Genomic DNA, 138,968 nt, shown 5'->3' with positions numbered 1-138,968 from the left:
ATGCAGTATGCCGGATCTTGAAATACCTGAAGAGGGCTCTAGGCAAGGGACTATTATTCTCAAAAAATGGTACATCAGACATTGAAGGATACACGGATGTTGATTGGGTAAGCGATCTACTTCGAGTTATTTTACCTTCGTGGAAGGGAATCTAGTTATATGGAGAAGTAAAAAACAAAAGGTTGTGACGCAGTCAAGTACAGAGGCCGAATTCAAAGGTATGTCATATGGTTTATACGAGCTATTGTGAATTAAAAGCGTTCTAAAAGAATTGGGAATAGACAATGCAAGCTCAATGAAACTTTTTCTGCGATAACAAGGCTGCAATTGAGATTGTACAGAATCCCGTACAACATGATCGCACCAAACATGTTGAAGTTAATTGGCATTTCATCAAGGAAAAGCTAGACTAGAAGATTATACAGTTCACGTTTGTCAAGTCAGAAGACCAGTTAGCTGATATACTCACAAAAGCAGTGTTTGAGAATATATTCTATGATATGGTTGACAAGTTGGGCATGATAGATATCCATACTCCAACTCGAGGGGAGTGTTGGAATAATCTGCCTAATTAGGAGTAGATTACGTAATTATAGAGATTTGCACAATTAACAGATCTGATATATATTGTTTTCTGTACAGACTTATCTTGTTTTCTTAGAATATGATTGCTTCATTTTTTCTTTTCTGATTTTGTGTTGTAAATGTATCTATATATAACCTCCTTTCCGGAGAAAAATATACAACAACTGAATTATTCACAGATTTCATCGTTCAACAGTTTCTTTATACTTTATACTTTATACTAAGATCCAACTCAAGGGTTAGAGAGAAAGAGAGTCAAATTCAATAATTGACATATTAATTTGGTGTTGAGGGCAATAGAAAATTATGAAAATAAAAAATTAAATATAAAAGTCTCGTAAAGATAGCAAGTTGTTTATTGTTTATTATCGCAAATGAGAAGGTTAGAATGATTTCCACCTACACATATGAATGTATACACTTATGCTAATGCTAAGTGACTATATTCATGAACTGGGTCTCACCACTACGATCACCACTTTTGTTGAGAGTTCTGCCGCGTTGTTTTTGTGAGTGTAGTGTTTCGAAACTGTTTGGGTTTGTTCTATCTAGACATTTTTCGTTGGTTTTTCGAGATTGGCTTGTTGTGCTCTCTTTACTTGATGTCTGTGGGCTTGTTTGCTTTCTTTTCTTTCCTTTTCTTGATGTCTGTGGGCTTGTTTGCTTTCTTTTCTTTCCTTTTACATGTCCATGGTCAATAATTTAGTGACAAAACGAACCATTCATAATTAAAATAGTATATTTTTAATGACAAATAAAAATAATAAATAACGAAAAATAGATATAAATTGTGAAAAACTATATATCACTATAAATATACAATTTCATAATAATTAAATAGTTTCGTTATAAAAAAACTTTTTTATGATGATAAATATTATTATTATCATAGTATACATTTTATTACATGGTTACGGTTACGGTGACTATAATATTTTATCACAATAAATTTTTAATGACAAAAATAAAATTTTTTGTGACGATTTCCATCATAGCAATTTAATTTCTTGTAGTGTAACCATAGCTGATGAGTCGCAATATAATGTTGAGTGTTCTGAGGCGGTTAAGTTTACTCATTTTATTATTTTATCATCCATGTTAAATTTATTTAATCTTACATTTAATTTAATTATTGTAAATAAACTTACTAAAAATCTAAACTGTTGTGTTTCTTTTTTATCCGGGTGCCCAATATATTGCTTGTTCTAATGTAATCTCTACGTATAGTCATGAAAATAATTATATTACACATATCTTTAATGAATAGATCCCATATCTTTACAAATTAGCATAATGTTAAAAACTAAAAATATAATATGGATTTTGATGATTTAATTAATAATGAAATTTATTTGTATTGTTATTCAAAATAAATGCAAAAGATTAATTAAACAATTTAATAACTTGGTAGGATACTTTGACTAAAAATTTTGATTTGAAATTTTATAAGAAAAATTGAGATCTTTTTATTCCTATTGCAACTTCGATACCACTTAACCATAAAAAATTTTGTTTTTTATTCTTTATCAATAAAATTAACAACTGTATAATTAAAATTGGGTGATTTACAATTTAGTCCCTGGGTATTACCATTATTAACAAGTCAGTCCCTGTATTTTTAAAAACTTATTAAAACGTCCTTATGTTTTATTTCCATCAACGAAATAGTCCTTCCGTCCTATTTTCCGTTAAAATTAGATAAAGGAGGAGAGAGAAAATTTTTAAAATCCAATTTTACCCTCAAATAAAACCATTTATTTAGTCCTTGTATATTACAATTATTAACAAGTTAGTCCTTACATTTTCAAAAATCTATTAAAATATTTTTATCTTTTTTCATATCTATTAAAACGTCCTTATCGTTTTTTTCCATCAATGAAATAGTCCCTATCTTTTCTCATATCTATTAAAACATTCTTATCTTTTTTTATGTCAACGAAATAGTCCCTCCTCATCGTTTTTTTCTATCAACGAAATCATCCCTCCCTATATTTTTAGAAATCTATTAAAACGTCCGTATTGTTTCTTTTTGTCAACTAAATAGTCCCTATCTTTTCTCAGATCTATTAAAATGTCCTTATCGTTTCTTTTTGTTAACGAAATAGTCCCTGTCTTTTCTTTCGTCCTCCTCCTCCTCCTCCTCCTCCGAAAAAGAAGAAGAAGAAGAAGAAGAAGAAGAGAAAGAAGAAGAAGGAGAAGAAGAAGAAGGAGGAGGAGGAGAAGAAGAAGGAGGAGGAGAAGAAGAAGAAGGAGGAGAAGAAGAAGAAGAAGAAGAAGAAGAAGAAGAAGAAGAAGAAGAAGAAGAAGAAGATGAAGAAGAAGAAGAAGAAGAAGAAGAAGAAGAGAAAGAAGAAAAAGAAGAAGAAGAAGGAGGAGAAGAAGGAGAAGAAGAAGAAGAAGAAGAAGAAGAAGAAGAAGAAGAAGAAGAAGAAGAAGAAGAAGAAGAAGAAGAAGAAGAAGAAGAAGAAGAAGAAGAAGAAGAAGAGAAAGAAGAAAAGAAGAAGAAGAATGAGAAGAAGAAGAAGAAGAAGAAGAGAAAGAAGAAAAAGAAGCAAAAGAAGAAGAAGGAGAAGAAGCAGAAGAAGAAGGAGAAGAAGGAGAAGAAGCAGAAGAAGAAGGAGAAGAAGTAGAAGAAGAAGAATTGATGAAGAAGAAAAGGAAGGAGGAGGAGAAGGAGAAAAATAATGGGGGTAATATAGTCTTTTACTATATTTTTAACGGCAAAAATAGACAGAAGGACTATTTCGTTGACGGAGAGAAAACATAAGGACGTTTTAATAGGTTTCTAAAAATACAGGGACTGATTTGTTAATAATGGTAATACCCAGGGACTAAATCATAAATTACCCATTAAAATTTAGGCAACATGCTGGTGTCGACTAATTTATCTAATAAGAAAAAGTCTATTAGATAAAAAATGGAAAAATTTATGATTTTTCATATTTATATTCTAATTTTAAAATTTTGTACAATAAAATTAATCTTTTCATATTTATTTTAATTTTAACTATTAATCTCAATCAAAATAAAATTAATATTTTCACATTTATCTTAATTTTAACTATTAATCTCAATCAAAATAAAATTAATATTTTCACATTTATCTTAATTTTAACTATTAATCTCAATCAATTTTGATAAAAAAAATTTTAATCTATATATCATGTCACATATTTTTTGAAAGATTTATTGAATAAAAAATTTAAATATTTATATTAATTCATATTTATATCTAAAATTTTAAATTTTAAATAATAAAATTAAACATTTTTTCAATTTATCACTATTATAATTAGGAGAATTAAATTAATTTTAAAAAAATTAACAGTAAATTATAACATAGTTCCTAAAATTTTATTTAATTAATAGCACAAATCTTGCCCTCTAAGAGTCCCTTGAAATTTGACGAAATTGGTTATTGAGCGAGAAATAACCTGTTGCATTTGCTAATTCATTATACGCCTATAAATGTCAGATGCACTTCTTGCCACCGCTAGTTGCTTCAGCCCAAAACCCTTATAATTCTTCTCATGCAATGAGCCAGATTCTTCAATTTAATCAACCTTTTTTCAAAGTATGAGCTAGATTCATCATCTAAGCAAACCATGACATGCAGTTAGTGTATATATCTATTTTGTGGAACCATTGTATATTCATAGAGGACAAATAAAGACAACAATTTTCCAACTGATCTCGTGAGCTTGAAAAAAAGTTCAGGGTAAAAATTTACTAGTGGATTCCATAATAGATTCCAGGTACAAATTTATCAGTAAGACTTTTAAAAATAGATCATATTATTCACCGATGAATTTTTATTAAATTATCAACGAAAAAAATATATGAATAAAAAGAGAATTATTTTTAAGATCGGTCATATTCAATATAGAAAATAAAATAATAAGTTATCCATTAAAGAAAATAATAAAAAGAGAAAAGCTTAAAATGATAAGGAGAACTCTGGTCTATGAAAAATAAGAAGGGAAAGGTTTAAGGTTTTTATTGAATGTAACATATTCATCTTCTCCTAATGACGATGGGTTTGGGAAAACGATCCATCTCATCAAATGAAGTTTCTGGAATGATGTTGGAGGAACCATAACTTGTTGCTTTTGTTGCTCGTCGACTGGCATGTCCACGATCTCGTGTGCCATAATTATTAGTTTCTTGAAAGATAAAAGGTTTGGGATTTGGCTTAGGCTCGTCTGCTTCCCAAAAAAACAAAAAAAAAATTAGTGCAGCTCTATAAGGAGAAATATTATTTGTGGAACTAGATTTTTGTTTTCTTAATATAATTTATAACTCTGAAAGAAAATTGAGGGAAAAACATCAAATCGATCTTGAATCATTTAAGCTAGTAATATATATTGTATCCTAGCTAAATACTTTATGCAAAATCTTAATAAAGATTATTTTTTATTTATCTAATTTTAAATTATAATAATTAACTTACATATTGATTCCTAATTAATAAATTAAATATTTAAAATTTAAAATATATTTTTAATTCTAAAAAACTCTTAACAAATTTAAATGTAAATGTAATTACATATTCATTTTTAAGAAATGTTAGTTTTTAATTTTGCATCCTTCATACTAGGGAACAAAGGAGGTTTTCGGTTGATAAATGATTTTCTTTATTGTTTCATATGATGATTAAAATTAATTAATAAGATAAATCATAACCCTATAAGTAATTATATTCTTCTAATTCAAATAAAATTATATGTTTAATCTTGAAACTATTCAATCCTATAAATATTAACTATATGATTTAATTCAATATTTGACAAAATTAACGATTAAGAAATTATGTATGAACTTTTAGATTTATGCTTTAAAGCTTTAAGGTAAAAATATTCATCATTGTTTTTACATTTGTTTGAATAATTATAAGATACAAATTATATTTCATTAATATTTATAAATTTTGACTAAAAAAACTAATTTATTCTACATTTCAAATTAAAAAAATTAATATTTATGCAGTTGAAAATTAACATTTATTTCTAATGTTAAGATATGACAGAAATTAAATGAAAAATAATTTAGGCATCAATTAAATCAAGCTTTAGTATAAATATGCATATAATTTCTAATAAATTAACATAAAAGAGCATAGAATAATACTCCATTCCAATTCATGATCGTATAATTCTTCTGAAGGCGATTTTTCTTCGAGAACTAGATATATCTACATAGCATGCCAATAAAATAATTACAAACTTAAAAATAATATATATAGTTTTGAGATTAGTTATGTGAAAAATTTTACCTTTTCCATTGTTGGACGAGAATTTGGAGGTTGATTTAGACAAGAATTAACACAAGAAATCATTCGATACATTTGTTAATGGTCAAAAGATTGTAAATTGAAATCTATAAAATTGGTATATCTTCCCTCCAAAGCCTTTTTAATTAGATAATTTGCCTACAAAATATTAATTAAAAAAATTATTTATTAATAAATCATAAATGCATTGAATTAAAATCTAAATAATTCCAATTGAAATCTAAATTCAAAATTTTTATATCATAGTTTTATTAAAACAAATAGAGTCATACCCAAGTAACAATGTCAATGCCGTTGTCTATAGGTTTTCTTCCCGTAATCAATTCTAAAAGTGTAACTCCAAAAGAATAAATATCAGATTTATCAGAATATTTCTCCAATTTTATTGTTAGTGGATCTTCATAACTGCAAAAGAATTTACTAAAATTATTAATACTATCAAATTAAGGACTACTTATATTTTTTATGTATTATTTTATCTATTTTAATATTTATTTTATTTTAAACTATTCTAAGAGAAGATAATAATGGTATTGAAAAAATAGAAAATAATAGCAATGCAATTAAATGATAGAAAGAAAATTATATCTTACACATGGGTTCCCATAACTGATGATTTGGATATGTGAGTAGCACCGTCGGTAAAAAATTGAGCAAGTCCAAAATCTGTTATCTAAACAAATTATTTAAGTTAATTAATAAATTTATTATGCCATTTATATACATATCTTAATTTAAAATTAAAGTTATTTTTCTCTATGAATATACTTTTACACTTTTTATTTGGTAAATTACACAATTTTCCGTACTTCAATCAAGTTTATTAAGAAAATATTAAATCATGAAAAAACAAAAGACAAGAAACCTACTAAGGTTGATTTATTATTTTTTTATAAGCAATAAATTTTATTAAAACAAGCCAAAATGGCCAAACCAAAAAAAATTAGAATCTAGATTTATTAATTAATTACAAAAATTAAATTATATAATTAAGGAGTTGACATAATTTTTTAATATTATTTAAAAATAAAATTTCGATATTGAATGATGAAAGTTCTACTATACAAATGTGATGATATAAATAAAATATTTATTTTATAGATGATATAAATAAAATGTTTATTTGTTATAAAATTATCTTACTTTAGGTTCAAAATCTTCGTCAAGAAAAATATTATCCGGCTTGATATCTAAATGAATAATTTTAGGTTTACCTGAAAATAATATAAAATATAAATATTTGAGAGAAAAGAAATTATCAATATAAACAAAAATAAATAAATTCACACTCAAAGGTTAAAATCCTGCAAGTAAGAATATGTAGTAGTATATACTCACAGTGTTCATGTAAATATTCCAATCATTTTGCAGAAGCTATAGCGATCTTCATTCTTTTTTTCCAATCCAAAACATCCCCACTTCCTACAATAGCATTTGTAATTTGCAAGATTATTCATGTCATAAAAGTAAAAGAAAGGATATGGGACTCACCGTGTAATTTAGATCTTAAGGATCCATTTGGAAAATAGTTTAAAATAAGCAACCTATTGGCTCCATCAATGCAGTAACCAACTAGTTCAACGAGATTTTTGTGACTGATGCTTTTGACGACCATAATCTCCCTCTCCAAACCTCCTTCAGACTGTACATCTGGAAAATCAAGTCTTTTGATAGCACGAATCTCACCATCTAAGAATGCCTTGAAAACATGACCAAAACCACCTCGACCAATTAGATTATTGAGCGAGAAATGACCGGTTACCCTTGCTAGTTCACCGTATGAATATGACTTTGGCCCAATAGTCTTCTCTGGAGATGAGCCAGATTCATTCTGATCTGTGCTTAGTGAGCAATCAATAAACAACATGCCTCAATTAGTTAGATGAAATGAAATCTCCATGAAACTATTACTATTTGGCACAACAGTTTCAGCTAAAAACAATTAATACCTCTAGTTTCAATCCGGTGATCTTCCCCGTTCATCCCCAAGCGATTGGCCATCAGAAGTTGCAGACTTGTGCAACCACGGCCAGAGGTTTTTTGCAAGTATATATAATAGAGTTCTTATGGAGTGTGAATGCGAATGGTCAGAGATAAAGAGGGAGATGTAAGAAGGATGAAGGAAGACAGTTAGGACCTTCGTTTTCATTTTTTTTTTTTAATAAAAAAATAAAAAAAAAAATTAACGTTGACGTTGAGCGTAGAATTCGCAGCATGTGGCCTTCGGTTAACATCATTTTGTGTAATGCATATTATAAGTTTATTAATGAGTTTCTCTTTATTCTAAGTTCCAATGAATTTTTTTTTTTTTTTTTTGAAATTATCCAATGAAAGTATCCACTTATTTTGAATAACTATTTATCACTGGTTTTATATATAAAAAAAATTAATATAAAAATAATAACAAAGTTATTTAATATTAAAATGGCATTGATATATATGATCTAATCTACATATTATAAATATTACGAATAGTAATAAATTTTATCATATTTTATAATTATTTATAAATTAAAATTTTAACTAATAATAAATTTATAATAAATATAATATGAGTATTTTAAATAATTTTATTAATTACTTGTCACCCCTTTCACTCATATGTAGTATAAACTAAAAAATAATAAAATTCAATATAAATTTATTATAGATAATAATTCAATAAAATTAATATTTGATTGAATAATTTTTATTTTATTTCTAAATGTAATATATTATAAAATTTTACTTTTTTTTAGTACATTACTTTTTATTCATATTATTATAAATATTTTAATACTTTTTTTTATAAATTTTGCTTAATTAAAAAGAAAAAATATTTTTTTATGAAACCGTTATAATTTTAATCCGTAGAATCACATTTTTTTTAAAAAAAAAGAATTATAATAAAAATAATTCTAAGAATTTAAACAGAAAAATTAAGAATTTTAAATTTATATGAATTCTACAATTAATTTAATTAATAAAATTTAAATTTCATTAATTTGAAATTTTTAAAAAATTTTGAATTATCTATCTAATAAAATTATTATTTATTATTAAATTTAATTCATATAAATTTTTAACTAAAATTATTTATTAAATTATTACCAACCATACCTATGTGTATATATATATGTTGCATATTATCTCTTTGTTTTAAAATAATACGTAATGGATATTATGTATTCTGCCAATATATATATATATATGAAAAATTATTCAATATCAATCATTATTAATATTTTAAAAAAATTCAGCAAGGAACACATTCTTATTATTTAATTGATCCCTTAGAAAAGCACGTGCATTTAGCAAGAACACACTTTTTTGTTACAAGGCGAGGATAATTCATGTATTGGATAGAGCTCAAGAGCTGGAGGTTCCCTGAGCTTGAGGAAATGGAGCGTAAGGTGACCCATTGTATAGGTACTTGCAATCACTTCTCACCCATATAGTTTTGGGTTCCATATCTCCATTTAGTACTTTAACTATCTGCATCACAAAATCACATGCAGTCACTCTCCCAATTTTTAATCAACATATGCAAAATTATCAAATAATTTTTACGTACTTTTTAAATTATATTTCATATATTTTTACTGATAATCACATGCAAAGCATAATCCAAAAATAACTGGTTTGGTTTTGTGAATTTACCTTGCACATATGTGGGCGTAACTTGGCAGGTTTATATACACAAGCAGCAGCACAATAAATGAGTCGTTTCATATCATTTTCCTCAAAATTATTCGGTAATTTGGAATCAAAAAATTCTTTACAATTTTCAGCATGCAAATCTTGATACTCAGCATCCAAAATTTGTTTCAGTAGAGGCACGGCCTGGGAATGATCAAAATAGATGTACAGAGGTCAGTTAAGCATTCCATCAGGGAAAAAAAAATAAAAAACAAAAAACCTTTGAATATCGAAAATACAAAATATCAAATTCTTTATTTTCAAGTACCCAAATAGTTAAGAAAATATATTCCCTGCGTTCCCTCTCAAAAACGGCTAATTTTCCCGTAATCAGCTCTAAAAGCACAACACCGAAAGAAAATACATCAGACTTATCAGTGAGCCTCTTATTTTAGCCATCTTCGGTGCAATGCTCGGGGGCGAGATAACTGCACTTAAAGAAAGCGTTCATCAGATGAGAACTACCAATTCAACCAATTTTCTTTGAGAAAGAAGAAAATTTCGCAAGCAAATGAGAACGAATCATACTCTGGAGTTCCCATTGAGATAGTGGAAACGTGAGTTTCTGAATCCGCAAATTCTTTGGAAATTCCAAAATCTCTAATCTAAAGGGAAAAAAGTTGATAGAAGTAATTTATTGTGTCATTCAAATTAATTTATAACTAATAAGTTAAATTTAAATTCCAAGTTAATATTTTAAATCAAGATTTTGAAACGACTCTTATTTATAATTAAAATTACTTGTAATTAATTAAAACAGTTAAATAGTTATAAATGTAAATTTTATTTACATTTTTAATATTAACTATAAAATGTTTAGCTGTTGAATTATTTTTTATAAATCTCTTATGTGATTCTATCATCATACCTTAGGATTAAATTCATCATCGAGAAGAATATTGTCACTTTTAATATCTCCGTGGATAATTCCTGGTTTACCTAAAAATGCATAAAATTAAAAAGTATAAATTGCAATATAGAAAAACTTGAAAAAAAAAAAAAACTAAATAAAGTTAAAATCTCACAGTCTTCATGCAAATATGCCAATCCTTCTGCTATACCCAAAGCAATCTTCATTCTGGTTGGCCAATCGATCGGGGCGGTCACCATTGTCTGCTGTCTTCTTCCCACTTGTGTAACCGAACAAGATGGCTTAATCATTTAGCTCTCATGATAAATAAATTATAAATCCAATGAGAAAATTTAAGAATACTCACCATAGAGATGAGATTTCAAGCTCTTGTTGGAAACGAACTCGTAAACAATCAATCGATCAGCTTCTTCGCTGCAGTATCCGACGACCTCCACAATATTCGGGTGACGAGTGCGGCTAATGGTTTTAAACTCATTCTCAAATAGGAGTTCCAATTGCTGTTTCTCAGGATCTGAATTATATTGAAGCCTCTTAATCGCAACTTGTTTACCATTGGGAAGTGTTCCTTTATAAACTTGACCAGAACCGCCCTGTCCAACGCGGTTGTTGTTGGAGAAATCACCTGTTGCTTTTGCTAGCTCTTCAAAGCTGTACTTGCGAACACCTGGATCAAATGCTAATTTTGTTATTCTGCAATTTTGTGGGTTGGCATTGATATCAAACATAAATTCCACACGTACGTGAAAAAAAAATTTAAAAATTTAGATAAAATTAAATAAAACGTAAAGAAATAAATACGAGTACTAAAAATTATTTAATTAATAATTCAATAAATAAGTTTTTTTACAAAATATACCCATTCATATAATATAAAAAAAATCAAATGGAAATATATTTTTTACAAGTAAAAATATTAAAAATTGATAAAATTTTATAAAATAATTTATTTTAAAAATTTAAAATCAAACGGACACTACACTGGACCATTAATTTAAATTGGTTGATTCTAGTCCAATTTTAATTCCGATTAAGAGGGAAGCTTTTAATTGGTCCTTCTGATTAAAATTTCAATCAAATTCAAAAATTAAAATCAATTAATTCATTTATCTTAGAATTTGACCGATCATTTCAATTCAATTTACAGCTTCAATAAATCTAATTTTAAGTTAATAATTCGTTATGAACTAAAAGATGTAGTATGGCAAATATAAAAAAATTTAGTAATTTTATTTTTTTATTTTATGTAAAAAAATTTCATTTTATTTGAAATTTAATTTTTTTTTAAATGTGATTGGAAATTGAGAAAATAAAATCTGAAATCTCTCAGATTTATTCGGATATACTTACCATTAAACTAAATCTGAGAGTGAACTTGAAATTCAATTTTTAAAGATTGATTTTAGTTAATAGTTAATATAATTTTAATTCTGGAACGATCTTTGTACTTCCTAAATGGGATTAGTAATATGTTTTAACTATTAACCATTTTAAATGAAATGAAAACAAATTTAAAATTTATTTAACCCAGTTTTAACTTAGCAATTACAAAGTTTTTCAATGGTTATAATTGCTTTTTTTTTTTTAATTAATGAATTAATTATATAGTTAAATATCATAAACTTTTAAAGTATACTAATGAGATAGGACATACCCAACATACCCAATTTAACGATATCAACGCTATTTTCTACGAGTCTCCTACTAGTAATTAATTATAAAAATATAACACCAAATGAATAGACATTTAATTTGTCAGAATATTTTTCATTTTCTATTGCGAATGGATCCACATAGCTGCAAATGATTAAACAGTAAAATCATGTTAAGATTTAAGAAATTAAAATCTAAAGAAGCACTAATTTCCTTGTGGTTTCATATGTATTTTATTTTATTTATTCTAGAAGCAAAACATAATAATGGAACTAAAAATAAAAATTAGAGATGTAAAAATGATCTTACACTCTAGTTCCCACAGTTTTTGATTCAGAAATGTGATTTGCAGCTTTTGAAAAAAACCGGGCAAGTCCAAAATCAGCAACCTAAACAAAATTATTCAAGAAGATTAATAAATTGGGAGATTTATAATTTAGTCCCTGAGTATTGCCATTATTAATAAGTCAGTCTCTGTATTTTTAGAAACCTATTAAAACGTCATTATATTTTCTTTCCATCAACGAAATAGTCCTTCCGTCCTTTTTTCCGTTAAAATTAGATAAAGGAGGAGAGAGAAAATTTTTTAAATCCAATTTTATCCTCAAATAAAACCTCTTATTTAGTCCTTGGATATTGACATTATTAACAAGTCAGTCCCTACATTTTCAGAAATCTATTAAAATGTCATTTTCTTTTCTCACATCTATTAAAATGTCCTTATTATTTCTTTCCATCAACAAAATAGTCCCTCCTCCTCCAAAAAGAAGAAGATGATGATGATGAAGGAGAATGAGAAGAAGAAGAAGATAATGAAGGAGAATGAGAAGAAGAAGAAGATAATGAAGGAGAAGAAGAAGAAGAAGAAGAAGGAGGAGGAGGAGGAGAAGAGGAAGAAGAAGAAGAAGAAGAAGAAGGAGGAGGAGGAGGAGAAGGAGAAGAAGAAGAAGGAGGAGGAGAAGGAGAAGAAGAAGAAGAAGGAGGAGGAGGAGAAGGAGAAGAAGAAGGAGGAGGAGGAGAAGGAGAAGAAGAAGAAGAAAAAAAAGAAAAAAAAAAAGAAGAAGGAGAATAAGAAGAAGAAGAAGAAGGAGGAGGAGGAGAAGGAGAAGAAGAAAAAGAAAAAGAAGAAAAAAAGAAGAAGAAGAAGAAGAAGAAGGAGAAGAAGGAGAAGAAGAAGCAGAAAAAGCAGAAGAAAAAGAAGAAGAAGAAAAAGCAGAAGCAGAAGAAGCAAGAAGAAGAAAAGGAAGGAGGAGGAGGAGGAGGAAGAGGAAGAAAAAAAAATGAGGGTAATTTAGTTTTTTACTATATTTTTAACGGCAAAAATAGACAGAAGGACTATTTTGTTGACGGAGAGAAAAAATAAGGACGTTTTAATAGGTTTCTAAAAATATAGAGACTGACTTGTTAATAATGGCAATACTCAGGGATTAAATTATAAATCTCCCTAATAAATTTATTATGCCAAAGCATGATTTTCCGTAGTGTGTTGCAATGTAGTTATAAGAAAAAAAATTTAAATAAATTCTTGTAAAATCATTCATATGCTAAAAAATTTTAAATTTTTTAATTTTCAATAAGAGTTTTCTTTTTAAAAAAATTAATTGAATTAAATTTTTATAAAATTCTTGATTTCAAAGGGAGAGTAAAAACCCTTTTTATATTCTTCATAAATAATTTTATTTGCTTAGTTATTATCTTTTAAATTATGTATTTATATCTGATTAACTTTTGTGATTAAATTTATTATATTCTATTTTTATCAAAGATATAAAGAGTATATCTAACTTTTTATCCATTTTTTTTAATGAAATTTTCATACTATTATGAAATAGAAAATATAATTAATAAAAAGATACAAAATAATTTAAAATTTGTTACATAATATAATATATTTATTATTTTACAAATTGAATTTTATATCCTTTTAATATATTAGAAAATATATTTAATTATCATAAAAATTGGATATACACAGAAATGTATTAAAAAGTTAAATTTCATAAAAAAATAATAAGAATAATTAAATTATGAATAAATAATTAAATTATGGATGTACTTATAAATTACAAATTATCTATAAATTATTAATTAATTATAAGGTTTTTCATAGTTCAAGCTTTTAAGATCTTGTTTGGAATCAAAGATTTTATAATGATTCAATTTAATTTTTATTTTTAAAGAAAATAAAATCATATTTTACTAAAATTTATTTAAATTCTTTTATTCTAAAATGAGTTATGTCAAACAAAAGGTAAGATCGATTTCAAGTTTAGCATCCATAAAAAATTTAATTTTTAATTGTATACATATAATTGTACCAATTTTTATAGATATTAATATTAATAGTGTAAATGTGACTGATTAGGTTTATCATATATATAAGCTCATTTGATCCATGTAAGATCATTTATTATATATGGTAATTTGTAAAAATTCAGAATATGAACTGACTAATTATGATATTTATTAAATAAAGGATTATAATTCTTTATAGTCTTTTTTTAGAATTAATTAGATATTGGTTAAATTAATCGTAATAAATTATAATTTATTATACATTTGAAAGAACAAAGTAAAGCATTTATAATATCATATATGTAAAATAGTTTAATTTTTATGGTTTAAATACAGACCATAAGTTAATTTTTAAATAAATAATACTAACACATAAATGAAGATTTAACTGGACTACATTATTAATTTTTTAAAATTATAAAAATTAAATAGATTATTTTTAAAAAAGACAAAAGTAATTAATAAGTAAAGTTTACTAAATTATAATTATAACAATTCAATCTTAAATTATAAAAAGTATTATTATTAAATAGGTCTAATCATAAATAAATATAAAAAATATATTTATGATTAAATTATTATATTTTTAATTCGAATTTATTATCGAGAAAAATATTATCTAATTTAATATTTAAATATATAATTGAATGATTAATTGATATAAAAAAAATAAAAAGATTTGAAAGAAAATAAAATATTAATTTAAAGAAAGATGTAAAATAAACAGACATATTGAGAGATCATAATTAAACTTAAAGGTTAGCAAATTAGATATAATATACTCACAGAGTTCATGTAAATATTCCAGTGCACTTGCAGCCCCTTTGGCGATATCCATTCTCTTTTGCCAGTCCAAATCTTTATCACTTTCTACAAAACCATTTTTTAATATTAATTTTCATACCAGTTATGAAAATATATAGGAAGGATGAGACTCACCATGTAATTGAGAGCTCAAGGACTTGTTGCGAAAATATTTGAAAATAAATAATCTATTCGCCCCTCCCTTCAATGCAGTAACCAAGCAGTTCAATAAGATTTTTATGGCGGACGCTGCTAACAATCCTAATCTCATTCTCTAGATCTCCTTCCGACTGTAAATCTGAAAAATTTTTGAGTTTTTTAATAGCAAAGGATTTACCATTTAGCGATCCTTTATAAACTTGTCCAAAACCACCCTCGCCGAGAAGATGATTATTAGAGAAATGATTAGTTGCCCTTGCTAGTTGTTGATATGAATATTGTCTCGGCCTAATACTTTTTCTACGATTCAGTTCAGGCGATGACCTAGATTTCCAGCGAGAAGCATCACAAGTTGCACAGTCGCTAGAGCTAGACTTATGCAATCACGATCACTACAATGAAAGTCGGGTAGCTAAAATACCTCGGACAGATGTTTCCTACAATATATATAGAGAAAGCTTACAAGTGTGAAAGATATTGAGGTTGAAGCCGTGTTGTGGAGATGAGCTAATTCGGTGATGACCATCTAATTAATTAATAATATCTATCCAATGAGATAAATGCATGTTGAATTATTGATTATTAAACCTTCTAAAATTAACGTTTTATAATATATATATATAGACCAAGACCCATACGATAAAACTAAATTAAAAAAGACCTAGATTTGCTTTTAAAATATCACAATAAAATAAGCTCCATAAATTTTTATTTATTTATTTTTATTGTTTTAAAATTATTATTTATTTTTTAAAATTATAATAATATATAAATCGTATTTAATTTTATTTTATTTTTAAAATATTTTTAAAATATTTTTTAATATTTAATAAAATTTAATATATTTAATATGGATATAATTAAAAAATTATATTTTTTAATATATATAAAAATATAAAATGAATAAAAATGATAAAACGGAGAGGTGTGTATAAATAATTTTAAATATTCAGAACATTATATATAATTTTGTATTCTCCAAATATTATGTTGTCCAAATATATAAATATGAAGTCAACTTGATGAAGACTTACTACCAAATATATAAATTTTTGGTAGCAGTAACTAATTAACTTCCTATTTTATTGCTTTTATATTAGTGATTTAGTGCTTTTATGTTATCAGTTTAACGCTTCCTGTTTTAGTGTTTTTATATTAGTGGTTTAGTGCTTTTATGTTAGTAGTTGTTTCTTAGTTGATTAGTAAAGCCTATTTATGGGCTATTTATTTTTAATTTTATGGATGAGATTTCACTTTTATTTGGTCTTTTATTATACTGTAATTTTATTTTTGCTGTATTTTTGAAAAACGCTACTGACAGTGGTATCAAAGCCAAGTTTAAGCTGTAGCTTTCTTGTGCATTTTTCAAATATTGTCAATAGTATTTGATAGTCTTGTGCAACCTACAATATTTCGCTTCGATGGTCACTATGATCACTAGAGCATGTTGATGGAAAATATTCTTAGATCGAAAGAGTACTGGCAAGTTGTTTCGGATGGAGTATTGGCACCAGCAAGTGGAGCAGCAGTGACTGAAGGGCAAAAAGCAGAAATTGAAGGACTAAAGTTGAAGGATCTTAAGGCGAAAAATCATTTATTTTAGGCAACCAATCATTCAATTTTAGAGACCATTTTATGTAAAGATACTTCCAAACAACTTTGGGACTCCATGAAAAAGAAATATCAAGGCTCCGCAAGTGTAAAGCATGCACATCTTGAGATGAGATTTTGAGACTCTACAGATGAAGGATGGTAAATCTATCACAAGCTATTTTGCGAGAACTATGGAGATAAGCTATAAAACTGACGATGAAGAGGTAGAGGAAGAGAAAGAGGAAGAGGAAGAGAAAGGAGAGATCGTGGCAACAGAAATGGAAACACAAATTTCAAAATTGACGATGATCAATCACACAAAGGGAAAGGATAGTTTTAGCACTTTGACAAATCCAAAATTGAATGCTACAGATGCCATAAATTTGATCAATATTGTTCAAAATGTCGTACCAAAATGTCAAATGACAGAGAAAATAGGGAGAAGTCAAACTTTATACAAAATCATGAAGCTGAAACTCTCTTAATGACTGTTCAAACCAATGAGACAATTAACTCTGGAGTTTGATATGTTGATACAGGATGTAGCAATCATATGTGTGGTAGTAAGTCTCTCTTTTCCCATTTAGATAAAACTTTTCATTCAACTGTGAGCTTTGATGATAGTTCTAAAGTAAATGTGATGGGAAAAGGTGATATTGATATTAAAACTAAGAATGGTTTTATGGAGACCATTTCTAGTGTGTTTTATGTTCCTGATTTGAAAAGTAATTTACTTAGTGCTGGTCAATTGTAAGAGAAGGGCTATCTGATAATCATTCAAAAGAGAGCTTGTGAAATTTATGATCCTTCAAGAGAAGCTATTGTAATTATTTAAATGAGCTCAAACAGGTTGTTTCCATTGCAAATTCAAGTTGCCCAAACCCGTTTGATGGCTGAAATGAAGAATCCATCTCGGCTTTGGCATTTCTGTTACGGCCACTTGAATTTCGGTGGATTAAGAACTCTCCAATAGAAGCATATGGCGAATGATCTTCCTCAAATTACTATTCTATCTCGAGTTTATGAAGAGTGTGTGTTTGTAAACAATATTGCTCTCAATTTCCACAAGGAAAATAATAGAGAGCGAAAGATTTTTTAGAGCTGGTCCATTCCAATATATGCAGTCCAATCAATTCAACTTTCAATGGGGGTAACAAATATTTAATCACTTTCATTGATGATTTTTCTTGGAAGACTTGGATTGACTTTTTGCAGGCTAAATCAGAAGCTTTTTAAATGCGTGCATTTAAAAGCTTCAAAGTGCATGTTGAAAATGAGTAAGGGAAGGCAGTTAAAACTTTTCGTACCAATCATGGTGGAAAATATTATTTAAAGGAATTTAAACAGTTTTGTGATGAATAAAGCATTCAAAGGGAACTCACAGGCCTATTTACCATAATAAAATGGCGTATTGGAAAGGAAAAATAGAACAATCCTTAATATGGTGAGAAGATTGCTGGCTAAAGGCAATGTTCCGAAGAACTTTTGCCCTAAGGCAATTAATTGGAGTATCCATGTACTGAATAGAAGTCTAATATTTTCAATACAGAAAATGACTCCGGAGGAAATATGGAGTGGAAGAAAACCAGCTGTTGATCATTGTTGAATTTTCAGTTGCATCAAATATGCATATATATCTAATGAGAAAAGGAAAAAGTTAGATGATAAGGGTGAAAAATATGTCTTTCTTAGCTTAAGTGAAGTCTCTAAAACTTATAAGTTATTAAATTCAGACACTAAAAAAATTGTGATCAGTAGAGATGTGAGTTTTTATGAAGAAAACACATGGAATTAGGCTAAAAATGAGTCATAACAGCAACCTATATCAGTCTTCTTTAAAGAAATAGAGAACCAAAATGACCAACTTGTACAAATCAGAATCTGACTTGCAACATCAAATTGCTGGTCACCGGAAATCCAACCTATTGAAAGAGGTCAGCCTCATTCTACTAGGAAATCAACTTGGTTAACAGACTATGTAAATCGCAATATAATGTTGAGTGTTCTAAGACGGTTAAGTTTACTCCTTTTATCATTTTATCATCCGTGTTAAATTTATCTAATCTTACTTTAAATTTAAATTTTGTGAGTAAACTTATTAAATACTTAAACTATTGTGTCTCTTTTTTCTTTGATCATCGTTTTTTTCAAAGTTTTATGATAAAAAAGATTATTGGTAAATGCCATGTATCTGATGGTCTATACGTTTTGGATATATGGGTGTCTCAATAAATTGCTTGTTCTAGTGTAATCTCCACCTATAGTTATGAAAATAATTATATTACACATATCTTTAATGAATAGATCCCATCTTTATAAATTAGCATAATGTTAAAAATTAAAAACATAATATGGATTTTGATGATTTAATTAATAATGAAATTTATTTGTATTGTTATTCAAAATAAATGCAAAAGAGTAATTAAACAATTTAATAACTTGGTGGGATACTTTGACTAAAAATTTTGATTTGGAATTTTATAAGAAAAATTGAGATCTTTTTATCCGTATTGCAACTTCGATACCACTTAACCATAAAAACTTTATTTTTTATTCTTTATCAATAAAATTAATAACTGTATAATTAAAATGGGTGTCAACTAGTTTATCTAATAAAAAAAGTCTATTGAATAAAAAGATGTAAAAATTTATGACTTTTCATATTTATATTCTAATTTTAAAATTTTGTACAATAAAATTAATCTTTTCACATTTATCTTAATTTTACCTATTAATCTCAATCAATTTTGATAAAAAAAATTTTAATTTATATGTCATGTCATATATTTTTGAAAGGTCTATTGAACAAAAAATTTAAATATTTATATTAATTCATATTTATATTCAAAACTTTAAATTTTAAATAATAAATTTAAATATTTTTTCAATTTATCACTATTATAATTAGAAGAATTAAATTAATTTTTAAAAAATTAACAGTAAAATATAATATAATCCCTAAAATTTTATTTAATTAATAGCTCAAATTCTTAAAATTTTTGGTAATCAGTTCCAAAAGCCTAACACCAAAAAAATAAACACCAGATTTATCAAAATACTATTTCAATTTTATTGATAATGAATCTTCATAACTGTAATTAAATTAGCGCAATTAAAGTTTGTATTAATTTAAAAAAAAACTAATATCTTCAAATAAGGAGTCCTAATAAAAATTTACATGTCTGACATTTAAAAATAGATCGTATTATTCACTAATAGTTTATTATTGGATTATTAATGAAAAAAAATCTTTTGAAATTCATGCAATAATGTTTGATGATGAAATTAAATAAAAGAGGATTATTTTTTTAAATTTGCTCATATTTAATATAGAGAATAATGTAATAAGTTATCGATTAAAGAAAATAATAAAAAGAGAAAGATTTAAAGTGATAAAGGAGAATTCTGGTCTATTAAAAATAAGATGAGATGTTTAAGGTTTTTATTAAATGTAACATATTCATCTCATCAAATGAAGTTTCTGGAATGATGTGGGAGGAACCATAACTTGTTGCTTCTGTTGGTCGTCGACTGGCATGTCCACGATCTCGTATACCATAATTATTAGTTTCTTCCATGATAAAAGGCTTGAGGCTAGGTTTTGGCTCGTCTGCTTCCTGAAAAAAAAAAAAAAAGTGCAGCTCTATAAGGAGAAATATTATTAAAGGAAAAAAGCAAAATCACCGAGTAGATGAACTTAGATGGATACTTTATGCAAAATCTTGAATAAATATTATTTTTTATTTATTCAAATTGATCTTGAATCATAAAAAAATATATGCAAAATCTTTTAATCTAGTAATATATATATATATTGATCTTGAATCAAATTGATCTTGAATATATATATATCAAATTGATCTTGAATCATTTAATCTAGTAATATATATTGTATCCTAGCTAAATACTTTATGCAAAATCTTAATAAATATTATTTTTTATTTATCTAATTTTAAATTTTAACAATTAAATTATATATTCATTCCTAATTACCATTTCAAAAAAAAATTCATTTTGATTCAAAAAAAAATTTCATTCCTAATTAATAAATTAAATATTTAAAATTTAAAATATATTTTTAATTCTAAAAACTTCTTACAAATTTAAATGTAAATGTAATTATATATTCATTTTTAAGAAATAATAAATAAAATACGTTAGTTTTTAATTTTGCACCCTTCATATAAGGGAACAAAGGAGGTTTGATAAATGATTAAAATTAATTAATAAGATAAATCATAACCTATAAGTAATTATATTCTTCTAATTCAAATAAAAATATATGTTTAATCTTGAAACTATTCAATCCTATAAATATTAATTATATGATTTAATTCAATATTTGACAAAATTAACGATTAAGAAATTATGTATGAACTTTTAGATTTATGCTTTAAAGCTTTAAGGTAAAATATTCATCATTGTTTTTACATTTGTTTCAATAATTATAAGATAAAAATTATATTTCATTAATATGTTATCAATTTTGACTAAAAAAACTAATTTATTCTACATTTCAAATTAAAACAATTAATATTTATGCAGTTAAAAATCAACCTTTGTTTCTAATGTTAAGATATGACAGAAATTAAATGAAAATTAATTTAGGCATCAATTAGATCAAGTTTTAGTATAAATATGCATATAATTTCTAATAAATTAACATAAAAGAGTATAGAATAATACTCCATTGCAATTCATGATCGTATAATTCCTCTGAAGGCAATTTTTCTTCGAGAACTAGACGTATCTACATGGCATGCCAATAAAATAATTACAAACTTGAAGATAGTATATAATTTTGAGATTAGTTATGTGAAAAATTTTACCTTTTTCATTGTTGGACGAGAATTTGGAGATTGATTTAGACAAGAATTAACACAAGAAATCATTCGATACATTTGTTCACGGTCAAAAGATTGTAAATTGAAATCTACAAAATTGGTATATCTTCCCTCCTCTTTAATTAGACGATTTGCCTACAAAATATTAATTAAAAAAATTATTTATTAATAAATCATAAATGCATTGGATTAAAATCTAAATAATTCCAATTGAAATCTAAATTCAAAATTTTTATATCATAGTTTTATTAAAATAAATAGAGTCATACCCAAGTAACAATGTCAATGCCGTTTTCTATAGGTTTTCTTCCCATAATCAATTCTAAAAGTGTAACTCCAAAAGAATAAATATCAGATTTATCAGAATACTTCCCCAGTTTTGTTGTTAGTGGATCTTCATAACTGCAAAAGAATTTGTTAAAATTATTAATACTATCTTAATGGATTACTTATATTTTTTATGTATTATTTTATCTATTTTAATATTTATTTTATTTTAAACTATTCTAAGAGAAGATAATAATGACATTAAAAAAATAAAAAATAATAGCAATACAATTAAATGATAGAAAGAAAATTATATCTTACACATGGGTTCCCATAACTGATGATTTGGATATGTGAGTAGCACCGTCGGTAAAAAATTGAGCAAGTCCAAAATCTGTTATCTAAACAAACTATTTAAGTTAATTAATAAATTTGTTATTCCATTTGTATATATATATCTTAATTTAAAATTAAAGTTATTTTTCACACTTAGTTCTATAAATATACTTTTACTTTTTTTATTTGGTAAATTACACAATTTTCCGTACTTCAATCAAGTTTATTAAGAAAATATTAAATCATGAAAAAAAGACAAAAAACCTACTAAGGTTGATTTACTAATGTTTTTTATAAGCAATCAATTTTATTAAAAAAAGCCAAAAATATATGGCCAAACTAAAAAAGAATTAGAATTCAGATTTATTAATTAATTACAAAAATCAAATTATGTAATTAAGGAGTTTACATAATTTTTCAATATTGTTAAAAATAAAATTTTGATATTTAATGATTAAAATTCGGTGTATAGTGAATGTTTATTTATTATAACATTACCTTACCTTAGGTTCAAAATCTTCGTCAAGAAAAATATTATCCGGTTTCATATTTAAATGAATAATTTTAGGATTACCTACAAAAAATATAAAATATAAATATTTGAGGTAATATAAATAAAAATAAATAAATAAATAAATTCACACTCAAAAGTTAAAATCCTGCAAGTAAGAATGTGTAGTAGTATATACTCACAGTGTTCATGTAAATATTCCAATCCTTTTGCAGAACCTATGGCGATCTTCATTCTTTTTTTCCAGTCCAAAACATCCCCACTTCCTACAATACGATTTGTAATTTTTAGGATTTATCATGTCATATTGATTAGTTATACGAACATAAAAGTAAAAGAAGGGATATATGGGACTCACCATGTAATTTAGATCTCAAGGACCCATTTGGAAAATACTTTGAAATAAGCAATCTATTGGATCCATGAATACAGTAACCAACCAGTTCAACGAGGTTTTTGTGTCTGACGCTTTTGAAGACCATAATCTCCCTCTCCAAACCTTCTTCGAATTGTACATCCGGAAAATCAAGTCTCTTAATAGCACGGATCTCACCATCTAAGGATGCCTTAAAAACATGACCAAAACTACCTCGACCAATTTGGTTATTGAGCGAGAAATGATCAGTTACCCTTGCTAGTTCACCGTATGAATATGACTTTGGCCCAATAGTATTCTCATCTGTGTTTAGTGACAATCAATAAACAATCATTATGTTTAACAATCTTTTAAAATAAAATTTAACAACTTCAAAATAGCAAATGGTTTCATGGCCATTGATAATATATATTTTTTTCTTATGAAGAATTATTCCTATTTATTTACTTTTCCTTAAATAATAAAAGAATAATATGTAAAATTAATAAATAAGTCAATGAACTTGTAAATTGACTAAAATGTTAACTATTTAATACAAAATTCCAATTTATATATTGATTCCTAATTAATAAATTAAATATTTATAATTTATTTTTTTAATTCTAAAAAACTCTAACCGATTTAAATGTAAATGTAATTACATATTCATTTTTAAGAAATAATAAATAAAATATGGTAATTCTTAATTTTGCACTTTTCATATATATAAGGGAACAAAGGAGGTTTTCGGTTGATAAATGATTTTTTTGTTCTTGTCTCCTATAATTATTAAAAATAACTAATAAGATAAATCATAACTCTATAAATAATTATATTCAAATAAAATTATATTTTTAATCCTGAAACTATTCACTATTATATATATTAACTATACGTTTTAATTCAATGATTAACAAATTTAACGATTAAGAAATCATGTATGAACTTTTAGATTTATGTTTTAAAACTTTAAGATAAAGTTTTCATCATTGTTTTTACAGTTTGTTTGAATAATTATAAGATTAAAAAATATATTTAATTAATATGTATCAATTTTGGTTAAAACCTAATTTATTCTAAATTTCAAATTAAAAAACTTATTTTTTACAGTTGAAAATTAAATGATAATTTAGGCATCAATTAGATCTATAAATATGCATATAATTTATAATAAATTAACATAAAATAATATGGACCTTTATATATCATACCGCATTGCAAATTGTGATCGTATAATACTTCTGGAAGCGATTTTCCTTCAAGAACTAGACGTATCTATATGACATATATAGCAATAAAATAATTATAAATCAATTATGTAATAGGCTTTCACATAATTATATTGAAAGATACTACAATTAAATTAATTATGGAAACAATTTTTACCTTTTCCATTGTTGGACGAAATTTTGGAAGTCGATTTAAGCAAGAATTAATACAAGAAACCATTCTATGCATTTCTTCATCATCAAAAGATTGTATTTTGGAATCTACAAAATTTGCATATTTTCCATCTAAAGCCTCTCTAATGTGAAGATTTGCCTACAAGATAAAAAAATATATATATATTTATTAATGGATCTTAAATGCACTGGATTAAAATCTAAATAGATCCTATTGAAATCTAAATTCAAAATTTTACTTTTTTAAACGACTATATATCAATGAGAAAAAAAATTTTCTTTATATCATAGTTTTTATTAATGCAAATAGTCGTACCCAAGTAACAATATCAATGCCATTATCTAAAGGTTTTCTTCCGGTAATCAGCTCTAAAAGTGTAACACCAAAAGAATAAATATCAGATTTATCAGAATACTTTCCTAATTTTGTCGTCAGTGGATCTTCGTAACTGCAATAGAATTATCACAATTAAAATTCATATAGATTTTCTTTAAGAAAATAATATCTTCAAATTAAGGAGTTTTAATTTATTTTTATGTGCTTTTTTTGTTTTAATTTTTATTTTAGTGTAGATAATAATGACAGTGAAAATGAAAAAGACAATAATAGTAATGCAATTCTTTTATATATAAAAAAACAATTAAATATAGAAAGAAAGTTATATCCTACGTACACTTGGGTTCCCATAACTGATGATTTGGATATGTGAGTAGCAGCATCCGTAAAAAAATGAGCAAGTCCAAAATCTGTTATCTAGACAAATGATTTAAGTTGGTTAATAAATTTATTATGCCATTTATATATAATGTATATATTAATTTAAAGGTGAATAAGTTATTTTGGCACTTAATTTCATGAATATATTCCTTTTTTTAAATCATGAAAAAAAAATAAAAAATCTATTAAGGTTGATTAGATAAACTCACTTGGCTATTAGATGAACTCACTTGACTATTATAAACTTACTTTTCAATTTTTGAAAAATTTTAATAAGGCTATCGTCTTTCGGCCTATCTTTTCTCTTATATCGTTTTAGCCAAATAATATTGGTTAAAACTCTTGACAGAATTTAATTAATCTTTTATAATTTAATTAGTTAGATTGCAAAATCTAATCTATCCAGATTTAGATATGTCCCTTCATACAATTACAAGTCTCATTCAGCTGGAAAATCTGTTGTTAACTCCTCTGGAGACAATAGATACTACACATTTTGAGGAAGGTACAGGCACACAATAGAAACTTACTATAAAAAACATGGATATCCCCCTGGTTATAAACCAAGAGGATCAAATGTGACTGTCAACAATGTTACCGCTGTTGATAACGTTCAAGCCATCAGTTCAATTGGACCTCAGACAAATATTGAGAAATCAAGATTCTCATTAACGCAAGAATAATATCATGGCTTACTAGCACTCCTCAATGATTCTCATCTTGAAGCTAAATCCTATCCACAGTTAACATCTAACAACTCTCAGGCAATCTCTACTCCTGTTACAAACTTGGTATCTGCCTTTGATCCTTAACCAGGTACACATTTGGCATTATCTGTTTCTGCCAGTTCTGATGTTTGGATAGTGGACATGGTGAAACAGACCATATTGCACATTCACTGCATCTTTTCAGTACTTATCACAACATTCCACCCATTGTTGTTACTCTTCCAAATGGATCCAAGCTTCTTGCAAAAGTTGCAGGCACAGTTCAATTGACAGACAAATTGATACTGAATGGTGCTCTTTTCATTCCAGAATTTGCCTTCAATCTCTTATCTGTGTCTAAGCTTACTCTTTCTGGTAATTGTTGCCTGGTTTTTCAGCAGTATGCTTGTTTCATACAGGAATTGACTCACTGGAAGATAGTTGGTACAACTAAAGTGAACAATGGTCTCTACATGCTAGTGCCTTTCAATCTTTCTAGAGTATGTATTGTTGATAGTAATTTTGGTAAATGACACTTCAGGTTGGGTCATCCTTCACCTTCCAGACTTCAAACACTTCAAGCTCATATTCCAGATATCTTTGCCTCTCATAATAAAGTTGTTTGTGATATTTGCCACTTTGCAAAACAAAAAAGGCTTTTGTTTTCTGATAGCATATCTACTACAAATAGAGCTTTTGAACTAATACATGTAGATATTTGGGGCCATTTTCAGTATGTTCAATAACTGGTCACAAATTCTTCTTTAACTGTTGGGGATGATTTCACTAAGTTCACTTGGATTTTCTTATTGCACTCTAAATGTGATGCCAGGTCTTGCCTTCAATCCTTTTTTAATCTTGTAGAAACTCAATTTTCTACTAAGATCCAAAAAATCAGAAGTGACAATGGAGTTGAATTCCAAATACCAGCCTTTTATGCTTCTAAAGGAGTCATTCACTAAATATCCTATTTTGAGAATCCCGCATTGAATTCCAAATACCGTGCGAGATGAGGTGCAGCCGCCCGAGGTACTAGCGAACCACAATATTCGAGGGTCCGGTCCTGATTTAGCAATTGTATTCGATTTAGTTGCGACGAGAACGTCGCAAATTTAGCAGGAGATCCAAGTGGAAAGTGGATCCAAAAGTTATTTGGATCGGACTGTTTCAATTGGTATTAGAGCTACCCTGGGTCAGAAAAATTATGCAGAGTTAGTGAGCCTGCGAGGAAAGGGCCACCCGTAGTATCAGAGCCACCCTGAGTCGGAAAAAGTATGTAGAGCCTGCATGAAAAGAGCTACCCGTGTGAGACAAGGACGTTGCAAATTTAGCGGGGGAGAGTATGATACACAATTGCTTGCTTAATTTGGAAAGGCAGTGTGATAGACAATTGCTTGCTTAATGTGGGAAGGCGCCTCACATCGGTAGAATTACAGAAAATCCAAATTGTCTATAATAGCTAGCACGAAACTACTAAATAATTTGGGTTAACTATTTTGGGTTAAGTGGAAAGTGGATCCAAAAGTTATTTGGGTCAGTTTGAGTCGGACCGTTTCATTGAAGGTGTTGATTATTTTGATATGTTTTCACCTGTTGCTAAGATAACCACTGTTCGATTTCTCTTAGCTCTTGCAGCTGCTAATGGATGGTTTTTATAATAGTTGGACATCAATAATGCATTCCTTCGTAGAGATCTTCATGAAAAAGTATACATGACACTTCCTCCAGGCTTTACCTCTCAGTCTAACAAAGTTTGTCACTTAAACAAGTCACTTTATGGTTTAAAGTAAGCCACTTGTCAATGGTATTCAAAATTGTGTAATACTCTTATCTCCCTAGGTTATAAACAGTCTATCTCGGACTATTCTCTCTTTGTTAAGAAATATGATGTTCATATTATTGTGATATTGGTTTATGTCGATGATGTTATCTTGGTTGGCACAAATTTACAAAAAATTAACACTGTTAAATCTTTTCTTAATAATAAGTTCAAAATAAAAGACTTTGGTGATTTGAGTTTTTTTCTGAGGTTGAAAGTAGCAAGAACTAAAGCTGGCATCTCTCTTTGTTAGCGGAAATAGCCCTTGAGATCCTTAATGACTTTGGCTTTTCAGATTGTAAACCAGCTCCCACTCTTATCGCTACAAAAAACTTTCGGATTACTAATGAATTTTTCTGTTGGTAATCCTATAAAAATACATTGGTAAATGAATTATCAACGGATTATAATCCGTTGTTAAAAAGCTCGTTGGTAAACCGTTAGTAATACCGACAAATTTACTAACGGAGTTTCCGTTATTATTTCTAACGGATTTTAAATCCATTAATAAATTGAGAGAAAAATAATTTACTAACAGATTTGAAATTCGTTGATAAATCTATTAGTAAATTATCAACTGATTGAAATTCGTTAATAGATCCATTGGAAATTTAAATAATTTTAAAATAATTATTATTTTGATTAAATAATAAATTTTGTTATTAATATTATTTTTTATTAATTCAATAAGATTTAAAATTATATTATTATTGTTACTAAATTTTTAATTTATGTCTAATATTTATTAGAAATACATAGAAGGGGGGATAAGAGAAAAGCAAATGAGAGAAAATGATAAGAAAAGAAAAAAAAAAAAGAGAAAAAGAAAAAAATGATAGAAAAATAAAAATTATGAAAAAGAAGGAAGAATGAGAGTATGGTAAAAAGATGATTAGAAAAATGAGAAAAAAAAGAGAAAATAATTAGAGAATAAAATAAATGAAGAAAAGATATAGATAGAAAGAAAATGATAGAAGAAAATAATATGAATAATAATTATAGAAAAAATAAAGAATAAGAAAAAAAAGAAAAAAAATAATGGAAAAGAAAAATTATGGAGAAAAATAAAGAAAATAATATAAGATGGAAGAGAATGTGATAAAAAAGGATAAGAAATGAAAGGAAAATAATACAAAAAAATGAGAAGAAAAAAATATGAAATGAGAAAGTGAAATAAAAGAAAGTAATAGAAAAAGAAAGAAAATAATGGAAAGGAAAAGAAAATGATAAAACGAATGAATGATAAAAGAAGAAGAGATAGTGTTATATTTATAAATGTGGATTATTAACAGTTTATTAATGAAATCCATTACTAAATTTTTAAAAAAATAAAAAATAGATTTTTTTCCTTTAAAAATTACCAACGGATTTTAAATCCATTAATAAATTCGTTGATAATTGAAAAATGTGGATTTAAAAAAAAAAAGGCAAAAATTTTATGCGAAATGTCATATTAAATTTAATAATAGATAGCATAAGCACTCCAAGGCTTAGCCTGGTGAAAAGTGCATCCTGTAGCCTTAAAAGGTCTAAGGTTCGACTCCCCCAACCCCTATTTCAAAAAAAAAAATAATAGATAGCATAAGGTGATAAATTCAACACTTTTTTTACTTACTAATTTAATGATAAAATTTAGTAATAAATTTTCAAATTCATTAATAATTTTTTAAACACGTTAAAAGTCCGCTAGTACTTTAAACACGTTTTAAAATTTACTAACATATTAAAATTCGTTAATAAATTATCGACAGATTTATTAACGGACTTTAAATCTGTTAATAAATTTCAACATAAATTATTTTATATATTTATAAATTATCAATAAATTTTAAAATCCGTTAGTAATACCAATATATTACCAACGTATTTTAAATTCGTTAATAAATTTTTATATAAAATATTTTATATTAAAATTTACTAATAAATTTTTAAAATCGTTAATAAATCGATTAAAATTACTAACAGATTCAAATCGTTAGTAAATCCTTCCGTAATCTGGAAATTTTTTGTAGTGTATGGACTCCAAAACTAAGCGTAGTATCAATTCTGGCACACCCTTGGATGATATCCTTTTCTATAGAAGACTGATAGCGGGATTACTCTATTTAACATCCACAAGACCTGGCAGTTCAACAACTTAGTCCGTTCCTTCAACAACTTAGTCCGCTCCTGGATCGCCCCACCTACCTCTATTCATTTACAAGCAGCCCATTGTATATTTCGTTATATCAAGAGCTCTCCGGATGCATGTCTTTTCTTCTCTACTGGTTCAGACTTACAACTGAAAGGTTTCCGTGATTCAGACTGGACAGGTTGTGCTGACATCCAAAAATTTGTTACAGGATTTTGTCTCCTTCTAGGATCCGCTCTAATTTCTTGGTAGGCAAAGGAGCAGTCTTACCATTTCTCGGTGCTCCTCTGAAGCTGAATATTGAGCTCTTGCAACTATCACCTGTGAGAAGTACAGTAGCTATTGTATCTTCTTCATGACCTATTTGTCTGTCACCCTCAACCTGCCATTATTTATTGTGATAACAAATCTGCTATACAAATTGCTGCAAATTCCAATCTTTCATGAACATATCAAGATAGACCGCCATATTGTTCGTGAAAAACTGCTCTCTGAGTTGATTAAACTCCTTCCAATACCATCTGCTGCCCAACTCGCTGATATTTGCACAAAGCCCTTACCTATTGCTCCTTTTCGAGAAATATTATCCAAGCTGAGGATGATTGATATATACTCCCCAACTTGCAGGGGATGTTAAGCCACGTGGAAAATAATGGCGCCAAAGTTGGTTAGAAAAACTGTTTTCAGTTATTTCATGTGTATTACATTTTTTGTAAACCTATTTTAAGTCTATTGTATCCACTGTATATATATACATGTACTGCTACCGATCCAAGATATACAAGAAAATCAAACTTTCCTATAATTTTTGCCTTCGCCAATAAGCAATAATTTTTATTAAAAAAGCCAAAAATATATGGCCAAACCAAAAAAGAAGAACCCAGATTTATTAATTAATTACAACAATCATATTAAACAAACGATGACTTCAATTCAGAATATAAAATTTCAGTATTGAGTGATAAGGTAGTGATAAGGTTATGTGATAGATATAAATAAAATATTTATTTACTATAAAATTATTTTACCTTAGGTTCAAAATGTTCATCAAGAAGAATATTGTCCGGCTTGATATCTAAATGTATAATTTTATGTTTACCTGAAAAAATATGGGAAAAGTATAAAATTTTAAGAAAAAATAAATTATCACAAAAAATAAAAAAATAAATTCACTCTCTAAAGCTAAAATCCTGCCAATTAGGAATATGTTGTACTACATACTTACAGTGTTCATGTAAATATTCCAGTCCTCTTGCAGAACCTATAGCAATATTCATTCTTTTTTTCCAGTCTAAAACATTCTCCTTCCCTACAAAATTAAAACCATTTGTAATTTGCAAGATTAATTATGTCGCATTAGTTACATGAAACGTAAAATAAAGGATATGGGACTCACCATCTAATTTAGATCTCAAAGATCCATTTGGAAAATACTTTAAAATAAGCAATCTATTGGCTCCATCAATGCAGTAACCAATCAGTTCAACGAGGTTTTTGTGACTGATGCTTTTTACGACCATAATCTCCCTTTCCAAATCTCCTTCAGACTCTACACCCGGATAATCAAGTCTTTTGATAGCACGAGTCTCGCCATCTAAGGATGCTCTAAAAACATGACCAAAACCACCTCGACCAATTAGGTTATTGTGCGAGAAATGACCAGTTACCTTTGCTAGTTCATCGTATGAATATGACTTTGGCCCAATACCGTCATAATTCTCAGATGCAGATGAAGATGAACCAGATTCATTCGGATCTGTGCTTAGTGACCATAGAATAAACAACATGCCTCAATTAGTTGATGAAATGAAATGAAAGCTCTATGAAACTACTACTATTTGGTTCCACACATTCAGCTACAACAAGTAATACCTCTAGTATCCATAAGGCGAATCTGCCCGGTTCAGCCCCAAGCTAGAGGTCGTCAGAAGTTGCAGACTTATGCAACCACGACCACAGCTTTCTTGCAAGTATATTCAGTGTGAATGAATGGTCAGAGATAGAGAGGAAGATGTGGAAAGGGTGATGGAAGACGGTAGGTAACTTTAGCATTCAGACCTTCGTTTTCCTTTAAAAAAAATATATATATATATAATGTTGAAGTTGGCGTAGAATGGGCAGCATGTGGCCTCCAGCGGCGAGTCAATGTCATTTTGTGCAATGCATATAAATTTATTAATGAGTTTCTTTTTATTAATGCGCAGCATGTGGTAAATATTTTTTTAGTGATAAATAGACGTGGGCTCATGGGTCCCATCAATGACTTAATGCAACAATCAGAAAGTATCCATTATTTAAACCAAAAAATAATTAATAGTGACATTTTATTAATCGACTTTATAAATAATGTTATTCTTATCCTTTCCGCCCTTTTATCTCTTATAAATAAATAATTTTAATAAAATTTATTTACTTTATTGTGATTGGGGTTTTGGTATATACTTTATAATTATTTTTATTTCACTGGAAAATAAAATAGAAAATTCAATTTAAAAAATAGTAAAAGAGGAAAAATAATATAAATAGATGAAAAGTTAGAGGTAAAAGTAGTTTATCAATTTTTCTTTTCCCTTCATTTATCTATCTTAATTATTCCTTTTTTTTAATTATTAAAATTTTTAAAACCTCACTCCCTATTTGGCACTTTGTGCCCTATAGATACAGTTCCTTATCTGACTTAACAGTCCCATTTAAATTTATAGGGGCCAAAAGAAAAATAATAAATAAATAAAAGTATTAAGAGAAAATAGAACCTTTTTTTACATGAAGAAAAAGAAAAAGAAAATACTGAAATTAAAATTTGTATATATGTGAAATAATAATATGATTTAGAATTGTTTCAAATTATTTGCTATATAGTTTATTGTTATTTGTTTGATTTATTGTTGATAAATGAATTTTGATTTAAATGATTTATTTTTAAATATAAAAAGAAGTTGAGCACCACTAAGCAATTTGCTTAGCGCGTAGGAATGTATTTTTCCTCGCGCAGGTTGTAGGTCCAAGGAGCAGTAGATCAAGATCTGATCAACCCGACCAGAGTTACATCATTAACTATCTTGGAGTATATTTTATAAACTTTATATAAAGTTAATTTTGGAAATATGGCAAAGTTTTAGAGATGAAGTTATATATGGTTGGAATTAGATATATTTAAAGATTTTAATTTTGGTGTAAATATGGGTTATTAGTATAAGTTTTTGTGTTGAGATTAATGAGATGATTATGAAGTGTTTGATCTGAATTGAAATTGTGTTGATGTTAAAAGAAGTTTGAGGGTTAAGATTGAAGTTTATAGAAGTGTGATATTTCTATTCACAGGTGGAATTAAGTTCATATTTCAGGGGAAACTCTGTCGGATTTTCGATAAAAAAAAGGTAATGAATTATATGATATAAAAAAAATAAAAAAAAAAGAGAACAGTTACAAAATATAATGTCTCTAACTTGGTTAATTAAATAATTGGATAGGGGTGTTACAAGAATTGACCATCTACTGATCCCATGTAAACTTGTTCGAAGCCACCCTCGCCAAGAAGATTGTTACCGGAGAAATGATTGGTGGCCTTTGCTAGTTGTTAATATGAATATTGCCTCAGCCCAATACTTGTACTTCTATTAATCGGAGATGAAATTATATATAAAGTGGGGTACAGTGTCAATTTGTTATCACCCTTCTCATTGCATAATTTGTTGAGGCAAAATTCCGTCGAGAGTTAGAAGTATCTATATGGCACAATAATAATGAAATTATTGTATATATTATCAATTATAACATAATATATGGAAAAGAAAAAAAAATTTACCTTCTTCATTGATGGGCGAAATTTTGGAATGTTATTTATACAAATATCAATGCAGAACAACATTCGATACGCTTCTTCATCGTCAAACATTTGCAATCTAGAATCTACAAATCTTTCAAATTTTTTATCCCGCAAAGCCTTCTTAATTTCAGATTTTGCCTGTAGAATATCAATAAAAATATAATTATGTCTATTTATTAACTCAGACTTACATCAATTGGGAATTTCAAATGCATTAATATCAGTGATTGCATGTGAATGGTGAGTTTTGGATCTTAAATATCTTTTATTATATTTTAATTATACAATTACATATCATAAATTTTTAAAGTATACTAGTTGCATACGCCTTACCCATTCAACAACATCAGAGCCGTCTTCTTCTATGAGTCTTCTTCCGGTAATTAATTCTAGAAGCATAATACCAAATGAGTAAACATCTGATTTTACAGTGTACTCTCCAGTTTTTATTGCATATGGATCTATATAGCTGCAATTTAGTAAGCTCAATCAAAATTCATGTCAAGATTCAAGAAATTAAAATCTAAAGAAACACTAGTTTCCTTCTGTTTTCATATGTATTTTATTTTATTTTAATTATTCTAGAAGTAGAACATAATAATGACACTAAAAAATTTAAACATGTATAAATTATCTTACGCTTTGGTTTCCATAGTCGCTGATTTGAATATGTGAATAATAGTCTCCGAAAAAAAGCGTGCAAGTCCAAAATCAGCCACCTAATTAAACAAAATTATTTAAATAGATTAATAAATTTATTTTCAAAAAAGAGTAGATAAATAAATTTATTATGTTATATATATATATATATACAAAAAAAAGGTGTAGTTATTTCTACACCAAATTTCATAAATATACTTCTTATACTCTTATTCTAACAAATTACACTGTTATGTGTACTTTAAGAATATTCATCAAAAAGATAAAATACATTTTAGTTTTTGTGGTATAGTAAAATCAATATTATTAGTTCCTATGAGTTTAAAAACCCTCTATTTATAAGATGGTGGATATATCTTTCACTCACAGTTTAAGAGAGGCAAACTCAGTGGCTCTCTTAAAAATAAAATTTTGACATCCAACAATATTTGATGTTCCACTGTATTATGGATCCAATAATTATCAAAATATTTTACCTTTGGTTTAAAATCTTCATCAAGAAGAATATTGTCTGACTTGATATTTAAATGTATGATAGGAGGTTCACCTAACATACAAAAAAAATAAAAAGTTTTAAGATAAAATAAATTATATATTAACTCAAAGAAAGAACAATAGATATTAGAACCTCAAGAGCTAAAAAGCTTGGCAATTATTAGCTATGAATATATTTAATTATATACTCACAGTGTTCATGCAAATATTCTAGGCCTTTTGCAGAGCCTTTAGCGATATTTATTCTTGTCTCCCAGTTCAAATCCTGATCGCTTTCTACAAAAATCAATTTTTATTTATATTAATTTTCATAACGATTATGAAACAAAAAATTATATATATATATATATAAAGGGAAAGGATGAAACTCACCGTGTAATTGAGAGCTCAAGGACTTATTGGGAAAATACTTAAAAACAAGGAATTTATTGGCCCCTTCAATACAGTAACCAAGCAGTTCAACAAGATTTTTGTGGCGGATGCTGCTAACAACAATAATCTCATTCTTCAGGTATTCTTGCGACTGTAAATCTCGATGATTTTTGAGTTTCTTAATAGCAAGGGTTTCACCATCTAGTAATCCCCTATAAACTTGTCCAAAGCCACCCTCGCCAATGAGATCGTTATTAGAAAAATAATTGGTCGCCTTTACTAGTTGTTCAAATGAATATTGCCTCGGCCCAGTAATTATACTTCTATTCAACTCAGGCGATGACCTAGATCCTTTCGGATCTGTAAAACTGTTAGTACCTCTACATATATACATGTATGAACTTTTAGATTTATGTTTTAAAACTTTAAGGTAATTACACTCATAGACTTATTCTGGTGGAAAGTGCATATGAGAGTTCTCATATTTTATTCCCCTAATTCCTATTTCCAAAAAAAAAAAAAACTTCAAAGTAATTTTTCATTCTTTTCACAGTTTTTTGAATAATTATAAAATAAAAAATTATATTTAATTAATAAGTTATCAATTTTGGTTAAAAACTATTTTATTCTAAATTTCAAATTAAAAAACTAATATTTTTGTAGTTGAAAATCAACATTGTTCAAATATTAAGATATGACACATTAAATGAAAATTTAGGCATCAATTAGATCAAATATGCATATAATTTTTAATAAATTAGCATAAAAGAATATAAACCTGTATGTATAATACTCCTTCGCAATTTATGATCGTATAATTCTTTCGAGAGTGATTTTCCTTCAAGAACTAGACGTATCTGCATAACATAATAATAAAATGATTACAAGTTTTGAGATAATATATATATAGTTTTGAGATTAGTTATGTGAAAAATTTTACCTTTTCCATTGTTGGACGAGAGCTTGGAGGTTGATTTAGACAAGAATCAACACAAGAAACCATTTGATACATTTGTTCATAGTCAAAGGATTGTAAATTGGAATCTATAAAATTTGTATACCTTCTCTTCAAAGCCTTTTTAATTAGAGGATTTGCCTACAAGATATTGATTAAAAAATTATTTATTAATGAATCATGAATGCATTGAATTTAAATCTAAATAACTCCAATTGAGATCTAAATTCAAAACTTTATAAATGGTAAATAGAATTTTTATATCATAGTTTTATTAAAGCAAACAGAGTCATACCCAAGTAACAATATCAGTGCCATTGTCTATAGGTTTTCTTCCAGTAATCAATTCTAAAAGTGTAACTCCAAAAGAATAAATATCAGATTTATCAGAATACTTTCCCAATTTTGTTGTAAATGGATCTTCGTAACTGCAATAAAATTTGTTAAGATTATTAATAACTGTAATAAAATTTGTTAAGATTACTAATACTATCAAATTAAGGAGTACTTATATTTTTTTATGTGTTATTTTATCTATTTTAATATTTATTTTATTTTAAACTATTTTAAGAGGAGATAATAATGGCATTGAAAAAATAGAAAATAATAGCAATGCAATTAAATGATAGAAAGAAAATTATATCTTACACATGGGTTCCCATAACTGATGATTTGGATATGTGAGTAGCACCGTCGGTAAAAAATTGAGCAAGTCCAAAATCTGTTATCTAAACAAATTATTTAAGTTGATTAATAAATTTATTATGCCATATATATATATATATATATATATATATATATATATCTTAATTTAAAATTAAAGTTATTTGGTAAATTACACAATTTTCCGTACTTCAATCAAGTTTATTAAGAAAATATTAAATCATGAAAAAAAAAAAAGACAAGAAACCTACTAAGGTTGATTTATTAATTTTTTTTTATAAGCAATAAATTTTATTAAAAAAACCAAAAATATATGGCCAAACCAAAAAAGAATTAGAACCCAAATTTATTAATTAATTACAAAAATTAAATTATGTCATTAAAGAGTTAACATAATATTTTAATATTATTCAAAAATAAAATTTCAGATGAAAGTTCTACTATACATATGCCATGATATAAATAAAATGATTATTTATTATAAAATTATCTTACTTTGGGTTCAAAATCTTCGTCAAGAAGAATATTATCCGGCTTGATATCTAAATGAATAATTTTAGGTTTACCTGAAAAGAATATAAAATATAAATGTTTGAGAGAAAAGAAATTATCAATATAAACAAAAATAAATAAATAAATTCACACTCAAAGGTTAAAATCCTGCCAAGTAAAAATATGTAGTAGTATATACTCACAGTGTTCATGTAAATATTCCAATCCTTTTGCAGAACCTGTGGCGATCTTCATTCTTGTTTTCCAGTCCAAAACATCCCCACTTCCTACAATACCATTTATAATTTGCAAGATTATTCATGTCATATTGATTGGATATATGAACATAAAAGTAAAAGAAAGGATATGGGACTCACCGTGTAATTTAGATCTCAAGGACCCATTTGGAAAATACTTTAAAATAAGCAATCTATTGGCTCCATCAATGCAGTAACCAACTAGTTCAACAAGGTTTTTGTGACTGACGCTTTTGACAACCATAATCTCCCTCTCCAAACCTCCTTCAGACTGTACATCTGGAAAATCAAGTCTCTTGATAGCACGAATCTCACCATCTAATAATGCCTTGAAAACATGACCAAAACCACCTCGACCAATTAGATTATTGAGCGAGAAATGACCAGTTACACTTGCTAGTTCACCGTATGAATATGACTTTGGCCCAATAGTCTTCTCAGGAGATGAGCCAGATTCATTCTGATCTGTGCTTAGTGACAATCAATAACAACATGCCTCAATTAGTTAGATGAAATGAAATCTCCATGAAACTATTACTATTTGGTACAACAGTTTCAGCTGAAAACAATTAATACCTCTAGTTTCCATCCGGCGATCTGCCCCATTCATCCCCAAGCGAGAGGCGATGAAGTTGCAGACTTATGCAACCACGACCATAAGTTTGTTGCGAGTATATATATAATAGAGTTTCTATAGGGTGTGAATGTGAATGGTCAGAGATAGAGAGTTAGATATAGGAAGGATGAAGGAAGACAGTAGGTAACTTTAGCGTTAGGACCGTCGTTTTCCTTTTTTTGTTTTTTTTCTTATAAAAAAAATAACGTTGAGCGTAGAATTCGCAGCATGTGGCCTCCAGTTAATGTCATTTTGGCCTCCAGTTAATGTCATTTTGTGTAATGCATATTATAAATTTATTAATGAGTTTCTCTTTATTCTAAGTTTCAACGAGGAGTTGTTTTTTTTAAAAAAAAAAAAAAATCTTTTCAGTGTGGTCTTTTATTAGTTCAGAAAAAAAAAATCACATGAAATCCACTTAATTCAATTTGGATGGACTCCATAAACCTCTTGTCAATCTAATTGCTTTTCTTAAAATATATAATAAAAAAATATAATTAATGGGGCTTTCTTACAAAATGAGTATGGAAATTTTATATTTTCACACTGTAAAGGAGTAATTTTATAATATATTAGTGATATTATTTAGGATATCTGATATAAATAATTGTTAAATTTGTGTGAATTAAATTTAATTTAAATTTAATATATTTTCATAGTTTTTTATTTGATGTTGAATTTTTTATAAATATTTTATATTCAATTTATTTTTTAGCATAAAAGGGATGTTAAATTATACATAAGGTTAAAATAGAAGCCATATGCACTGGTAAGAGTTTTTTTTTTTTTTTTTTTTTTTGAAATAGTAAGAGTTTTTTTTTATTTGTTAAAATTTGTTTATAAAAATAATAATCTAAGCCGGCTGACAAATATCAACAATGCTTTTTAAATTTTGAAGGTCCTATTCATCTCATCAATGAGGTTTTTAAAAATAATAATAAATAAAGAAATAGATATTGAAGTATTAAATTAATGAAACTTACAGTAAAGCTAATCAGGTTTATCTGTACCTAATTTATTTTTTAATGGGCACATGGGTGCCATTAATAATTTATATCTGAGGTCCAATCCAAATGTTTGAGAGAGAGATTTTAACTACCAATCAATTTCGTGTAGTGGGCAATATAAAATTATGAAATATATAAAAATAAAAATATAAAAGTCTTATAAAGATAACAAGTTGTTTATTGTTTATTAGGACTAGGGTTGTAAATGAACCAAATCGTTCGTGAGCTATTCGAGGTTCGATTCGATAAAAGTTCGACCGAGCTCGACTTGATTTCTAAACGAGCCAAGCTCGAGCTTAATTTTCAGGCTCGTTTGGTAAACGAGCAAAACTTGAGCTCCATAGTATTCGGCTCGTTAAAACTCGTGAACTCGGCTCGTTCCTGAGTTCATGAGCAAGCTCGCGAATAGACTCGTGAACAGTCTCATTAAGCAAACTGAAATTGCTATCATAAGAGAAATAAACTCAAACCCTGCATATACTTTCATGAGCTAAATCTAAATTTTCTAAAATTAAACTCTATATACTTTAATTACACTTTTAAACTTGCATATATTTGGATCATTAAGATTTAAAAACTCATCTTTATAAGCTTACGTGCTAATTTGTAGATATACTTATTTAATTAAAATTATTTTAGTTTTAAAATTATTAGTTTTAAACTAAAACTCATTATACATGTAAATAAATTAAACTACTCGTGAACTATTCGAGACTAAACTCGATAAAAGCTCGACTCAGCTCGATAAAAACTCGACTCGTCTAAGCTCGTTTGCTAAACGAGCCAAGCTTGAACTTCTTAATACTCGGCTCGAGTTCGAAATGAGTAAAGCTTGAATTCGGCTCGAGCTCGAAAAAATTTTAACGAACCAAGCTTGAGCTCTTCAAAACTCGGCTCAGCTCGATTCGTTTACACCCCTAATTAGAGCATAAGGTTAACGTGATTTCCACCTAGACGTATGAATGGATACACTTATGCTAAGACTCTATCAATGAACAATATGGACTTTAAATTTATTAAAATTCTTTAAAAATTGAAAAGTGAGAATACAAAATAAATTTTTAATTTTATGATCATTTTATTTTTAATCATACATATTAAAATAATTATTTAATACAACTCTTTTACATACATAATAAATATAATTTCATTATTAATATAATAAATTCATATAAAATTGACCAATATCACCTGTTAAATATTTAACTATATAATTTTACTCGATTATAATAAAAGCAGCCCTTTAAAACTATTTTTCTTATATACTTGATTAGTGCCACCACCAAAGGTTGGAGTTGGAATAACTGATTTTATCTAAGATCTAAAATAACTTTAAATATATATTTATATTTTTATATTATTTAAAATTAGTGGATTAAAACTTTATTTCATGCAAAATATTTTTTTAAAAAAATATTTTCTATATTTTATAAAACTTGAAATATTTAGAAAAATTAATCAAGGGAAATTTATTTTTTCAAATGAAAAATTTTATAATTTTTAAAGAAAATGATATTTTCTTTTAAAAAAATAAAATTTTTTTTTCAGAATTATATTAATACTACTGTACATAAATGTATTATTATCTTTTATTTTTAAAATTACAAATTAAATAATAAAAAATAAATTATTTTATTAAATATATTTTTATGAAAAATATTTTTTTTAAAATATGTTAAATTAAAATATTTTTTAAATATGTATTATTTCTTACTAACAAATAAAGCCCTAGGCTTAATATTTTTTTGTTAAAAAAAACTACCGATTATATTAATAAAATTTTATCAAACAAAGAGGGATATCATTCCAAAAGAAAGACGATCATACCTAATAGATTCTCTAGTCAAAGTATGAGCAGTTAGAGTGGCATAACGACGAACCCATCTAACAGTAATATCAGTTCTAAAGTCTAACAAAGATTTATAATCATTCAAAATCAAACTCAATTCAGAAATGTCTAAATGTAGAGACTGAAGAGTTTAAATCACCTACAAACAGTCTATAAGAATGCAGCCATTAAAAGACAAAAATTTCATCGCAAAGAGCAAACAATGATGGAGAGCTAAAACTTCAACAATTACCGGCATACCATTACCTTTCGAAAAACCAGAAACACCACGTTGAAATATACCCTCAGAGTTTTCCACAACAAAACCGTAGCTAATAAAATCTTAAACTTGAAACAAAACCCCATCAACTTGACAAAACCAACTGAAATTGTCCAAACTTGGAGATGACGCACGAATTTAGAGAGGAATGGCTTTAGGATCACGAGCAGGGTTGGAAGAATAAAACAAGTTTCTGCCCCGATATAAAGCAGCAATGGTATTTCCATGTAAAGCACCAGCACGTTGAGCAACTTCCTAATCCGAGATATGATGCATGACGTCTTCCACAAGGTGAGCTGCTGAATTTTGCACCTGGTTCCATAATAATGAGTTCCTTGCTGACCATAATCTCCATGCACAGACCATTACAAAGGTTTTTTGAACCTTATCTTGAGATTTCAAGATCTGCAGTAAAAAATTAAAAAAATTATCATTAGACTGCAAATTTTCCACTCCCCTTAACCTCCAAACTTTCTTGGACAAAGGACAATGCAACAAAATATGATTGACACTTTCATTTTCATGACACGAAGGACATCTAGCATCTACATCCACACCCTTTTGCCTTAAGTTATCCTTTGTAGGCAATATATTTCTACAAGCTCTCCAACAGAAATCTTTCACTTTTCGAGAGACAGAAACATTCCACAAACTAGTCTACAACTCACCCCCCACATTAAAAGATGATCTTCCTAGCAAGTCCATACATACAAAGTATGCAGACTTTACCGTATACATACCTCTTTTATCAAAATGTCACAAGAAGGAATCTTCCTTATTGGTAATACTAATAGGAATACTAATAATAGCCCTGATATCTCTTGAACAAAAAAGCTCTATTAAAAGAGCAATGTTCCAAACCCTCTCATTACCTTAAAAAAGATCACAAACACGCAAATGTGGTTCAATAAAATCGGAGCCATCATCAGCAAAAAAGATATCCTTCTTAGGAACCCAGGGAGCTGAAGCCACTAAAATCTTCTCTCAATTACCCACACTCCACCTTGTACCCCTTCGAATCAACTTCCTTGATGTCATCACACTTTTCCAAACAAAGCTAGCACCATTACTTACATTGGCGGAAAATAAATTACCATTTGGGAAATACTTTGCTTTAAACACTCTACAACAAAGAGTATTAGGATTTGTTAAGAACTTCCACACTTGTTTGCCAAGTAAAGACAAATTAAAACTTCTAAAGTCCCGAAACCCCATACTCCCCTCCTTCTTTCTACTACACATCTTCTCCCACGCTAGCCAATTAATACCCCTCCGCCCTTCTCTTTTACCCCCCACCAAAAGTCATTGACCATTCTATGCAATTCCTTCAAAATAGTAATGGAAATCCAAAAAATATTCATGCAATATGCAGGTATAGCCTGCAACACAGATTTTATGAGAATCTCCTTGCATGCTCTAGATAGAAATCTGCTGCTCCATGAATTAATCCTCTTCTACATTCTTTCTTTTAGAAAACTAAAAATTGCTTTTTTGTTCCTCCTAATAAGAGAAGGTAATCCCAGATAGGCACTATGACTCAATGGTGAATGAACATCCAGGATATTACTAATATTAGACCTTACAGAGGAGACCACATTGGGACTAAAGAAAATGTCAGATTTGTTGAAGTTCACTTGTCCAGAAGCAGCCACATAGGTATTGAGAATAGATTTAATACTATCTACTTCCTCCAGTCTAGCATTAAAAAATAGCAGAGAATCATCTGTAAAAAATAAATGTGAGATCTTTGGGCATCTAGTACCTGCTAAGGGTGAGCATTCGGTCGGTTCGGTTCAAAACCGAACCGAATAAACCGAAAACCAAAATTTTAGTATTTATGAAAATTGAACCGAATCGATTTTGGTTAGAAACTGAATCGAACCGAACCGGTCTGATTCAGTTCAATTCAGTTCGGTTTGATCGGTTTCGATTTTTAATAAATTTTTTATTTTTTACACTTTATTTTTAGTATTTTAAAATTTAATTAAAATATTTTAATTTTAATATGATTTAATTTCACTATATTATTGAAAACAACATATTATTATCACTAATCTGTTCGGTTCGGTTTTTTCGATTTTTTTCTGATCAAAATCGAACCGAACCGAAATAACTGAAATTTCTGAAATTAAAAATCGAACTGAACCAAATTGAATAAAAAACCGAACTGAATTTTTAAATTAATTCGGTTCGATCGATTTTTTCGATTTGAACCGAATACTGCTCACCCCTAGTACCTGCCCTACAGCCCTGCAACTAGCTCCTAGATTCAGCATCTTTAAGTAGTAACAATAAGCCTTCCGCACACACCAAATAGAGATACGGAGATATAGGATCCCCCTGTCGAATACCTCTACCAGGCACAATAGGACCAATCCAATCACCATTAAAATTGATATTGTAAGAGACTTCCGAAAAGCACATAATCAACCACCTAATCCATTGAGTAGAAAAACCAAATCGTTCCACCATGCTTTTTAGAAACTCCCACTCTATCATATCATAAGTCTTAGAAATATCAATTTTAAGTGCACAATTACCATCATTTCTGCCCTTATTAGTTTTCATATTGTGCATCATTTCAAACGCAACCATAACATTATCGGTAATCAATCGATGAGGGATAAAGGCAGACTGATTCTCAGAGATAATCATAGGAAGGACCCTTTTAAATTTGTTCGCCAAAGCTTTAGCCACAATCTTATATAACACATTCCATAACGCAATTGGACAAAAGTCTTTAATAGTTTCAGGGCTATCTACTTTAGGGATCAAAACAATCAATGTTTCAGTAAGAGAAGAAGGAAAAGTACCTTGTTGAAGCCAAGGCGACAACCATCGAAAACATCATTGCCAATCAAGTGCCAAAATCTCTAGTAAAATGTAGGATTTAACCCATCCGGCCCAGATGCCTTATCTGAATGCATCTGAAAAAGAGCAGCTCTAAATTTCTCATTCGAAAAGGGAGCACAAAGATCAGTATTATCGGTATCACTAATCAATGGCGGCACCAACTCAAAAACCCGTTCACAATCCACAGAACTGCCATAAAAAATAGACTTTAAATAATGCAGAATATGATTTTTAATTTCCTGCTCATCCTCAATCCAGGTACCCGACGACTCCTTTAATTTAGTAATAAGGTTCATTCTGTCTATCATTAATTTGTGCATGAAAAAATTTTGTATTTCGGTTCCCATTTTTAAGCCAAAAGCACTTTGTCTGCTATTTAAGTCTAGTTTCTTCCTGCTCAAGGAGACAATTCCAATCTTTCTTTAAAGAGGCGTGAGAAACAGTACTGGGCCCATTATCCAATAATCTCTGTATAGTCTTCTTCTTTTGCCAAAACTCTCTATTTCTACTCCTACTCTACAACGAAAGAGCTAAAACTAAATCATCACGTTTCATCAAAAGGTTGTGTGGTATAGAATTAACCCAAACTCCTTTAACAACCTTAGCCAGACTCTCATCACATAACCATGCATTATCAAATCGAAATCTCCTTCTATCTCCCCTATTATCCTTATGAGCTGTATTAATCACCAACGGTTTGTGATCCGATCTAGGAACATGAACAACCGAGCAGACAACATTAGTGAATTTACGAGTCCAGTCCTCAGTAGCAAGGGCTCTATCAAGCTTCTCCCATGTGAAGAAAGAGCCAACAGTAGGTATTTGAATAAGATTACTGTCCTCAAGTATCTGTCTAAACCCCTGCATAAGATAATTTGGTAAAGTTGCTCCTTCTTTCTCATCTCTCGAGCATAAATTATTAAAGTCTTCCGAACAAAGCCACGGAAGAGAGTTTCTACGAGATAAAGCTCGAATAAGGTTCCAAGAATGACGTCATCGTTGTGATTTCGAAAATCCATAATAACCAGTAAACCTCCATTGGATATTACCTTGCGAAACAATCGAATCAATAAAATTGGAAGAAAAGCCAATCACAGAAACAGACACATGACTCTTCCACATTAACGAAAGGCCTCCTCCTAATCCTTGTCTATTAACTGAGAAGCAACTATCAAAATGTAAAAAACTACAAAAAAATTCCATACGAGAACTAAGAACTTTTGTTTCCATCAAAAATAAAATGTCCAGCTTGTAACTAGTAACCAAATCCTTTAATGTATTTACTGTCCGAGGATTGTCGAGTCCTCGGCAGTTCCAACACAGGACGATCATTGCTTTGGGCTATCCTGACCTTTGACGGGATGAGCCGCTTCGATAGTCAATTGACGCAGATCATCTTCAATGGGGAAAGAAAAAGAAGAAGTTAGATTTAAGAAGAGGAAAAGGCGAGAGCATCGATCCACAGAGGTACCACAGAGGGAAACTTGGCCAAAAAGCTCCCTAGACTTAATACTTAAACTGTATATGAATCATGAAAATTAAATTTAAATTACTCATATTATCAATAGCATGTAAGGTAACATTTCGTCAGTTCGGTTTAAAATCAAATCGAATTGAAAAAGTTAAAAATTAAAAATTTAGAATTTATAAAAATTAAATCGAATCGATTTTAAATAGAAACCATTTAAATATAAACTGATATAATTCGATTTGATTTGATTTAGCTTAATTGATTAGACCTTTTAATGAGATTTTTTATTTTTAATACTTTATTTTTAATATTTTAAAATTTAATTAAAATATTTCTATATTAGAAAAAATTAATATACTATTATCACTAATCGGTTTAGTTTAATTTTATTAATTTTTTTTTATCAAAATCAAATTGAATTGAAATAATAAAAAATTTTAAAAATAAAAATCGTACAAAATCGAAAAAAATAAAAAAACTACACTAAATTTTTGAATTAATTTAATTCGATCAATTTTTTCAATTTGAACCGAAAACTACTCACTTCTACATTAGAGTGTAAAAAAAATAAAATTAATTTCATTTATTATTGTTTATGTCTAGATTTATTAATATTACTTTAAATTTTCATAAAATAAAAAATTACTCTCATTTTACATAATATAATATTATTTCACATGAAAAATATTTTTCAAATATATATTATATTTTATAAATAAATAAAGGCTTAATACATGAAACTATAATCAAAACATAGAAAAATATTTTTCAAATATATATTATATTTTATAAATAAATAAAGGCTTAATACTGAAACTATAATCAAAACATATTTGAATATTTAATCGTACATGAATCATGGCAATTAAATGTAAATTACTCATTTTATCTATAGCTTATAAATAAAAAGTAAAAATTAATTTCATTTATTATTGTTTAATTATATTCTAGATTTATCGATATTACTTTAAATTTTTATAAAATAATAAAATTACTCTCCTTTATAGAGGGCAATCTTTTCATTTAAAAAATTTAAAATATGGCCAACAAGATCTACAGTATAATTCGATGGAATTTTTTATATAAAAAAATTTGAATATAATTATTTAATATTTAATTGGTAGAATTTTTATAAATTAGATATGCAATGAGTTACAGTCTTAACTTAAGTGTTCAATGAATTTATTTTAAATATATAATGCAGGAATATAAATATATATGTAACGATTATAATAGTCAAAATTACATTATAAAATCCCTTTAGTATCAAATTTTAGTTAATTTTAATTTTTTTCTAAATTTAGTAGAGATGTAAACGAACCAAACTGTTCGTGAACTATTCGAGACTCGTCTCGATAAAAACTCGATCGGGCTCGACTTGTTTTCTAAACGAACCGAGCTCGAACTCACTTTTTAGACTCGTTTAATAAACGAGTCGAACTTGAACTTAACAGTATTCGGCTTATTTAGACTCGCGAGCTGATTCGTGAATAGGCTCGTGAACAAGCTCGTGAGCAGCCTCGTGAACAAGCTCGTGAGCAGCCTCGCGAACAAACTTGTTTGCTAACACTATTCCCACATCGAAAGTTGAAAGGATATGGAGAATCGTGACTTCTCTATAAAAAGACAACCATTCGACATTCTTTTTCATTAGTTTTCAATTAGAGAGATTTCAATTAGCTAAAAAAATTTAATTTAGAAGTCTCTTAATAACCTTATAATTTAAATTTATTTATAATTTAAATAAATTTAAATTATATTAAGCTTATTTATAATATAATCGATCTCAAATTCGAGTCTAAATGAGTTCAAATTCGAGTTTTTTGAATAGAGTTTGAGTTGGCTCGTTAATGTGACAAACGAGTTTATTACGAATCGAGTTCGAACCGAGCTCGAGTTTAATATTTATTTTATGAATTGAGCTCGAGTTTATAAATAGAGTTCGAGTCGAGCTCAAGGTCAAACTCGAGCTTTTAAATTTATTTTCTAATCGAGACTGAACGTATCAAAATTCGGCTCAGCTCGGTTCGATTACAGCCCTAAAATTTAGTAATTTTTCTTTATTTTACGTAAAAAAAGTTTCATTTTATTTGAAATTTAATTTTTTTTTTAAATGGGATTGGAAATTGAGAGAATAAAATCTGAAATCTCTCAGATGTATTCAGATACACTTACCATTAAACTAAATTTGAGAGTGAACTTGAAATTCAATTTTTAAAGATTGATTTTAGTTAATAATTAATATAATTTTAATTCTGGAACGATCTTTGTACTTCCTAAATGGGATTAGTAATATGTTTTAATTGAAACTGGCTGGTGATATTAATTGTCAACCCAACAATTTATATGATAAAAATGATTATCGGTTAGGATTAATCCAATGAATTCATATTTTAATGCAAAAGTTATTTTCAAACAAATTAAATTTCTAATTATAATTAACATTTTAACTAAATACAATTTTATTCAATTCCATATTAATTTGAAATAGAATAATATATTATTTATAAAATTAATTTAAGTTATTAATAATTTGGTACTAACTATTAGTAATCATGGCCTAGCTCCCATGATTTAATTTTTTTATATTTTTTTAATTATTAAAGTATTATAATTATATTAATTAATTAATATATTATTTTTATATTATATTAATTTAATAATTTTATTTATATTATATTTTTTATTACAATAATTTTTTTATAATATATTTTATTAATTTTAATATATTATTATAATTAAATAATACTAATTAATTATAAATTTATTTAATTATAAATTTATTAATATATAATTATTATATTTTTTATATTTTATTATTTTAATATATAAAAATATTATAAAAATTAATAAAAAAAACTGCACACAAAAAATATTTAAAATTATAATATTATTGTATTAAATGTATGTATAAAACACTAAATTAAATAATTAATTAAAGAAAAATATAAAATAAATAAATAAATTAATATAAATATTTAAAATTATAAAAATTAAATTTATTTTTTTATTGGATTGTGGTATAATATTAATTTTATGATAGTGAAATTATATAAGATTAATAATATTTTTAATTTAAATATTAATAATAAAATATATTAAATATTAATATATAAAATATATTAATATTTAGAATTATAAAATAAAATTATGATTAGATACTATACGGAATCTGAAACAGCCCGATCCAAACTGATCTAAATTACTTTTAGATCCACTTTTCACTTACTCAAAATAGTTAAATTTGTGATGTCCTCGTCGCAACTGAATCGATTGCAATTGCTAATCAGGACCGAACTCTTGAGTATTGTGGTTCACTAGTACCTCGGGCGGCTCCACCTCATCTCTCACGGGTAGCCCTTTCCTCGCAGACCCACTAGCTCCGCACAATTTGTCTGACCCAGGGTGGCTCTGATACTAATTGAAACAGCCCGGTCCAAACTGGCCCAAATAACTTTTGGACCCACTTTCCACTTGATTCAAAACGGTTAACCCAAGTTATTTAGTAGTTTCGTGCTAGCTATTATATACAATTTCAATTTTCTATCATCTCCCGATGTGGGACGGAAGCCGCAAATCCACAAGCATGCAGCTGACTGTTACCTCGGTCCAGCTAAATTTACGATGTTCTCGCCGCAACTGAATCGATTACAATTGCTAACCAGGACCGAATCTTTGGGTATTGTGGTTCGCTAGTATCTCGGGCGGCTCCACCTCGTCTCTCACGGATAGCCCTTTCCTCGCAGGCCCACTAGTTTCGCATAATTTGTCTAACCCAAGGTGGTTCTGATACCAATTGAAACAGTCTGGTCCAAACTGGCCCAAATAACTTTTAGATCCACTTTTCATTTGACCCAAAATGGTTAACTCAAGTTATTTAGTTGTTTCGTGCTAGCTATTATATACAATTCCAATTTTCTATCATCTCCCCGACGTGGGATGAAAGCCGCAAATCCACAAGCGCTGACCGTTACAATCACTAATTATTTATAATTTATCAAAAATAATAGATTTAATTAATTTATTATGCTATTAGATTAATTAATTAATTAATTTGTATTTAATAAATTATAAATAATTAAATATTCTCATATAATATTTAATAGTAAAATAATATAATAATTCTAAATATTATATCGATTATTGAATTATTAATAATTTATAAAAAAACAAATAAATTAAGTAATTAATTTAATAAAATAATCTTATATATGTTTAATAAAAGAATAATATTATAATTTTAAATATTTTGGTATGTAGTTTCTTTGTTATTAATTTTTATAGTACTTTTATATATTAAAAATATTTTTATAAAATATAATAATAATTATTTCTTATACTTTATTTCATAATTTTATAATGTGATTAAAAGTGTATAAAATTATTATACTATATTAATCTATTAAAATAATAAAAAATATTTATTATTAGATAAATATATATAATATAATTAAATTATTTTTATAAATTTAATTGCAACATAATATTAATTTTATGATCAGAAATTATGTAATACCAATAATTTTTTATTGAAATATTAATAATAAAATCTATTAAATATTAATATATAAACATTATAAAAAAATATTAATATTAATATATTTGTAGAGCTTACAAGTGTGAAAGATATTGAGGTTGAAGCCGTATTGTGGAGCTGAGATAATTAGGTGATGACCATCTAATTAATTAATAACATCTATCCAATAAGATAAAAGCATGTTGAATTATTGATTATTAAGCCTTCTAGAATTAACGTTTTATAATATATAGACCAAGACCCATAAAATAAAATAAAATAAGACCTAGACCCAAGGCTTTTAAAATATTACAATAAAATACTATTTTCTGCTCCATAAATTTTTATCTATTTTTTTATTGTTTTAAAATTATTATTTATTTTTCTAAATTATAATAATATATAAATTAATTATTATAATCGTATTTAATTTTATTTTATTTTTAAAATATTTTTAAATATTTTTTAATATTTAATAAAATTTAATATATTTAAGAGGAATATAATTAAAAAATTAACTAAAAAAATTATATTTTTTAATATATGTGAAAAAAAAGGTACATAAATAATTTTAAATATTCAGACTATTAAAACATCAAAATTTTATTTGTCATATAATATTGTTAGTAAAATAATAGAATTAAACTTGAAATAGTAAACTATAATATCATATAATAAATTAATTAAATGTATAACATTATTAACAATAAAATTATTAATTTCTGTTACTAAAAATTATTAATTTTATAATAATAAATTTAATTATATTTTACTTTCTATATATATATATATATAGAATAGAGAACTTAAATAGTTAAAATTTTATTTTTAATTAATTTTTATGGAAATTGGTCAACTTTTTAAAGAGATGAGATTTTGTTTTTAAAAATTTGTTTGTAAAAATCGGTTTTAATTTATGAAAACTTTTCTAATTATTTTTCTTTATAGAATTTTGCTTTCAATTATAATAAAATTATATTATAGGATGGAAGAAAGATGTGGGTAACTTTAGCGTTCAGACTTGGATTTTCTTTAGGGTAGGTTTAGCATGAGGTTGAATTACAAGAATAGTAATCACTTTGGCAAAAAAAAAATGTTAGTTAGCACTTTGACCAAAAAATGCAAAAAAAAAAAAAAAAAAAGTGACGGTGAGATTGAACCATAATTTTTTAAACACCTTTGTTTTTACTATTAGATCAAGACAATAGTCATCCGTTGTATCAAAATTTGGTAATCATTATTAATCATACCAACTCATCTGTAAATTATGCTTGTGGTGTTTACTTACCCAAATTATTCTACACTCAATTTTAATTTCTTTACAAATTTTTGGTACCAGTAATTAATTAACTTCCTATTTTATTGAGCAATAAAATGTGATTTCATGGTGAGGAGATGGAAAATGTCACCATTGTGAAGAAAATCCTACGATCTTTGGCACCAAATTTCAAATCTGACGATGATCAATCACACAAAAGGAAATGATAGTTTTAGCACTTTGACAAATCTAAAATTGAATGCTACATATGCTATAAATTTGGTCAATTTCATTTGGAATGTCGTACCAAAATGTCAAAATAGGGAGAAGTCAAACTTTATAGAAAAATCATGAAGCTGAAACTCTCTTAATGACTGTTTAAACCAATGAGACAATTAACTCTGCAGTTTGATACATTGATACAGAATGTAGCAATCATATGTGTGGTAGTAAAGTCTCTCTTTTCCCACTTAGATAAAACTTTTCATTCAACTGTGAGTTTTAGTAATAGTTCTAAAGTGAATGTGATGGGAAAAAGTGATATTGATATTAAAACTAAGAATGGTTTTATGGAGACTATTTCTAGTGTGCTTTATGTTCCTGATTTAAAAAATAATTTACTTAGTGCGGGTCAATTGCAAGAGAAGGGCTATATGATAACCATTCAAAAGGGAGCTTGTGAAATTTATAATCCTTCAAGAGAAGCCATTGTAATTATTTAAATGAGCTCAAACAAGTTGTTTCCATTGCAAATTCAAATTGCCTAAACCCATTTGATGGCTGAAATGAAGAATCCATCTCAATTTTGGCATTTCTATTATGGTCACTTGAATTTCGGTGGATTAAGAACTCTCCAACATAAGAATATGGCGAATGGTCTTCCTCAAATTACTATTCCATCTCAAGTTTGTGAAGAGTGTGTGTTTGTAAACAACATTGCTCTCAATTTCCACAAGGAAAATCATGGAGAGCGAATGATTTTTTAGATCTGGTCCATTCGATATATATGGTCCAATTAATCCAACTTTCAATGGGGTAAGAAATATTTAATCACTTCCATTGATGATTTTTCTCGGAAGACTTGGGTTTACTTTTTACAAGCTAAATCAGAAGCTTTTTGTGCATTTAAAAGCTTCAAAGCGCATGTTGAAAATGAGTCAAGGAAGGTAGTTAAAACTTTCCTTACCAATCATGGTGGAAAATATTATTCAAAGGAATTTGAACAATTTTGTGATGAATAAAGCATTGGAAGAGAACTCGCTGCCTATTTGCCATAATAAAATGACATATTGGAAAGGAAAAATAGAACAATCCTTAATATGGTGAGAAGATTGCTGGCTAAAGGCAATGTTCTGAAGAACTTTTGGCCTGAGACAGTTAATTGGAATATCCATGTACTAAATAGAAGTCTAATACTTTTAATACAAAATATGACTCCTGAGGAAATATGGAGTGGAAGAAAACCAGTTGTTGATCATTGTTCAATTTTCAGTTGCATCAAATATGCATATATATCTTATGAGAAAATGAAAAAGTTAGATGATAAGGGTGAAAAACATGTCTTTCTTGGCTTAAGTGAAGTTTCTAAAGCTTATAAGTTGTTAAATTCAAACACTAAAAAGATTGTGATCAGTAGTGATGTGATTTTTTATGAAGAAAACATATGGAATTAGGCTAAAAATGAGTCACAACAGCAACCTATATCAGTCTCCTTTGAAGAAATAGAGAACCAAAATAACAAACATGTACAACTTTCATAATCTGACTTGCAATATCAAATTGCTAGTGAAAGTTCACAGGAAATCCAACCTATTGAAAGAGGTCAGCCTCCTTCTACTAGGAAACCAACTTGGTTGACAGACTATATAAGTCGCAATATAATGTTTGATTGTTCTAAAACGATTAAGTTTACTCATTTGATCATTTTATCGTCCATGTTAAATTTATTTAATATTACATTTAATTTAATTTTTATGACTAAATTTATTAAATATTTAAACCGTTGTGTTTCTTTTTTCTCTTATCACTGTTTTTTTTAAAATCTTATAATAAAAAAGATTATTGATAAATGGCATGTATTTGATGGTTTATGATAAGGATTAGGATTGAGACTATACTGATAAGTGATAAGGATTAGGATTGAGACTATACTGATAAGGATTAGGATTCTATTTTCCTAATTTGTATAGATTTCGGTTTCCTAGTTTGTATAGATTTTAAATACTTGTTAACTAAGTCACACTTGTATGTATAAATACCTATTCTGTAATCAATAAAGATATCTCTGATTGCCCAGTGTATTAGTTTATACGTTTTGGATACATGGGTGTCTCAATAAATTGCTTGTTCTAGTGTAATATCTATATATAGTTATGAAAATAATTATATTACACATATCTTTAATGAATAGATCCTATTTTTACAAATTAGTATAATGTTAAAAATTAAAAATATAATATGGATTTTGATGATTTAATTAATAATGAAATTTATTTGTATTGTTATTCAAAATAAATGCAAAAGAGTAATTAAACAATTTAATAAATTGGTGGGATACTTTGACTAAAAATTTTGATTTGGAATTTTATAAGAAAAATTGAGATCTTTTTATCCGTATTGCAACTTCGATACCACTTAACCATAAAAACTTTATTTTTTATTCTTTATCAATAAAATTAATAACTGTATAATTAAAATTTACTCAACATGTGGGTGTCAACTAGTTTATCTAATAACAAAATCTATTGGATAAAAAGATGTAAAAATGTATGATTTTTCACATTTATATTCTAATTTTAAAATTTTATACAATAAAATTAATCTTTTCACATTTATTTTAATTTTATCTATTAATCTCAATCAATTTTGATAAAAAAAATTTTTAGTCTATATGTCATGTCACATATTAACAATAAATTATAACATAATCCCTAAAATTTTATTTAATTAATAGCACAAATCTTGCCCTCTAAGAATCCCTTGAAATTTGACGAAATTGGTTATTGAGCGAGAAATGACCTGTTGCATTTGCTAGTTTATTATACGCCTATATAAATGTCAGATGCACTTCTTGCCACTGCTAGTTGCTTCAGCCCAAAACCCTTATAATTCTTCTCATGCAATGAGCCAGATTCTTCAATTTAATCAACCTTTTTCAAAGTATGAGCTAGATTCATCATCTAAGCAAACCATGACATGCAGTTAGTGTATATATCTAATTTGTGGAACCATTGTATATTCATAGGGGGCAAAGAAAGACAACAATTTTCCAACTGATCTCGTGAGCTTGAAAAAAAGTTCCAGGGTAAAAAATTACTAGTGAATTCCAGAATAGATTCCAGGGTACAAATTTATCAGTGAGACTTTTAAAAATAGATCATACTATTCACCAATGAATTTTTATTGAATTACCAATAAAAAAAAATATATCAATATTTCAGAAATCTCATGTAATATTTGATATTGAAATTAAATAAAAGAGAGTTATTTTTAAGATTGGTCATATTCAATATAGAGAATAAAACAATAAGTTATCGGTTAAAGAAAATAATAAAAAGAGAAAAGCTTAAAATGATAAGGAGAACTCTGGTCTATGAAAAATAAGAAGAGAAAGGTTTAAGGTTTTTATTAAATGTAACATGTTCATCTTCTCCTAAAGACAATGGGTTTGGGAAAACGATCCATCTCATCAAATGAAGTTTCTGGAATGATGTTGGAGGAACCATAACTTGTTGCTTTTGTTGCTCGTCGACCGGCATGTCCACGATCTCGTGTGCCATAATTATACAGAGTGTATTCTATAACTAAACTAACTTATTAGAATAAATAAAGATTTTTTTTTGTTTTTATGATCAATTTTCAAAACTGAAATGGACTATAATCTTCAACTATAATTTATTTGTATTAATTTAATTTTCTCTTAATTATTGTTATTATTATTTTTTTTGAAAAGGAGGGATAGAGCCCTTTAGTTTATTATACGATCATGAAAAACATTCATACAGTCAGCATTCAAGAGGAGCTTAATACTAGATGAAGGCAAATCAATAAAACTCATACCAAAAACTCCACCATGCGCACTATTCGCAAGATAATCCGCTACCATATTAGCTTCCCTATATATTTTCACGACCTTATTAAATTATCTTTATTAAATTATCTTGATTTATTACTTTAATTGAATTTTCATTAAAATTCTCTTTCTACTTCTATTATTCATTTTTTCTACTTATTAATTGGAGATTTTTAGTGTCAATTTCTTGTGAATTTGATCTTATTCACCCTATACGCAATTTATATTTGTTGAATTAGATAGATGATGTTGCAAAACTCACAACTTTTTTCTCATTTAATTCCATGATTTTACTATAATTTTGATATAAATATTTAATTTTTATTTAGAATTTAAATTTGGATAGGTTTTTTATCGAAAATTAAGAAAAAGAACGAAAAGAGACTGAATTAAAAGATTTTTGGACAGAAAGGTTACAACCTTGACTCAACTTGTAACTCAAGGCAATGGAGAGCTTCAGAAGGCGCTACCTCAGCAGATTTTGCCACCTTAGCAAAGATTCACCCTATAAAGGTTCTTAGAATTAAACCTACACATCATATTCTCTCCTTCCCCCCTCCTCTCCTCTGGGTGCCGCCGACCCCCTCTTCTTCTCCATCTTCTTTTTGTCTTTTTTTTCTTCTTTCCTTCTTCTTGTTCTTAGTTGTTGCAATTTTATTATGACCTTTACAGGCTAAACAATTACTTTCAGTTGAAGGGTAAATTAAATTGAGGTTTTTATGCAAGATGGGAGGTTATGTACTTCAATTCTTTTCATCTTATTTCTATTTTTTGTTAATTTCCCATTATTGTTTTCTTGTGTGCCTATATAATTAGTTGTCAATCGGATTAGGATAGAGATAAGATAGGGGGTGTAGAGTTTATTTTAAACTATTAAATTTTATCCTTGTGTGCCTATATAAAGACTCTCCCAATCTTAGAATTTTATTCTTGTGTGCCTATATAATTATTTTCAGTTGAAGGGTAAATTAAATTGAGGTTTTATTCAAGTTGGGAGGTTATGTACTTCAATTCTTTTCATCACTTGAATATCTTGGGAAGACAACATATTGCTAATTAAATCCGTAATTGTTTAATTGAATTAATAACAAGTAGCAATTAACATGTTAACATGTTAGTTTATATTAAGAAATTAGTAGATTTGATTTAAATAAATCGCTTGTTTTTATTGGTCAAGTTTGGGTTCTTCTCTCTTAATGCAGTTGACTAATTAGTAGTTTCGTACTAGTTATTATATACAATTTCAATTTATCATATTCCGCCGATGTGGGACGGAATTGCCACAAGCAGATCGATTCCGCTAAATTTTTGCTACGTCCTCATCGCAACGGAATCCAGTACAATTGCTAACCAGGACAACTGAATCCAATACAATTGCTAATCAGGACTGGACCCTCGGGTATTGTGGTTCGCTAGTACCTCGGGCAGCTCCATCTTGTCTCTCACGGGTAGCCCTTTACTCGCAGGCCCACTAGCTATGCACAATTTGTCTGACCCAAGGTGGCTCTGATACTAATTGAAGCAGCCCGGCCGGAACTGACCTAAATAACTTTTGGACCCACTTTCCACTCAGCCCAAAATAGTTAATCAAGTTAATTAGTAGTTTCGTGCTAGCTATTATATACAATTCCAATTTATCATATTCCGTCGATGTGGGACGGAATTGCCGCAAGCAGGCAGATGACCGTTACAGTTAGTTAACTAGGAATTAATTTAAGCGCTAAGCGGATTAATTTATTCATAAAGAAGAATCGGTGAGATTCGCTTGTTTGACCACTGTAACCAAACAATAAATAATAACATGAAATATTTTTTTTTAATCAATTATCAACTGCAAAAAACCTCAATTTGATTACTTTCAACTGGAATTTTTAATCAATAACTTGTTTCTCAATTTTCAATTGCACTATTTATTATTTTTTCTTTTAAATTTTTTTTCTTAACTTACGCAAAATCACTTTTATAGAAAAAAAAAAACTTTTCTTCTTACTTTTTGTTTCAAACTATTCTTCTATCTCAACTAGTCATCTAAATCAAGAAAAGGGAAGTAAAATTAAATTGATAGATTCGACACCCGTTAATAGATTATTTTTGGTGGCTCTGATCTTGATATTAATTGAATAATTTTATATTAATATGTACGTATTCATTATTTTAATATATATATATATATATATATTAATATCAAGATCGATGCTATTAAATATAAATGTTGAATTTGAAATTATCAAAAGCTATTAAATCTTTAATTATTTTGTTGGATTCGACTTATGATTTATCCAAAAAAATTTTCCATACGTTTACCAATCATACCTATGTGTATATATATACATATATATGTTGCACTTCGAAGGAACCCTCACTAAAAAAAATTATTATCTCTTTGTTTTAAAATAATACTTAATGGATATTATATATTCTGCATATATATATATATATATATATATATATATATACATGAAAAATTATTCAATATCAATCATTATTAATATTGAAAAAAAAAAAATTCAGCAAGGAACACATTCTTATTAACTAATTGATCCCTTAGAAAAGCACGTGCATTTAGCAAGAACACATACTCTTTTATTACAAGGCGGAGGTTAATTCATGTATTGGATAGAGATCAAGAGCTGGAGGTTCCCTGAGCTTGAGGAAATGGAGCGTAAGGTGACCCATTGTATAGGTACTTGCAATCACTTCTCACCCATATAGTTTTGGGTTCCATATCTCCATTTAGTACTTTAACTATCTGCATCAAAAAATCACATGCAGTCACCCTCCCAATTTTTAATAACATATGCAAAATTATCAAATAATTTTTACGTACTTTTTAAATTATATTTCATATATTTTTACTGATAATCACATGCAAAGCATAATCCAAAAATAACTGGTTTGGTTTTGTCAATTTACCTCGCACATATGTGGGCGTAACTTTGCAGGTTTATATATACAAGCAGCAGCAGAATAAATAAGCTTTTCCATATCATTTTTCTCAAAATTGTTCGGTAATTTGGAATCAAAAAGTTCTTTACAATTTTCAGCATCCAAATCTTGATAGTCTGCATCCAAAATTTGTTTCAGTAGAGGCACGGCCTGTGAATAATCAAAATAGATGTACAAAGGTCAGTTAAGCATTCCATCAGGGAAAAAATAATAAAAAATAAAAAACCCTTGAATATTGAATATACAAAATATCAAATTCTTTATTTTTAAGTACCCAAATAGTTAAGAAAATATATTCCCTGCGTTCCTTCTCAAAAGCAGCTAATTTTCCCGTAATCAGCTCTAGAAGTACGACACCAAAGGAAAATACATCAGACTTATCGGTGAGCTTCTTATTTTGATCATCTTGGGTGTAATGCTCAGGAGCGAGATAACTGCACTTAAAGAAAGTGTTTATCAAATGAGAACTACTAATTCAACCAATTTTCTTTGAGAAAGAAAATTTAGCAAACAAATAAGAACGAATCTTACTCTGGAGTTCCCATTGGGACAGTGGAAACGTGAGTTTTTGAATCCGCAAATTCTTTGGAAATTCCAAAATTTCTAATCTAAAAAGAAAAAAGTTGATAGAAGTAATTTATTGTGTCATTCAAATTAATTTATAACTAATAAGTTAAATTTAAATTCAAAGTTGATATGAATCTTACAAGTTTTTTTTAATTCTAAACAGAAGGTATTTTAAATCAAGATTTTGAAAGGCCACTTATTTATAATTAAAATTACTTGTAATTAATTAAAACAGTTAATAGTTATAAATGTAAACTTTATTTACATTTTTAATATTAATTATAAAATGTTTAGCTGTCTTCTGTGAGTATATCATCATACCTTAGGATTAAATTTATCATCGAGAAGAATATTATCACTTTTAATATCTCGGTGGATGATTCCTGATTTACCTAAAAATGCATAAAATTAAAAAGTATAATGTGCAATATAGAAAACTTGGGAAAAAAAAAAACTAAATAAAGTTAAAACCTCACATTCTTCATGCAAATATGCCAATCCTTCTGCTATACCCAAAGCAATCTTCATTCTGGTTGGCCAATCGATCGGGGCGGTCGCCAGCTGTCTTCTTCCCACTTGTGTAACCAAACAAAATGGCTTAATCATTTAATTCTCATGATAAATAAATTATAAATCCAATGAGAAAATTTAAGAAGTACTCACCATAGAGATGAGATTTCAAGCTCTTGTTGGACACGAACTCGTAAACAATCAATCGATCAGCTTCTTCGCTGCAGTATCCGACGACCTCCACAATATTCGGGTGACGAGTGCGGCTATTGGTTTTAACCTCATTCTCAAATAGAAGTTCCACTTGCTGTTTCTCAGGATCTGAATTATATTGAAGCCTCTTAATCGCAACTTGTTTACCATTGGGAAGTGTTCCTTCATAAACTTCACCAGAACCGTCCTGTCCAACGCGGTTGTTGTTGGAGAAATCACCTGTTGCTTTTGCTAGCTCTTCAAAGCTGTACTTGTGAACACCTGGATCAAATGCTAATTTTGTTATTCTGCAATTTTGTGGGTTGGCATTGATATCAAACATAAATTCCACACATACGTGAAAAAATTTTTAAAAAATTTAGTTAAAATTAAATAAAACGTAAAGAAATAAATATGAGTACTAAAAATTATTTAATTAATAATTCAATAAATAATTTTTTTACAAAATATACCCATTCATATAATATAAAAAAAATTAAATGGAAATATATTTTTTACGAGTAAAAAATTTAACTTAATTATTTAATAATTTGATTTATCTATATATTAATTTTAAAAATTTACAGAATTTTATAAGATAATTTATTTTAAAAATTTAAAATCAAATCGAAACTAAACTGTACGATTAATTTAAATTATCGATTTTAGTTCAATTTTAATTTCAATTAAGAAGAGAAGTTTTTAATTAGTCCTTCTGATTTTAAATTTTAATCTGAATTAAAAATTTAAATCCATTGACTAATCTATCATAGAATTTAACCGATTATTTCAATTCAATTCACAACTCGAATAAATCTAACTAAGTTTACTTTTAAGTTAATAATAGGTTACGAACTAAAAGATATAGTATGATAAATATAAATTTCACACAATCGAAATTTCAAATAGGGTGTTTAGTTGTAACATACCTCCTCTGCTTGGTTCTGCCATGGCTGCCCACAAGGTTAGGATGACAGAGAGAGAGAGAGTCAGTCAAGCTAGGAAATGAAAAGCCAAGGAGCGAGAGAGAGTCAGTCATCTATATATATATATATATATATACACTCTTGTATCTTTCTCTTGTATCTTTTTGTATATAATATTAAAATATAAATATGTAAATATATATTTAACCTATATGTTTTACATGTGCATAATATTTTTTAATAAGAAAATATCTTATTTAATATATATTTAACCTATATGTTTTACATGTGCATAATATTTATATGGAAAAATTAGAGCCAGTAATATTCGATTTAAATCAAAAAAATTAATCAAATTAAATTAATTTAAAAATTTAATTTAATTTTTTATTCATTTGAGTTTGTTTTGATTTTTAATTTTAAAATTTTTAATTATTTCAATTTTATTTAATTTTGATAAAAAAAATAAAAAAATCAAGCTGAATTGATTAATGATAATAATATATTATGTTCAATAATATAAAAATATTAAATTATATTAAAATTAAAATATTTTAATTAAATTTTAAAATATTAAAAATAAAATATAAAAAATAAAAAATTTATTAAAAATTCAAATCAATCAAATCGAATTAAATCAGATCGATTCAATTTAATTTAATTTTTAATTAAAATTGATTATTTTTATTTTTATAAATATTTAAATTTAAATATTTAATTTATTCAAAAATTGAATCCATCAAATAAACAGCGATAGCGAAAATTAAAGTTTGAAAGTAGGGAGTATCAAAAAAATACAAATTATGCAGAGTCGGTGCAATAGTAAGATTACTATATTGTTAGTTTCTGAACAGTACCCAGGCTGTCAATGAAGGCGGCATTAATTAAGAAGGTTGAATTATTAATTAATCCATTTGTGGGGGCCAATCAGCTTTCAGATTGCTCAGTGTATTATAAAATAGGACGTACCAAATTAATTAACTAATGATTTTTTATCTCCCACTTGCATATTAATAAATGAAGAAACTACAAAGTTGTTAGTTTGATCTTAATTAGGATCATTTTTAAAAAGCATGGTCATTGTTTAATATAGATAATAAATTTGGTCATTTTTAATATTAGAATTAAATTAGAGAGGGTCATTTTAAAATCTTGGTCATTGTTTATTATGGATAATAAGGAGAAATATGATAAGTTATTGGAATTAAATTAATATTGGAATTTAAAAGAGGGTCATTTTTAAAATTTTGGTCATATTTAACAAATATATTTTTATTATTAATATAATAAAATTCATATAAACTAATAAGAGAAGCTAACTCTGAGTTAATTTGTTTTATTAAAAATAAGTATTTCCCTTTAAAAATATTTTTCTCTCTTACTTGATTAGTGCCATAACCTATGGTTGGAGTTGAAATTATTGATTTTGACTTAAAAGATTAAAATAATATTTTTTTTTTTTTTTGAAATGGGGATGGGATTCGAACCTGAGATCTATCAGGTTTAACCGAATGCACTTACTATCAGGCTAAACCTGGGAATGCAGATTAAAATAATATTAAATATGCAATTACATCTCTATATGATTTATTAGCGTATTAAATTCTTAAATTATAATTAAAATATAATAAATATTATACTCACAATCTTAATATGGTGATAAGTGTATTTAAATAAATATGTGAGATATTAAATTTTATTTTTTCAATCTCCATTTAAATTTTTTTTTTTAATTTTAGTTAATAGAATAAGAATTAACCTCATTTTCAATTGTTTTTGAAAAAGAAATGCTACTGTAGATAGTCCAGCAATTTGGCGGTGATATAATTCTCTCAACGTTCTTATTTGGATTCAAACCTTCCAAAACCTTTTATTTTCCTGTTTGAAAACTAAAAATTTATAAGAATTTAATTTAATTTGCATATTTAGAAACATAATAACTAAAATTTTAATTTTATTAACTAAAAAGAGTTAATTAAAAAAATTACTCTAAGCTAAATCACTTTTTTACATTCGATTTATTTCAAACGGAACTTTTTTTTTCAATTGCAATAGTCTTCCAGTTACACTCCTTTGCCACTTCAACGGAAGTCTATCTTTTATTTCAGTGTCCAATCGGCCTTTCAAGGAAGTTTCCAACTTCTAGTGAAAAGGAAAAAAAATAATTATCTTTTTCAAACATTTCATCTCAATTCTTGAGATTTTTCCGATAAATGTTTCCTGCTAGAACTTCAACAACCTGCTTTGCCAAGAAAAGTAATTAGAAAAAGGGAAAAAAAAAGTACTGAATCTGCCAAGAAATGGAATAAATTAACTTTATTAATAATTCTTACAAAATTTAATTTTTAGTAATTGAGTTTTTCTTTTTTACACTCACTGATAAGTACATCTAAATAAATTTGAGAGATTCCATATTATATTTCCCTAATTTCTAATTTTCCGTTCAAAAAAAAGCAATTGAGTTTTTTTTTCTTTCCCAAATTAGACTATAATTATAACACATGAATGTTATTAGTTTATCATAATTACTACTATAAAAATAAATTTAAGACAATAACTATAAATTATTGTTTTATATTTTTAATTGTAATTATAAATTAATAATATCAGTTTAACAATCATTACCTCTATCTCCATTATTAGAATAAAATAACGGTTTAATTATTTTTTCACAGTGAATTAAAAATGCAACTAAAATTATAATTTTATTGAATATAGAATGAATTTTCTCTATAATAATTTTAAATTATTATCTTATCAGTATTAAAATAATAATTTTACAACCGTGATAAAAATATGTTGTCTAAATATTAAAATATAACAAAAAATGCTAAATTGTTTAAAACTCACGTATGTATACATAATATAAAATAGAATATAAAGCTTTATGAAATTACCTTACTCATTTCTGGTCGATTTTGTGGATAACGCTCTAAACATGCTAAAGCACATTCTATCATTCGATCCATTTCATCCTTGTCAAAGTATCTCTCTAATTTTTCATCAACAAACTTATAGTTGCCTTTGGGCCAATCATTTTGAATTGCAGGAACAGCCTGAACAAATAAATAAACCCTTACATACTCAAATCAAGAAGCACTTTTCATTTGTATTAAAACAGAAAAATCATGCTTTGATATAGCCAAGGCCTAAGCATACAAGGGAAGACTCACATCGATCATGCAGATTTACCAATCCTCTTCCGATGCGTAAAGCGATCACCATTCTGGTTGGCCAATCCAAACGGTATTTCCCTGCCATATTATCTGTTGGGAAAATAAATAACTGATTGGTTTAGAAGTAAATATTATAAAAAAATAAAATATACACTATATGATTTGGTTAAATATGAATCTACATCTATAAAAATAGGATATACACAGAAATGTATTAAAAAGTTAAATTTCATAAAAAATAATAAGAATAATTAAATTATGAATAAATAATTAAATTATGGATGTACTTATAAATGACAAATTATCTATAAATTATTAATTAATTATAAGGTTTTTCATAGTTCAAGCTTTTAGGATCTTGTTTGGAATCAAAGATTTTATAATGATTCAATTTAATTTTTTTTTTCATTAATTTTATTGTTTGGAATATAACATTTTTTTTTAATTCATACAATTTTTATTTTTAAAGAAAATAAAATATATTTTACTAAAATTTATTTAAATTCTTTTATTCTAAAATGAGTTATGTCAAACAAAAGGTAAGAGATTTCAAGTTTAGCATCCGTAAAAAATTTAATTTTTAATTGTATACGTATAATTTTACCAATTTTTATAGATATTAATATTAATAGTGTAAATGTGAGTGATTACGTTTATCATATATATAAGCTCATTTGATCCATCTAAGATCATTTATTATATATGGTAATTTGTAAAAATTCAGAATATGAACTGACTAATTATCATATTTATTAAATAAAGGATTATAATTCTTAATAGTCTTTTTTTAGAATTAATTAGATATTAGTTAAATTAATCTTAATAAATTATAATTTATTATACATTTGAAAGAACAAAGCATTTATAATATCATAACTTATAAGCAATGACCACCGTCAAATTAGATTTTCGGCATTTATTTGACTGGTTGGATCAATAAATTTAATTTTTTAGTAAATGAAAGTCGGGTAGCTAAAATACCTCGGACAGATGTTTCCTACAATATATATATATAGAGAGCTTACAAGTGTGAAAGATATTGAGGTTGAAGCCGTGTTGTGGAGATGAGCTAATTAGGTGGTGACCATCTAATTAATTAATAATATCTATCCAATGAGATAAAATCATGTTGAATTATTGATTACTAAGCCTTCTAGAATTAACGTTTTATAATATATAGACCAAGACCCATACGATAAAACTAAATAAAAAAAAGACCTAGATTCAAGGCTTTTAAAATATCACAATAAAATAAACTCCATAAATTTTTATTTATTTTTTTATTGTTTTAAAATTATTATTTATTTTTTAAAATTATAATAATATATAAATCGTATTTAATTTTATTTTATTTTTAAAAATTTTTTTAATATTTAATAAAATTTAATATATTTAATATGAATATAATTAAAAAACTATATTTTTTAATATATATAAAAATATAAAATGAATAAAAATGATAAAACGGAAAGGTGTGTATAAATAATTTTAAATATTCAGAACATTATATATAATTTTGTATTCTCCAAATATTATGTTGTCCAAATATATAAATATGAAGTCAACTTGACAGATCAGATGAAGACTTACTACAATTGACCGAGTTTAAATTGCCTTAATATAAAGCTAATGCGAGAAATCAAGAACAATTAAAATATAATTATATGACTATCGGATAAAAATTTCTTTTAAAAATTAGTATACAAAATACTGGTTTAATGGCAAGTACATCTGAGTAAATTTGAGAGTTCTCATATTCTACTCATCTAATTTTCAATTCTCAATTAAAAAAATAATAATAATATACAAAAATTCCTGTTAAAAATTTTCAAAAAATTATTAAAATATATAAATTAAATCATATTATAAAATGTTTTTCTTTTCACAACAATTATTATGATAATTATTCATAAATATTTCAAACTATTAAAATATCAAAATTTTATTTGTGATATAATATTGTTAGTAAAATAATAGAATTAAACTTGAAATAGGAAATTAATTTTATAATAAATTTTTATATTTTTCAGTCAAATAAAATACAAAATAATATAACATTATCAAATTAAATCATGTACTTTAATCATACAAATTCATCTGTAAATTATGCATGTGGTGTTTAATTACATTCTACACTCAATTTAATTTCTTTACAAATTTTTGGTAGCAGTAACTAATTAACTTCCTATTTTATTGCTTTTATATTAGTGATTTAGTGCTTTTATGTTATCAGTTTAACGCTTCCTATTTTAGTGTTTTTATATTAGTGGTTTAGTGCTTTTATGTTAGTAGTTGTTTCTTAGTTGGTTAGTAAAGCCTATTTTGGGCTATTTATTTTTAATTTTATGGATGAGATTTCACTTTTATTTGGTCTTTTATCATACTACACTTACTGTAATTTTATTTTTGCTATATTTTTAAAAAATGCTACTAACAGTGATATCAAACCCAAGTTTAAGCTGTAGCTTTTTTTGCATTTTTCAAATATTATCAATAGCATTTGATAGTTTTGTGCAACCTACGATATCTTGCTTCGATGGTCACTATGATCACTAGAGTATGTTGATGGAAAATATTCTCATATCGAAAGAGTGTTGACAAGTTGTTTCAGATGGAGTACTGGCACCAACAAGTGAAGCAGTAGTGACTGAGGGGCAAAAAGCAGAAATTGAAGGGCTAAAGTTGAAGGATCTTAAGGCGAAAAATTATTTATTTTAGGCAATCAATCATTCAATTTTAGAGACTATTTTATGTAAAGATACTTCCAAACAAATTTGGGACTCCATGAAAAAGAAATATCAAGACTTCGCAAGAGTAAAGCATGCACAGCTTCAAGTCTTGAGATGAGATTTTGAGACTCTACAAATGAAGGATGGTGAATCTATCACAAGCTATTTTGCGAGAACTATGGAGAGAAGCTATAAAACTAACGATGAAGAGGTAGAGGAAGTGGAAGAGGAAGAGGAAGGAGAGATCGTGGCAACAGAAATGGAAACACAAATTTCAAAACTGACGGTGATCAATCGCACAAAGGAAAAGGATAGTTTCAGCATTTTGACAAATCCAAAATTGAATGCTACAGATGCCATAAATTTGGTCAATTTCGTTCAGAATGTCGTACCAAAATGTCAAATGACAGAGAAAATAGGGAGAAGTCAAACTTTGTGGAAAATCATGAAGCTGAAACTCTCTTAATGATTGTTCAAACTAATGAGACAATTAACTCTGGAATTTGATACGTTGATATAGGATGTAGCTGTAATACCCGGCTAGAGTTCGGCATTGGAATTCCTGTAGTCCGGTGAATTTCCGATGTCGGAATGCCCTAGAAGGGTTCGGGTTATGTTTTTACATGTTTTAAAACAGTTTTAATGTTTTAAAGTGTTAAAAAGAAATGAGTTTTTGAAAGAAAAAATACCAAGGCAGAAAAGCCCATGTTCGGCCGCCGAAGGTCACTTTCGGCCGCCGAACATGCATGGCATTCGGCTTCACGTTTGGCCGCCGAAGGTGGTCTGGCCAGCCACCTATAAATGGTCAAAGGTCGGTGATTTGGATCACTTTTTCCATTTTTGCCAACCAGAGGTGAGGCTGAGGTTCTCCTTGGGTGATTTTCATGTTTCCTTCAAATCATTCAAAGTTTTGATGAGTTTTATGTTTGTTTTGAAGTTTTTGAGTAAAAGAGCAAAGTTAGGAAGTTTGGAGGTTTTGAGGGAAGATTTCTCCATCACTCCACGTTGGGATCGTTTATTCTCTCATTTGGAAGAGGTAAGTGAAGATCCTGAACTTCCTTTTTTGATTTTTGAAGGTTTCATGGAGTTTTTATGGGTAGAAATGCATGTTAGGTTAAGGAGGGTGTTATGGAGGGTTTTGTGTATATTCATGATTTGTGGTTGTTTGTGTTTGTTGTTTGGGGTTTTAGGTTAGTTTTGGACCCCTTTATGCATATACTTAATGTAATACCCGGCTAGACTCCGGTATCGGAATTCCTACCGTCCGGTGGAATTTGGGTGTCGGAAACCTCTAGAAGGGTAAAAGCATGTTTTTATAAAAGGTTTTCATGTTTTTAATGTTTTTAAGTATGAAATTTAATGAGTTTTACATGAAAAATCTTTGGAGGAAAATCCAGGTTCGGCCGCCGAAAGCCAAGTTCGGCCGCCGAACATGCATGCATTTTGGAGGCACGTTAGGCCCCCGAAAGCATGAGTGAGGGAAGTGCAGGTTCGGCCGCCGAACATTGCATGGATGCGGAGGCACTTTCGGCCCCCGAACGTGGCCTGGCCAGCCACTATAAAAGGGTCCCTTAGCCGAAAACGGGCGAGCTTTTTCCCCCATTTTCGGCCAAGGTGAGCTCTCCGTCATTCCTCACCAATCTTGCATCTTTTCCTTCAAATCTCACACGTTTTAATGAGCCTATAACTTTGTTTTTGAAGATTTTTGAGTTTAGAGCAAGATTTGGGTACTTAGAGGTTCAAAGAGCTCAATCTCTCCATCTCCAAGCTAGGATCGCCTTTCCTCTCGTTTCTTCAAGAGGTAAGCTCGGATCCACCCTTATTATGTGTTTTAAACAAGTTTTATGAAGTTTTAAGGGGTAGAATGCATGTTAGGGTATATGTTGAGCTTATGGGTTTTTGATGCTTTGATGAACAATGTGGCTTGATTGTGTGTGTTTGGAGTGTTGTAGATGGGGTATATGCTTGCTTGAGGCCCCTAGGAACTTGTATGCATGCTTTGGTTGAAAAATATGCATGTTTCGAAGGTTTGGAGGCGAAATGTGCAAAGGGAGCCAAGTTTCTGCCCTTTGGCAGAAACCAAGTTTGGCAGCCGAAGGCACTTTCGGCCGCCGAACATGGCTGGGGAGGCAGGCCTTTCGGCTGCCGAAGTTGCCCCCGAAAAGAGACTTTCGTCTCTGTCTGGCACTTTCGGCCGCCGAAGATGCCGCCGAACCTACCTGAGTTTCGTCTCTGTCTGGGACTTTCGGCCGCCGAAGGTGCCGCCGAAAGTGCCCTGTTCAGCCATTTCATGCATATTTTATGTGATGTTTTCATGATGTTTTAGGGGGGGTTTTTGGGGGTTATATTAGAGTTATGTTTATGTATGTTTGGTCCCTCATTGGAGTCCACCCATGTAGGTTCGAACCCGAGGAACCAAGGACCCCAGCAGTGAGCCAGCTGCTACAGAGATTGTCAGAGTCAGCCAGAGGTGAGTGGAACTAAACTTAACCTTTTAAATTAAGAAATTAAATGTTTTTATCATGCTTCATGCATCATGATTATATTATAGGATGTTTGCATTAGAATTCACGAATATGCCGCATTGCATTGTTGTGATAGATGATAGTGGATGGACATTAGGATGATTCATTAGCCCTCTGAATACGAAGTCCTGTGGTGCCCATAATAGGGCCGGGCAATAGCTCCGAGTTACGAAGTCCTGTGGTGCCCATAATAGGGCCGGGCATATGAAGTCCTGTGGTGCCCTCTTTAGGGCCGGGCATGGAGCTGAGGGATTTTTGAATCAGTCCACCCGTGGTGTGAAATGTTTGTGTAGTGATGCATTCCATGACAGCATGTTTTAAATATTCTTTTTACAGTTCTACTCACTGGGCATCTAGCTCACCCCTCTCCCTTAACCCCCAGGTTTGCAGGTACGGGATAGATAGAGAAGGCAAGAAGAGAAAAGTCATATGTATGTAATAGTTAGATTGTGGACATGACAATTGTATTATGATGAAATGTAAAAACTTTCAGTATGTTATGTAATGAGGTTATTGAGGTTAGAGTTGTGCTTGACCATAGTGTATTGCTAATCCCTTTTGTATGTACATGATCTTATGATATGATGTTTATGTAAATTAACTCAACACCTGTTGTTTTGCCTTTGAGGCTTGATGAGATCCCACAGAGGGATTATGTTATGTATATGTTCAGAGTATGCACAGGTTGAGTTAGTTGATGATAGTATGTATGAAAGAAAAGTTTTGATTTTTTTTTTTATGTATATGGTTGATCATGTATGGGATTAAACATGTTTACAGGTTATGTTAGGCTTGCTACGGGTCCCGGCGGCCTTATGCCGATCTGGATCCTAGCGCCGGTAGCGGTCCGGATTTCCGGGGCGTTACAGAGTGGTATCAAAGCCCTAGGTTCATATGGTCGGACCTAGCGTGTCGGGCTCATAGAGGTTATAGAAGGTCAAGCACAATAGGAAAAGTCATGTCCACTAGGATAGGATGTAGAGTCCTGCCTTGATTAAAGATGTGATATGCCATGATTAAATGCATGTGCATAAATAATATGCTATGTTTGCTATGTATATGATGAGGGTTCATGTGTGCCCACATGAACCATATGATGTTAATGCTTGTGAGTTATGTGCTGGTTTTTCAGAGAAAACAGGATGAGAGGAACTCGTCGATCTGCACGGTTGACAGGAGCCCCACCAGAGGATGAGGGCACGAGCGCCCGTCCTCCCACATTGCCTAGGGCAATGTCATGCAGAGTAAACAGAGAAAGAGTGTCAAGGGACCCTAGAAGGTCTTTTGATACTAGCAGAAGGGGGACAGACAGAGGAGGAAGTTCTTCAGATGTGAGGGAGGTTATGGAAGAAGATCAGAGAAGGGATGGGAATCTGGATGTTAGCATGTCAGAAGAAGGGACAGGGGAGTCACAAGGAGGCACTCAGGCCTCGGGGTATGGTTTTCCACCCTATTATCCACCCTATGCACAGAGTCCCGGGTATCCGATGGGAAGTAAATCGGATTACTCCAGCTTTAACCCCTACCCTACTCACATGCCTTATCCACCTTTCTATCCACCTTACCCACAGTACTCAGCCTATCCACCCTCATCCTTCCATCCTCACCCAGCAAACCCCATCTCGGGGAATGCTGCACCCCCCACCCCCACCACCTACAGAACCAGTAGCCCCAGTTACTCAACCTCCTAAACCTAGCTCAGCCAGTGGGAGCAAGGTGAAGATGACAGCTTACCTTAAGCTGGATGCTCCTAAATACAAGTCAGGGGATGATCCCTTTGAATACCTGAGAGCAGTGAAGATGATCACTGATGAGCTAGGGGCAGATGACAGAAGAGCCATTGAGATGGCAGGGTTCACTTTAAAGTGCAAGAAGGCACGGGAGTGGTACAAGTGTTATGTGGACCCGAGACTTGAAAGTATGACATGGGAGGAATTTGCCAATGAGTTTGCTGGATGGGCCTTTCCAGATAGTTCCAGAGAGTTGAAGATGATTGAGTTTGAGCAACTGAGACAGACATAAGACATGAGCATAGAGGAGTACACAGATAAATTTCTGGAGCTATTACCCTTCTCAGGGCAAGCTCTAGATACAGATGCAAAGAAGGCCAGGAGATATGTCATGAAATTACAGTCCAGGTACTCCTCATTGATTCAATCAGCTGAGAGGGAAAGTTTCCACACTGTGGTGGATATGGCTCGAAGAATGGAGGCCAGTGCTATAATTGAGGGGTCAGTGAAGCAGTCGGTGACCCAGTCTTCAGGGGTTAAGACCCCAGGCAGAGGAGGGTCAGGACCCTCTACTCAGAGTTCAGGTAGTAAGAGATGGAGTAACACCAAGAAGCCCAAGAAGAACAAGTTCTGGAATAAGCTGAAATCCGGTCTGGGATTAGGCGGTGGCTCGAGTTCAGGCTCAGACGGTGCAGAATGCCAAAGGTGTGGGAGGCCACACAAAGGAGGGTGTCGATTTGGGACCAATGTATGTTTCAGATGTGGCCAGGAGGGACACATAGCTCGGGATTGTCCTAGAGCACCTTTCACGGGCCAGCCCCAACAGACAGCTTCAGGCAGTGTGGCACAGCCAGCAGCTCCAGCCACAACTCAGGGCAGTGGCAGAGGTAGAGGGAGAGGAGTAGCCTCTTCTTCAGGTTCCCGAGGTGAAGGTCCATCAGCTCCAGCCAGGATCTTCACCATGACTCAGCAGGAGGCGAACACATCCAACACCGTGGTGTCAGGTAATCTCATCATTGGGTGTTCTGATGTGTATGCATTAATGGACCCAGGTGCATCTCATTCCTTTATTGCTCCGAGGGCAGTTGAGAGATTAGGGTTGATGGTCTCTGGGTTAGAGTGTCCCCTATGGGTCAGTGGACCCAAGTGTGACCCGTCAGTGGCAGAGTCAGTCTGCCGGTACAGTCCAGTATTTGTTGAGGGAAGATGCCTCTCCGCCGACCTTGTGGTTCTAGACTTGACAGATTTTGACGTCATTCTAGGGATGGATTGGCTATCTACCCATGGTGCTACCTTGGACTGCAGGGACAAGGTAGTCAGGTTCAGAGATCAGAACGGGTCAAAGGTCGTCTTCAGAGGAGACAAGAGGGGTACGCCTAGAGGTCTAATATCGGCCCTACAGGCTCGTAGGCTGCTTAGGAAGGGATGTCAGGGGTATGTAGCTCACGTGAGAGAGCTAGATAGTCAGGTCAGGGAGCCAGCCTCAGTGCCAGTTGTCAGAGAATTTCTGGATGTCTTTCCAGAAGAGCTTCCAGGACTACCACCTGCTAGGGAGATAGAGTTCGAGATTGAATTGATGCCTGGAACTAGACCGATCTCTATCCCTCCCTACAGGATGGCACCAGCAGAATTGAAAGAGTTGAAAGGGCAGTTGCAAGATCTGGTAGATAAGGGCTTCATCCGACCGAGTACCTCACCTTGGGGTGCTCCAGTGCTATTCGTGAGAAAGAAGGATGGATCCCTCAGACTTTGTATCGACTACAGGCAGTTGAACAAAGTCACTACCAAGAACAAGTACCCATTGCCAAGGATCGACGATCTATTCGACCAGCTAGCAGGAGCGGGTTGTTTCTCCAAGATAGATCTGAGATCAGGGTACCATCAGCTGAGGATAAGAGAAGAAGACATACCGAAGACAGCTTTCAGGACCAGATATGGGCACTATGAGTTCCTTGTAATGCCGTTTGGGTTAACTAACGCCCCTGCAGCATTCATGGATCTCATGAACAGAGTGTTTAGACCGTACCTGGATCACTTTGTTATTGTCTTCATAGACGATATCTTGGTGTATTCCAGGAATGCAGAGGAGCATGCCCATCATCTGAGGATAGTTTTACAGACCTTGAGGGAACATGGCTTGTATGCCAAGTTCTCCAAGTGTGAGTTCTGGTTAAGGAGCATATCATTCTTGGGGCATATAGTGTCAGAGAATGGGATAGAGGTGGACCCCAAGAAGGTTGAAGCTGTGACTAACTGGCCAAGGCCCACCTCAGTGACAGAGATCAGAAGTTTCTTGGGTTTGGCTGGTTATTACAGGAGGTTCGTCCAGGACTTCTCTAAGATTGCAACTCCTTTAACCAGATTGACCAGAAAGAATCAGAGGTTCGAGTGGACCGATCAGTGTGAAGAAAGCTTTGAGGAGCTCAAGAAGAGGTTGACTTCAGCACCAGTGTTAGCTCTGCCAAACAGCAATGAGGATTTCACAGTGTTCTGTGATGCATCCAGAGTAGGCCTGGGTTGTGTGTTGATGCAGAATGGTAGGGTGATCGCTTATGCTTCTAGACAGCTGAAGAGGCATGAGCTGAATTACCCCACACACGACCTGGAAATGGCAGCAGTTATCTTTGCCCTCAAGATGTGGAGGCATTACCTCTATGGGGTAAAATGTGAGATCTTCACAGATCATAAGAGCCTGCAGCACATTTTGAGTCAGAGAGAGCTGAATTTGAGACAGAGGAGATGGGTAGAACTGTTGAGTGACTATGATTGCAAGATCCAGTACCATCCGGGTAAGGCTAATGTAGTAGCTGATGCCTTAAGCCGGAAATCACTTGGCAGTCTATCCCACATCACGGTAGAGAGGAGACCGGTGGTGAAGGAATTTTACAAGCTCATTGATGAAGGTCTACAGTTGGAGTTGTCTGGTACAGGTGCTCTGATTGCACAGATAAAAGTAACACCCGTGTTTCTGGAGCAGGTAGCTCAGAAACAGCACGAGGACCCAGAGTTAGTGAAGATTGCCAGGACTGTTCAGTCAGGCAAGGGCAGTGAGTTCAGATTCGATAGTAAGGGGATCCTCCGCTATGGGAATAGACTATGTGTACCAGATGACATAGGCTAAAGGGAGACATTATGAGAGAGGCTCATAATGCAAGATACAGTGTTCACCCTGGAGCCACCAAGATGTATCAAGATCTGAAGAGAGTGTATTGGTGGCCAGCTATGAAGAGAGAAGTGGCACAGTTTGTGTCAGCCTGCGAAGTGTGTCAGAGGGTGAAGCTGGAACATCAGAAGCCGGCTGGAATGCTTAACCCACTGTCGATTCCAGAGTGGAAATGGGAAAATATCGCCATGGATTTTGTAGTGGGGCTACCGGCAACATCCAACAGATTAGACTCCATATGGGTGATTGTGGACAGACTCACTAAATCTGCTCACTTCATCCCTGTAAGGAGCAACTACTCTGTGGATAAATTGGCGCAGGTGTATGTTGACGAGATTGTAAGGTTGCATGGGGTTCCCGTTTCTATAGTGTCTGATAGAGGGCCCCAGTTCACCTCCAGGTTCTGGCGGAGTCTGCAGAATGCTATGGGTACCAGGTTGGATTTCAGTACTGCCTTCCATCCCCAGACTGATGGACAGTCAGAGAGGACCATCCAGACAATAGAGGATATGCTCAGGATGTGTGTGCTAGATTTTGGCGGTTCTTGGAGGCAACATCTACCCTTAGTGGAGTTCGCCTACAATAACAGCTATCATGCTAGCATCGGGATGGCTCCATATGAAGCTTTGTATGGGAGGAAGTGCAGATCACCTGTGTGCTGGGAAGAGGTTGGAGAGAGGTCCTTAGCAGGGCCTGAACTTGTAGAGATCACCAGCAGGGTGGTGCCCATTATCCGAGAGAGAATCAAGACTGCTACAAGCAGGCAAAAGAGTTATGCGGACATCCGCAGGAAACAAGTGGAGTTTCAGGAGGGGGATATGGTATTGCTCAAAGTGTCCCCAATGAAAGGGGTGGTTCGGTTCGGGAAGAAAGGTAAGCTAGCTCCACGGTACATCGGGCCCTTTGAGGTCTTGCAAAAGGTTGGGAAGGTATCTGTAACGCCCCGAAAATCGGACCGCTACCGGCGCTAGGATCCAGATCGGCTTAAGGCCGCCGGGACCCGTAGCAAGCCTGACATGTAACCTGTAAACCTGTTTAATCCCATACATGATCAACATCATCATAAACAATTAAAACTTTTCTTTCATACATTTCATCATCTACTAACTCAACCTGCACATACTCTGAACATATACATAACATAGTCCCTCTGTGGGATCTCATCAAGCCTCAAAGGCATTACAACATATGTTGAGTTAGTTTACATAAGCATCATCTATAGATCATGTATCAATGGGATAACAATACTCATAGGGTCAAGCACAACTATAACCTCAATATAAATATCTCATTACATAACATGCTATGATCTCTTACATTACATCATAATACATTTGTCATGTCCACAATCTAGCTATTACATAAACATACTTCAAATCTCTGGCTAACCTCCTGATCTACCCTGTACCTGCACATCTGGGGTTAGGGGAGAGGGGTGAGCTACAAGAGCCCAGTGAGCAGAATAATAAAAACATTATATTTTTAATTCATGCTTCATGAAATGTGTCACATCACAAACAAGCCACATCAAGGGTAAACCTGTCACCAACTAGTCCCATCATCATATCTAATGCCAGCGGCGTAGTCAGAGGCTCACTGGTCTTCCATTAAGCATAACATTACTTACACTGCCCCAAGGCCTTATCAGGCACTTGGTCTTGGCGTTCCATAGTGCCAAGGGCGTAGTCAAAGGCTCCCTGGTCTTCCATTATCTAGTGCCAAGGGCGTAGTCAAAGGCTCCCTGGACTTCCATATCAAGGACTAGTGGATCATTCAGTATTTACCCACAACATCAACATAATATGCAGTGCAACATATTCGTGAATTCTAATGCAACATCCTAAAATATCTCATGGCAATCGTGATGCATGAACATGCTCAAAATTAATATTTCATTAATTTTAAAACTTAAGAGTTTATTCTACTCACCTCTGGTTGCTCTGAAGACTCTAACAACACTCTGTAGCAGCTGACTCACTGCTGGGATCCTCGGTTCCTCGGGTCTGAACCTACACAGGTGGACTCCAATGAGGGACCAAACATATATAAACATAACTCTAATATACTCTCCAAAAACCCCCTAAAACATCATGACATAAACATAGGAATACATGCATGAAGTGGCTGAACAGGGCGCTTTCGGCGGCACCTTCGGCGGCCGAAAGTCCTGGACAGAGACGAAAGTCAGGCAGGTTCGGCGGCACCTTCGGCGGCCGAAACTCCCAGACAGAGACGAAAGTCTCTTTTCGGGGGCAAGCTTCGGCAGCCGAATGCTGCCTCCACAAGGGGGTTCGGCAGCCGAAAGTCCCTTCGGCTGCCGAACCTGGTTTCTGCCAAACAGGCAGAAACTTTGCTCACATGAGCCTCTTGCCTCCCAAAACCACCAATCATGCATAAACTTGTTCTAAAACATGCATACATCACATACATTACACCTAGGGGTCTCAAACTAACATATACCCCAACTACAACACTCACAACAACACATTTCCAACATACATTGCTCAAAAAAATCACATAAAACCTAACATAGCTCAACTAACTCATACAACCCTATACATGCCATTCTACCCCATAAAACTTCATAAAACTTGTTTAAAACATACATTGAGCTTAAGATCGGCTCTTACCTCTTGAAGATCGAGAGAGAGGCGATCAAAACTCGGAGATCCAAGCAAATGAGCTCCTGAGTTTCCAAAGCTCCAAAAGTTGTCTCAAATGCTCAAAACTTGCAATGTGAAGTTAAAACTCAAGAAAAATGGAGGAGATTTGTAGAAAGAACACAAGATTTGGGGAGAGGGAGGTCGAAAGCTTGCTGTGGCCGAAAATGGGAGAAAACTCGCCCATTTCGGCTAAGTGCCCCTTTTATAGGTGGCTGGCCAGGCCACGTTCGGGGGCCGAATGTGCCTCCGCATCCATGCAATGTTCGGCGGCCGAACATAAGGTTCGGCGGCCGAACCTGGACTCCCCTTTCTTATGCTTTCGGGGGCCTAACGTGCCTCCCAAACGCATGCATGTTCGGCGGCCGAACTTGACTTTCGGCGGCCGAACCTGGGTTTTCCTCCAAAGACTTTTCATGCAAAAACTCATTTAATTTCATACTTAAAACATTAAAATACATGAAAACATTTTATAAAAACATGTTTTTACCCTTCTAGAGGTTTCCGACATCCAAATTCCACCGGACGGTAGGAATTCCGATACCGGAGTCTAGCCGGGTATTACATTCTCCCCCCCTTAAGAACATTCGTCCCCGAATGTTCCTCAATTAGTACATACAAAGCATAAAATATATCATACATACTAAACACATAGCACACATAGATACTAACCTTTAAAAGAGATGGGGATATTGCTGGAGCATGGACTCCCGTGTCTCCCAGGTGCATTCTTCCAAATTGTGGTGGTTCCAAAGGACTTTCACCATCGGGATTTCCTTGTTCCTTAACTTTCTGATCTGAGTGTCTAGAATCCATACTGGCTGCTCTACATAAATGAGATCCTCTTGGATCTCCACATCAGGCTCGCTAAGAACCTTGCCTGGATCTGACACGAACTTTCTTAACATGGAAACATGGAAAACCGGATGGATTCTTTCCATAGATGCAGGTAAATCCAGCTTGTACGATACACTCCCAATCCTTTGCAGGACTTCAAAGGGTCCGATGTACCGCGGAGCTAGCTTACCCTTCTTACCAAACCGAACCACCCCTTTTATCGGAGACACCTTGAGCAATACTAGATCCCCCTCCTGAAATTCTACCTGTTTCCTGCGGATGTCTGCATAACTTTTCTGTCTACTCATGGCAGTTCTGATTCTTTCTCTGATCATGGGCACCACCCTGCTGGTGATCTCTACAAGCTCAGGCCCTGCTAAGGACCTCTCTCCAACCTCTTCCCAGCAAACGGGTGACCTGCACTTCCTCCCATACAAAGCTTCATATGGAGCCATCCCTATGCTAGCATGATAGCTGTTATTGTAGGCAAACTCCACCAAGGGTAGATGTTGCCTCCAAGAACCGCCAAAATCTAGCACACACATCCTGAGCATATCTTCTATAGTCTGGATGGTCCTCTATGACTGTCCATCAGTCTGGGGATGGAAGGCAGTACTGAAATCTAGTCTGGTACCCATAGCACTCTGCAGACTCCGCCAAAACCTGGAGGTGAACTGGGGCCCTCTATCTGACACTATTGAAACAGGAACCCCATGCAGCCTTACTACTTCATCCACATACACCTGCGCCAATTTATCCACAGAGTAGTTGCTCCTGACAGGAATAAAGTGAGCAGATTTGGTGAGTCTGTCCACAATCACCCATATGGAGTCTAACCTGTTGGGTGTCGCCGGTAACCCCACTACGAAGTCCATAGCTATATTTTCCCATTTCCACTCTGGAATAGGTAGCGGGTTAAGCATTCCAGCCGGCTTCTGATGTTCCAGTTTCACCCTCTGACACACTTCGCAGGCTGACACGAACTGTGCCACTTCCCTCTTCATAGCTGGCCACCAATACACTCTCTTCAGATCTTGATACATCTTGGTGGCTCCAGGGTGAACACTGTATCTTGCATTATGAGCCTCTCTCATAATGTCTCCCTTTAGCCCTATGTCATCTGGTACACATAGTCTGCTCCCATAGCGGAGGATCCCCCTATCATCAAATCTGAACTCACTGTCTTTACCTGACTGAACAGTCCTGACAATCTTCACTAACTCTGGGTCCTCATGCTGTTTCTGAGCCACCTGCTCCAGAAACACGGGTGCCACTCTCATCTGTGCAATCAAAGCGCCTGTACCAGACAACTCCAATTGTAGACCTTCATTCATGAGTTTGTAAAACTCCTTCACCACGGGTCTCCTCTCTGCCGTGATGTGGGATAGACTGCCAAGTGATTTCCGGCTTAAGGCATCAGCCACTACATTAGCCTTACCCGGATGGTACTGGATCTTGCAATCATAGTCACTTAACAGTTCTACCCATCTTCTCTGTCTCAAATTCAGCTCTCTCTGGCTCAAGATGTGCTGCAGGCTCTTATGATCTGTAAAGATCTCACATTTTACCCCATAGAGGTAGTGCCTCCACATCTTGAGGGCAAAGATAACTGCTGCCATCTCAAGGTCGTGTGTGGGGTAATTTAACTCGTGCCTCTTTAACTGTCTAGAAGCATAAGCTATCACCCTTCCATTCTGCATTAGCACACAACCCACACCTACTCTGGATGAATCACAGAACACTGTGAAATCCTCATTGCTGTTTGGCAGAGCTAACACCGGTGCTGAAGTCAACCTTCCCTTCAGCTCTTCAAAACTCTCTTGGCACTGTTCGGTCCATATGAACTTCTGATTCTTTCTGGTTAACCTGGTCAAAGGAGCTGCAATTTTCGAGAAGTCCTGAACGAACCTCCTGTAATAACCAGCCAAACCCAAGAAACTTATGATCTCTGTTACTGTAGTGGGTCTAGGCCAGTTAGTCACAGCTTCAACTTTCTTGGGATCCACTTCTATTCCGTTCTCTGACACAATATGCCCCAAGAATGAGATGCTCCTTAACCAGAACTCACACTTGGAGAACTTGGCATACAAGCCATGTTCCCTCAAGGTCTGCAGAACTAATCTCAGATGATGGGCATGCTCCTCTGCATTCCTGGAATACACTAGGATATCATCTATGAAGACAATAACGAAGTGATCCAGGTACTGTCTAAATACTCTGTTCATGAGATCCATGAATGCTGCAGGGGCGTTGGTTAACCCGAACGGCATCACAAGGAACTCAAAATGCCCATATCTGGTCCTGAAGGCTGTCTTTGGTACATCTTCCTCTCTAATCCTCAGCTGATGGTACCCAGATCTTAGATCTATTTTGGAGAAACAACCCGCTCCTGCTAGCTGGTCGAATAGATCGTCGATCCTTGGCAACGGGTACTTATTCTTGATGGTGACTTTGTTCAACTGCCTGTAGTCGATACAAAGCCTGAGGGATCCATCCTTTTTCTTCACAAAGAGCACTGGAGCACCCCAAGGTGAGGTACTCGGTCGGATGAAACCCTTATCCACCAGTTTTTGCAATTGTTCCTTAAGCTCCTTCAACTCTGCTGGTGCCATCCTGTAGGGAGGGATAGAGATAGGCCTAGTTCCAGGCATCAGCTCTATTTCAAACTCTATCTCCCTAGCAGGTGGTAATCCTGGAAGCTCGTCTGGGAAGACATCTAAGAACTCTCTGACTACTGGCACTGAGGCGGGCTCTCTAACCTGACTGTCTAGCTCTCTCACATGAGCCAAAAACCCCTGACATCCCCTCCTAAGCAACCTCTGAGCCTGAAGAGCTGATATCAGGCCTCTAGGTGTACCCTTTTTGTCTCCTCTGAAGACGACCTCTGACCCATCCTGACATCTGAACTTAACTACCTTGTCTCTGCAGTCCAAGGTAGCACCATGGGTAGATAGCCAATCCATCCCTAGAATGACGTCGAAGTCTGTCAAATCTAGAACCACAAGGTCGGCGGATAAGCATCTTCCCTCTATAAAAACTGGACTACACTGGCAGACTGACTCTGCAACTGTCGGGTCACACTTGGGTCCACTGACCCATAGGGGACACTCTAACCCAGAGACCATCAACCCTAACCTCTGAACGGCTCTCGGTGCAATAAAAGAATGAGATGCACCAGGGTCCATCAATGCATACACATCAGAACACCCAATGATGAGATTACCTGACACCACGGTGTTGGATGTGTTAGCCTCCTGCTGTGTCATGGTGAAGATCCTTGCTGGAGCTGACGGACCCTCACCTCTGAACCCTGCTGAAGAAGAGGCTGACCCTCTCCCTCTGCCTCTGCCACTGGCCTGTGTCATGGCTGGAGCTGCTGGCTGTGCTACACTGCCTGAAGCTGTCTGCTGAGGCTGTGCCGTAGGAGCTGCTCTAGGACACTCCCGTGACATATGTCCCTGTTGCCCACATCTGTAGCAGGCTGTCGTCCCAAACCGGCATACTCCCCAGTGTGGCCTACCACACTTAGCACACACAGCACTATTTCCACCAGAGCTTGAGCCACCTCCTAATCCCAGACCTGACTTGATCTTGCTCCAGAACTTGTTCTTCTTTGACTTCTTGGGGCTTCTGTCCCACTTCTTACTGCCTGAAGCAGCTGCACTCAGAGATGAAGAACCTGGGGTCTTAAGACCAGAAGGCTGTGCCACTGACTGTTTAACTCTGCCCTCGATGATAGCACTAGCCTCCATTCTCCGGGCCATATCCACTATGGCATGGAAACTCTCTCTATCTGTTGACTGTATCAAGGAGGAATACCTGGAATTGAGCTTCATGATGTACCTCCTTGACTTTTTATGGTCTGTATCAAGGTTCTGGCCAGCAAATGGCAGCAACTCCATAAACCTGTCAGTGTATTCATCTACACTCATGTCATCAGTTTGTCTCAACTGTTCGAACTCTATCATCTTCTGTTCCCTTGAGCTATCAGGGAAAGCCCATCCTGCAAACTCATTAGCAAACTCCTCCCATGAAAGACTGTCCACCCTCGGTTTCACATAGGCCTTGAACCACTCACGGGCCTTCTTGCATTTCAGGGTGAACCCTGCCATCTGAATGGCTCTACTGTCCTCCGCTCCTATCTCATCTGTTATGGTTTTGACCCTCTCCAGATACACAAATGGGTCGTCACCTGTTTCAAATTGGGGGGCACCCAACTTCATGTAGTCGGTCATCCTCACTTTGCTCCCTCCAGATGAGCTAGGTTTAGGGTCTTGGGTTGTTGGAACTGTGGGTTCTGTGGGTGGTGGAGGAGGTGCAGCATCCCCTGGGGTAGGGTTTGCTGGATTTGGATAGTAGGGTGGGGGTGGATACATAGGGTACTGTGGGTATGGTGGGTAGTATGGTGGGTATGGCATCTGTGTGGGGAAAGGGCTAAAGCTAGGGTAATCCGATGTACCTCCCATCGAATACCCGGGATTATGTGGAAAAGGTGGGTACTGAGGTGGCTGAACAAATCCCGAGGCCTGTGTGCCTCCTTGGGACTCTCCCATCCCTTCTTCCGACATACTCACTCCAAGGCTACCATCCCTCCTCTGGTCCACATCCATCTCATCTCCCACATCCTCTGACATACCGCCTTGCACAGTCCCCCTTACTGATCTGCTTCTACCCATATCTAAAGACCTTCTAGGGTCTCTTGCTACTCTTTCCCTGCTTGACCTGCTAGACATTGCCCTAGGCAATGCTGGAGGACGGGCGCTCATGCCCTCATCCTCAGGTGGTACTCCAGTCAATCGTGCAGATCGACGAGTTCCTCTCATCCTGTTTTCTGAAAACAGCACATAGCAAGCAAACATTAGCATCATATGGTTCATATGGGCACACATGAACCCTCATCACATACATAGCAATCAAAACATATCATTAATGCACATGCATCATGTCATGGCATTTCACATCATCATTCAAGACAGGACTCATTATCCTATCCTAGTGGACATGATCTTTTCCTATTGTGCTTGACCTTCTATAACATCTATGAGCCCGACACTCTAGGTCCGACCATGTGAACCTAGGGCTCTGATACCACTCTGTAACGCCCCGAAAATCGGACCGCTACCGGCGCTAGGATCCAGATCGGCTTAAGGCCGCCGGGACCCGTAGCAAGCCTGACATGTAACCTGTAAACCTGTTTAATCCCATACATGATCAACATCATCATAAACAATTAAAACTTTTCTTTCATACATTTCATCATCTACTAACTCAACCTGCACATACTCTGAACATATACATAACATAGTCCCTCTGTGGGATCTCATCAAGCCTCAAAGGCATTACAACATATGTTGAGTTAGTTTACATAAGCATCATCTATAGATCATGTATCAATGGGATAACAATACTCATAGGGTCAAGCACAACTATAACCTCAATATAAATATCTCATTACATAACATGCTATGATCTCTTACATTACATCATAATACATTTGTCATGTCCACAATCTAGCTATTACATAAACATACTTCAAATCTCTGGCTAACCTCCTGATCTACCCTGTACCTGCACATCTGGGGTTAGGGGAGAGGGGTGAGCTACAAGGAAATCCCGATGGTGAAAGTCCTTTGGAACCACCACAATATGGAAGAATGCACCTGGGAGACACGGGAGTCCATGCTCCAGCAATATCCCCATCTCTTTTAGAGGTTAGTATCTATGTGTTTTATGTATGTTATGTTTGTTTTGCTATGCATGTACTAGTTGAGAAACATTCGGGGACGAATGTTCTTAAGGGGGGGAGAATGTAATACCCGGCTAGACTCCGGTATCGGAATTCCTACAGTCCGGTGGAATTTGGGTGTCGGAAACCTCTAGAAGGGTAAAAGCATGTTTTTATAAAAGGTTTTCATGTTTTTAATGTTTTTAAGTATGAAATTTAATGAGTTTTACATGAAAAATCTTTGGAGGAAAATCCAGGTTCGGCCGCCGAACATGCATGCATTTTGGAGGCACGTTAGGCCCCCGAAAGCATGAGTGAGGGAAGTGCAGGTTCGGCCGCCGAACCTTATGTTCGGCCGCCGAACATTGCATGGATGCGGAGGCACTTTCGGGCCCCGAACGTGGCCTGGCCAGCCACTATAAAAGGGTCCCTTAGCCGAAAACGGGCGAGCTTTTTTCCCCATTTTCGGCCAAGGTGAGCTCTCCGTCATTCCTCACCAATCTTGCATCTTTTCCTTCAAATCTCACACGTTTTAATGAGCCTATAACTTTGTTTTTGAAGATTTTTGAGTTTAGAGCAAGATTTGGGTACTTGGAGGTTCAAAGAGCTCAATCTCTCCATCTCCAAGCTAGGATCGCCTTTCCTCTCGTTTCTTCAAGAGGTAAGCTCGGATCCACCCTTATTATGTGTTTTAAACAAGTTTTATGAAGTTTTAAGGGGTAGAATGCATGTTAGGGTATATGTTGAGCTTATGGGTTTTTGATGCTTTGATGAACAATGTGGCTTGATTGTGTGTGTTTGGAGTGTTGTAGATGGGGTATATGCTTGCTTGAGGCCCCTAGGAACTTGTATGCATGCTTTGGTTGAAAAATATGCATGTTTGGAAGGTTTGGAGGCGAAATGTGCAAAGGGAGCCAAGTTTCTGCCCTTTGGCAGAAACCAGGTTCGGCAGCCGAAGGCACTTTCGGCCGCCGAACATGGCTGGGGAGGCAGGCCTTTCGGTTGCCGAAGTTGCCCCTGAAAAGAGACTTTCGTCTCTGTCTGGCACTTTCGGCCGCCGAAGGTGCCGCCGAACCTACCTGAGTTTCGTCTCTGTCTGGGACTTTCGGCCGCCGAAGGTGCCGCCGAAAGTGCCCTGTTCAGCCATTTCATGCATATTTTATGTGATGTTTTCATGATGCATTAGGGGGATTTTTGGGGGTTATATTAGAGTTATGTTTATGTATGTTTGGTCCCTCATTGGAGTCCACCCATGTAGGTTCGGACCCGAGGAACCAAGGACCCCAGCAGTGAGCCAGCTGCTACAGAGATTGTCAGAGTCAGCCAGAGGTGAGTGGAACTAAACTTAACCTTTTAAATTAAGAAATTAAATGTTTTTATCATGCTTCATGCATCATGATTATATTATAGGATGTTTGCATTAGAATTCACGAATATGCCGCATTGCATTGTTGTGATAGATGATAGTGGATGGACATTAGGATGATTCATTAGCCCTCTGAATACGAAGTCCTGTGGTGCCCATAATAGGGCCGGGCATACGAAGTCCTGTGGTGCCCTCTTTAGGGCCGGGCATGGAGCTGAGGGATTTTTGAATCAGTCCACCCGTGGTGTGAAATGTTTGTGTAGTGATGCATTCCATGACAGCATGTTTTAAATATTCTTTTTACAGTTCTACTCACTGGGCATCTAGCTCACCCCTCTCCCTTAACCCCCAGGTTTGCAGGTACGGGATAGATAGAGAAGGCAAGAAGAGAAAAGTCATATGTATGTAATAGTTAGATTGTGGACATGACAATTGTATTATGATGAAATGTAAAAACTTTCAGTATGTTATGTAATGAGGTTATTGAGGTTAGAGTTGTGCTTGACCATAGTGTATTGCTAATCCCTTTTGTATGTACATGATCTTATGATATGATGTTTATGTAAATTAACTCAACACCTGTTGTTTTGCCTTTGAGGCTTGATGAGATCCCACAGAGGGATTATGTTATGTATATGTTCAGAGTATGCACAGGTTGAGTTAGTTGATGATAGTATGTATGAAAGAAAAGTTTTGATTTTTTTTTTTATGTATATGGTTGATCATGTATGGGATTAAACATGTTTACAGGTTATGTTAGGCTTGCTACGGGTCCCGGCGGCCTTATGCCGATCTGGATCCTAGCGCCGGTAGCGGTCCGGATTTCCGGGGCGTTACACTTAAGTATATGCTAGTTGTGTTATGTTTGATGCAAGTTGGAATGAGTTTGGGGGAGTTGTGCATGTGAGATGCAGAGTTTCTGCCTTACGGAAGCAACCAGGTTCGGCCGCCGAAGGGAGTTTCGGCCGCCGAACCCCTTGTGGAGGCAGTTTCGGCTGCCAAAGCTTGCTTCCGAAAGTTGGGACCTTCGTCTCTAGAGGCAAGGTTCGGCCGCCGAAAGTGCTGCTGAAGGTGCATGAGTTTCGTCTCTGGACGGGACTTTCGGCCGCCGAAGGTGCCGCCGAACATGCATGAGTTTCGTCTCTGGAGGGGGGTTTCGGCCACCGAACCTGCCGCCGAAAGTGCCCTGTCCAGCCTTTCTTTGCTTGTTTTACATGATGGTTTTATGATGTTCTAGGGGGTTTCCGGAGAGTTGTTTAGAGTCTTTATAGTCTATGTTTGGTACCTCATTTGAGTCCACCTATGTAGGTTCGGACCAGAGGAACCGAGGACCACAGCAGTAGGTCAGCTGCAGCAGAGTCAGTTTGAGGTGAGTAGAACTAAACCATGTTTTAAAATTTAAGCATATCTCATGCATCATGATTGCTATGAATATTTTAGGTTGTTTTGCATTAGTTTCATGAAGTTGATGCATTGCATACTATGTTGATGATGTGGATGAATTTTGAGTGACCCATTAGCTCTCCTATGTATGATGATGAAAGTCCAAGGCTGCCCATGTCCTCGCGTCCTGGCACCCCCCTATGTTTGCATGCTGATGAAAGTCTAGGGCTGCCTCATGTCCACGCGTCTTGGCAACTGCATGATATAAAGTGATAGCCTGCGGAGCCCCGTCGAGGGTCGGGCATAGGATGAGAGGGCTAATGGTGACAAGATTCATCCGTTACGTGAAATGTTTGAGTTATGATGCATTCCATGAGAGCATGTTTATATGAAAATGCCCCATGTTTCTACTCACTGGGCTTTATAGCTCACCCCGTTTTCCCTTTACCCCAGTTTGCAGGTGTGGGACAGATCAGGGAGTTGATAGTGTTAGAGGAGTTCTGATCATGTAATAGCTAGTGGTGGACATGTAATTGATGTATATGATGTAAACTTTTAAATAGATGTTTAGAACTGTTAAGAATGATGTGTAGTATTGTTAAGAATGATGTATAGTACTGTGCTTGGCCCAGTTTTATGTTAATTCCCTTTATGTACATGGTCGATTATGTTTATGTTTCATGGATGAGTATGAGTGTCCAGGCTTAACACATATGGTATGGACCCAACTAGAGCATTGATGAGTACTCTGGTTAGGGGGTTCATACACAGGTTACAGAGTTAGTGCATGCACAGATTAAGCCAGGGAACAAAACAAAATTTTGACAGGAAATGTTTGATCATGTATGGGATTTATACAGGTATGCAGAGAGTATAGGAGGCTTGCTACGGGTCCCGGCGGCCTTATGCCGATCTGGATCCTAGTGCAGGTAATGGTCCGAAATCTGGGTCGTTACAGATTGGTATCAGAGCCCTAGGTTCGTAAGGTCGGACCTAGAGTGTATAGGGCTCATAGATGTTCTAGAAGGGCAAGCACAGTAGGAAAAACATGTCCACTAGGGTAGGATGTTGAGTTTTGTCCTTTGATGATGTTATGATATGCATGTTTTATATGTGATGAGGGTTCATGTGTGTTTCCACATGGACCATATGATACTGATGTTTTGTGCTATGTGTTGTTTTCTCAGAAAACAAGATGCGAGGAACTCGTCGATCTACCCGATTGACTAGAGTACCATCTCAGGACGAGGGTGCAGATGCCCATCCTCCTGTTTTGCCTAGGTCCATATCAAGTAGGCCTAGCAGAGGAAGAACGTCAAGGGACCCTAGAAGGTCTTTTGATGGAAGCAGAAGAGGAACAGTGCAAGGAGGAGTATCTATGGAAGTGGAGGATGATTGGGATGTGGAGCAGCAGATGGATAGTAATTTGGGTGTCGGTATGTCTGAGGAAGGCATGGGTGAGTCTCAGGGAGGCACTCAGGCCTCGGAGTTTGTTTCACCACCTCAATACCCACCTTATCCACAGTATCCGGGATATTCGATGGGAGGTATGTCGGATCATCCTAGTTTTAACCCTTACCCATCTTATATGACATATCCACCATTCTATCCACCATACCCACAGTATCCTATGTATCCACCCCCATCTTATCATCCAGAAACAGTACACCCTATACCAGAAAATGTTGCACCTCCATCACCACCAGAAGAACCTATAGCCCCAGAAGTTCCAATATCACAGCCTAGTTCATCTAGAAGGGGAAAGGTCAAAATGACTGCTTATCTGATGTTGGGTGCTCCCCAATTTGATACAGGTGACGATCCGTTTGAGTATCTCAAAACGGTGAAGACGCTTACAGATGAGCTAGGGGCTGACGATACCAGAGCCATTCAGATGGCAGGGATCTCATTGAAATGTAAGAAAGCTAAAGAGTGGTATCGAAGCTATGTAGAACCGAGGATAGACAGTCTCACCTAGGAGGTGTTTGCTAACGAGTTTGCGGGATGGACTTTTCCCGATAGCTCGAGGGAGATGAAGATGTTAGAATTTGAACAACTGAGGCAGAGTGATGAGATGACCGTAGATGATCTCGCTGACAAATTTATGGAGCTCTTGCCTTTTTCAGGGCAATCTCTTGATACTGATCAGAAGAAGTCCAGGAGGTTTATTATGAAGTTAAACTCCAGGTATTCCTCCTTGATACAATCAGCTGAGAGGGAGAGCTTCCATGCTATAGTAGATATGGCTCGGAGAATGGAGGCTAGTGCGATCATTGAAGGGAAGGTTAGGCAGTCAGTGGCTCAAACTTCAGTACCCAAGGCATCAGGAAGTGGAAAAATGGACAGGTCCAAGTCTAAAAAGAGTAAGTTTTGGAACAAGCTGAAGTCCGGACTAGGAATGGGAAGTAGTTCAAACCCTGGTTCGGGAAGTCAGGTGTGCATGAGGTGTGGAAAGTTACACAGAGGAGTTTGTCGAGCTGGGACAAATGCATGTTTTAGATGTGGACAAGAGGGGCATATGGCTCGGGATTGTCCTAGAACAGTTTCTATGGCACAGTCTCAGCAGACGGGTTCTGGCAGTGTAGCTCAGCCAGCAGCACCAGCACAAACTCAGGCTAGTAGCAGAGGTCGAGGAAGAGGAGCAGCCTCTTCTTCAGCAGCAGCAGGTTCCCGAGGTGGAGGTCCTGCAGCCCCAGCGCGGATCTTCACGATGACGCAAGAAGAGGCTAACACATCTAACACGGTGGTGTCAGGTAAACTCATCATTGGGTGTTCTGATGTGTATGCTTTAATGGACCCCGGTGCTACTCACTCTTTCATTGCTTCTAGAGCCGTAGAGAGGTTGGGTCTGATAGTTTCTGGGTTAGAGTGTCCTCTCTGGGTCAGTGGACCCAAATGTGACCCATCAGTAGCAGAGTCAGTCTGCAGGTACAGTCTAGTGTTTATAGAAGGTAGATGCCTTCCAGCTGACCTGGTGGTTCTAGATTTGATAGATTTTGACGTCATTCTAGGGATGGATTGGCTATCTACATATGGTGCTACCTTGGATTGCAGGGACAAGGTAGTTAGTCTTAGGGATCTGGATGGGTCAGTATGTGTCTTCAGAGGAGACAGGAGGGGGACGCCTAGAGGCTTGATATCAGCCCTTCAGGCTCACAGGTTGTTGAGGAGGGGTTGTCAGGGGTTTCTAGCTCATGTGAGAGAGCTAGATAAACAGGTTAGGGAACCAGCTTCGGTACCAGTAGTTAATGAGTTTTTAGATGTGTTCCCGGAAGAGCTTCTAGGACTACCACCTGATAGGGAAATAGAGTTCGAGATAGAGTTGACGCCTGGTACCAGACCGATCTCTATTCCTCCCTACAGGATGGCACCAGCAGAATTGAAAGAGCTGAAAGAGTAGCTGCAAGAGTTGGTAGATAAGGGTTTCATCCGCCCTAGTACCTCACCTTGGGGTGCTCCAGTGCTTTTTGTTAGAAAGAAGGATGGATCCCTTAGACTTTGTATCGACTATAGACAGTTGAATAAGGTCACTACCAAGAATAAGTATCCCTTGCCGAGGATCGACGATCTATTCGACCAGCTAGCTGGAGCAGGTTGTTTTTCTAAAATAGATCTGAGATCGGGATATCACCAGTTAAGAGTTAGAGAAGAAGATGTTCCCAAGACAGCCTTCAGGACCAGATATGGGCACTATGAGTTCCTGGTAATGCCGTTCGGGTTGACTAATGCCCCTGCAGCATTTATGGACCTCATGAATAGAGTTTTCAGTGAGTACCTGGATCACTTTGTGATTGTCTTTATAGATGATATTCTAGTGTACTCCAAGGATGCAGAGGAGCATGCCCATCATCTGGGGACAGTTTTGCAAACCTTGAGAGAGCATAGCTTGTATGCTAAGTTCTCCAAGTGTGAGTTCTGGTTAAGGAGCATTTCTTTCTTGGGGCATGTTGTTTCAGCAGACGGAATCGAGGTAGACCCCAAGAAGATAGAGGCTGTAGCTAACTGGCCCAGACCCACTACGGTGACGGAGATTAAAAGTTTCTTGGGTTTGGCCGGCTACTACAGATGGTTTGTGCAGGATTTCTCAAAAATAGCCGCTCCTATGACCAAGCTGACCAAGAAGAATCAGAAGTTTGCTTGGTCAGATCAGTGTGAAGAAAGTTTTGAAGAGCTTAAGAGGAGATTGACGACAGCACCAGTGTTGGCTTTGCCAGTCAGTGGTGAGGACTTCACAGTATTCTGTGATGCGTCTAGAGTAGGGCTGGGTTGTGTTTTGATGCAGAATGATAGGGTGATAGCTTATGCTTCTAGGCAGTTGAAGAAGAATGAGTTGAATTACCCCACACACGACCTGGAGATGGCAGCAGTTATCTTTGCACTCAAGATGTGGAGACACTACCTCTATGGGGTTAGATGCGAGATCTTCACAGACCACAAAAGTTTACAGTATATCTTGAGTCAAAGAGAGCTGAATTTGAGACAAAGAAGGTGGGTAGAGCTACTTAGTGACTACGATTGTAAAATTCAGTATCATCCGGGTAAGGCGAACGTTGTGGCAGACGCCTTAAGCCGGAAGTCACTTGGCAGCTTATCCCACATAACCGCAGAGAGACGACCAGTGGTGTCGGAGTTTTATAAGCTCTTGGAGGAAGGGCTGCAGTTAAAGTTATCTGGTACCGGTGCTTTGATAGCACAGATGAGAGTAACACCAGTTTTTCTGGAGCAGGTGGCTCAGAAACAGCACGAGGACCCAGAACTAGTGAAGATTGTCAGGACTGTTCAGTCAGGCAACAGTGCAGAATTCAGGTTTGACGGTCAAGGGATCCTCCGTTACGGGAATCGTCTATGTGTACCAGATGATAGAGAGTTGAAGGAAGACATTATGAGGGAAGCTCATAATGCAAGGTATAGCGTTCACCCTGGAGCCACTAAGATGTATCAAGATTTGAGAAGAGTGTATTGGTGGCCAGCGATGAATAAAGAAGTGGCACAGTATGTGTCAGCCTGCGAGATATGTCAAAGGGTGAAGCTAGAGCACCAGAAGCCGGCCGGAATGCTTAACCCACTGCCTATTCCAGAGTGGAAATGGGAAAACATAGCCATGGACTTTGTAGTGGGGTTACCGGTGACGTCTAACAGGCTAGACTCCATCTGGGTGATTGTGGATAGACTGACTAAATCTGCTCACTTCATTCCGGTTAGGAGTAACTACTCTGTGGACAAACTTGCGCAGGTGTATGTAGAAGAGATAGTAAAGCTGCATGGAGTTCCTGTGTCTATAGTTTCGGATAGAGGACCTCAGTTTACCTCCAGGTTTTGGCGGAGTCTGCAAGCTGCTATGGGCACGAGATTGGATTTCAGTACTGCTTTCCACCCACAGACAGACGGTCAATCAGAGAGGACCATCCAAACCATAGAAGATATGCTCAGAATGTGTGTGTTAGACTTTGGCGGTTCTTGGAGACAGCATCTACCTTTGGTGGAGTTTGCCTACAACAACAGCCATCATGCTAGCATAGGGATGGCTCCTTATGAAGCTTTGTATGGGAGGAAATGCAGAACACCTGTTTGCTGGGAAAAAGTAGGGGAGAAGGCTCTGGCAGGGCCAGAGTTAATAGAGATTACCAGCAGGGTAGTGCCCATAATCAGAGAAAGGATGAAAACTGCAGTTAGCAGACAGAAGAGCTATGCAGACGTTCGCAGGAAACAGTTAGAGTTCCAGGAGGGGGATATGGTTTTGCTGAAAGTGTCTCCAATGAAGGGAGTGGTTAGGTTCGGAAGAAAGGGTAAACTAGCTCCGCGGTACATTGGTCCCTTTGAGATCTTGCAGAGGATCGGGAAGGTATCGTATAAGCTGGATTTACCTGCATCTATGGAGAGAATTCACCCGGTTTTCCATGTTTCTATGCTGAGACGGTTCGTGCCTGATCCGAGTAAGGTTCTTAGTGAACCTGATGTAGAGATCCTCGGTGATCTCACCTATGTAGAGCAGCCAGTACGGATCTTGGACACGCAGATCAGAAAGCTAAGGAACAAGGAAATTCCGATGGTGAAAGTTTTGTGGAACCACCACAATCTAGAGGAATGCACCTGGGAGACACGGGAATCTATGCTTCAGCAGTATCCATATCTGTTTTAAGGTTAGTTAGTTTTTTCCCGTATCTATGTGTTATGTGTTCGAGGAACATTCGAGGACGAATGTTCTTAAGGGGGGGAGAATGTAATACCCGGCTAGAGTTCGGCATTGGAATTCCTGTAGTCCGGTGAATTTCCGATGTCGGAATGCCCTAGAAGGGTTCGGGTTATGTTTTTACATGTTTTAAAAGAGTTTTAATGTTTTAAAGTGTTAAAAAGAAATGAGTTTTTGAAAGAAAAAACACCAAGGCAGAAAAGCCCATGTTCGGCCGCCGAAGGTTACTTTCGGCCGCCAAACATGCATGGCATTCGGCTTCACGTTTGGCCGCCGAAGGTGGTCTGGCCAGCCACCTATAAATGGTCAAAGGTCGGTGATTTGGATCACTTTTTCCATTTTTGCCAACCAGAGGTGAGGCTGAGGTTCTCCTTGGGTGATTTTCATGTTTCCTTCAAATCATTCAAAGTTTTGATGAGTTTTATGTTTGTTTTGAAGTTTTTGAGTAAAAGAGCAAAGTTAGGAAGTTTGGAGGTTTTGAGGGAAGATTTCTCCATCACTCCACGTTGGGATCGTTTATTCTCTCATTTGGAAGAGGTAAGTGAAGATCCTGAACTTCCTTTCTTGATTTTTGAAGGTTTCATGGAGTTTTTATGGGTAGAAATGCATGTTAGGTTAAGGAGGGTGTTATGGAGGGTTTTGTGTATATTCATGATTTGTGGTTGTTTGTGTTTGTTGTTTGGGGTTTTATGTTAGTTTTGGACCCCTTTATGCATATACTTAAGTATATGCTAGTTGTGTTATGTTTGATGCAAGTTGGAATGAGTTTGGGGGAGTTGTGCATGTGAGATGCAGAGTTTCTGCCTTACAGAAGCAACCAGGTTCGGCCGCCGAAGGGAGTTTCGGCCGCCGAACCCCTTGTGGAGGCAGTTTCGGCTGCCAAAGCTTGCTTCCGAAAGTTGGGACCTTCGTCTCTGGAGGCAAGGTTCGGCCGCCGAAAGTGCCGCCGAAGGTGCATGAGTTTCGTCTCTGGACGAGATTTTCGGCTGCCGAAGGTGCCGCCGAACATGCATGAGTTTCGTCTCTGGAGGGGGGTTTCGGCCGCCGAACCTGCCGCCGAAAGTGCCCTGTCCAGCCTTTCTTTGCTTGTTTTACATGATGGTTTTATGATGTTCTAGGGGGTTTCCGGGGAGTTGTTTAGAGTCTTTATAGTCTATGTTTGGTACCTCATTTGAGTCCACCTATGTAGGTTCGAACCAGAGGAACCGAGGACCACAGCAGTAGGTCAGCTGCAGCAGAGTCAGTTTGAGGTGAGTAGAACTAAACTATGTTTTAAAATTTAAGCATATCTCATGCATCATGATTGCTATGAATATTTTAGGTTGTTTTGCATTAGTTTCACGAAGTTGATGCATTGCATACTATGTTGATGATGTGGATGAATTTTGAGTGACCCATTAGCTCTCCTATGTATGATGATGAAAGTCCAAGGCTGCCCATGTCCTCGCGTCCTGGCACCGCCCTATGTTTGCATGCTGATGAAAGTCCAGGGCTGCCTCATGTCCACGCGTCTTGGCAACTGCATGATATAAAGTGATAGCCTGCGGAGCCCCGTCGAGGGCCGGGCATAGGATGAGAGGGCTAATGGTGACAAGATTCATCCGTTACGTGAAATGTTTGAGTTATGATGCATTCCATGAGAGCATGTTTATATGAAAATGCCCCATGTTTCTACTCACTGGGCTTTATAGCTCACCCCGTTTTCCCTTTACCCCAGTTTGCAGGTGTGGGACAGATCAGGGAGTTGATAGTGTTAGAGGAGTTCTGATAATGTAATAGCTAGTGGTGGACATGTAATTGATGTATATGATGTAAACTTTTAAAGAGATGTTTAGAACTGTTAAGAATGATGTGTAGTATTGTTAAGAATGATGTATAGTACTGTGCTTGGCCCAGTTTTATGTTAATCCCCTTTATGTACATGGTCGATTATGTTTATGTTTCATGGATGAGTATGAGTGTCCAGGCTTAACACATATGGTATGGACCCAACTAGAGCATTGATGAGTACTCTGGTTAGGGGGTTCATACACAGGTTACAGAGTTAGTGCATGCACAGGTTAAGCCAAGGAACAAAACAAAATTTTGACAGGAAATGTTTGATCATGTATGAGATTTATACAGGTATACAGAGAGTATAGGAGGCTTGCTACGGGTCCCGGCGGCCTTATGCCGATCTGGATCCTAGCGCCGGTAATGGTCCGAAATCTGGGTCGTTACAGTAGTAATCATATGTGTGGTAGTAAGTCTCTCTTTTCCCATTTAGATAAAACTTTTCATTCAACTATGAGCTTTGGTGATAGTTCTAAAGTAAATGTGATGGGAAAAGGTGATATTGATATTAAAACTAAGAATGGTTTTATGGAGACCATTTCTAGTGTGTTTTATGTTCCTGATTTGAAAATTAATTTACTTAGTGCTGGTCAATTGCAAGAGAAGGGCTATCTGATAATCATTCAAAAGAGAGCTTGTAAAATTTATGATCCTTCAAGAGAAGCTATTGTAATTATTTAAATGAGCTCAAACAGGTTGTTTCCATTGCAAATTCAAGTTGCCCAAACCAATTTGATGGCTGAAATGAAGAATCCATCTCGGCTTTGGCATTTCCGTTACGGCCACTTGAATTTCGGTGGATTAAGAACTCTCCAACAGGGGAATATGGGGAATGGTCATCCTCAAATTACTATTCCATCTCGTGTTTATGAAGAGTGTGTGTTTGTAAACAACATTGCTCTCAATTTCCACAAGGAAAATAATAGAGAGCGAAAAATTTTTTAGAGCTGGTCCATTTCGATATATGTGTTCCAATCAATTCAACTTCCAATGGGGGTAATAAATATTTAATCACTTTCATTGATGATTTTTCTCGGAAGATTGGATTTACTTTTTGCAGGCTAAATCAGAAGCTTTTTGTGCATTTAAAAGCTTCAAAGTGCATGTTGAAAATGAGTAAGGGAAGGCAGTTAAAACTTTCCGTACTAATCATGGTGGAAAATATTGTTCAAAGAAATTTAAACAATTTTGTGATGAATAAAGCATTCAAAGACAACTCACAGCTGCCTATATACCATACTAAAATGGCGTATTGGAAAGGAAAAATAGAACAATACTTAATATGGTGAGAAGATTGCTGGCTAAAGGCAATGTTCCGAAAAACTTTTGCCCTAAGGCAGTTAATTGGAGTATCCATGTACTGAATAGAAGTCTAACATTTTCAATACAGAATATGACTCCAAAGGAAATATGGAGTGAAAGAAAACCAACTGTTGATCATTGTGGAATTTTCAGTTGCATCAAATATGCATATATATATCTGATGAGAAAAGAAAAAAGTTAAATGATAAAGGTGAAAAATGTGTCTTTCTTATCTTAAGTGAAGTCTCTAAAACTTATAAATTATTAAATTCAGACACTAAAAAGATTGTGATCAGTAGAGATGTGAGTTTTTACGAAGAAAACACATGGAATTAGGATAAAAATGAGTCACAACAGCAACCTATATGAGTCTCCTTTAAAGAAATAGAGAATCAAAATGACCAACTTGTACAACTTTTAGAATCTGACTTGCAACATCAAATTGCTGGTCACCGGAAATCCAACCTATTGAAAGAGGTTAGCCTCGTTCTACTAGGAAACCAACTTGGTTAACAGACTATGTAAATCATAATATAATGTTAAGTGTTCTAAGAACTGTATCTTATAAGTAATTCTATTCTTCTAATTCAAATAAAATTATATGTTTAATCTTGAAACTATTCAATCCTATAAATATTAACTATATGATTTAATTCAATAATTGACAAAATTAATGATTAGGAATTATGTATGACTTTAAGGTAAAATTTTCATCATTGTTTTTACAGTTTGTTTGAATAATTAGAAGATAAAAATTATATTTCATTAATATGTTAACAATTTTGACTAAAAAACTAATTTATTCTACATTTAAAATTAAAAAAATTAATATTTATGCAGTTGAAAATCAACATTTGTTTCTAATTTTAAGATATGACACAAATTAAATAAAAATTAATTTAGGCATCAATTTGATCAAGTTTTAGTATAAATACGCATATAATTTCTAATAAATTAACATAAAAGGATATAGACCTTTATGTATGATGCTCTTTCGCAATTTATGATCGTATAATTCTTCCGGGAGTGATATTCCTTCAAGAACTAGACGTATCTGCATGACATAACAATAAAATGATTACAAGGTTTAAGATAATATATATATGGTTTTGAGATTAGTTATGTGAAAAATTTTACCTTTTTCATTGTTGGCCGAGAGCTTGGAGGTTGATTTAGACAAGAATTAACACAAGAAACCATTCGATACATTTGTTCGTGGTGAAAGGATTGTAAATTGGAATCTATAAAATTTGTATATCTTCCATCCAAAGCCTTTTTAATTAGAGGATTTGCCTACAAGATATTAATTAAAAAATTATTATTAATGAATCATAAATGCATTGGATTGAAATCTAAATAACTCCAATTGAGATCTATATTCAAAACTTTATAAATGGTAAATAGAATATTTATATCATAGTTTTATTAAAGCAAACAGAGTCATACCCAAGTAACAATGTCAATACCATTGTCTATAGGCATTCTTACAGTAATCAGTTCTAAAAGTGTAACTCCAAAAGAATAAATATCGGATTTATCAGAATACTTTCCAAGTTTTGTTGTCAGTGGATCTTCGTAACTGCAATAGAATTTGTTAAGATTAAGATTACTTTTATTTTTTTGAACTGAGAATTGGAGATTTGAAAAGTAGAATATGAAATCTCTCAGATTTACTCAAATGCACTTACCACCAGATTAAATCTGTGAGTGCGTTAAGATTAAGATTACTAATACTATCAAATTAAGGAGCACTTATATTTTTTTATGTGTTATTTTATTTATTTCAATATTTATTTTATTTTAAACTATTCTAAGAGAAGATAATAATAGCATTTGAAAAAATAGAAAATAATATCAATGCAATTAAATGATAGAAAGAAAATTATATCTTACACATGGGTTCCCATAACTGATGATTTGGATATATGAGTAGCACCGTCGGTAAAAAATTGAGCAAGTCCAAAATCTGTTATCTAAACAAATTATTTAAGTTAATTAAATAAATTTATTATGCCATTTATATATATATATATTAATTAAATTATATAATTAATGATTCACATAATTTTTTAATGTTATTCAAAAATAAAATTTCAATCATCAAAGTTACGCTATATATACATATGTGATGACATTACTAAAATATTTTCTTATGATAAAATTATCTTACCTTAGGTTCAAAATCTTCCTCAAGAAGAATATTATCTGGTTTAATATCTAAATGAACAATTTTAGATTTATCTGAAAAAATATAAAAAGAATATGAACTGCAAGAGAAAATAAATTATCAAACATAAATAAAAATAAATAAATAAATTTACACTCAAAAAGCTAAAATACTGCCATATAAGAATATGTAGTAGTATATACTCACAATTTTCATGTAAATATTCTAATCCTCTTGCAGAACCTATAGCGATCTTCATTCTTATTTCCCAGTCCAAAACATTATCACTTCCTATTAATTATATCATATTGATTAGTTATATGAACATAAAAGTAAAAGAAAGAATATGGGACTCACCATGTAATTTAGATCTCAAGGACCCATTTGGAAAATACTTTAAGATGAGCAATCTATTGGCTCCATAAATGCAGTAACCAACCAGTTCAACGAGGTTTTTGTGACTGAGGCTTTGGACGATCATAATCTCCTTCTCCAAACCTCCTTCGGATTGTACATCCGAAAAATCAAGTTTCTTGATAGCACGGATCTCACCATCTAAAGATGCCTTAAAAACATGACCAAAACCACCTTTACCAATTAGATTATTGTGCGAGAAATGATCAGTTGCCTTTGCTAATTCACCGTATGAATATGACTTTGGCCCAATAGTCTTCTCAGAAGATGAGCCAGATTCATTCTGATCTGTGCTTAGTGACAATCAATAAACAACATGCCTCAATTAGTTAGATGAAATGAAATCTCCATGAAACTATTACTATTTGGTACAACAGTTTCAGCTAAAAACAATTAATACCTCTAGTTTCAATCCGGTGATCTGCCCCGTTCATCCCCAAGCGATTGGCCATCAGAAGTTGCAGACTTGTGCAACCACGGCCAGAGGTTTTTTGCAAGTATATATAATAGAGTTCTTATAGAGTGTGAATGTGAATGGTCAGAGATAAAGAGGGAGATGTAAGAAGGATGAAGGAAGACAGTTAGGACCTTCGTTTTCCTTTTTTTTAAAAAAAAAAAAAAATTAACGTTGACGTTGAGCGTAGAATTCGCAGCATGTGGCCTCCAGTTAATGTCATTTTGTGTAATGCATATTATAAATTTATTAATGAGTTTCTCTTTATTCTAAGTTTCAATGAGGGTCTTTTATTAATGAGTTCGACTCAGTAAACCTACGGTGGATATAATTTCTTTTCTTAAAATATATAATAAAAAATGTAATTAATGGGGCTTTCTTACAGAATGAGTATGGGAATTTCATGTTTTCACACTGTAATTAGAGTAATTTTATAATATATTAGTGATTTTATGCAGGATATCTGATGTAAATAATTGACAAATTAATTTCGTGTAGTGGGCAACAAAAGATTATGAGAATAAAAATAAAAATATAAAAGTCTTATAAAAATAACAAGTTATTTATTGTTTATTAAGACATAAGGTTAACGTGATTTCCACCTGGACGTTTGAATGGATGTACTTATGTTAATAACTCTATCAATGAACAATCATGGCATTTGAATTTAATTAGTATTAACATTTTTTTTTCAAAGTCAACGATCTGGATGGTCTCATATCTAATTCATATGATTATGGTTTTTTAATTATTCATTCTTTAATTTAGATAAATTAATAAAGAGAACTAACTAGCAATTGAAATAACTTGTAACATTAAACTTTCTAAATGAGGCGATGATTTTTCAGTCTATGGTCTAGTTGTATTAATAGAAGTTAGAAGTGTAAACGAATCAAGTCGAGTCGAATTTTGAAGAACTCAAATTTGGTTCGTTAAAATTTTTTTAAATTCGAACCGAATTCGAGTTTTACTCATTTCGAACTCGAGTCGAGTATTAAAAAGTTTAAGTTTGTCTCGTTTAGCAAACGAATTTAGACGAGTCGAGTTTTTATCGAGCTGAATCGAACTTTTATCGAGTTTAGTCTCGAATAGTTAACTAATGATTCAATTTATTTACATATATAATGAGTTTTAATTTAAAACGAATAAGTTTAAAACTAAAATAATTTTAGTTAAATAAGTATATTCACAAATTAACTCGTAAACTTATAAAGATAAACTTTAAAATTTTAATGATCCAAATATATGTAAATTTAAAAGTATAACTAAATTATATTGAGCTGAATTTTAAAAAATTTAAGTTTGGCTAATGAAAGTATATGTAGGATTTGAGTTTATTGCTGTTATGATAATAATTTCAACTTACTTAATGAGACTGTTCACGAGTCTATTCGCGAGCCTGCTCATTAACTCAGAAACGAGCCGAACTCACTGAGTTTTAACGAGTCGAATACTATGGAACTCAAATTTAGTTTGTTTATCAAATGAGTCTAAAAATTAAACTCGAACTTGGTCGAGTTTTTATCGAACCGGATCTCCAGTAGCTCACGAACGATTTGATTCATTTACACCTCTAATAGAAGCCAATAGTTGGACTAGGAGTTCAATCTCCCGTTGATACAATATCATGTGTATATATAGTTGTCCACAGCAGATTCCAGATCCATACCCCATTTTCCCAGCGTCCAGCATCAAATACAAATACATTCGGTTCAATGCAAAAACTGAAGAGCCCAGGATGACAGGTCGAATCAAAATTAAAAAGAATAACTAATATTTTGCTTATAGTTAAAATAAATTAGGAGATTTTATTTAAAATAATGCATGGCTTTTTGATAAATGAGAAAGAGTTTAAATATAAATTGGAATCAATAACTACTCCTAACTTCATGATATAGTGAAAAAAAATAACAATAGATAATAATTTGGTCTAATCCCACGTGAAGCAAGTAAATCAACAAATAAAGCCACATTCTTTTTCATGTTGCATGAGCAAGTATACCATCATGTTGCACATATAGGTGTGTCCATGTCTCATGTTACATAGCACACATTGAGATCTTTTTGGCCTATCATTTCCTTCACCTTCAACAACAACCTTATCTCCAAGATTGAGATGGATAAATTCATTTAAATTTGTTAACTAAAAAGATTTAATTTAAAAATAATATGATTTTATAAAAATTAAATCACTTCATTGTATACTATTTATTTCAGACCCCAACTTTTTTTTTTAATTAAAAAAAAAATTGCAATAGTACTCCAAAGACGTATCAATACATAGAATGATCCACATACATGTTCATACAAGCAAAGCAAAATTCAGAAAGTCTTCCTTTGCCAACTCAACTGAGGCCTATCTTTTATTTCGATGTTCAATTGGCCTTTGAATGAAGTTTCCAACTTCTATTTAAAAGGAAAAAAATAATTCTTTTTTTAAACATTTCTGCTCAATTCTTGAGATTTTTCAGAGGAATATTTCCTGCTCGAACTCCAACGGGATCACCTGCTTTGCCAAGAAATGGAATTAAAAAACAAAATGGTAAGTACTGGTTTTTTTTTTCTGATAAGCAGCATTTTATTAATAAGACAAGAAAAAATTTAACATGAAAAATCTAATTAAAATCGGTTATCAGACTTTTTAATATATCCATCTTATGATCAATCATGCTAAGTAAAAAAATTTGGATAAAAAATCCATCAAAACAGATTAAAAAAATGTGAAACTGGTTGAGAAGCAAATGTGAAGCTGTATCTAAAGTAATCATTTTATTTCAATGAAAATAAATAGACAAAATTAAGAATTATATGCCAATCAGAATTAAATAAATTAAGTATTTTAAAAATGCAATTCAAAACAATTTATACTTTTAGATTTTGTAACTTTTTATCTTAAAGAAAAAAAGATTTAATTCACTAAAATATGATTTTGATTTGATTACCAATCTTAAGTTTAATTGAATTTGCTTTAAAAAATAATTTAATTTATTCTAAAATGTAGCTGAAACAAATTAAAATTTAATTGATAATAGTAAGATTTTTTTTTTTCACATTAATATGATCTCACTTTATCCTTAAGTTATAATTTATCTATAAAGAAAATGAACAACACTTTGAAATAGATATTCCCATAGTTTACTAGAAACGGACCTTCATTTGCAGCTCTCTCTAGTAAGTAGTTGTTCTTCTCATCCCATAAAACCTCTAGAGGCAAAAGTCCTTCAAGAGCTAGAAATATCTACATGGCATAGCAATGGTATAAAAATATATAAATCAATTATGTAATCTTTTAATGCTTCCCCAAAATTAATTAAAATACACCAAAATTAAATTATGTGAATAAATTTTACCTTTTTCATTGATGGACGAGATTTTGGAGATTGATTTATACAACTATTAGCACAAAAAATCATTCGATGCATTTCATTGTGGTCAAAAGATTGTAGTCTGGAATCTACAAAATTCACATATTCTCCGTCTAAAGCCTTTTTAATTAGAGGATTTACCTATGAGATATTGAAAAAAAAATATTTATTAACAAATCATAAATATTTGTTGCATGTAAATTTATATTTAACTTATAGTATATATGTATATATTTTTTTTCAATGAGCTAAAAGAATATATATTACAATTTTTATATTATACCGTTATAAACTAATAGAGTCATACCCAAGTAACAATGTCAAGTCCTTTATGAATGGGCTTTCTTCCCGTAATCAACTCTAAAAGTGTAATACCAAAAGAATATACATCGAATTTATCAGAATACTTTTTCGATTGAAATATGGCCGGATCTGTATATCTGCAATTGAATGATCACAATTAAACTTCATGTTAAAATTTTCTTTGTGAAAACTAATTTCTCCAAATTAAAGAGTCCTAATTTCTTTTTATGTGTAGATAATAATGGCACTAAAAAAGAAATATACAATAATATATAGCAATGTAATTAAAATGATAGAAAGAAAGTTGTATCTTACGTACCCTGGGGTCCATCCAATATATGATTCGTCTATGTCACTATCATCGTCCGTAAAAAATGTGCTGAGTCCAAAATCTGAAATCTAAACAAATGATTTAAGTAGATTAATAAATTTATTATGCCATATATATATATATATATATATATATTAATTTAAATATTTAATTATTTTCAACACTTAATTTCATGAATATATTCTTTTTTTATTTTTTATTTTTTATTTGATCATATAACACTATTATCCGTACTTCAATAAGGTTTATTAAGAAAATATTAAGGCAGGAAAAAGACAAAAAAAACTATAAAGGTTAATTTATTAATTAGTTACAACAATCAAATTAATGAGTTCACATATTTTTTAATATATTTTTTTTTTTTTAAATTCAACAATCAAGGTTTTAATATAAATATATAATGATATAAACAAAACTTTTATTTATTATTTAGTTGTCTTACCTTAGGTTCAAAGTTATGATCAAGAATAATATTATTTGGTTTGATATCTAAATGTATGATTTTAGGATTACCTGAAAAAGACATAAAGAGAAGATAAGACTTTAAAGAAAATAAATTATTAATACAAAGCCTACCAAGCATAAATATATTCTATTAATATATACTCACATTGTTCATGTAAATATTCCAATCCTCTTGCAGAACCTATAGCGATCTTCATTCTTTTTTTCCAGTCCAAAACATTCTGACTTTCTACAATATACCATTTCTAATTTGTCAGATTAATTATATATGTCATAACAGTTATATGAATATAAAATAAAAGATATAGGACTCACCATGTAATTTATATTTCAAAGATCCGTTTGGAAAATACTCTAAAATAAGAAATCTATTGGGTCCATCGATGCAGTAACCAAGCAGTTCAATGAGATTTTTGTGACGGATACTATGAAAGACCCTAATCTGTCTCTCAAAATCTCCTTCGGGTAAATCCGGAAAATTTTTAAGTTTATTGATAGCACGGATCTCACCATTCAAAGATCCGATAAAAATTTGTCCTAAACCACCTTCATCAATTAGATTATTGAACGAGAAATGATCGGTTGCCATTGCTAGTTCATCAAATGAATATTGCTTTGGCCCAAAACCCTTATGATGATTCGGTTCTGTGATTAGTGACCAAACAATAAACAACGTGCCACGATTAGTTAGATGAAATGAAAATTCCAATATGGAAAATGAAACTATAATCATTTTTTTATCATAAGTTTATTATTTAAACAAACTAAATCAATTTATTAAAAGTTTGTCAAACAAGATGTATATAATATAAGTAAATCATTATGTTTCACAATCTTTTAAAAGAAAATTTAACAACTTCAAAATAGCAAATGGTTTCATGGCCATTGATAATATATATATATATATATATATATATTTTCTTATGAAGAATTATTCAAGCTTCGTTATTTCTATTTATTTAGTTTTCCTTAAATAATAAAAGAATAATATGTAAAATTATAAATAAGTCAATGAACTTGTAAATTGACTAAAATGTTAACTATTTAATATACAAAAATCCAATTTATATATTGATTCCTAATTAATAAATTAAATATTTATAATTTATTTTTTAATTCTAAAAAACTCTAACCGATTTAAATGTAAATGTAATTACATATTCATTTTTAAGAAATAATAAATAAAATATAGTAATTCTTAATTTTACACTTTTCATATATATGGGACAAAGAGGTTTTCGGTTGATAAATCATTTTTTTGTTCCTGTCTCCTATAATTATTAAAAATAATTAATAAGATAAATCATAACCCTATAAATAATTATATTCAAATAAAATTATATTTTTAATCCTGAAACTATTCAATACTATATATATTAACTATACGTTTTAATTCAATGATTAACAAAATTAACGATTAAGAAATTATGTATGAACTTTTAGATTTATGTTTTAAAACTTTAAGATAAAGTTTTCATCATTGTTTTTACAGTTTGTTTGAATAATTATAAGATAAAAAATATATTTAATTAATATGTATCAATTTTGGTTAAAAACTAATTTATTCTAAATTTCAAATTAAAAAACTTATTTTTTGCAGTTGAAAATTAAATGACAATTTAGGCAGCAATTAGATCAAGCTTTAGTATAAATATGCATATAATTTATAATAAATTAACATAAAATAATATGAACCTTTATATATCATACTCAGCTGCAATCCTTCGTGACCATATAATTCCTCTAGAGGTGATTTTCCTTCAAGAACTAAACGTATCTGTGTGACATTTATAGCAAAAAAATAATTACAAATCAATAGGCTTCTACATAATTATATATATATATATATATTGAAAGATACTGAAATTAAATTAATTATGGGAACAATTTTTACCTTTTCCATCGTTGGACGAGAGTTTGGAGGTTGATTTAAGCAAGAATTAATACAAGAAACCATTCTATGCATTTGTTCGGCATCAAAAGAATGTAATTTAGAATCTACAAAATTTGCATATTTTCCGTCTAAAACTTTTTTAATGCGAAGATTTGCCTACAAGATAAAAAAAATATTTATTAATGGATCTTAAATGCATGGGAATGAAATCTAAATAGCTCCATTGAAATCTAAATTCAAGACTTTACTTTTTTTAAATGACTATATATCACTGAGATAAAAAAAAAATTATATCATAGTTTTTATTAATGCAAATAGAGTCATACCCAAGTAACAATATCAGTGCCATTATCTAGAGGTTTTCTTCCGGTAATCAACTCTAAAAGTGTAACACCAAAAGAATAAATATCAGACTTATCAGAATACTTCCCCAATTTCGTCGTTAGTGGATCTTCATAACTGCAATGGAATTATTGCAATTAAAATTCATGTAGATTTTCTTTAAGAAAATAATATCTTCAAATTAAGGAGTCTTAATTTATTTTTATGTATTTTTTTATTTTAATTTTTATTTTAGAGTAGATAATAATGAGAGTGAAAATAAAAAAGATAATAATAGCAATGCAATTCGTTTATATAAGAAAAAAAATAGCAATGCAATTAAATATAGAAAGAAAGTTATATCTTACGTACACTCGGGTTCCCATAACTGATGATTTGGATATGTGAGTAGCAACGTCCGTAAAAACATGAGCAAGTCCAAAATCTGTAATCTAAACAAATGATTTAAGTTGGTTAATAAATTTATTATGCAATTTATATATAATGTATATATTAATTTAAAGGTGAATAAGTTATTTTCGCACTTAATTTCATGAATAGACTTTTTTTTTTAATTTGATAAATTACACTATTTTTCGTACTGCAAAAAGGTTTAAGATTAAATCATGAAAAAAAAAAGCAAGAAACCTATTAAGGTTGATTAGAGAAACTGTTTTCAGTTCTTTCAAGTGTGTTGCATTTTCTGTAAACCTATCTTGAGTCAAGCCTATTGTACCCACTGTATATATACATGTATGGCTGCTGATCCAAAATATACAAGAAATTAGGGCCATAATCGAGTCGAGTTGAGCCGAGCTTTGATAAACTCAAATTCAATTAGAAAATAAATTTAAAAGTTCAAGTTCGAATTCAAGCTTGACTCGAGTTTCATTTATAAGCTCGAACTCGATTCTTCGGCTCGAACTCGATTCTTAATAAACTCGTTTATCACATTAACGAGCCAACTCAAACTCTATTCAAAAAGTTTGAATTTGAGTTCATTTAGTGATATGGAGTAAATTTGAGCTCATTTAGTGATATGGAGTAACTAGTCTTGAACTTTATGGCAGATTTGGACCGGGTCTAACTTTTGCTGCCGACGTCCAATGGAGACCCACGATAACTTTTCGGAAAGGAAATTTTGAGACGCACAACTTTCAAAAGTGTGACGAGGGCAGTAAGCCTATCACTAAGTTCGATATGGAAATTCCATCTTTTAGGGGTCAATTTTGTATTTTAATTATTTTTTTAGATATTTTTATAATTTTACATATTAGAGTTTTTTTCTATTATAAATAGCCTCCCTTAACTATTAGAAACTCACTTTTCAATCTTTGAAGAATTTCAATAAGATTATTCGTCTTTTCAGCATATATTTTCTCTTATATCGTCTTAGCCAAACGATATTGATTAAAACTCCTGACAGAGTCTAATTAGTCCTTTATCTGATTGGTATCAGAGCAAAGTTTGACCATGGCAGACAACTAAGAGGTACGACTTGCTGCGATTGAGGCATCTTTGGCAGAATTGAAGGAGATGATAGGACAGCTGGCCCTGCAGTAGGGAATACACCAACCCACCGCCGTCGCACACCCCCAGCCAGTCACCAATCCTGTGGCCGCCAATTTTGTGGTCGCCAATTCTGTACCTGCAAATCCCCAACAGAATTATCAGGAAGGTTACAAGATCAATATAGACCTTCAAAACTTTTCTGGTTCGTTGAATGTGGAATCTGTTCTTGATTAGCTGGCAGAGGTTGAACATTTCTTCGAAGTTATAAACGTGAAAGAGGATCGCAAGGTTTCGATTATGGCCTATAAGTTAAAAGGAGGTGTAGCAGCCTGGTGGAATTCGATTCAAAATGAATGCTATCAGAGGAGGCTGGAACCCATACGAAACTGGGTGTTAATGAAGCAGATGATTAAACAACGGTTCTTGCCAAACGATCACGCTCAGGTTTTGTATAACCGATATCATGACTGTGTACAGGGGAACCGAAGGGTGAATGAATATACCGAGGAGTTTTTGAGATTATAGGCGAGGTGTGAAAACTGTGAGAACGAAGCCCAGCAAGTTGCTCATTATCAGAGGGGCCTGAATCACGAAATTCGTTGTATGATAGGAGTAGCTGTGTTCAAGCATAATTTAGTCACATTTTTATTATTTTTATTACTGTTTAATTACACATTTTTCTAATTTAATTTATGTTTTTGTGATATTTTTACAGAAAATGAAGAAAATGGAAAGTTAGAGAAAAAGTGCAGAAAAAGCTGAAAAATTGATTGGGTCGAAGTGATTTGGCCAAATCACTCGCAGGAAGCTGAAGCAGAAAACTGGGACTGAATTGCAGAAATGATCTGGGCAAGCGATTTGGGCAAATCAACTGCCCAAATCAAACTGACGCAAACAAGGAACAACAGCTCGAGAAAAATTTCAAATTTCAAATTTCAAAAGCATTGAAGTCCTATCCTACTTCAAACACTACAAGATCAATCTTATGACAACTCCAAAAGCCACACCAAAGAAAATCTTTCACCAAAGGAATTTTATTCATTATAAAATACGAAAGCAAGGAGGAATTAAAAGACCATCATGAAACCAATTCAAAGAAGGATTCCAAGTCCTAATTGAATTAGGAATCTCCACCTATAAAAGGGATAGCACCAAAACCAGCAAAAAGGCATCGAATTTACTGCAGAAAGTCAGCAAGCAACACAACAGCTCTCTTCTTCTACTTTTCTTCTTTCTTTTTGTGTATTTTTGTCCACCATGAGTGGCTAAACACCTTCTTTTCTAGTTGAAGTTGGAAAATTTCAGTTTGTGATGAATTGAGAGATTTAAAACTCCATTGTTAAGCTCCTATATTTTCAATATTTGTGCAACTTGATCTTCATGCTATTATTGCTTTGTTATTAGAATCAATTAAGGCCTGTTGCTTTTAATTGCATAAGTAATAAATTGTTAGTTTGAATAATTTAGGTCCGTAATTCCTTAGATTGTTTGAACACAAGCACACTTGGTTGCATAATCTAAACTTGACCACGCGGTTGGCAAGATTAGAATTGGGTTTCTCTAAGTCTTAATGCAGTTAACAGTTGAAAAGTAAAAAATCCCAAAGACGTTCCTTGGCAACTTGTTAACTAGTGTTTGATTAGCGAACGTTTCCTAGTCAAACTAAAACTAAGGAGGAATTTGGTTTTGAGAAGCGTCTTCCACAATCTAAACTAATTTATTAAAATAAATAGGAGTATCAATGATCAATTCTAAACAATTGAAACAGATCCATACTTCAACTAGAGCTTTTCTCCCATTGATTTACTCATCTTTTTAAATTATTACTTTCTCTTACTATTTAGTTTTAATTCATTATCATCAAAACAAAGCCCCCTCTTTTTATTTATTTTTATTTACTTGTCCAAGTCATAATTAGGAAGATCTTTAGTGTCAAATCCCTATAGTTCGACCCTATTGCCACTATCTACAAATTATTTTATTGATTGATAATAGGTTTATTTTTTACAGCTTCGACAACCACTATCAAGCTACGATTTTCACTTTGACAGACGCCATCGAGATGGCAAAAAGAGTAGAAGAGCGTGTTGATTGGCAACTACGACAGTAGTACAACCGGAATTTTAATTATAGAAATTTTGGTTCGACAAGGACATAGCAGTATAGAGGCAATAACAGCGAGCAGTCTTCTAAGGTTGTAAATTCTGGCAATCCTCAAAATATTATGGAAGAAAGGAGAGACAGTAAAGGAAAGGCAGTCACTACTACAATAGACAAAGGAGGTAGACCAATCCTTATCAGAAGCCAATGGGAGACATATGTTACCGCTGCAGGCAACCTGGTCATCGATCGAATAATTGTTCAGAACATAGAGGAGTTAATACTGATCACTGATAGGTTAATGTGGTTGAGCCGGTGGCTGAATCTGAGGAAGACGTGGATGACGAATTGTTTGCCGAAAGGATTTCATAGAACTTCAGCTCCTAGCCGATATATAAATTATAGTACTCTTGGTTCAACCATGTGTTCCACTGGGAATAAACATGTTGATGCGCCATGATAGATTCGTTGAAATTTGGTAATGTTTTATACGTGTAATTAAGTTTTTTTTATTTGTGTACGTACTTGAATTGAAGTTGAAGATGTTCCTAATTATAATTAAGAAAGTGAAGGAAAGGAGTGGAGATGTAAGTCTCTACCATATTCCATCATGATAGATTTTTTTTTTTTTTTTTTTTACTCTTTGCTGTCTTAATGTGAAATTTGAATGTCATGTACATTCAGATTGCTAGTTCAAAAGATGGAGAGATCACCTATGTGGTGAAGAAAATCTTATGCTCAACAAAACAGGAGGATGAGACGCAAAGGAGGAAGATTTTCCAAGCAAATTGTCAAGTATGAGAGGCAATTTGCAGGCTAATTATAGATAGTTGCAGTTGTGAGAATCTGATAGCTAAGCAATTGGTGGGAAAATTGCAGTTGCCTACACAGCCACACCCTTCGCATACAAAGTCAGATGGATTAAGGAAGGTCCGACAATTGAGGTCAATAGAGTCTATAGCGTGCCTATCTTGATCGGTAAATCTTATACTGAACCTGTTAATTGTGATGTTGTGGATATGGATTGCTGTGAAATTTTGCTAGGTAGCCCTTGGCAGTTTGATGTTGATGCTTTGCATAAGGGGAAGGAGAATTTATACATGTTCACGTGGAATCAAAAGAAGATTACTATCTTGCCTTCTGGTTCTGCGAAACATTCTAAAGTAGAAAGGAAGAATGTTGTTGCTATTTCCACGGGAGTGCAGAGGCTATCAGGCGCAGTTGAAAAATCTGGAGGCACACTGGCTTTATTGGTGAGAGCAAAAGGTGTAATGGAGGATGCACCATCTTTACCACCACCTGTCAAAGAGCTGTTGAAGGAGTTTCCTAAGATAGTGGAGGAATCATCCAAGTTTCCACCTTTGCGGAATATCCAACATCAGATTGATCTCATTTCTGGATCAAAATTATCGAATTTGCCTCATTATAATATGAGTCCAAAGGAGAGTGAAATCCTCCAAGAACACGTTGAAGAAGTATTGAATATTCGGGAGAGCATTAACCCCTGCGAAGTACCTGCCCTATTAGTTCTAAAGAAAGATGGGACTTGAGGAATGTGCGTGGATAGCAGCGCCATCAACAAAATTATAGTTCAGTATCAATTTCCTATTCCACGACTGGATGATATGCTAGATCAGTTATCCGGGTCTAAAGTCTTCTCTAAGGTCGACCTTAAAAGCGGCTATCACCAAGTTCGGATCAAGGAGGGAGATGAATGGAAGACCGCCTTCAAGACTAAGGAAGGCTTGTATGAGTGGCTGGTTATGCCCTTTGGTTTGACGAATGCACCTAGCACCTTTATGCGACTTAAGAATAAGGTTTTGCGTCCTTTCTTACGCAAATTTGTGGTTGTTTATTTTGATGACATCTTGATTTTTAGTCGCAGCAAAGAAGAACATTTACAGCATCTCCATCAAATCGTGACAACCTTGCAAGAAAGTGAGATGGTTATTAATCTAAAAAGTGCATTTATATGACAGAGCGCGTTTTGTTCCTGGGATTCATTGTTAGTGCAAAAGGAATACATATTGATGAGAAGAAGGTAGAAATAATACGGAATTGGCCCATCCCCAAAACTATTTTTGAAGTTCGCAACTTTCATGGCCTTGCTACTTTCTATCGGCGGTTTATCAGAAATTTTAGCAGCATCATTACCCTATCACAGATTGCTTGAAGAAAGAGAGAGTGTAGAAATTTGCTTGGACTGACACTATCAACAAGAGATTTGAAGAGATTAAAGATAAGCTTACTTCTGCCCCTATTCTTGCTCTACCTATTTTTGATAAACTGTTTGAGATTGAATGTGATGCTTGTGGAGTTGGGATTGACGGAGTGTTGTCGCAGTCTAAAAGGCCTATTGCCTTCTTTAGTGAGAAACTGAATGAAGTTAGGAAGAAGTGGTCTACTTATGAGCAAGAGCTATATGTAGTACTCCAGACTTTTAAAACTTGGGAGTAGTATATGATGGGATGAGAGTTTATTATTCACACGGATCATCAATCTTTGATCCACTTTAAAACTTAAAAACATGTGAATAAGATGCATGGTCGATGGGCAACTTATTTTGGAGCCTTTCATTATGTCATAAAACATAAGGCTGGCCATAGTAATAAGGTGGCAGATGCTTTGAGTAGTAGGGTTTGTAACGACCCCAAAATGGACCGTCACCGGCGCTAGGATTCAGGTCGGCTTAAGGCCGCCAGAACCCGTAGCAAGCCTACTATACTCTCTGTGTACCTGTAAACCTCATACATGATCATACATTTTCTGTGAAAATAAAACTCTTTTCTGAACCAAGGCTTAACCTGTGCATGCACTATCTCTGTACTCTGTACTCATGTACTCTGTACTCATGTACTCTGTACTCTGTATCCCTGACTAGAGCTTACTCTAGATGGGTTATCTCATACCTGTTAAGCCTGGTTAACACCTGTCCAAAATGCTGACTAAGGATGCCCAAAAGCTGGCTGGCCAACTCAGTTTCGGCTGCCCAATCGCATGCAAGACCATGCAACATTCGGGGGCCGAACCTGAATCTTCGGAAGCCGAACATTGAGCACTTTCGGCGGCCGAACTTATCTTCGGCGGCCGAACTTGGCTCCTCTGCCTTGGTTCATTTCAACTCAAAACTATCGATCCTACCCGTATATAGAATCCCAACACCCCGGATTCCACCAGACAACAGGAATTCCGGTGCCGGATTCTAGCCGGGTATTACAGGGTTGCTCTATTGATTACAATTAATCAGGAAGTTGTAGGTTTTGAATTCCTAAAGGATTTGTATGCTACAGATGATGACTTTTCTGATATATGGGCTAGAGTCTAGACTCACTAGCTTGCTGATGGGTTCTTAATATATGATGGCTTTCTTTTTAAGGAGAACAAGTTATGCATTTCTCGATCTTCTTTGCGGGAAAAACTTATTCGGAAGGTCCATGGAGGAGGTTTGAGTGGACATTTGGGGCGTGATAAGACTGTTGCTGGGTTGGAGGAGCATTTTTACTGGCCACAATTAAAAAGGAATATAGGTCGGATGGTCCAGAAGTGCCCAATTTGTCAAACTCAGAAGGGACATTCGCAGAATACGGGCTTATACACTCCACTGCCTATTCCAGCACATCCTTGGGAGGACTTGTCTATGAATTTTGTTCTTGGCCTTCCACGTACTCAACGTGGATTTGATTTCATTTTTATTGTTGTTGACAGGTTCTCCAAAATGGTGCATTTCATTCCTTGCAAGAAAACTAATGATGCTTCTCATGTGGCAAAACTGTTTTTTCAGGAGGTTGTTCGTCTACATGGTGTCCCAAAGACCATTACTTCTGACAGAGATGTGAAGTTTCTAGCTCACTTCTGGGTGACTTTATGGAAACGTTTTGGAACTGAACTTCGATACAATAGTGCTGCCCATCCCCAAACTGAAGTAGTGAACTGCAAGCTTCACAATCTTTTGCATCGTATCTGTAGTAACAAGAAAACTACTTGGAATCTTGCTCTTGTGCAAGCAGAATTTGATTACAACAGTGATGTTCACAACTCCACAAAGATGTCACCATTTGCAGTTGTGTATAGGAAAGTCTCAGCACATACAGTCGACCTTATTGCCCTTTCTACAGGTTCTCACAACAGTATAGCAGCAAGCAACTTGGCAAAGTAGCATGTGGATGTTTTGAAACAGGTACAACAATTCCTTATAGAAGTTAATGACAAATATAAAGTTATAGCTGATAAACATAGGCGTTTCAAATCCTTCAATGTTGGAGACTAAGTTATAGTGTATTTACGCAAGGAGCATGGTGGAGGACAAAAAAAGCTTGACGCCAAGAAGATTGGTCCATTCCAGATCATTTAGAAGATTAATGACAATGCCTATGTTCTTGACCTCCCAAATGAGATGAAAATTTTCAAGACATTTAACGTGGTGAATCTATTTCAGTACTACCCTACTGATGACAACTCGAGGTCGAATTCTTTACAAATGGAAGGGAATGATATGGAGCAATTAGTCTTGGACTTTACAGCAGACTTGGACTGAGCCTAACTTTTACTGCCGACGTCCGATGGAGACCCACGATAGCTTTTCAAAAAGGGAATTTTGAGACGCATGACTTTCAAAAGTGTGACAAGGGTCGCAGGCCTATTATAAAGTTCAATATGAAAATTTCATCGTTTAGGGGGTCAGTTTTGTATTTTAATTATTTTTTGGATATTTTTATAATTTTGCATATTATGATTTTTTTTTCTATTATAAATAGCCTCTCTTAGTTATTAGAAATCCACTTTTTAATTTTTGAAAAATTTCAATAAGACTGTTCGTCTTTTCAGTCTATCTTTTCTCTTATATCGTCTTAGTCAAATAGTCAAATGATATTGGTTAAAACTCCTAACGGAGTCTAATTAGTCATTTATCATTTAGGCTCGAATTTGAGCTCGATTATATTATAAACAAGCTCAATATAATTCAAATTCATTTAAATTATTAAGAAATTTAAATTATAAAATCATTAAGAGACTTTTAAATTAAATTTTTTAAATTTAATTGAAATCTCTCAAACCCAAAACTAATAAAAAAAATGTTGAAGGGTTGTCCTTTTATAGAGAAGTCATAATCCTCCATATCCCTTCAACTTTCGATGTGGGATTGGTATTTGCGAACGAGCCTGCTCATGAACCTGTTCGCGAGCTTGCTCATGAGCTTGTTCGCGAGCTTGCTCATGAGATTGTTCGCGAGCTTGTTCACGAGTCGGCTTGATACCACGTGTCACGCTACAAGACTTTTCAGCTTGCCAACGTGCGGCACTTGTGAGGTTGCTCTCCCCAAAACCAACAAAAGTAAGCCTATCCAACCAACCAACAACACAAGGAACGAATTGGGACAATCACACACTTGCAAAGGAGAAGAGAATTACACAAAGAGGAAGTATATTTCACTAGAATGGTTGTACAGATTATAAAAGCTTTCTCAATGCAAGTAATCTCTAATATTCTGCTTGTTTACAAATTCGTGGGACTTCCCTATTTATAGGCTAAGACAGGCATTATTTAATGCTTTTTGGAGAATGGTTGTACAAATTATAAGAGCTTTCTCAATGCAAGTAATCTCTAATATTCTGCTTCTTGTTTACAAATTCGTGGGACTTCCCTATTTATAGGCTAAGACAAGCATTATTTAATGATTCTTGGAGAACTTCTCTGCCAGCTACGGTCTGCTGGTCAAGCTTCCCCCAATTCTGGAATCTTCCTCCAGCCTAGAAGTCTTGTGCTGGTTAAGCTTCCCCCGATTCTAGAATCTTTCCCAGTCTGGCAGTCTTGTTGGATGTTAGTAGGCTGCTAGAGGTTGACAGGACGAGCTGAGCTCACAAGCCTAAACGGGCTGAATACTGCTAAGCTCAAGTTCGGAATGAGCCTAAAAAGTGAGCTTGAACTTGGCTCGTTTAGAAAACGAGCCGAGTCCGATCGAACTTTTATCGAGTTGAGTCTCGAATAGCTCACAAACAGTTTGGTTCGTTTACACCCTTAAAGAAAATCAATTTTTCCTTTAATTTTTACCTTCGTCGAGCTCCGAAATAGAGTTTTTTTTCTATAATTCTCTCTCTCAAGAAAATCATTTTTCCCTCCCTTTAATTTTTCTTCCATCCATGGTTGTTTCTGCTAGTAGCGATCCAACACAAAGTCCATCCGGTCCATATTTCTTGCACTCGAATGAGAATCCTGCACTAGTTCTTATTTCTCCAGTTTTAACATGTCCTAATTATCACACTTGGTCAAGAGCAATGAAGATGGCCCTATTGTCAAAGAATAAAATGAAATTTGTAGATGGCATTATACAAGCTCCTGCTGCAACAGATCTGTTGTGTTCTACTTGGGAACGATGGAATATGATGGTTCTATTTTGGATAATGTGATCCCTTTCGTCATCAATCACACAAAACATATTATTCATTGACAAAGCCATGGATGTTTGGAAAGATTTAAAAGAAAGATTCTCTCAAGGAGATATCTTGAGAGTATCAGATTTGCAAGAGGAGATCTATGCACTAAAAAAAGGTGAGAAGTCTATCACTAATTATTTTACTTAACTCAAAATTTTATGGGATGAATTGATGAATTTCAGACTAATGCCTTCCTGTTCATGTGAACCTAATTGTTCATATGGTGCCTTGAGCAAAATGAAGCAATATGTAGAACATGATTATGTCATTCGATTCCTAAAGGGTCTTAATGAACAATACGTGAATGTAAGGACACAAATCATAATGTTAGACTCCTTTCCTTCCATCAATAACACTTTTTCTTTAGTCATTCAATAAGAAAAGGCAAAGGCAAATAGCCCCTCTTGTGATGCATCTTGATGAATCTAAGGCTTTAATTAGTCAAATTGCAAAATCTAAACTATCCAATTTTAGATATGTCCATTCATACAATTACAAGTCTCATTCAGCTGGAAAATCTGTTGTTAACTCCTCTGGAGACAATAGATACTACACATTTTGTGGAAAGTACAGGCACACAATAGAAACTTACTCTAAGAAACATGGATATCCCCCTGGTTATAAACCAAGAGGATCAAATGTGACCGTCAACAATGTTACCGCTGTTGATAACATTCAAGCCATCAGTTCAATTGGACCTCAGACAAACATTGAGAAATCAAGATTCTCATTAATGCAAGAATAATATCATGGCGTACTAGCACTCAATGATTCTCATCTTGAAGCTAAATCCTATCCACAGTTAACATCTAACAACTCTCAAGCAATCTCTACTCCTGTTACAAACTTGGTATCTGCCTTTGATCCTCAACCAGGTACCCATTTGGCATTATCTATTTCTGCCAGTTCTGATGTTTGGATAGTGGACACTGGTGAAACAGACCATATTGCACATCCACTGCATCTTTTCAGTACTTATCACAACATTCCACCCATTGTTGTTACTCTTCCAAATGGATCCATGCTTCTTACAAAAGTTACAGGCACAGTTCAATTGACAGACAAATTGATACTGAATGGTGCTCTTTTCATTCCAGAATTTGCCTTTAATCTCTTATCTGTGTCTAAGCTTACTCTTTCTGGTAATTGTTTTGCCACTTTGCAAAGCGAAAAAGGCTTTTGTTTTCTGATAGCATATCTACTACAAATAGAGCTTTTGAACTAATAAATGTAGATATTTGGGGGCCATTTTCAGTATGTTCAATAACTGGTCACAAATTCTTCTTAACTGTTGGGGATGATTTCACTAAGTTCACTTGGATTTTCTTATTGCACTCTAAATCTGATGCCAGGTCTTGCCTTCAATCCTTTTTTAATCTTGTAGAAACTCAATTTTCTACTAAGATCCAAAAAGTCAGAAGTAACATTGGAGTTGAATTCCCAATACCAGTCTTTTATGCTTCTAAAGGGGTCATTCACCGAATATCCTATGTTGAGACTCCTCAACAGAATGGTACAGCAGAGAGGAAGCACCAACACATCCTCAATGTTGCAAGATCCTTGATATTTCAATCCAAGTTACCTCTTTCATATTGGTCCTATGCTATCTTGCATTCTGTTCACTTGATAAACAGATTGCACAGTCCTCTGATTCATAACAAGTCTCCTTTTGAAGTCCTTTTCTCTTGTATGCCTAATTACAATGACCTGAGGGTCTTTGGATCACTGTGCTTTGCCTCTACTTTAAAAGCCACTAGGACCAAATTTGATGCAAGGGCCCGCAAATGTATTTTTCTTGGCTTCAAATCTGGTGTAAAGGGATTTGTCTTGCTTGATTTGCATTCATAGGTTGTTTTTATTTCAAGAGATGTCACCTTTTATGAAAACATATTTCCTTTTCATCAATCTACAATTCCAGCCCCTCCATCTCTTCCACAAGACTTCACTCTCTCATGATTATGTCATTCGATTCCTAAAGGGTCTGAATGAACAATATGTGAATGTAAGGACACAAATCATAATGTTAGACTCCTTTCCTTCCATCAATAACGGTTTTTTTTTAAGTCATTCAATAAGAAAAGGGAAAGGAAAATAGCCCCTCTTGTGATGCATCTTGATGAATCTAAGGCTTTAATTAGTCCGATTGCAAAATCTAATCTGTCCAGTTTTAGATTTGTCCCTTCATACAATTACAAGTTTCATTCAGCTGAAAAATCTATTGTTAACTCCTCTGGAGACAATAGATACTACACATTTTGTGGAAGGTACAGGCACACAATAGAAACTTACTATAAGAAACATGGATATCCCCCGGTTATAAACCAAGAGGATCAAATGTGACCGTCAACAATGTTATCGCTGTTGATGAGGTTCAAGCCATCAGTTCAATTGGGCCTCAGACAAAAATTGAGAAATTAAGATTCTCATTAACGCAAGAATAATATCATGGCTTACTAGCACTCCTCAATGATTCTCATCTTGAAGCTAAATCCTATCCACAGTTAACATCTAACAACTCTCAGGCAATCTCTACTCCTGTTACAAACTTGGTATCTGCCTTTGATCCTCAACCAGGTACACATTTGGCATTATCTTTTTCTGCCAGTTCTGATGTTTGGATAGTGGACACTGGTGAAATATACCATATTGCACATTCACTGCATCTTTTCAGTACTTATCACAACATTCCATCCATTGTTGTTACACTTCCAAATGGATCCATGCTTCTTACAAAAGTTGCAGGCACAGTTCAATTGACAGACAAATTGATACTGAATGGTGCTCTTTTCATTCTTATCTGTGTCTAAGCTTACTCTTTCTAGAAATTGTTTTGCCACTTTGCAAAACAAAAAAGGCTTTTGTTTTCTGATAGCATATCTACTACAAATAGAGCTTTTGAACTAATACATGTAGATATTTGGGGGCCATTTTCAGTATGTTCAATAACTGGTCACAAATTCTTCTTAACTGTTGGGGATGATTTCACTAAGTTCACTTGGATTTTCTTATTGCACTCTAAATCTGATGCCAGGTCTTGCCTTCAATCCTTTTTTAATCTTGTAGAAACTCAATTTTCTACTAAGATCCAAAAAATCAGAAGTAACATTGGAGTTGAATTTCCAATACCAGACTTTTAGTCATTCACCGAATATCCTATGTTGAGAATCCTCAATAGAATGGTACAGCAGAGAGGAAGCACCAACACATCCTCGCAAGATCCTTGATATTTCAATCCAAGTTACCTCTTCCATATTGGTCCTATGCTATCTTGCATTCTGTTCACTTGATAAACAGATTGCCCAGTCCTCTGATTCATAACAAGTCTCCTTTTGAAGTCCTTTTCTCTTGTATGCCTAATTATAATGACCTGAGGGTCTTTGGATCACTGTGCTTTGCCTCTACTTTAAAAGCCACTAGGACCAAATTTGATGCAAGGGCCCACAAATGTATTTTTCTTGGCTTCAAATCTGGTATAAAGGGATTTTTCTTGCTTGATTTGCATTCATAGGCTGTTTTTATTTCAAGAGATGTCACCTTTTATGAAAACATATTTCCTTTTCATCAATCTACAATTCCAGCCCCTCCATCTCTTCCACAAGACTTCACTCTCTCAGATTATGACGATCCTTATATACCACCTATATCTTCTCCTTCTCCTTCCTCTATTCCTGTTTCCAATAGAACTTGCAAACCAACCTCCGACCTCCAAGACTAGCATTGCAACCTTTCTTCCATTACTAGTCCTCATCCTATTTCCTCAGCCCTTTCTTATATCCACTTATCTCAATCTCATAGAAACTTCGCCTTATCAATATCTGCCACCACTGAGCCAAAAACTTACAACCAAGCCATCAAATATGACTGTTGGAAACAGGCAATGCAAGCTAAAATTCTAGCCCTGAAAGCTAATCATACCTGGAAAGATGTTGATTTACCCAAAGATGTTACTCCCATAGGATGTAAACGGGTATTTAAAATCAAACATCAGGCTGATAGCTGATGGCTCCATCAAAAGGTATAAGGCCCGTCTAGTGGCAAAAGGCTATATACAAACTGAAGGTGTTGATTATTTTGATATGTTTTCACCTGTTACTAAGATAACCATTACTCGACTTCTCTTAGCTCTTGCAGCTGCTAATGGATGATTTTTACAATAGTTGAACATTAATAATGCATTCCTTCATGGAGATCTTCATAAAAAAGTATACATGAAACTTCCTCCAGGCTTACTACCTCTCAGTCTAACAAAGTTTGTCACTTAAACAAGTCACTCTATGGTTTAAAGTAAGCCACTTGTCAATGATATTCAAAATTGTCTAATATTCTTGTCTCCCTAGGTTATAAACAGTCTATCTCAGACTATTCCCTCTTTGTTAAGAAATATGATGTTCACATCATAGTGATATTGGTTTATGTCGATGATGTTATCTTGGCTGGCACAAATTTACAAGAAATTAACACCGTTAAATCTTTTCTTGATAACAAGTTGAAAATAAGACCTTGGTGATTTGAAGTTTTTTCTGGGGTTGGAAGTAGCAAGAACTAAAGCTGACATCTCTCTTTGTCAGCGTAAATAGCCCTTGACATCCTTAATGACTCTGGCTTTTCAGATTGTAAACCAGCTCCCTGATCAAGCAAATTTTAGACCCATTTTTTATATTGTTATTTATGTTGATTTACACATTTTCTACCCAATTTTGTGGTTTTGATTTTATTTTGCAGAAAATGGATTAAAAGGGTAATTTGATAAAAATGGTCTTAAATCTGCCCAAAAGAGAGCAAAAGAGACCAAGCCTGGTTTGCCCAAGTTGTTTGCTCAAACCAAGTTGCAACTGAATTGGGAGAGGGATGAGGAAAATACAGACTTGCTGTTTGACCAGATTGTTTGCCCAGGCAAACTGGGCAAACAAGCCCACAGGGCAGAAGCAGTGCACAGACAGCAGGCAAGACAGACTGTTTGCCTGAGCTGTTTGCCCACACAACCCGGGCAAACAAGCACTTACGACAGAAGACAGCAGTTGCGGGAAACTTGGAATTCAAGTTTTCAAGAAGTCTTTTTCACACCAAACACGTGGGGACAGCTCAGCAAGTGAATAATATACCTCAGCACTCTATCCTACATATTTACAAAGCTAAATCTCAAGAAGATACAATTGCTCTCAAGAAGATATAATTGCTTTCAAGAAGTCAACTCCAAGTAGGAAAAGGAATCCCATCTCAACAAGAAAACCTAGGGCAACCTCCTCAGCTATAAAAGGACAAGAAAACCAGCAAAGAACCATCTTTGGATCATCATTCATCTTCGGCAGAAGCTGCACAGCAGCCACGTGCCACCAGCATACCATTCCAGCCGGCCGATTGGCCTTCCTATTCCTTTCTTTGGTTTTCTTTCTTTATTTTTCATGTTTGTTTTAGCGATGAGTGGTTGAAACCCTTTTTTCTAGTTGAAAATTAGGTGAAACTTTAGTTGTTTATGGATTGGGAGATCTGAACATATTATGTTAATCTTTTATTTATCAATATTTATGTAATTTCATGCTTAATTCTATTGTTACTTTGTTATTTAGATCAGTAGGATCCATTGATTCTTGATTACAAGGTAATAATTTGTTAGTTTGGATAGTTTTAACTCCGTAATTGCTTGAATTATTCAAACACAAGTAACTCTTGGTGTAAAAACTAAAGAAATTGCATAATCTAGCAACATCACCATACGTTTGGGTAACTACAATTAGGTCTCTCTATTTCTTAATGCAATTGACAGTTGTTAGATGCTTAAAACCCCAAGGACGTTCCTTGGCAACTTATTAATTAGTGATTAATTAGAGGACGTTCCCTAATTAATCTATGCATAAGGAGGGATATGGAGGTGAGAAGCGTCTTCCACCTCCATAACTAATTTATTGAGTCAAATAAAAGAATATAAGTATCAATGATCAATCCCAACAACTAAAGTGGATCTGACTCTCCAACTAACCCTTTCTCATTATTGAATTTCTTTTATTTTATTATTTGCTTTACTTTATTGCTAGTTTAGTCATCAATCTTCAAACCCTCCCCCCAATTTACTCTTATTGTCTATTTATTTACTTGGTCTTGATTAGGAAAATAAGTAAGTATTAATTCTCTATGGATTCGATCTTTTTGCCACTATCTACAGTTGTAAAATTGTTGATAATCAAAAAGGTTATTTTTTACCAGCTTCAACAACCGCACAGTCAAAAATTGGCGTCGTTGCTGGGGAATTGATTTAACTAATTTATTTTTCTTTCATGACCAGGACTAGACACAAATATACTCTACTTTACGACCCAGAAAATGAGCGTACAGCCAAACAACTAAGGAAGCAATCCAATCCGAAGAGCCAAGCCTCAAAGCCATCCTCATCAACAGCTGTTGTCCAAACAGCAACTGCTGAAGCTGTTGCTGTCTAAGGGACAACACCTATTGAAACTTCCGCAATTGCACCAGAAGCTGCTGTACCAGCAGGACCAGCAACACCTACTGCTGAAACATAATAGCACACTGCAGAAATAGAACAGCCCTTTGCAGAAACAGAGCGCTACACTGTTGTGTTTGCCCAAACAGCCGTTGAGATGGCTGAATTTCATGTGCAACCTGCTGCACCTGTTTGAAGACCAGCAGAACTTGCTGTCTATGCTGAATTTGAACCAGAAAATCAAGCATTAAGGGCACCAATTCCAAGAGAAAGAACATTAAGAGAGTTAGCAGCCCCTATAGGTGATCAAGCACCTCTTTGCATCACCTATCCGCCCTTGACAGCCCCATTTGAGCTAAAAACAGGTTTGATACACCTACTACCTAAATTCAGAGGTTTGAAAAATGAAGACCCCCATAAACACTTGAAGGAATTTCACATAGTATACTCTACCATGAGGCCGCAAGGCATATCCGAAGAACATGTGAAATTAAGAGCATTCCCATTCTCACTTGATGATTATGCCAAAGATTGGTTATTCTACCTACCACCCGAATCAATCACCTCTTGGGATGGCATGGTAAGAGCTTTTCTGAATAAATATTTTCCAGCTTCTAAAGCCATAGGCATAAGGAGAGAAATAAGTGGCATCAAGCAAAAAGAGACTAAAGATTTGTATGATTATTGGGAAATATTCAAGAGACTATGCACAAGCTGCCCTCAACATGACATCTCAGATAAATCACTCATAGAATACTTCTATGGAGGATTGCTACCATCCAAAAGGAAATTCATTCATGTAGCATGTGGAGGTTCAATTAAGGCAGGCCTTTCGGCTGCCGAAGTTGCCCCCGAAAAGAGACTTTCGTCTCTGTCTGGGACTTTCGGCCGCCGAAGGTGCCGCCGAACCTGCTTGGGTTTCGGCTCTGGAGGGACTTTCGGCCGCCGAACCTGCCGCTGAAAGTGCCCTGTTCAGCCATTTCATGCATGTATTCCTATGGTTAATTCATGATGTTTTAGGGGGTTTTTGGGGAGTATATTAGAGTTATGTTTATGTATGTTTGGTCCCTCATTGGAGTCCACCTGTGTAGGTTCGGACCCGAGGAACCGAGGACCCCAGCAGTGAGCCAGCTGCTACAGAGATTGTCAGAGTCTTTAGAGCTTCAGCCAGAGGTGAGTGGAATACACCTTAAGTTTTTAAATAAATGAAATATAAACTTTTGAGCATGATCATGCATCATATTTGCCATGTGATATTATAGGGTGTTGCATTAGTATTCACGAAGTTGTTGCATTGCATACTTTGCTGTTGATGCGGATGAATGTTGGATGATCCATTGGTCCTCGTATAGTATGATATTATGATGATATGGTATGGAAGTCCAGGAAGGCCCATTCTACGTCCCTGGCACAGAGTAAGAGAAAGTCCAGGAAGACCCATTCTACGTCCCTGGCACAGAGTAAGAGAAAGACCAGGACCCATTCTACGTTCTGGCACAGTTGGACCTCATTGGACCATGTAGAGGGCCATTGGTGACAAGTTCATCCTTATGTGATTTGTTTGTGATGTGTTGCATTTCATGAAAGCATGAAATTTTAATATATGTTTTCTATATTCTGCTCACTGGGCTATATAGCACACCCCTCTCCCCTAACCCCAGATGTGCAGGTACAGGGTAGACCAGGAGGTTAGCCAGAGTCTTGAAGTATGCTTATATAATAGTTAGATTGTGGACATGACAAATGTAATTGATGAAATGTAAGAGTATAGAACAGTTATGTAATGTTATGTATTGAGGTATATTGTGGTTATAGTTGTGCTTGACCATATGAGTATTGTTGTCCCTTTTGATACATGATCTATAGATATGTTTATGATGTTCATGATAGTCCAAGCTCAACGTATGATGAGATACCCCATTGGAGCATTTGATGAGGGCTCCAGTGGTGGTTTATGTTTATGATTATGTAATGTACAGGTTGAGCTTGGTTGAGATATGAAAATGTTTACAGATTCTTTAGAGTTGTTTGATCATGTATGGGATTTACAGGTTTACAGGTTAGATGTCAGGCTTGCTACGGGTCCCGGCGGCCTTACGCCGATCTGGATCCTAGCGCCGGTAGCGGTCCGAATTTCCGGGCAGGACTTCTCCTCCTGTAGTAACCAGCCAAACCCAATAAACTTCTGATCTCTGTCACTGAGGTGGGTCTAGGCCAGTTAGTTACAGCTTCTACCTTCTTGGGGTCTACTTCAATTCCGTTCTCTGACACTACATGCCCCAAGAATGAGATGCTTCTCAACCAGAACTCACACTTGGAGAACTTGGCATACAAGCCATGTTCCCTCAAGGTCTGTAGAACTATCCTCAGATGATGGGCATGCTCCTCTGCATTCCTGGAATACACTAAGATAGCAGCTCCTCTAACCAGATTGACCAGAAAGAATCAGAGGTTCGTGTGGACCGACCAGTGTGAGGAAAGCTTTGAGGAGCTCAAGAAGAGGTTGACTTCAGCACCAGTGTTAGCTCTGCCGACTAGCAATGAGGACTTCACAGTGTTCTGTGATGCATCCAGAGTAGGTTTGGGTTGTGTGCTAATGCAGAATGGAAGGGTGATAGCTTATGCTTCTAGACAGCTGAAGAGGCATGAGTTGAATTACCCCACACACGACCTTGAGATGGCAGCAGTTATCTTTGCCCTCAAGATGTGGAGGCATTACCTCTATGGGGTAAAATGTGAGATCTTCACAGATCATAAGAGCCTGCAGCACATTTTGAGCCAGAGAGAGCTGAATTTGAGGCAGAGGAGATGGGTAGAGCTGCTCAGTGACTATGATTGTAAGATCCAGTACCATCCGGGTAAGGCTAATGTAGTAGCTGATGCCTTAAGCCGGAAATCACTTGGCAGCCTATCCCACATCACAGCAGAGAGGAGACCGGTGGTGAAGGAGTTTTCCAAGCTCATTGAGGAAGGTCTACAGATGGAGTTGTCTGGTACAGGTGCTTTGATAGCCCAGATGAAAGTAGCACCTGTGTTTCTGGAGCAGGTGGCTCAGAAACAGCACGAGGACCCAGAGTTAGTGAAGATTGCCAGGATTGTTCAGTCGGGCAAGAATGAGGAGTTCAGATTTGATGATAAGGGGATCCTCCGTTATGGGAACAGACTATGTGTACCAGATGACATCGGGTTGAAAGGAGACATTATGAGGGAGGCTCATAATGCAAAATACAATGTTCACCCTGGAGCCACCAAAATGTATCAAGATCTGAAGAGAGTTTATTGGTGGCCAGCTATGAAGAGGGAAGTGGCACAGTTCGTGTCAGCCTGCGAAGTGTGTCAGAGGGTGAAGCTGGAACATCAGAAGCCGGCTGGGATGCTTAACCCGCTACCTATTCCAGAGTGGAAATGGGAGAATATAGCTATGGACTTCGTAGTGGGGTTACCGGCAACATCCAACAGATTAGACTCCATATGGGTGATTGTGGACAGACTCACTAAATCTGCTCACTTCATTCCAGCCAGGAGCAACTACTATGTGGATAAGTTAGCGCAGGTCTATGTGGATGAAGTTGTCAGACTGCATGGGGTCCCAGTGTCTATAGTGTCAGATAGAGGGCCCCAGTTCACCTCCAGGTTTTGGCGGAGTCTGCAGAGTGCTATGGGTACCAGGTTGGATTTCAGTACTGCCTTCCACCCCCAGACTGATGGACAGTCAGAGAGGACCATCTAGACTATAGAGGACATGCTCAGAATGTGTGTGCTGGATTTTGGCAGTTCTTGGAGGCAACATCTACCCTTGGTGGAGTTTGCCTACAATAACAGCTATCATGCCAGCATAGGGATGGCTCCATATGAAGCTTTGTATGGGAGGAAGTGCAGATCACCCGTTTGCTGGGAAGAGGTTGGAGAGAGGTCCTTAGCAGGGCCTGAGCTTGTAGAGATCACCAGCAGGGTGGTGCCCATGATCAGAGAAAGGATTAAGACTGCTATGAGCAGACAGAAGAGTTATGCAGACCTTCGCAGAAGACAAGTAGAGTTTCAGGAGGGAGATCTGGTATTGCTCAGAGTGTCTCCTATGAAAGGGGTGGTTCGGTTTGGTAAGAAAGGTAAGCTAGCCCCACGATACATCGGACCCTTTGAGGTCTTGCAAAAGGTTGGGAATGTATCGTACAAGCTGGACTTGCCTGCATCTATGGAAAGAGTCCATCCGGTTTTCCATGTTTCCATGTTAAGAAAGTTCGTGTCAGATCCGAGCAAGGTTCTTAGTGAGCCTGATGTGGAGATCCAAGAGGATCTCACCTATGTTGAACAGCCAGTGCGGATTCTGGACACCCAGATCAGAAAGTTGAGGAACAAGGAAATCCCGATGGTGAAAGTCCTTTGGAACCACCACAATATGAAAGAATGCACTTGGGAGACACGGGAGTCCATGCTCCAGCAATATCCCCATCTCTTTTAGAGGTTAGTATTTATGTGTTTATGTGATGTATATGTATGTTATGCATGCGCTAGTTGAGGAACATTCGGGGATGAATGTTCTTAAGGGGGGGAGAATGTAATACCCGGCTAGACTCCGGTATCAGAATTCCTACCGTCCGGTGGAATCCCGGATGTCGGAAACCTCTAGAAGGGTAAAAGTATGTTTTTATAAAATGTTTTCATGTTTTTAATGGTTTTAAGTATGAAATTAAATGAGTTTTTGCATGAAAAGTTTTTGGAGGAAAACCCAGGTTCGGCCGCCGAAAGTCAAGTTCGGCCGCTGAACATGCATGCGTTTTGGAGGCACGTTAGGCCCCCGAAAGCATGAGTGAGGGAAGTCCAGGTTCGGCCGTCGAAACTCAAGTTCGGCCGCCGAACATGGCCTGCATGCGGAAGCACTTTCGGCCCCCGAACGTGGTCTGGCCAGCCACTATAAAAGGGTCCCTTAGCCGAAAACGGGCGAGCTTTTTCTCCCCATTTCGGCCAAGGTGAGCTTTCCGCCATCCTTCACAAATCTTGAGTTTTTCCTTTCATTTTCCATGATTTTTACAAGTTTGTAACTTTGGTTTTGAAGATTTTCAAGTTTTGAACAAGTTTCGGAGCTTTGGAAACTCAGGAGCTCATTTGCTTGGACCTCCAAGTTTCGGTCGTCTCTCTCTCGATCTTCAAGAGGTAAGAGCCGATCTTAAGCTCAATATATGTTTTAAACAAGTTTTATAAAGTTTTATGGGGTAGAAATCCATGTTTAGGATTAGTTGAGCTATGTTAGGTTTTATGTGATTCTTGAACAATGTGGCTTGATTGTGTGTGTTTGAAGTGTTGTAGTTGGGGTATATGTTTGTTTGAGACCCCTAGGAGCTTGTATGCATGTTTTGGTTGAGTGGTATGCATGATTTGAGCTTGGGAGGCGAAATGTGCACAGAGGAGCCAAGTTTCTGCCCTTTGGCAGAAACCAGGTTCGGCAGCCGAAGGACTTTCGGCCGCCGAACATGGCTGGGGAGGCAGGCCTTTCGGCTGCCGAAGTTGCCCCCGAAAAGAGACTTTCGTCTCTGTCTGGGACTTTCGGCCGCCGAAGGTGCCGCCGAACCTGCCTGGGATTCGGCTCTGGAGGGACTTTCGGCCGCCGAACCTGCCGCCGAAAGTGCCCTGTTCAGCCATTTCATGCATGTATTCCTATGGTTTTTTCATGATGTTTCAGGGGGTTTTTGGGGAGTACATTAGAGTTATGTTTGTGTATGTTTGGTCCCTCATTGGAGTCCACCTGTGTAGGTTCGGACCCGAGGAACCGAGGACCCCAGCAGTGAGCCAGCTGCTACAGAGATTGTCAGAGTCTTTAGAGCTTCAGCCAGAGGTGAGTGGAATAAACCTTAAGTTTTTAAATAAATGAGATATAACTTTTTGAGCATGATCATGCATCATATTTGCCATGTGATATTATAGGGTGTTTGCATTAGTATTCACGAAGTTGTTGCATTGCATACTTTGTTGTTGATGCGGATGAATGTTGGATGATCCATTGGTCCTCGTATAGTATGATATTATGATGATATGGTATGGAAGTCCAGGAAGACCCATTCTACGTCCCTGGCACAGAGTAAGAGAAAGTCCAGGAAGACCCATTCTACGTCCCTGGCACAGAGTAAGAGAAAGACCAGGACCCATTCTACGTTCTGGCACAGTTGGACCTCATTGGACCATGTAGAGGGCCATTGGTGACAAGTTCATCCTTATGTGATTTGTTTGTGGTGTGTTGAATTTCATGAAAGCATGAAATTTTAATATATGTTTTCTATATTCTGCTCACTGGGCTATATAGCTCACCCCTCTCTCCTAACCCCAGATGTGCAGGTACAGGGTAGACCAGGAGGTTAGCCAGAGTCTTGAAGTATGCATATGTAATAGTTAGATTGTGGACATGACAAATGTAATTGATGAAATGTAAGAGTATAGAACAGTTATGTAATGTTATGTATTGTGGTTATAGTTGTGCTTGACCATATGAGTATTGTTGTCCCTTTTGATACATGATCTATAGATATGTTTATGATGTTCATGATAGTCCAAGCTCAACATATGATGAGATACCCCATTGGAGCATTTGATGAAGGCTCCAGTGGTGGTTTATGTTTATGATTATGTAATGTACAGGTTGAGCTTGGTTGAGATATGCAAATGTTTACAGGTTTACAGGTTAGATGTCAGGCTTGCTACGGGTCCCGACGGCCTTACGCCGATCTGGATCCTAGCGCCGGTAGCGGTCTGGATTCCCGGGCTGTTACAGTTGCCAAGGAGAGTCAATGAGGTAAGTACATCTGCTCTTACATCTGCTCTTACATCTCAAATTTCTGAACTAACCTCTGCTGTGAGAAGTCTTGTTATAAGTCAATCCCAACAAGCTCAACAACTTCAGCAAATAAGGCCATGCGGGATATGTGCACATGTGGGACACCCAACTGATCAATGTCCTACACTTCAAGAGGATGACCAGCAAGTAAATGCCATTGGAGGATTTAATGGACAACCAAGAGATGATCCATATTCTAACACCTACAATCCCGGTTGGATAGACCATCCGAACTTCAGCTATGCTAGGGCTAACAACTACCAAAATTATCCAAGAAATCCAGCCCAAATAGCACCTCCAAGGTCCAATACGCACCTTGAGGAGATGATGAAGTCATTGGTGAACATTGTGCAAAGTCTCCAACAGCAAATGGGTCAAATAGCCACCTCTGTGAGTAAACTTGAATCTAAAGGAAAGTTGCCATCCCAAACCGAGGCCAATCCCAAGCAAAATGTAAGTACCATAATGTTAAGAAGTGGGAAAGAACTTCAAGATGTCAAGGTTGATGATAGAGGTTCAGAATTGCAAAGACAAGTGGCTAAAGAAAATCTGCCAGAAACTGAGACAGACTGTTGTTTGCCCAAATAGACTGGGCAAACAAGCAGACAACATACACAGCAGGATAGGGACAGTTTGCCCAAGCAGCCAGAGTGCTGTTTGCCCAAACAGACTGGGCAAACAACACTAGTACACCAGCAGAATACAAACCAGCAAGTAAGCTTCAAGATTCCACCTCCTTTTCCAAAAAGGTTTGAAAAATCACAAAAAGAAAAAGAAGAAAGAGAGATCCTTGAAACCTTTAGAAAAGTGGAGATTAACATACCTTTGCTTGATGCGGTAAAACAAATACCAAGGTATGCAAAATTCTTGAAAGAGTTGTGCACAAACTGAAGGAAGCTTGCTGAAAAAGAAAAGGTAAGTGTAGGTGAAGTAGTTACTGCTGTCATTAAGAGAAAACTACTAGCCAAGTGCAAAGATCGAGGGATGTTTGCTGTTTCTTGCAAAATTGGCAATGTTGACATCAAGAAAGCCATGTGTGACTTAGGTGCATCAATTAATGTTATGCCTCTTTCTATTTATAATTCTTTGAATGCAGGTGCACTTAAGGACACTAGAGTGGTTATCCAATTGGCTGATAGATCCGTGGTATACCCAAAAGGCATTCTAGAAGACGTTCTAGTCCAAATAGATCAACTTGTCTTTCCAGCAGATTTCTATGTGATTGATATGGAGGAAGACAATAGCAACACTACCTCAGACATATTGCTTGGACGACCCTTCTTGAGCACGGCCAGGACTAAGATTGATGTGCATGATGGCACATTGACCATGAAATTTGAAGGGGAAGTAATAAATTCAATGTCTATGATGCTATGAAATATCCCCATGACATGTTCCCTATTTATGGTTTAGATATCATTGATTGTCTAAGCCAAGAAATTTTTGATATGAATCAAAATGATATGCTAAATAATGATTTTTGCAGGGAGGCCAGCCAAGAAAATGAGGGAAGCCAAGGAAAGCTAAAACGGACAGAAGCAATCTGCTGCACTCAGCAGGCAGGTTATTGTCTGCCCAAACAGACAGCAGAGAAAGGCAAGGCAAACTGCTGTTTGCCCAAACAGGTTCAGCAGACGCAGACAGCTTGTAGCCTGCCCATACCATTTCAGCAAGAAGAACACAGTTTGCCCAAACCAATTGGGCAAACAGCTTCGACAGAATACCATTTGACTGAAGCAAAGGCACCTGGAAAGTCAGAACACTGTTTACCTAAAAAACCAGCAGAGGAACATGAGGAAATTCGCTATTTGCCCAAACAGCATGAGAGGGCAGAATCCAGCACAACCGGATTGATAGCACAAGTGAGCTGTTGTTCGACCAAACCACCAGCAGAGGAAGATGAGGCAGAATTGTGTTTGCCCAAATAGCAACCAGCAGATCAGAAAATTTCAAACCCGGATTTGAAGCCTCTTCCTGGACACTTGAAATACATGTACTTAGGAGCTGAAAAGACACATCCAGTAATAATGTCAAATCAATTAAGCCAACAAGAAGAAAAAAAAAACCTCCTTCAAGTACTAAAGAAATAGAAGGGAGCAATAGGGTGGACCATTGACGACATAAAAGGCATCTCACCTGCCACATGCATGCATAGGATACACATGGAAGAATACTGCAAGCCTGTCCAAGATGCTCAAAGGAGACTAAACCCCCCTATGATGGAAGTGGTGAAAAAGGAGATAGTCAAACTACTAGATGCAAGAATCATCTACCCAATCTTTGATAGTAAATGGGTAAGTCCTGTACATGTAGTCCCGAAGAAAACTAGGATCACCATTGTTCCAAACTCCGAGGGAGAACTTGTTCCAACTCGTGTTAAGAATGGATGGAGAGTATGCATGGACTATAGGAAGCTAAATGCAGCAACAAGGAAGGATCACTTCCCTCTACCCTTCATTGATCAAATGCTAGAGAGGCTTGCAGGTAAGTCACACTATTGCTGTTTGGATGGTTATTCAGGATTTTATTAGATTCCAGTGGCCCCAGAAGACCAAGAAAAGACCACCTTCATTTTTCCTTTTGGCACCTTTGCATTCAAAAGACTGCCATTAGGACTATGCAATGCGCCTACTACCTTCCAACGCTGTATGATGAGCATATTTTCTGATTATGTGGAGAAAATCATTGAAGTCTTCATGGATGACTTCACGGTATACGGTAACTCTTTCGAAGAATGCCTTGCTAATCTGAAAAAAATCCTACAGAGGTGCCTTGAATCAAATCTTATGCTTAAATATGAAAAATGCCACTTCATGGTTAACCAAGGTTTGATCCTAGGCCATGTTGTTTCAGCCAAAGGAATTGAAGTGGACAAAGCCAAGGTGGACACCATAAAAAATCTGCCCTACCCCACAAATGTTAGAGAAATCCGTTCCTTCCTTGGCCACGCAGGATTCTACAGAAGATTTATAAAAGATTTCTCCAAAATCACCCAACCATCTCCAACAAGATGTAACATTTGATTTTGATGCAATTTGCAAGATAGCATTTGATCTAATAAAAGAATTACTAGTGACTGCCCCAATCATTCAAGCACCTGATTGGAACTTTCCCTTTGAAATCATGTGCGATGCAAGCAACTAATTTTGTTATTTATGTTGATTTACACATTTTCTACCTAATTTTGTGGTATTGATCTTATTTTGCAGAAAATTGAGTAAAAGGGTAATTTGGTAAAAATGGCCTTAAATCCGCCTAAAAGAGAGCAAAAGAGAACAAGTCTGGTTTGCCCAAGTTGTTTGCTCAAACCAAGTTGCAGATGAATTGGGAGAGGAATAAGGAAAATACAGACTTGCTGTTTGACTATATTGTTTGTCCAGGCAAACTAGGGAAACAAGCCCATAGGGCAGAAGCAGTGCACAGACAACAGGCAAGACAGACTGTTTGCCTGAGTTGTTTGCCCACACAACCCGGGCAAACAAGCACTTACGACAGAAGACAGCAGTTGCGGGAAACTTGGAATCCAAGTCTTCAAGAAGTCTTTTGCACACCAAACACGTGGGGACAACTTAGCAAGTCAATAATACACCTCAGTTCTCTATCCTACATATTTAGGAAGCCAAATCTCAAGAAGATACAATTGCTTTCAAGAATTCAACTCCAAGTAGGAAAAGGAATCCCATCTCAACAAGAAAACCTAGGGCAACCTCCTCAGCTATAAAAGGACAAGCAAACCAGCAAAGAACCATCTTTGGATCATCATTCATCTTCGGCAGAAGCTGCATAGCAACCGCGCGCCACCAGCATACCACTCCAGCCGGCGGATTGGCCTTCCTCTTCCTTTCTTTGGTTTTCTTTCTTTATTTTTCATGTTTGTTTCAGCCATGAGTGGCTGAAACCCTTTTTTCTAGTTGAAGATTAGGTGAAACTTTAGTTGTTTATGGATTGGGAGATTTGAACATATTATGTTAATCTTTTATTTATCAATATTTATGCAATTTCATGCTTAATTCTATTGTTGCTTTGTTATTTAGATCACTAGGATCTATTGATTCTTGATTACAAGGTAATAATTTGTTAGTTTGGATAGTTTTAAGTCCGTAATTTCTTGAATTATTCAAACAAAAGTAACTCTTGGTGTAAAAACTAAGGAAATTGCATGATCTAGCAACATCACCATACGTTTGGGTAGCTAGAATTAGGTCTCTCTATTTCTTAATGCAATTGACAGTTGTTAGATGCTTAAAGCCCCAAGGATGTTCCTTGGCAACTTGTTAATTAGTGATTAATTAGAGGACGTTCCCTAATTAATCTATGCTTAAGGAGGGATATGGAGGTGAGAAGTATCTTCCACCTCCATAACTAATTTATTGAGTCAATTAAAAGAATATAAGTATCAATAATCAACCCCAACAACTAAAGTGGATCTGACTCTCCAACTAGGCCTTTCTCATTATTGAATTTCCTTTATTTTATTATTTGCTTTACTTTATTGCTAGTTTAGTCATCAATCTTCAAAACCCCCCTCCCAATTTACTCTTATTGTCTATTTATTTACTTGGTCTTGATTAGGAAAATAAGTAAGTATCAATTCCCTGTGGATTTCATCCTTTTGCCACTATCTACAGTTGTAAAATTGTTGATAACCAAAAAGGTTATTTTTGACCTGCTTCGACAACCGCACAGTCACTCCCAATCCTATGGACTCTAAAACTAAACGTAGTATCGATTCTAGCACACCCTTGGATGATATCCTTTCCTATAGAAGACTGATAGTGGGATTACTTTATTTGACATCCACAAGACCTGACATTTCCTTTGCAGTTCAACAACTTAGTCAATTCCTGGATCTCCCCCACCTCTGTTCATTTACAAACAACCCATCAGATATTACGTTATATCAAGAGCTCTTACTAAGATAACCACTGTGCAACTTCTCTTAGCTCTTGCAGCTGCTAATGGATGGTTTTTACAACAGTTGGACATCAATAATGCATTCCTTCATGGAGATCTTCATGAAAAAATATACATAACACTTCCTCCAGGCTTTACTACCTCTCAATTTAATAAAGTTTGTCACTTAAACAAGTCACTCTATAGTTTAAAGTAAGCCACTCATCAATGGTATTCAAAATTGTCTAATGCTCTTGTCTCCCTGAGTTATAAACAGTCTATCTCGGACTATTCCCTCTTTGATAAGAAACATGATGTTCACATCACTCTGATATTGGTTTATGTCGATGATGTTATCTTAGCTGGCACAAATTTACAAGAAATTAACACTGTTAAATCTTTTCTTGATAACAAGTTCAAAATAAAAAACCTTGGTGATTTGAAGTTTTTTCTGGGGTTGGAAGTAGCAAGAACTAAGCTGGCATCTCTCTTTGTCGGCGTAAATAGCCCTTGACATCCTTAATGACTCTGGCTTTTTAGATCGCAAACCATCTCCCACTCCTATGGACTCCAAAACTAAGCTTATTATTGATTTTGGCACACCCTTGGATGATATCCTTTCCTATAGAAGACTGATAGCGCGATTACTCTATTTGACATCCACAAGACCTGGTATTTCCTTTGCAGTTCAACAACTTAGTCAGTTCCTGGATCGCTCCACCTCTATTCATTTACAAACAGCCCATCGAATATTACATTATATCAAGAGCTCCCGAGTGCATGTCTTTTCTTCTCTACTAGTTCAACCGCGCAAGTTGTGCTGACACCCAAAAGTTTGTTACAAGATTTTGACTCCTTCTAGGATCCGCTCTATTTTCTTGGAAGGCAAAGAAGCAGTCCACCATTTCTCGGAGCTCCTCTAAAGCTGAATATCGAGCTCTTGCAACTATCACCTGTGAAGTACAGTAGCTATTGTATCTTCTTCATGACCTATTTGTCAGTCACCTCAACCTGCCATTATCTATTGCAATAACAAACCTGCTATACAAATTGCTGCGAATTCCATTTTTCATGAACGTACAAAACATATCGAGATAGACTGCTATATTGTTCGTGAAAAACTGCTCTCTGGATTGATTGCTGCGAATTCTATTTTTCATGAATGTACAAGACATATTGAGATAGACTGCTATATTGTTCGTGAAAAACTGCTCTCTGGGTTGATTAAGCTCCTTCCAATACCATCAGCTGCCCAACTCGCTGATATTTGCACAAAGCCCATACCTATTGCTCCTTTTCGAGAAATATTATCCAAGCTGGGGATGTTTGATATATACTCTTCAATTTGCAGGGGATGTTAAGCCACGTGGAAAATAATGGCGCCAAAGTTAGGTTAGAAAAACTGTTTTCAGTTCTTTCATGTGTATTACATTTTTTGTAAACCTATTTTAAGTCAAGTCTATTGTACCCACTGTATATATATACATGTACTGCTACTGATCCAAGATATAAAAGAAAATCAAACTTTCCTTCAACTTTTGCCTTCACCTATAAGCAATAATTTTTATTAAAAAAGCCAAAAATATATGGCCAAACCAAAACAGAAGTAGAACCCTGATTTATTAATTAATTCCAACAATCATATTATACAAACAACGAGTTCAATTCAAAAAATAAAATTTCAGTATTCAGTGATCAAGGTTCCACTATGTATATAAATGTGATAAATATAAATAAAATATTTATTTAATATAAAATTATTTTACCTTAGGTTCAAAATGTTCATCAAGAAGAATATTATCCGGCTTGATATCTAAATGTATAATTTTAGGTTCACCTGAAAAAGATATAGAGAAAATATAAAATTTTAAGAGAAAATAAATTATTACAAAAACAGAAAATAAAAAATAAATTCACTCTCTAAAGCTAAAATCCTGCCAAGTAGGAATATGTTGTACTACATACTTACAGTGTTCATGTAGATATTCCAATCCTCTTGCAGAACCTATAGCAATATTCATTCTTTTTTTCCAGTCTAAAACATTCTCCTTCCCTACAAAACCAAAACCATTTGTAATTTACAAGATTAATTATGTCGCGTTAGTTACATGAAACGTAAAATAAAGGATATGGGACTCACCATCTAATTTAGATCTCAAAGACCCATTTGGAAAATACTTTAAAATAAGCAATCTATTGGCTCCATCAATGCAATAACCAACCAGTTCAACGAGGTTTTTGTGACTGATGCTTTTGACGACCATAATCTCCCTTTCCAAATCTCCTTCGGACTCTATACCCGGATAATCAAGTCTCTTGATAGCACGAGTCTCGCCATCTAAGGATGCCTTAAAAACATGACCAAAACCACCTCGACCAATTAGGTTATTGTGCGAGAAAAGACCAGTTGCCTTTGCTAGTTCACCGTATGAATATGGCTTTGGCCCAATACGGTCATAATTCTCAGATGCAGACGGAGATAAGGCAGATTCATTCGGATCTGTGCTTAGTGACCATAGAATAAACAACATGCCTCAATTAGTTGATGAAATGAAATGAAAGCTCTATGAAACTAATACTATTTGGTTCCACAGTTTCAGCTACAACAATTAATACCTCTAGTATCCATCCGGCGATCTGCCCCGTTCAGCCCCAAGCTAGAGGTCGTCAGAAGTTGCAGACTTATGCAACCACGACCAGAACTTTCTTGCAAGTATATTCAGTGTGAATGAATGGTCAGAGATAGAGAGGGAGATGTGGAAAGGGTGATGGAAGACGGTAGGTAACTTTAGCATTCAGACCTTCGTTTTCCTTTAAAATATAATATATATATAATGTTGAAGTTGGCGTAAAATGGGCAGCATGTGGACTCCAGCGGCGAGTCAATTTCATTTTGTGCAATGCATATAAATTTATTAATGAGTTTCGTTTTTATTAATGCGCAGCAAGTGGTAAATATTTTTTTAGTGATAAATAGACATGGGCTCATGGGTCCCATCAATGACTTAATGCAACAATCAGAAAGTTTCCATTATTTAAACCAAAAAATAATTAATAGTGACATTTTATTAATTGCTTTATAAATAATGTTGTTCTTATCCTTTCCGCCCTTTTATCTCTTCTAAATAAATAATTTTAATAAAATTTATTTACTTTATTTTGATTGGGGTTTTGATATATACTTTATAATTCTTTTTATTTCAATGGAAAATAAAATAGAAAATTCAATTTAAAAAATAGTAAAAGAGGAAAAATAATATAAATAGATGAAAAGTAAGAGGTAAAAGTAGTTTATCAATTTTTCTTTTCCCTTCATTTATCTATCATAGTTATTCTTTTTTTATTTTTTTTTCAAATTATTAAATTTTTTAAAACCTCACTCCCTATTGATATATTTTTATGTGTATTATGCATGGCTTCTAAAGTACATTTTACTTCTTACTTTCTTTTAAGAAAAAAAAAATCTCAATGATTAAGGTTTCTCTATACTTTATATTAAGATCCAATTCAAGGGTTAAAAATTGAGTCAAATTCAATAATTGACCTATTAATTTCGTGTTGAGGGCAATAAAAAATTAAATATAAAAGTCTCATAAAAATAGCAAGTTATTTATTGTTTATTAAGATAAACGAGAAATTTAACTTGATTTCCACCTACACATATAAATGTATACACTTATGCTCAGTGACTATATCCATGAACTAGGTCTGCAACATTACGTTTGGTGACCATCGCTTTTGTTGAGAGTTATGTCGCGTCGTCCCTTTGAGTCTAGTATTTTAAAGCTGCTTGGGTTTATTCTACCTTGGGTATTTTTCGTTAGTTTCTCCAGTGATTGGCTTGTTGTACTCTCTTTCCTTGATGTTTGTGGGATTTGGTGCTTGTCTGCTTTCTTTTCTTTCCTTACATGTCTGTGGTTGGTATTGTTCGCGTAGGCCTTGGTTGCTATATTCAGCGCTTTGTTCTCTTCGATTCCAATAACGGATTGAGGCTTGAGTCGGTGCCGATGGAGATTGCTATTAGGGTCGGTGCTTTTGTTGGTTTCTCATTTTGATTTGATTTGAATTTAGTTTTTCTTGTTTAGGTTTAATTGGGTTCCATTTTTGAGTTGATCTTGTTTGTTTGGTTTGATTTTGATTTTTAGGCTTTTGGTAAATTTTTATTGATGATCAGAAAAGGATAGAGTTTTGGGTATGTGCGTGTAAGCTTAGTTTGAATAGTTCACACCTTCCTTTATTCTTTTTCCATTTTGTTTTTTAGTGACATATAACTGCCACCCTATTATAGTGCCACATGCCGCTATCATACAAAACCGTACGTATGGACGTACTGCTCCCTTTTTCCATCATCAGGCGGCTATTTAATTTCCTTCGATGCTCGTGCTGACATGGTTCTGGATATGGAGGGGTCTATTCCCCCCACTGACCCATCAAGTCAGGTGAGCTAGATCCTTCTTTGTTGGGCTCGAGCCTCATTTTGCCCGTCCTGCCTAAGCGTGATCTGGACCGCATGCTAGAGGATAGACTTGCGTATTGGGCTCTAGTGGGTTATGACCTTGCTCTCCTACATGGGCTTGACTGCGGCCGGGAAGCAAAGACCCAGCGATCATCAAGTGCTCCTTTACCTGCTCATTAGTTATTCCATGATTAATGAGGGAAAATCTCAAAACTTCAATTATGACCGCGCGACTCTTATCAAAACATTTTCTCTCCGGCTTTACCCATTTCAAATTCGTATTTTCGATTTTGCTTTCGACTCTTCTTCTCACTCTCCTCCCGTTAAATTGTTCTCCTTCGCCTCTGCAATCTCTGCTCTGAGGTACGTCCCACTCTATTCCTGAGGTCATAGATTTGATATCCTTTGTCACTCCTTCTTTTCTTTCTAATTTTTTCTCCAGCGAGTACATCGATACCTCCATTTATAGGATTAGGGCTCCTCTAGACAATGAGAGGATTGTCCTTCCCAATCCACCTTCGGCGAGCTTGACAGACCCCAGCAGGGTCGCAACTTAATTTTTTTCGTTAAGCAATGTGATTTTGGGTTGACCTTCCCCTTCACCCCTTTTTTCATCGAGATTTTTATCCATTTCAGTATTTTAGTGTGACCCCTCGCATGTTATCCCCAAATTCCATTCTCTTCATGTGCTCCTTTGAATTTGTTTGCTGTGTTAGGGTTTTGCTCCTTCCGTTGCTCTGTTCTCCACTTTCTTCTGCCTCGTCTGGGCTAACCATAGGTTTTACTACTTTGCTCCTAAGGGGAAGGGGGGTTGTCCATCTTTGCTGGGTATAAAGATTCAATAAAAGGCTGGACCAAGACCTTCGTGATGGTCGAGCTAAAGGAGAGCTAGGAGATCAGCTGAGATGTTGATCTCTCTTGGAGAGAGGTCCCTCAGGGCTGCAATGACCTTCTCTGGCTGATCCTGGTTGACCAGATCTACCTTTTTCGATTGACCTCTGTACGGAAGAAGTATGATGTCGAGAAGTGCATGTTCATGTCTAACCTCTATACAGAAGAAGTATGATGTCGAGAAGTGCGATATCGAGAAGTGTGATATCGAGAAGTGCATGTTCATATCTAACCTCCGGGACTACCGAGAAGCTGGTATTGTTAATTATTGCTTTCTTATTTTTCTCTTCTAATTGTATTTTTTTTGTT

At 33.8% G+C, this 138,968-nt stretch overlaps 7 protein-coding genes and 1 long non-coding RNA gene across 28 annotated transcripts; all 8 read right to left on the bottom strand.

Moving 5' to 3' along the window:
* Positions 1–4,470: 4,470 nt before the first annotated feature.
* Positions 4,471–7,981, bottom strand: LOC110625784 (proline-rich receptor-like protein kinase PERK3). Of its 6 annotated transcripts, none has more exons than XR_006352424.1 (5): positions 7,825–7,981; positions 7,367–7,711; positions 7,214–7,297; positions 6,469–6,548; positions 4,471–4,787 (listed from the first exon to the last, which is right to left on the bottom strand). XR_006352424.1 is itself a non-coding variant. In XM_021771426.2 (4 exons), exons 1-3 carry the CDS (start codon positions 7,874–7,876, stop codon positions 7,236–7,238), a joined length of 459 nt encoding a protein of 152 aa, XP_021627118.1. In that variant the 5' UTR covers positions 7,877–7,981; the 3' UTR covers positions 6,261–6,548; positions 7,214–7,235. The 6 variants fall into 6 exon arrangements, 2 of the variants coding, with proteins under 2 accessions (XP_021627118.1, XP_043817306.1); XR_006352425.1 differs by lacking the exon at positions 4,471–4,787 and adding an exon at positions 6,218–6,280; XR_002489609.2 differs by lacking the exon at positions 4,471–4,787 and adding an exon at positions 6,224–6,280 and having other exon boundaries at positions 6,469–6,541.
* A 1,091-nt stretch (positions 7,982–9,072) lies between these two features.
* LOC110626697 lies at positions 9,073–10,472 on the bottom strand. Its single transcript, XR_006352427.1, has 5 exons — positions 10,422–10,472; positions 10,082–10,158; positions 9,822–9,981; positions 9,515–9,697; positions 9,073–9,349 (listed from the first exon to the last, which is right to left on the bottom strand). It is a non-coding gene; the product is annotated as an uncharacterized LOC110626697 (long non-coding RNA).
* Positions 10,473–10,492: 20 nt separating this feature from the next.
* On the bottom strand, positions 10,493–11,155 carry LOC122721279 (proline-rich receptor-like protein kinase PERK15). Its single transcript, XM_043961899.1, has 2 exons — positions 10,771–11,155; positions 10,493–10,683 (listed from the first exon to the last, which is right to left on the bottom strand). Exons 1-2 carry the CDS (start codon positions 11,150–11,152, stop codon positions 10,493–10,495), a joined length of 573 nt encoding a protein of 190 aa, XP_043817834.1. The 5' UTR covers positions 11,153–11,155.
* Positions 11,156–20,319: 9,164 nt separating this feature from the next.
* On the bottom strand, positions 20,320–32,367 carry LOC110625782 (proline-rich receptor-like protein kinase PERK3). Of its 8 annotated transcripts, none has more exons than XM_043961370.1 (16): positions 31,892–32,367; positions 31,728–31,775; positions 31,416–31,624; positions 31,245–31,328; positions 31,048–31,118; positions 25,319–25,398; positions 24,961–25,093; positions 24,628–24,783; positions 24,438–24,516; positions 23,245–23,565; positions 23,069–23,152; positions 22,879–22,949; positions 22,361–22,440; positions 22,042–22,174; positions 21,758–21,907; positions 20,320–20,545 (listed from the first exon to the last, which is right to left on the bottom strand). In XM_043961370.1, the coding sequence occupies exons 3-16, from the start codon at positions 31,537–31,539 to the stop codon at positions 20,342–20,344; spliced, it is 1,770 nt and encodes a 589-aa protein (XP_043817305.1). In that variant the 5' UTR covers positions 31,540–31,624; positions 31,728–31,775; positions 31,892–32,367; the 3' UTR covers positions 20,320–20,341. The 8 variants fall into 8 exon arrangements, 7 of the variants coding, with proteins under 7 accessions (XP_043817305.1, XP_043817302.1, XP_043817299.1 ...); XM_043961367.1 differs by adding an exon at positions 21,615–21,678 and having other exon boundaries at positions 31,416–31,775; positions 31,892–32,358; XM_043961364.1 differs by having other exon boundaries at positions 31,416–31,775; positions 31,892–32,360.
* A 1,012-nt stretch (positions 32,368–33,379) lies between these two features.
* Positions 33,380–38,477, bottom strand: LOC110626279 (proline-rich receptor-like protein kinase PERK15). Of its 3 annotated transcripts, XM_021772096.2 has the most exons (15): positions 38,316–38,477; positions 37,860–38,204; positions 37,686–37,769; positions 37,486–37,556; positions 36,976–37,055; positions 36,623–36,755; positions 36,313–36,468; positions 36,151–36,229; positions 35,373–35,732; positions 35,193–35,276; positions 34,982–35,052; positions 34,485–34,564; positions 34,179–34,314; positions 33,825–33,983; positions 33,380–33,744 (listed from the first exon to the last, which is right to left on the bottom strand). In XM_021772096.2, exons 1-15 carry the CDS (start codon positions 38,347–38,349, stop codon positions 33,697–33,699), a joined length of 1,920 nt encoding a protein of 639 aa, XP_021627788.1. In that variant the 5' UTR covers positions 38,350–38,477; the 3' UTR covers positions 33,380–33,696. The 3 variants fall into 3 exon arrangements, 2 of the variants coding, with proteins under 2 accessions (XP_021627788.1, XP_021627791.1); XR_006352459.1 differs by lacking the exon at positions 34,179–34,314; XM_021772099.2 differs by lacking the exons at positions 33,380–33,744; positions 33,825–33,983 and having other exon boundaries at positions 34,179–34,234.
* Positions 38,478–58,133: 19,656 nt separating this feature from the next.
* On the bottom strand, positions 58,134–60,884 carry LOC110625458 (putative serine/threonine-protein kinase). The gene is made up of 8 exons (XM_021771055.2): positions 60,785–60,884; positions 59,817–60,137; positions 59,630–59,728; positions 59,475–59,545; positions 59,118–59,194; positions 58,861–59,020; positions 58,554–58,736; positions 58,134–58,389 (listed from the first exon to the last, which is right to left on the bottom strand). The coding sequence occupies exons 1-8, from the start codon at positions 60,804–60,806 to the stop codon at positions 58,264–58,266; spliced, it is 1,059 nt and encodes a 352-aa protein (XP_021626747.2). The 5' UTR covers positions 60,807–60,884; the 3' UTR covers positions 58,134–58,263.
* Positions 60,885–75,466: 14,582 nt separating this feature from the next.
* Positions 75,467–98,568, bottom strand: LOC110625459 (proline-rich receptor-like protein kinase PERK3). 5 transcript variants are annotated; one of them, XM_021771056.2, is made up of 10 exons: positions 98,382–98,566; positions 97,925–98,269; positions 97,775–97,858; positions 97,571–97,641; positions 97,294–97,373; positions 96,847–96,979; positions 96,538–96,693; positions 96,376–96,454; positions 76,034–76,113; positions 75,467–75,520 (listed from the first exon to the last, which is right to left on the bottom strand). In XM_021771056.2, exons 1-9 carry the CDS (start codon positions 98,431–98,433, stop codon positions 76,079–76,081), a joined length of 1,035 nt encoding a protein of 344 aa, XP_021626748.1. In that variant the 5' UTR covers positions 98,434–98,566; the 3' UTR covers positions 75,467–75,520; positions 76,034–76,078. The 5 variants fall into 5 exon arrangements, with proteins under 5 accessions (XP_021626748.1, XP_021626749.1, XP_043817439.1 ...); XM_021771057.2 differs by having other exon boundaries at positions 75,470–75,520; positions 76,034–76,107; positions 98,382–98,567; XM_043961503.1 differs by lacking the exon at positions 75,467–75,520 and having other exon boundaries at positions 75,751–76,113; positions 98,382–98,567.
* A 2,122-nt stretch (positions 98,569–100,690) lies between these two features.
* On the bottom strand, positions 100,691–136,137 carry LOC110625457 (proline-rich receptor-like protein kinase PERK15). Of its 3 annotated transcripts, XM_043961501.1 has the most exons (16): positions 135,929–136,136; positions 135,453–135,812; positions 135,282–135,365; positions 135,079–135,149; positions 105,487–105,566; positions 105,120–105,252; positions 104,794–104,949; positions 104,595–104,676; positions 103,215–103,544; positions 103,045–103,128; positions 102,877–102,947; positions 102,423–102,502; positions 102,108–102,240; positions 101,786–101,941; positions 101,586–101,673; positions 100,691–100,941 (listed from the first exon to the last, which is right to left on the bottom strand). In XM_043961501.1, exons 1-16 carry the CDS (start codon positions 135,939–135,941, stop codon positions 100,886–100,888), a joined length of 1,977 nt encoding a protein of 658 aa, XP_043817436.1. In that variant the 5' UTR covers positions 135,942–136,136; the 3' UTR covers positions 100,691–100,885. The 3 variants fall into 3 exon arrangements, with proteins under 3 accessions (XP_043817436.1, XP_043817437.1, XP_021626744.1); XM_043961502.1 differs by lacking the exon at positions 105,120–105,252 and having other exon boundaries at positions 105,483–105,566; positions 135,929–136,137; XM_021771052.2 differs by lacking the exon at positions 103,215–103,544.
* Between the last annotated feature and the right edge of the window lie 2,831 nt (positions 136,138–138,968).

Source organism: Manihot esculenta, chromosome 11, assembly GCF_001659605.2.
Source record: "Manihot esculenta cultivar AM560-2 chromosome 11, M.esculenta_v8, whole genome shotgun sequence".
Classification (NCBI taxonomy): domain Eukaryota; kingdom Viridiplantae; phylum Streptophyta; class Magnoliopsida; order Malpighiales; family Euphorbiaceae; genus Manihot; species Manihot esculenta.
Note: the sequence above shows the minus strand (reverse complement) of the source record. Positions and strands in the feature narration are given on the sequence as shown.

Bases quoted from the DNA above. Each gene is read 5' to 3' on its own strand.
- LOC110625782 (XM_043961364.1), bottom strand. The intron at 25,399-31,047 runs GTAAAATAATTT...TCATTTGTCTAG, and splicing joins ATGAACATTTTGAACCTAAG to ATAACAGATTTTGGACTTGC. The intron at 22,441-22,878 runs GTAAGGTAATGT...TAGTTTGTTTAG, and splicing joins ACGAAGATTTTGAACCTAAG to ATAACAGATTTTGGACTTGC.
- LOC122721279 (XM_043961899.1), bottom strand. From the start codon at position 11,152: ATGTTTGATATCAATGCCAACCCACAAAATTGCAGAATAACAAAATTA. The intron at 10,684-10,770 runs GTGAGTATTCTT...CGGTTACACAAG, and splicing joins CTTGAAATCTCATCTCTATG to TGGGAAGAAGACAGCAGACA.
- LOC110625459 (XM_043961503.1), bottom strand. From the start codon at position 98,433: ATGGCCAATCGCTTGGGGATGAACGGGGCAGATCACCGGATTGAAACT. The intron at 98,270-98,381 runs GTATTAATTGTT...CACTAAGCACAG, and splicing joins TCACCGGATTGAAACTAGAG to ATCAGAATGAATCTGGCTCA. The intron at 96,980-97,293 runs GTAAGATATAAT...ATTCTATTGCAG, and splicing joins TCAGTTATGGGAACCCATGT to TTACGAAGATCCACTGACAA.
- LOC110626279 (XM_021772096.2), bottom strand. From the start codon at position 38,349: ATGAATGGGGCAGATCGCCGGATGGAAACTAGAG. The intron at 37,557-37,685 runs GTGAGTATATAC...TATTCTTTTCAG, and splicing joins GGAATATTTACATGAACACT to GTAAACCTAAAATTATTCAT. The intron at 36,230-36,312 runs GTAAAATTTTTC...TATGTTATGCAG, and splicing joins CTCGTCCAACAATGGAAAAG to ATACGTCTAGTTCTTGAAGG.
- LOC110625784 (XM_021771426.2), bottom strand. From the start codon at position 7,876: ATGGCCAATCGCTTGGGGATGAACGGGGAAGATCACCGGATTGAAACT. The intron at 7,712-7,824 runs GTATTAATTGTT...CACTAAGCACAG, and splicing joins TCACCGGATTGAAACTAGAG to ATCAGAATGAATCTGGCTCA. The intron at 7,298-7,366 runs GTGAGTCCCATA...ATGCTATTGTAG, and splicing joins CTTAAGATCTAAATTACACG to GAAGTGGGGATGTTTTGGAT.
- LOC110625457 (XM_043961501.1), bottom strand. The intron at 104,677-104,793 runs GTAAAAATTGTT...AATGTCACACAG, and splicing joins CTCGTCCAACGATGGAAAAG to ATACGTTTAGTTCTTGAAGG. The intron at 101,942-102,107 runs GTATGACTCTAT...AATATCTCATAG, and splicing joins GACTTGACATTGTTACTTGG to GTAAATCCTCTAATTAAAAA.
- LOC110625458 (XM_021771055.2), bottom strand. From the start codon at position 60,806: ATGGCAGAACCAAGCAGAGGAG. The intron at 59,195-59,474 runs GTATGATGATAT...TTTTCTTTTTAG, and splicing joins ATGATAAATTTAATCCTAAG to ATTAGAAATTTTGGAATTTC. The intron at 58,737-58,860 runs GTACTTAAAAAT...GATTATTCACAG, and splicing joins ATATTTTCTTAACTATTTGG to GCCGTGCCTCTACTGAAACA.